At 35.5% G+C, this 144179-nt stretch overlaps 1 pseudogene; it reads left to right on the forward strand.

Moving 5' to 3' along the window:
- Positions 1-114623: 114623 nt before the first annotated feature.
- On the forward strand, positions 114624-114962 carry LOC150108812 (large ribosomal subunit protein P2 pseudogene; annotated as a pseudogene).
- Positions 114963-144179: the final 29217 nt, after the last annotated feature.

Consider the following 144179-nt stretch of genomic DNA (forward strand, 5'->3'; position numbering starts at 1 on the left):
AGGGATGGTGAAAAAAATTCGGAGTACCTACTGTTTTCATTATTATATAAATCAAGTGGATATTAAATGCAGTATTATTTCAAAGCCGAATACAGAAACTGTAAAAGTTTCTGTATTCGGCTTCTGGCAAAGCGATCATATTTTCTATAAGATATGCGCTAGGGCAACTCGTAAATGCCGGCGAGTGTATTCCCATAAACTCTCTGGTCAAATTTCAGACAAACCTTTCATAGTTTCTGTATTCGACTTTGAAATAATGCTGGATTTGCTATCCACTTGATTTATATAATTTTGCATCGCGGAAATGAAGCCTTTTGACTCTTTATTTTACAACCTACTGTTTTCAGTTTTGGGGAGAAAAAAAGGAAAAGAAGATATATTAGCATTATTGAAAGTTTTTCAAACTTAATCCATGTGTACCTGAACTTAAAGTTGAAAAACTGGCGTTCTAGTGTAGCTCACTAATAAAGAGAGAGAGAGAGAAGAGAGAGAGAGAGAGAGAGAGAGAGAGAGACTCTAAATTATTAATCATACAAGAATGTCAGTTTCCTGTTCCTTTAGCACTTCTATATTTAGCGATCCGGCAGGTTCCACTCCTGTGGAACTTCCAGAATGTTTCGATGTCTTGTGTTTTTCAATTAATAAATGCCAATAATTCCTAAGTGTCTTTATTTTAGTGTCGTGACATATTTTATGTCACAAGATGGGATCAATACATGCAGGAATCATAAGTTGATAATTGACGTCCCAACTACCTACATACCACTCCATAAACTAAAATCGCATTTTTATGTATTAGCTGATTTAAGATTTGCAAGGATCTACAAGGTTCCGTTTCAAATATGTTATTTCAAATGAATCATGAGCTGCCTTTATAAGCTGACTTATCTGTTTTACTGGGTGTATAAACGAATCCAATTGCTTTCTTTGAAGAAAAGAAACCATTCAATAGCCAGCACAGAATGTGGAACATCATCGCTTCATGTAAATCATTTTCGTTACCCTGTAGTAGTATCTACGATAACTTAAGATTTCAGAACATCAGTCCATTTGCGTGAAGGCCCTATTAGGGAATACTTCAGAACAGGATTTTCTTATTTTTTCTAGTTAGAACATGATGAATACGTCTATTGGCTTAATAATTGTCCAGTTCTTAAGTTGAGATCTGAATAGCTCAGCTAAATGGCTGTGTAATATAGTTTACCAGTAAGTTCTTTTGTTAGTGAAGGATTACTGGAACACGACACTTTGAATCCTTCACTAACAAAAGAACTTACTGGTAAACTATATTACACAGCCATCTAGCTGAGCTATTTCCAGTGCCTAGAACATGAACTTATTTATTAAATTTTAGTTCCCCAAATTAATTTATCCAAAAGGCAATTCACGTTCTGACCACAATGGTAGATTGTTAATGGCGACTATTTGCCTAGCTAATGAGACAAATCTCTTTCGTGCAAATACAGTACAGTATTAGGAAAGAACACGAAGATGGTGAATCCAAAATATCTCTCTAATATTATAACGTTAATAACTTTGAAATAAACCCGCTATCAACTCCATTCTATCTGATTCTTTATTCGGTGAACAGCGAATTTCTCAACTTGCAATTATGATAATTCTATATTGAAATCGAATTTTTTTATTTCAGAAATAGGTCCCTTAGACCACAGAAAGTCGTTCGGTTTCAGAACAGTATCACATACTTTGTTTCAATTATTGTTTTTTTTTTTAATCATCGCATTTGCTCTTTTATATCTGTTATATTCATAATGGATAGTTGAGTCCATATGCTCAACGATACTGTATTAAATAACAATTACTAGCTCCATCCATCTGCTGCGACCATTCGCAGAATTAATTGAAGATTTTGCCTGACTTGTTTCAGCACAGGCTGACGAGTTTTTGGAATGGTCTACCAGTTTGGCTTGGCTATATAATTAAAGGATATTCAATAACGGCGTCTTATTTTCATCTGTTTTCAAGAATGTGTTTCTCTCTCAAGAGAATATTGGGATTTCATGCTTAACTAGGTTAGCTACTTTTGCTCTGTACTTTTTAATTACGATGCTATCATTTATATCGGCAAAATAATCCCCCCGGGTTATCAAACATAGTTGTTGTCGAAACGTCATGATTTCTTTATAACTACACAAAATTGCTTTATTGAATACTTTCTTCATTACTGCAAGATTCATTAAAACAATCTTCAAAACGGAGAGCAGCCCTCATTGGCAGCTCGCTACGTATAAGGTACTTTCGGAAGTATCAACTTAAGAAAATATCGACTTTCTGTAAATCCGAATAGGCCTTTAATATTCAAGTGCGTCATTTCATCGTCGTCGGTATGTAGTCACCGAATATAAACGTTCTCGCTATTACTGATAATTTAACCGCTCATTATTCTCAGACGACTAGTTCTCTATCATCCCCATGTGGCATATTATCGACATTGTTAAGTTACCTTTCGTTAGATTATTTTACGGCTTTGCAATAAAACGATGCCATGTATTGTCATAAGCAGAATATTACAGGGGAAAAAAAATTCCCTTATCCATTAGCGTGTGCATAAAGAATGTCACGTAGTGGTAGTGACAAGAGTCATTTGCAGAGATAAACGTGGCTACATTGAGCGTTAATGTGTTCACACCCAGCTTTGAAAGAAGTGGCCATAGAATACGAGGACGAATATTAGCTTCCAGAACATGATGTCGTTTTCTTTTAAATGTTCTCCTTCTTATTATTTTAGGTTTGGTAAGTAAATTCTGAAACTGTGTTAAAGAGAGGTGACCACCTTTTTTACAGACATTTATGAGAGTTTTACTGCGTGTAGATTATTGCATAGGATCTGAATATTCTTCTTAGATGGAATAGTAATTGTGCTTTATTTTCTGAAAATGGCACACTACTGAAGAAGAGGCTCCGAGGAAGGAGAAAAAAGAAAATGAAAATCTGCAATCATAAAAATCATAAAACCACTCTTACATGAAATGTAATTATATAAAAACACACGAATTATGTATTTTCCCGTATTGTCCACTAGGAATTTCACAAGAAAGAGTATTTTTCAGTTATGTATTCTTGGCGCATTGTATAGAGACTTGACACTAATGGACTGAGTTCCAATCAGGCTGTGGACTGTAAGAAAATCTTGAAGTGATAAATGATTTTCATCTCCTGCAGCGACGCCACATCCCTTTACTTACTGCAGGTTTGAATCACCTGATTCCTTCCTCTACATCAGGTAGCCAAAGGCATCAGGTGAATGTATTCTGTCTGTTAGCTGCGTATGCTGTCTTCAGTAGTTTGTCAAGTGTCGGTGCGCATAATCTGCCATATCTGAATGAATTTGATATTTGATGGGTAGGTTTAGTTTCTTGAGCACAGTTGTCGATTTATCTAAATCTTGGTCACCTTTGATGTCCATTGATACTATAAGTACTAATGTAATTATAGTAGATTGAATAATTAAAAAAAAGTCCAATAATGCCAGAGAGTTTTTTTTTTAATTCGGATGGAGGACAGTTCGGTGGTTTATTATTATTATTATTTGTACTGCAGTCCATCTACATAATAAAAATTTTTTTTCGTTGGTTGTTGACTAAGACGGATGTAACGTCATGCAGCTAAGAAATATGAAGATAAATTAAGTCTTAGTGAACCAGATAATCTTTCTCAGCAGCCAGTTTCCATTTTATTGCCTAAGTGACTGCGTGCAAATGAACGAGGAATTTTCAATTTTCTAATTTTTTCAGTTTTCAATTTTTTACACCTAAAGAAGGAAAAATTAAATTTTTTCCTTCTTTAGGTGTAAAACTTTTAATTATAAAATTTTAAATTTTCTTTTATAAATAGCTCGCCAAGGTGACGACATCTACATGGAAAGTGATTGCAGTTCATCCTGAATTACCATTTCCCCCTCCTCTTTTTTCGTTCCTATAGGGAGTGATGCGATTTTTTTTATATTACATAAAGGTCATCGACATTATTTCCATTCCGCTACTGTGATAAATGATTCGAACATTTTTGATAAATGTTGCAGTATTTCTTAGAGCTCAAAACCAATATTTCTGCGCCCGTTGCAAATGAGATTGGTATAATTAACAAATCAGAGAACCACCCATTTTCTCAGGTTTTACTATTAATTTGCTTGAGTTCCATCCAATAATCTGACCGACACTTTTATCTTTACTTGTCGCTCTGTTCATATTATCGCGTGCTTATGAACACACCTCTAAAACATTACCCTGCGACCATCGTAAAGTACCCACACAAGTAGCACGCCCAAAATATCGGGCTGCCGTGTTACCCGCCTTTATATTATTTACCCCAAGGGGTACGAACTGCTGCAGTGGGGGGATAATGAGAACGATCAGCACGTTCGTTTTCCTAAACTGACGTGTCGATTTCACTTCGTTTATTATTAAAACCCCCCTTTCTCCAAGGCGAATTAGGAAAAAAACAGATGAGGTAGTTTGTTGCAGATGTTCTGAGATCTTTATCCCATATAAAAGCAGGGAACAAAAAATAATAAAAATCATTGATCTTATCCCTTGTGGGGAGATGTCTTGGGTAGCTGTCATATCATAACAACTTCTTGACGACAAGACAGCCACTTTAAACAAGCCTCTTTCGGTCTGATAGCAAGATACAAAGCATCTTTTCTTCTCTCCCCACTGTCAGGTAAGCTTACCATCATCATGAATAACCTGTCAGAATGCATCGAGCTTCTGAGGACACTTAAAAGGAACTACCTGTAATTATCCATGATTTATGGACAATTGTGATTGATCATTTTTATCTCGTACATCGCTGCTTGCCTTGTACTATCTTCTCGCATTCATAGACATCACCATTAGGTATCTTCTTTGAATGCTGACTAAGCTGTAAGTAACAAAAGGCTAATGATAATAGATACAAAGTATTTTTCCCACTAGAAAGAAGCAACTTTTTTGTAATAGTGCTGCTAACTTTGTTGTACTCCTTAGCCTCGCGCCGATCACTCGCTCATTGTAGAAAACTGATAGATCATCCAAATTGGTTGGCACGTGTGTTTTAGTAGATATGTAGATGTCAAAGAATTTGGATACTTTATATTATATCAAAGGTGAGGAGATATCAGATATCTGCTAATGAATATGTGAGTAGTATCCAACCATGTAATGTTCTGGATTATCTCACAGATGTCGCAAAGGAATCTACGTATGGGCTATATGCAATCAAACTACTGTGTGGTATTATTGCATAGAGATTCCAGAAAACCACATCCATGACCATATAGCGCAACTATGAAACATCCTCCTCCTTCAAATATTCTCCAGTTTCAATAACCACCTAAATCTGTTAATTATCTATTCAGCGACTATTTTTTCAGTTAGATCTCTTTCCCTCCTGTTCGTATCGATGCAATGAACCGTGCTTTGTTTCCTTAACTTTAGGCATCCTTTTATTATTATTATTTATGCTAACGCAGAATTGCCTAAATTTGTTAGTTTGATACTGACGTTTATAGTTCATGACATATCCTTAAAGCAATCAATGTTAGATGAATATTTAATTACCTTAATTTTTTGTGGTCTAAAAACCTTCTCAAACATCCAAGCCACAGTGGAATATGAGCTGCATGTTGGTAAATGGAGGAGCTTTTCACTTGACCAACCAGGTTGGGGATGCATAATTTCGAAGTGGCCTGCGTCAGTGTTTCTTATCATTTTGAATAATGCAAAGCTACGTGTGTAAGCGCAATAAACAGTTTTCGATATTCTTTAAAGAATTTAAGTATATATAAATACCTCTATATAAAGTACATATACTGGCATCAATAGGAAGTTTCACCTTAATCTGTAGATCGAAGTAGGATAAAGGCAACGTAATCCTATTTATCCTAAAAATACTGCTGGGCAAGTATATTTGATGAACAATACTCAGATTGACGCACCTTTGTTGTATTTCACATAGTGAGAAACCATCCGTATAAAAATGCGTTTCTTGTGTATATTCCATGAGACTTGGAATGTTTTACTAATGCAAGACTAATTGGAAAGGTTATTCTTTGCCATTTTTGCCAGGGTTATCTGTGCCATATTTTTGTGTGATGACCATTTCATAATATACAAATGAAAGACGTACCTGCTTTTGAAAGTGACAGAAAGTGTTTTTTAAAATCTTCCACCTGAAAGGTACAATCACACTGAATTGCGCCAGCTATTACAGCATACCAAACATGGCGTCTGTGCGGTTCGCCTCCATGCCAGAGGAACAGCGAAGGTCTCTATACGAATTTTGTGGGCTCAGAAACTCAACTAAGTGACACTGCCAGTGTCACCAAGGGACACTGGCAGACCACGTATGTAATGAAGGATTTTCCAGCAATCGCGATGTCGTTGAACCAGTTTCGAGCTGTGAAGCTTGAAGCAGGCGAACGTGAAATTGCAAAAAATGCTGACGTTTCTTTTGATTGACAACATAACAAACGTTTCGACGTGTCTCCATGCAATTAATCGACAATGGCAATTTGGTCTGCAGGCAGTAAATCATCTAAAACGTTTCTTTTGTCCAAAGTACGTCAACAATTTACCTGCAGAGGAAGTCCATGGCTGACCAGAACTTTTCACTTTATTATATCGGTCTACCCATTTGAAATGTCGCGTCACAAAATTTGTTGTCCGCCATGAAATATGTTTTTGAAATAACACACCGGATATCGACAGCCAAATAGGGTCACATCGTACCAATGGCGCATCCAAAGGAAAAAAAAAAAAAAACACTAGAAAATTTTCCCAAAATCTTTTCCTAATTAATAAAATTCATTTTTTTTTTTAAATGTGTGTTGTGTTGTGTCGTGTCTTCTATTTCTATACTACTTATGAATTAGCGATCATTGCAGATGCTCAGTCATAGGTCGTATGCGATGCGTAGTGTGTATTCTCAAATCGTCTACTCAACTCGGGTCACCACCCACCCCCACCCAAAGATTAAATCCTGAGTGCGCTACTGCATCGTACAGCTTCTTCGTCCCTTGTTATGGGCATAAAGAGGGAATCCATGTTTTGAATACCGTAATGCCGTGTCGCTATTGAACAAACAAACAAAAAAAATAAAGATTCCTGTTTCGATTGGATATTATGAAATGTTCAAAACACGGAGATATATCAAATAAACATGCTGGCAATACTTTGAGGTCAACATGGAGCACCTTATACATAGGCTCTACTTTACTGGCCACAGATATGAGCCTCAGTAATGTGTAATTAAGATTAACTTCTGAAGACTGAATTTACCTGACTACGAGGCAAATTCATGGCAGTCGTAAACGATAATGAACTTTGCAATTTTGGATAAGAGAATCGCTCAATATTAATCAAATGAATGAGGGATTCCGTTTTTAACTCGCTAAATGTTCTTCCTGAACAATACAGCATTCACATACTTCTTGTATTTGATGGAAGTTACCCAGTAATAATATTCATTTAGAGTGCTTTTCTTATATTAAAGTTGCCAAACCTAGAATGCGTTTTAGTAACTATTCTGACGCGTATTTTAAAAGAGAATCCTTCGACTCTTTTATGGATTCTGAGATCTATAGATAAAACGGTATGTTCTGACAAGAGGTCGAGCAATAAATTTAACTCGCCTGTGACATTATCTTTAGGGCAGAAAATAACAGTTCTTGTTCTGAAATCTTGTCGGTGAAGAGTCACAACAGTGTACGTTCACCAGCGTTTATTGTCTTTCCATCTAACTGAGGACTTCGGTGGGACATTCAGGTCGAATAAAAATAATTGTCAGGATTTGATAAGAAATGCCAATAAAATATATCACTTTTATGTCTAGCTGAATCTAAGTGAAATACACCTCGTTCGAAAACCGAACGCGCATGTGCTTACTGAAGCAGTTTATCCGCGAGAGAGAAAGAAAGTGAAATAGTTCACAGGATCTTTCATGCGATACGCTGGCATTTCAAACCTCGGGTGGTTTTTACTGTAAAGACTTTGAAAATGAAAATCCGCGAATCAAAACGCCGGATTTTGATTTTTGGAATGAAAAGTAAATTAATTTACCTAGTTTTAAGTTATATTTATATCTCTATATGTGTGTGTGTGTGTGTGTGTGTGTGTGTGTGTGTGTATATATAGATATATATACTTTGTGAAGCAACTTGATTTCTTTCCGAACGCTGTCTTAATTCGCGCGCCTAAACTCTATCGCATTCGCCTACCACCACACAGGAAATGACTGTGGCTGTAGGAGGAAAGCTTGCCGTAACTGTCCTTAACCCTCGGCATTTCCTAGATTCCGTATATCTGTATGCTAATTAGAAGCAAATGCATATTAAAGAGTCCCCTCTGATTTACTTTGTAATCTGCTTCGATTGTTAAATTACAAATGCAATCATTCTGTGGTACTCGGACTATTCGTGTGCGTGCGATAAACATAGCTGCATGCTGGCACGAGGATGATTATCACGACAATACTTAGTGATTAGCGGACATTGTTAAAAACAGTGCGCGCTATTAAAGAAGATTTTAATTTTAGCAGAATAATATCATAATGTGATAATCTGACTGGCATTTTTTTAAGATATGTACAATTTAAATCTCATCAGCTCTTCCACACACGTTAGCATGATTGAAACAACGCATGCGGCACTTAAATTTTGTCGTTCGAATTCTGAAGGATTGATTCCCTTGATTTACTTCATCCTCTTTACTAAAAAAATGCAGATTTAGTCGTAGCAAATAACTTAAATTCCGTATAAGTGGCCGCTGAGCTAAAACTGTAGAAAACTAGAAAAAACTAAAAAACTAAAACTCTAGAAATCCTGTGCGCAGGATAATTCGAATAATGAAATAATAATGTAAAGTGTTACATAACACATGCTTTCTTATGATTTAATTTTAATGAGGGGAAAAAACAGTTATCAATGAAATGCAGAGAAAGTTTTGATTATTATTATTATTATTATGCGAAAGCATGCGGTGAATCTGTTTTACCTCTGTGAAGCCTAAAAAAAGCATCAACGTTCTTCATTGTTTCCTGGCTAATGTTTGGCGACATTATTCCCTCAAAGTCACAAATGGACGATTTTTTTTCTATTTGCTTTTAATTATGACATCACAGTTCCGTCTAACACACGTTGCTGGCAAATTCAATTTCGGGCACGCATTTGAGTATGTTTTTTGCACCGATTTTACGAGAGTCGATTTTCTGTAGTTAAGTTTGTGTAAATTTGCATTAATCTAGAGTATTTTCTTGCGTTTTTTTTTTTTTTTTTTGACTGTAGGTAAATCTAAGGGATCCCAGTGTGCAAAATCCCTTTAACTCGTTCGCTCTTATCCGAACTAACAATAAATGAAATTTAAACCTCCCACTATTTTTGCTGCTGCCACACTCGGTGTGTGCATTAAAAGTGACAAATGTTCGCCGTTTCCTTGGGATATAATAATACCGTATCATCGCCACGAGTAGCTCTTCGTGCCGCTTGATCTCAATCAATAAAACCCTTTATCAAGTCTGGGAAAAGAGTGCTCCTGTTCACGGTTCGGTGATCTTGACGTATTTTGCAAGGAGTTCTCTGTAAAGAATCTTATACAAAATAATGCAAAAAATGATCGCTTCTTTCTCGATCAGATTTGGAAGAGTAGAGATTATTAAGCTGGAAACTGATTGGCCACTTAAATATTCTCTCTCTCTCTCTCTCTCTCTCTCTCTCTTTCTGTGTGTGCATGCATGTGCGCGCGTGTGTGTTATAAATTACTGACGAGGCAACTGAAGCTAGAGGCCGGTGTAGTGTTTGTTAATTGAGTATGTCTTCCAGACGATTCCGTGTTTTGCGGGATGAAAAGCTCTGGTTTCTGAGCGGTTAAGTTCTAGAGAGAGAGAGAGAGAGAGAGAGAGAGAGAGAGAGAGAGAGAGAGAGAGAGCACATTTTCAAGTATTACATCTATACATTCTTCTATCTATTCTGCAATCGCTAGCACAATAGGAATACAGACATCATTCATTTGTTATTCATAGAGCTGACTGTCACCACGTGTTTTCTATAATAAGCAGTTAAATAATTTCAAATCATCACAGTGGGAAAATTCCCATTAAGTATATCACGCTATTAGATTAAATGTCTTTAACTACTGAATGTAATTTCGTATCATATGACAAATTCGAACATAGAAATATGAGTGCGAACTGTAGAACAAAAAGTTTACTAACTTTCTGTTCGTAAACTCTTTTTTTTTTTTTTGTTACAAATTCTTTCTTTTTTACTTTAACAACTTTTTCCATTAAACGTAGAACTTTGTCACCGACCAATTAATTAGTTATTCACATGTTACATCTTTTTGACGCCGTATGATCACTCCCATACCTAATTGGGTTTTGGAAACGGGAGACTTTGTTCTTTGGGGGATTTATTGTCCTAAGTTTATGGTTTGTGGGATTCGAATTCACAGAGAGCGGTTACGCTAACTACTCGACCAGCCAGCCGGCACCGAGCAAATAGCGAATCTAATTTACAATCAACGGTTAAGAAATTATGCTTTTAATAATAGCGAAAATAAAAACCGGTTTAAACTGTTTCTCATATCCTTACCTTTACTTACTTTTCACAGACCATTACATCCTTGAATTATTGCTATGGATAGGTTTGGGTACAGAACTGTAAGACCATGCGGCATCTGATTAATTGTTAGCCAATTAGTTCTATAGCTGGTTTGAGAAGCATCAACAGAATTTCTGCATGATTGATAGAATTAGAACGAAATCTTGTTTACGGTGCCCACACATGGTTTTCTCATGTTATTGCTTTGTGACCTCTCGTATGTGAAGGTGATGTGTATATAAATCTTGGCACTCCAGTTTCATTAAACAGTAATTCAGTGATAATTGGAGAAGGATATTTAGAGGAGCTTCACTGGATTTGGTCATACAACATTTTATAGTAATTTACCAACGTAAGAATACTTTATTAGGATAGACAGATCGTTTAAACTGAGGAATAAGCATTCGTCCCTCACCTACTCCGCTTTAGCCTACTTAATTCATATTGGAAATTACCACTTGAACTTTGCATGTGTGTGTTTTGGTGGAAGTCATACATGCAGTCTGTTATACTTCGAAAGACTGAAAGCATACACGTCCGAAGTGGAGAGAATCGAAATACATAAAGAATGGTCGAAAGTATTTGTGGCGCTGTTGAGGTTGTTTTGTGCCATATGGGCATGGTGTAAATGAGACGGTGGAGGATTATTCGAAGTAGCATTCTGGATGCTTACCTCAGACAGATTGCGGATTATCTGTATTGAGATGCGCTAATGGAACCTGCCAGCTTCTTAAAATCCAATACTGCTGTGGAAGATCAAAAATGATTATCAGCAATGCCATTATTGCAGCATTCGTTTACATATTGGGTATCTCAGTCACTGAGATTCAAACGCCTTCATTTCCTCCTGGAACATGAAGAGGAGGAAGCCTCCTTAGATGTCGATAACTACGATTCTCTTTTATGAGAAAGATATGAGTGCTGATTCCGTTGAGGATCAGCAAAGTCGCTTAATATGGCTTTCATATGTAGGTTCGTTAGTGTCTTATGACAAACCGGATAGAAGAACACACACACACACACACACACACACACACACACACACACACACACACACACACACACACACACACACACACACACACACACACACACACACACACACACACACACACACACACACACACACACACACAGGAAGAAATAACGAAAAAGGATGTAACAGACAAAACACATTGACTTTACTCCTTAGTCCTAATCCTTCATCATTTCAAATGGCAACAAAAACAAGAGCCTAAAATAGTAAAACGCCTGCTGTTGTTTTAAAATCCAGCATTAAGTGAAATGTTTTTTACTGCATCCATTTCCTGGCAAACCAATGGGATTCATGTTCATGATAACCTTACGCTATGGGATAATGCAGTGTCCTTCAGAGTAATTTCTGTTGAATAATCGTTGCACTTTCCACTTTTATTAAATGTTCTACAAAAATATACTTTGGTTAATTTATTCCCTTTCTAAGTATTGTTCAGTATTGTTTCGATTTCTTTGACTTACATCGCATTAGTTTGAAAGCCCGTTTTGGTTTATTGATTCATTTCTTTTTTTAAATATATTTTATAGTAAAATCCTTTTTTGTTGTTGTTCATGTTTTTAACCAGAATAAATTTAGTTTAGTTTATCTGTTAATTCAGCTATAGGAGAGGGGGGGGGGGATATTTCAGAAATAATAATAATAAAACGAATGATTTTTGAGGGCCTTACCAAACCATGCCATACACTTTGAATTTAAATATTTTACAAGAACATTAGCTGTTTGGAGATTTTCGATTGGATGTTGAGCACTAGCAACATACCGATGAGAAGTCACGAGAATGAAGATAGAGTTAGTTAAGAAAATGGAAACTTTGGTTAGGGAGAGAATTAGATGGAAAGGGTAATAGAAAATTACGGGAGATATATTTATTTACTATTATCAAGTTTTTTCTTTGCCTTTATGAGATAAATAAAAAGTCGACATCTTTCTTGTGCTCTTTCGAATAATTTCTTGAACTGTGGTTACGCTTCCCACTTGGTTTCCATCCGTTCATCGTTTAGAAGGCTTTTCTAAGACATTTGATTCATTGTTGAGGTCTTCTCTTCCATCTTTGATAGAAAATTCAATTTTCGGACTAAATACTCAAGGCAGCCAATGAACTTTTAACCAAAAAACCCCCTCTCTGACCACCTTAAATTCGGCAAAGATACCAATGAGCTAAATTGTTAGTGTGGAATGCAGCTTTGATTAGAATTTAATTTGACCATAGGAAGATCTTTCGAGAAGAGTGGAGAAGATGGACTCATGAAGTACTCAACCCGTCTTGACGGAAGAGAATCAATCATAGGGATAAATAGGATTAGCAGGATTAGTAATATAAACAGAATTTAATATTTTCGCTTCCTTCATATATTTCAGTTAGACGATGAGTGGAATAGCGTGTTGACTTTGCGACCCAACGCCGTAAATTAGAATCCCGGTATAGCGGATGTTGTTCGAAAATCTTCAGGTGGCTGATTATGTATTTGCATTTGCGCTTGCTTATTTGAGTTGTAGGATAACTTAAAAATATTCTTCGGACCTCAAACACTTGTCTATTCGATGTATCGAGCAGCGTTCTCAAATTAACAAACGGACAGCCAACCCGACTCACAATTATAATTTACTTAATAATAAATGCCTTCAAGTTAATGTTTTTAAAATTCTTAGGATATTTCACTACACTTCAAAAAAAAATTAAAATGATCATACTTTATGATAGACTGAATGGAAAAATCGTAAGAACTCAAAATTTCAAACTTGGGATAAAAAAAAAGTAATTATTATTTGAAACCTCCAGGGAGTCCATTAGTAGCAGAGGCTCTACCAATCGACCAACCTTTGCCGGTTAAGGCTGGTCGATTACCGGTAATAAAAACAATAAATAAAGGCTTTGGTATCAAAATTGTATGTGAGAAGGTCAAGAATTTTTTTAATTATTTTACACTTTTTAGTACCGTACTGCGTATGTCTTTATCGCATCAGCAACTTTTTAATTTTCCAACTTCCTGATACTTTTTTTAATAAATTAACGGACTAAGAGAAAAATCACAGTAACTCGGGATGGAAACAAAATACATACGAAAGTCGGGTACGTTATGTACAAAGTGACGCTGAGTCAGATTATCAAATAAAATGCAAAAGTCACCGGTAAATGCAAATAAGCCTCGGAATTAAAACGAGCATTTTGTAGTGGTTTCTCATTTCATGTCTGGAATGAGAAGACGATATTTCATGATAGCAAACTTCTTACATATGGCTGTAAGACTTGAGTTAAACTGTGGATTCAGGAGGCGGCCATCAGAAGACTTAAGGCCGGCCAAAGTTGGACAGTTGTGCTACTCCAAACAGCTGTGATCTGATCTGACTTGGCGTAGGCTACAGGAACGTAGTAATTTGCTGCGACTGTACGCAGAGGGTGGCGCGATGATGGTGTGTATGATAGATGACATGTGCTCTGAAACGTTTGAAATAGGCCAGGCTCCATATCAAGTGAACCCGAGACCAATAAAATTCGGTACTGTGTAAGACGAATCCTGATTTTCTCTACAAAGCGATACCCGACGTGCTCTAATCTGGAGAAAAAGAAGGACATGCTATCATCCCTCTAATATCAGTGAAGGAGGCGTTTGTGGCGGAATTAGTGTGAGGGTTCTGGCATGTCTAGGATAACTCAGCTTCTGCACACCATTATAAACAGTATGAAACGTCGTTGCGAGTGCTGTATTGCGGCGAGGGGGTGACCACATTGCTTACTGAGGCATTTTGATATCTTGTTTTTTAGCATTGTCTTCATGTACCCATTTGTTACTGAATTAAACTATTCATTTGCAATTTCTTTGGTTTTCTTTCACATCTCATACGCTGCTTTTCACTTAATTGTGAAAAGCAGCTGTCGTAATTTTTCTCTTTGTTCCTTAATTTATGTAAAGCCGTGTACTTGCTACAGGCAAGAGGAATGACACAGGAGATGAACTCTTGATTGCTGGGAGCCTCCATAACGTAATAGTGAAAACAACGCGCGAAATTTGCCATTCATTAGGAAAAATCTGACCCATATGATTGAATAAAGAGCTTTAAAAAAGAAAAAAAAAAGAATGGAGGATTTTTCTTGTAGTAAACAGGATTGTTCGATTCTCAAACAGACAAACTTGCAGAAGAACACAAGCTCTTAACATATATAAACAATACTGCTATGATATCTTAGCCCTGTTTGTTTGATTTAAATCGCAACACTTTTTTTCGCATATTTTTGTAAAAGCAACGGTTTAATAATATTGCTAATAATTACAAATAAACGATATCACCGTAGACACAATAAACATGATCCGGTGTTGAAACTGTACAGAGCACAATTTCGTAGTAATTTACAGTACAGTACTAAGTACAGAGTAATTTATTAAACGGGAGTAGAAAACCTCTTTTCAGACTGTTAATTTAAGTTACTTTTATTGAGAAATAAGAATGTTGATATGAATACTAATTTAAATGTATATATTCATTTACTCCGTTACTTTTGAGGAGTGTCATCTCATATATTAATTCATTAACACTAAAGTGTCTCCCTTGCCTACTTTGTTAGAATTTACTCTCCCTTTTCAACCTCTTCTCCATAGCAATGTTCAAGTTCTGTTTCACCTTTTAAGACATCGATGAATGCCCTCCTTTTCTTATATAGCTAATGGCAGACGTATTGCCAACATCAATGTGCTGTCGCTTCTGAATCTACTTTTTAATATTGTTATGAGAATTCTGAAATCGAGGCACGTGATAGCGTTGATCTTAATTTATTGTCAGTATTCATAAGACCGCAGCCTCCATAACTCAGTCGATATTGATGAAGCCCTTTGATTGGAAATATATAGGTTCGAATCCCGTCTGGGACGCGAAGAACCTTTATCAGGGCTCTTCAGCTGAAGGTGAGTTGCCTGTTTCATAGCGAGCGGCAGGGTCTTGGGAGGATGCACAATGTATTCGTGGAACTAGTGGAGAGGCAAAATATTTGAGGTGATGGTGGATAGAAATTTGAAATTCAAAAAACACATTTTAACAAAGGTGGTCATTTGAGACGATTCGGAGGATTACTGCAATGTTAAGAAGGATATTGATCAGCATATAAAAAGAGTGATATTGATTTGATTGTATAAAGCCCCGATCAAACCACATCTGGATTACTCATCTCGGATATGCAGTGGATGAAGAAACTTATGGAAAGTGCAGAGGCTGTTGGTGAAATTGATTTCGAGACGTTTAGCTAAATGATGGATTGAAGGCACATAATCTGCAGACTATGGTAGATGGAAGACGAATGAATTGAAGACTGAGACATTTAAGCTGGTCAAAATATGCATTGGATGGAGATTTTTCATATGATAGAACTAGTGGAAAGGAATGAACCGAACCAGGGACCATTCCCAGCAGTTACCAAAGGAGTAGTAAATACGATTAAGAGTAAAGGGTTTTCTCGTTGTTGTTTTTAAGTGGAGAGTGGTGCGTTAGCTCAGTTAATTTCCTGAATATTTTGTAAATGCCGGGAGTGTGAGTTAAGTTTAGCATGATTATGTTGAAGGCAGAGGAAACCTTCTTCGGTGATTCTGTTGACTTACAGAGGTTTGTTTTACGTAATAATCGCAACTGTTATAATTTGTTGTAAGACCTTCTCCCTCGATGAGTGTTTGACTCCAAGAGAATTTCAGCGGTATCAGCAGCAACAACAGTAATAATTCAATTGACATTTTATCATTTTGTCAAGATCTACCATTTTGTGTTTTCACCTTTCATTCACATGATTTCTCAGCATTTTCAGTTTTCGAGTTAACATAAATGTTTTATTACAGTTTCCTTTTCTTCTGTCTAGCAAATATAATGTTAATTTTGCAATAAAAATGGTATAACGAGTCACCGAAATGAATGTTATAATTAACCAAAAATATCGCGAAGAGTACTTGATAACATCGAATTAATTCTGTCAATTACGTCTGCGTGTGTTCTGGGAAGATTTTTGTTTTGTGTTTTTTCCTGAGCCTTCCTCAGGAAAAGAACATCTAATTAAAAACAGCCACGATTCCTTCCCTGAGACCGGATGACGTATCCGATTGAAGATACCTAGAAAATTCCCGTGGTGTCATTGACGAGGTTTCACGTGAAGCATGCCTAAAGCTTAACGAGAGTTCGATCGAGATAAGACCAACGAAGTCCTTATCGAAATAACTTTTACGCGCAGTTAGGAACTGATGTAAATAATTTATAAATTCTCCCAACGACAAGGGTGAGGGATAATGAACTGCCTAAAGTAGCAAATATCATTAGAATGTGCGGCGATAGACAACTAGAACAACCATTCTGACACGAGGCCGAACAAGGTTCTTGCAGATAAAAATTATCCATCGGTTACGTAGTAATTTACGGAGGACAGCACACCGATTTAATTGACCGGTTTTCTCATTGGTCGGCATGAACGTGCAACTAAAGCACTTCATCATCAACCACGGCTTGCCCTAAACGGTCACTCTGCCGCATGTTACACGTGCGCATACGTCACAAAGCATGCAGAAGAAGCAGGGCTCGCTTCCAAAGAGGCCTACGTGAAAAACACCGATGTGTGTGCGCGCGCGAGCCTAAAACTGGAATTGGTCGGTGTCGTTAACTGCTTAGGGCACCATTGCGCGACCTGGCGTGACTTCCCTATTATTTTGTGAAAAGGAGAACCCACTGTGATTGCAGTTGCAGACAAGAAGAAGCAATTATTGCAGTACAAGCAGGGGAGGACAGCCGTCTTTCCTATCTTGGTCCGTGCAAGGTCTGATATGGAAAATGAAGAGGGGGATACTAACGGGGGCAACAGAAATTCGTGGGTATCTTCCGTGCTTAAATATGGCGAGGAGGAGGGAGAGAAGGGGTTCAAAGACCCGACTATTTATAAACAAGTCTTTGCTGCTCATTTCGTTGGAAGTCAACGGAATTATTGTCCGCTCGACATGAATTACTTGAGGCTCTTCGTTGTTTTGGCCTTGCCTCAATTTAGAATGTGCAGCTGAGGTAGCCGCACGCTACTGGCTTTCGGAGGCAAAAAGCCGGATGCAGTGAACGCCGCGAGAATTAATTCATCGTTCTCTCTTGCTTTCGTTTTGACCTTAAAGTCTTTAAGTGTTCAGTCTTTCAGAGAACAAAAAAAAAAAAAAAAAAAAAAGAAGAAAATCTTGATTCCAACTCGTTTATTTTTTCGTGTAAACATTATTGTGATTAGTAGTAGCAGTATTAGTATTAGTTGTAGTTTAATCGTATTATTGAAAAAATATAAAAAAACAGGTTTTTGTTTCCTTTTCACTTAAAGGAAGAAATGAAATACGAAATCGGATTGCATTTATTAATGCCGAGTCACTACAGCGTGCTTACGGTCAGATTTTTTTTTTCTTTTTTTTTTTTCTGATCGCTGACCTTTATGTTCAGGAATCTCTGAATGTGTAGCCTAGCTTTTAATGAAGGTAGCATTTACGGCCACAAACGTTGCCTTCTTTTTTAGATATTTTCCACGCCAGTGTTTTATCAGGTCCCAAACTCTTCTAAACTATCGGACTGTAGTCGAAAAAGGAAAAGTGCCCCCCCCCTCCCCCCACACACATTTGTTTGAAGTTTGTTTCAAAACTATATTAAGGACTTTTACAAACGGTTGGCTTTTCGTTGTGATATGTGGAGTAAATCTCTTCTGTAAAATGCTAATGACATAATTTTATTTATCTATTTATTTTTACTTTTCATGATTGCGTTGAATAGAAAATGCTTAATGTACTGCTTGCATTTTTAAATGAAAATGAGGGCCAAAAATTAAGTTTTTCATCCAGAAACACTTCTTAACCGTTTGGTAGAAAACTCTTTCGATACTTCATATCCTATTTCGATTTAATTTTGCAAGGAGATATTTTAAATAAGATCACACCATGATGCAAGGGCAAATAATTTTCGCTCCTTTGTTTTTTATTCTTTCTTTCTTTTTTCTTATAGTTTGAAACAAGCAAAAAAAAATGAATGATCAGAAAATCATTTAATGTCCTTGGCATTAAATTTATAATTAAAAATTCACAAAATTATAAAGTATGGATATGTAACGCAATTTAATATATATATATATATATATAAAGGGTGCGTTATATCTTCTATTTTTAATCTGACGTTCTCTCTCTACGTCTATGAACTGTCCGAAACAACTTTTCGAGATAATTTCTTCTCCTTCCTCATAACACCACCTATCAACAGGGTTGCGCTGGAACGGTTTTACCAGAGCCGGCAGCTCAACACCATTATTTAAGTCGTAAAATGCCGTACCGAAGAGCCACGTTAACTGCAGCAGCGACCGAGTAAAGTTTAATTCGGGCAGCTCGAGACGTTCAGTTCACCACGCAGACCATCGTATTGACCGTTCGTGGATATAAGCCCCTCTGGGTACCAATCACGATAACGGTGCTTTGCTGCCGCTGCTGCTTCTCTTCAAGTATAGTTTGGGGTAGGCATCGTCTGAGTCTTCAGTTTGTCGTGTATATCACTTACTCGGATGATGTTCCTCTTTCTGAGACTCTATATAACTAACAATTGCCTCCAGAACAGATGTGCCATTCTCGCTAGCAACGGGCTTCTGCAGCCCACTCAAGTGAAGCTTCGAAAAGCTTCTGCTTTGCGAACTGCAACGGCCTACTTATTGCATATATCAAGGAAAAAAGAGTAAACTAAACCAAAAAGTGCACAGGCTACCAATTTCTAATCTAAGATAGTTAATTCGGAAGGAATGACTTATGGCGAGTAATAACGAATGGCAGAAAGAGGAAGGGAGAGCGGGCTTCTTCAACAACGAAATAACTACTCGCGACAGAACGCCTAACACCCGGGAGAGAGTTGTTTCTGTTGTAAGAGATGCGTTATTTGTTTCACCGGTCTCAAAATGACGAACTCCTATTGTGCTGCCCGTGCGACAATCACATTTTTACTGCAACCGAGAGCCTACTTTCAACAGCATAACACGACACCTCTCCTTGTGTTTCTTTTCTCAGTTCTTATATCGGTTGTGACAATGTTCGTTGTAATAGGTCTTTCCACAGTGTCTTAGTGTCCCAATTATTATTTTAATACTTGGTTTCAATTTTTCTCTTGTTCTATTTATATTTTTACTGTTTACTGCCATTCTCTTGTTATGAAGCCCACTTTTTTTGTATATCTTTACATTTCTAATGTTCTTCTCAAATTTGTTTTGACTCCAGTTTCCCTGAGCCTTTTCGTTTCTGTAGTGGTGTTAAATGTGTGACCTGTTCCAGCTGTTTAGCAAGTCACACGTATAATTTATGAAATTAATAATTAGTATAATTATTCATGACTTCATGATGTGTATAATTATTGTACGCATTTACTATGAAATGTTTCAGTTATAACTGATATTATTTGAAAAACAATATAAAGTGTCAAACTGTGTAGATTGCGGAGGCGCTATTACTGTTGAAAGAATGCTTTTGACACTCATTTTGCTCACTAAACTAGTGGCACGAGAAATCTATTTAAGAAAATCGACAAAAAAGTTAAGAGAAAATTTAATTTTGACATTTGCAGTTTAAATAATGATGCAACGCATCTCATAGCGACCTGTCCGTTTTCGTAAGGATTTCAACGAACTATTATTATTATTATTATTATTATTATTATTATTATTTAGGAAGCCTTTACGAATCAGTAAGATTCGAATATTCAGAGTTCGTTAAATAATATTTACGTGTGATCGTAACGATATTTTTTTTCTTACATTATTTTAGTCTTCCGTATTTAAACTGTTCCTTCTAATATCATTCATTATACTTTTCTTAACTAGAAGAATTATGTGATCAACAGAATTTAATGATACATTTATTATGTGTGTGTGTGTGTGTGTTTCTGAAAAACAAATACTTTTGAAATTAATATTTATGAAGATTGTTGTCATGCCTGAGGCTAAAATATTGTAAACTGGGTGAATTGTTTTCTAATTCATATTCATTTTTTATTAATCTGTTAAAAATTGACTTATTACAAGCAACAGAAAACTTTCGTGAAACTTATTTACAAAATTCTTAACACTTAAAAAATCCAGTTTAAATAAAATCATATCACTGGTATTTGGGAGTGGTTCAAATTATATCTTCCTTTAAGTTAGGAGAGATAAACATGCATAATAGTCGGTATGGAGGCTTTATAGCTTCATCTCCGAAGCTTTAAAAAATTATATGTATCTTTAATAGCATTTAATTTAATCTACACAAGAACATAGTTAAATGTTGTGAAGATACAAAGTTACAGTGTAGTTTTGACGTTGGCCTTTAGTACTTTATAATGATTATACAATTGGCGCCATCTATTGACAAGATGGGTAAACTGTGTTAAATGTCACAATTGGGCAATTTGGCATCTGTGGGGGCCCATATACATATCTTATTATCAAATTACGGCTTATAAGATCAAGATAGTATTAGCATAAATATTAATAAGAGGAAAATATTATTTTCAATTAAATATCTAAATATGCATTTTGTTTTATTTTTCTGCCTTTTTAGCAAAGATGAGGAAGGAATTCAGGAAGAGTAAAGAGGGAATACTTCTTTGGTATATTTATTTAATATATTTATTTGATCTATTTATTTAAAGAGCGATTAATATAGGAAACGTAAAATAAGGGAAACGAAAATCATTTTAAAATTACATTTATTACTAACAGTGGAATATAACTCTGAAACTGAAGAACAGCAAATCTAAATTAACAGTGATTCATTCATATTACGACTTTTTCTTCTCTAAAATAAAAAATCGCAACATGAATTATGTTTACTCGATCATGCTTTTGTGATCGAGTAAACACTTTTGTTACTTGAGGAGTAAAACGGCCGTTTTTATTTTTCTTTATTTTTTATGGAATATTAATTAAATATATTTGAATAATAAATCATCTATAGGCATTTTTCAACACAAAAATTAATTTTATTGAAATATATATGACAAAAATTCGACTTGCGAAATCCATGTTCAGCTTAGCCATTGGGCATAACACATGAGTGAAGATGAAATAAGAGCAGATCCATGGAACTTATGCACACCCCTCCTGATCCAGGCGACATTCACTATAAGAAAACCAGGAGAGACTGCAGGGATAGTTTACTATAATGAATTTTCTTCCGGATAGGATTGTACCATGAGATTTAGGTTGATACTTTCTAGAAGTTTATTATAGAGAGCAAAATTTGTTTTAGTGGTTGTATTCGCTATAGTACGAGATTATGTGTAATAATTTATAAATATATAAATTAAATACGTAAATTACTTATTGTATTAATATACTTGATGACAGTGTGTTTCACATCTGTTAGAATAATCAAGTAGCAATTAAGGAAATTATCCGAGAATGACAAAAAAATATGGTCGAGAGAGAGAGAGAGAGAGAGAGTTGTAATATCATTGATACACATTTATAACAGCTTTTCGACTGTTGGTGAATTAGTTAGTCTCATTCGAAGTTAGTAGGGATTTTCCCTACTTGAAACTCGGATTTTTCACTTCGCAAATAATAATAAGACAGACCAGCCGGAGAACGCATGTTAACAGCACTGTCTCCATAGAAACATCCCTTTCCTTCTTCGAGGAAATGCCAACTCAGTCCCTGGGTGGTAAATGACTTTTATTGCCATTCTACCTCCAGTGGAGCCTAAAGTGGAAGTTGCCTTATTAGATCTCTTGTTTCTATTTCCTTCTGTCTGTTTTGTGCAGAGACATCCACCCATCGTTCAGAACATTAGAAGGGTAGTGAAAGGAACCGGAATATATCCTATTCCAGAGTATATTTAAGTAAAATGGTTCTGCAGGCCAAATGGCAATTAGACACCTACCGAACCTGATGGTGACAGATGTCGAGGCTTCCAGTCAGGTAGTATGTAATCCTACAATCACTTACTCAGTCGGATAGTTCATAGAGGTGTCCAAGCAGCGGAGTGTTTCTGTACAGATGATATGTGCAAAATTCCAAAGTCTGATATTGTGGCCCATATCTTTAATTAATTGTTCTCCGTCATTAAGCGTGACGTGCACCAAAAATAATTACAACATCATTAAATCAAAAAAAAAAAAATACACGAAAAGCAATAATAACAAAAACATAAAATATAAATATAGAAATAGAAATATAATAGAAATAGAAAGATAATGGAAACAGAAACAGAAAAATCAATTAAACAAAACATCATCATCAAAGAAATCCTGCTCTGCCCACTTAACCTTCATTCGTAATTTTAAAACAAACATGTAAACGACATGCCAAAAAACAGACCTTCTATGAGAAACCTGCAATGATAGCAGGAACCACCACTCACCATGTGAAACAGAACAGTTGAAATAGTTCCATACCAGAAAAATATGGTTGCCAATGCTGGAATCTTCTCTTTTTGATCTATCTCTATTCTTGAAACTTGATTTTCTTCAGTCCAAATATCAAAACTTCCGACGCATCGAATATATTTAGTCAATAGCGTACACAAGCATTTGGAAGAATGGTTAAAAAAAAAAAAAAAAAAAAATCTGGACGACAAACCATATCTGCATTTTCTTCTTCATTTCTTGAAATTTGCTAAAATGATGACTTTTAAGAATAATTCCCAGTGACCTGTGGCTGAATCACTTGATGCCGCTTCTGAATTACTTGTTGCGACTATCGAATGGGCCTGTTTCTCTTAGCACGGCAATCATATTCTGCAGGCGAATTTGTGCTTGCATCACCCCTAAACAAAACGCATACTTTCATCGTACAGGATAATTCACACGAAACTGAACCCAAAAATTCTGTTCAAAGCGAACCACTAGGTTCGGTTTAAACAGAATTTTTATCAGTTCAACCGATAAGTCTTCTGAACATTGAACTGGTTCAGTGTTGACCCAGGATGCACCGGGGGACGAAACACAGTGGAGGCGGTGTAATGCTTTGGCAGTGTTCTGCTCTGAAACCCAGGTTCCAGTCATTCATGTGCAGGAAACCATGGCGTCCACCACCTACCTAAACCTCATCGCAGACCACGAACATCCGTTCATGGCAACCGTATTCCCCTCTGGTTGTACCTTCTTTGAGCAGGATAATGCGCATGGCGCACTGCCCGGATTGTGCGAGGATGGTTCGGGGAACATGAGAAGACTTCAGGGTATTGCCCTCGCCTCCAACTTCCCCAGACATCAATCCAATCGAGCATCTGTGGTTTGTGTTGGAACAGCGCACCCATTCCGCGGCGGTTCACGCACGTAACTTCAAGGGTTAAAGGATAGGATTGTTATGCGTTGGTACCAGATACCACAAGAAACCTTTACAAATATATATATAATTATATATTTATATATATATATATTTAATATATATATATATATATAATTTTTTCCAGGAAAATCCTTTTGTTTTGACATGATGGTGGCTATATAGTCTTCAGATGAAAAGTCCTCATAACAGTTCCTCACATCCTACAAGGGATTCCAACCCAGGTCTTTTCCTCTGCAGGTTAAATAATATCGTAATGGTAGTGCATTATAGACAGCGCTGATTCAATCGACGTACGACCGATGTTTTATTGATTTGGATCGGATCTCAACGTATAATTTTTTTTTTTAATATTCCAATTTCGGAAGTATATGATTTAAATGTCTTCTATTTCTAATATATTTAAAATATACCTTAGAAGCAATAAATAATCGTTGCATCACTGGATAAATGATTAATTTTTATTGCAAGCGCATTACAAGTTTTCTAACTTTTTTTTAAAAAATAATAATTGAAAGAAATCAAAATAAGTTTGTTAGTTACAAACTTATTCATTCGACTCTGTTTTGAAATTCAGTAATAAATGTGACACAGTAGTAGTACGCATGTGAAAATATTGTTTTGCAACAGATTAAATGAAGTGTAGTTTATTTTAGACTTCATTTGTTGTTCAATATAAACAACATGCGATGCATAATTTATATTATATCAATACTATTCAAGATAATCATGTCTTGCGCTGCTTAAGGGTCAAAACTGTTTAACTGAGAGGAGACCTCCACATAGTCTTTAAAGGAATGCTGAGAACCGGCCAGGGATTCTGATCTGATGTCCAATCCTCACCTTCTCGTGATGAGGATTAGTTAGTGAGTTAGCTACTAGTTAGTTATCTACCCTGTTAGTTATCTACGTAGATACTGAACGAATAAAGATGGGCTGGAAATTTGGGATTTAGCCGAACAAATTGCATTCTTATTGGCTTAAGCCACAATATAAAATATTGGTACAACATGACAGAATTTCATGCCGGCTGGGGCGTTAAACAAGGCCCCCGTTGTTTTCCCAGGAAACTAGAGCCAACAGCGAAAAGTCAGCTACTGGAACAAATTCTAAAACACACCTCAACTCAACATCACCAGAGTTCAGGATAGGTATTATCAACATAAGAAGCATGACTAACGAAGAAATGGAGCTAGCTGAGGAATTGGATAAGTACAAGATCGACATAATAGGGATGATTCAAACAAAAATGACAAAAACTAGTGAGATCTTTCTGAGCTTTTTTGTTCTTGTTGAGCAAAATGTTATATTCATGCAATGACAATCAAGGAAAAGAAGGAGTAGCAACCAACACTAAATATGAAGCTAATCTTCTTGAATGTTAGGCAATTTCAAGTAGAGTGATGTGGGTAAATATCAGAATGGGAACTGGATAATGAGACTTATTTGCGCCTGCGGCCCCACAGGAGGTTCTACTAATGTAGAAGTGGAGGAATTTTTTGAGGCTTTAGAGAAAGCCTCAAAAAATTGTGTTTTCCTGAAGAAAACACAATGAAAAATGAAATGTTTGTCCTTGTTGGGGAACTAAATAGCAGAGTTGGAAATGATTTTCAGACAAACAAAAATATTTTGGGAAAATTTGGAGAAAAGAGCAAAGCTAATAATAATGGCAAATACCTGTTGGATTTCTGCTCAGGATATGGGATGGTTATTACTAACACTATGTTCCAACATAAAAATGTGCATAAATTCGCACGGAGGGAAGAGGCCAGGAATAAGAAAAGTCTCATTGACTGTGTTATTGTTGATAGTGATGTTTTCTCCCTTGTGCAGGTACATTAGAGTGTACAGAGGATTTGAAATTGAAAGTGATCACCATTTAGTCTTGAGCAGGAAACAATTGAATCTCTATTGAAAGGAAGAACATGTAAGAACGTTTTAAAGCGAATGAAAGTTGAGCAGCTCTCAGATGTGAACTATAGACTAAAATACACAAATATTATTCAAGAAAGAATGAAAGAAGTTCGAGAACAGGAACCACACCTTGGAGATTCAATGGCAAGTCCCGAAGAAAACATTGATTGATTCAGCCAGAGATCCGTGCGGTGAGCTTGTCTGCAAGGATATAAAAATCAGAACTCCATGGTGGACACAGGAAGTTTAAGAGGCAGTGAAGGAAAAGAAGAAGAAAGCCAAATGTTCCTGGCACATAGGTCAGCTTGTGCTCTTAGAAAATCCAGAGACAAATGTAAGAAAACTAAACATTGTGGAAAACTAGCTAAGCAAAATTCATGGCAAGACGTTGGTTAGAACATAGAAATAAATATCAAGAAGGTGGCAAGATATTCTGGAAGTTATTGAAAAAGCGCAAAAATTGAGAAAAGAGTGCTGTAAAAGGAGTTAGAGATGATAAAGGTAACATGAAAACTGGAGAAAAAGTATCCTTGATGTATGGAGTAATTACTTTGAAACATTTCTAAATCAAACAAGAAGTGATGACAACAAAGTGGTAAAAAGCACTCAACAGACATGCAAACAGGGATACATATCCATATTTGAAGTAGAAAAAGCCATCAAAAAAACCAGAATGTGGAAAGGCAGCTGGAATAGATGATATTCGACCAGAAATGCTCAAGTATGGAAGTATAAAAGTCTCACAGTGGTTGCATTACATAGTTCAGAAGCTGGACAGAGGGACGAATTCCAGATGATTAGAGTAGAGCTCTCATAGTACCCATACATAAAAAGGGAAATAAAACTGAATGTGAGAATTACAGAAGTATTTTTCTACCGAGTTTTCCTGGTAAGATTTATGCAAGTATACTTGAGAAGGATTGTGGAAGAGAAGCTTGATGAAGAACATTCTAGATTCAGGCCAAATGGAGACTTTCAGGATCAGATTTTCAGTTTACGACAAATTGTTGAGAAATCATAGGAATATATCAAATATCTGTATTTAAGTTTTGTCGATTTGGAAAAGGTATATGACAAGGTGCCAAGAGAGAAGCTATTCAAAACACTACAGTTATATGGTGTAAATGGGGCATTATATCAAGCAATACTTAGTCTTTATTTGAGTTGTAAAGTTAGAATTTAGATTTGTCTAACACCAGATTTAATGTTAAATCTGGTGTTAGACAAGGATGTACATTATCCCCTCTGTTATTCATTATCTATATGGATCACATTATGAAGGAAAGTGGTATTAAACATGATATCAAAATTGGAGATGTTAATCTCAGCTCTTTACTTTACAATATAATATTAAAAACGAGGATATTAGAAAAGAACTTGACATTGTCAGCATCCAGGAACGAGTTAGTAGAACTAATCTCAGGTGGTATGGTCACTTAAACAGAATGGGAGAGGAAAGGTTAGCAAAACAAGTGTTCTTTGCCAGGTTGGCCGGAAAAAGACCCAGAGGAAGACCAAGAGAGATAGGTGGATTGATACAATAAAAAGTGCCTTAGAAAATAGAAATATAAGATCTGATAATGTTGGAGTTTTGACATATAACAGATTGATTTGGATAAAAATTGTAGATAGCAAGTTAGTAATGATGTAATTTTTTATGTAGTACTATGAAATCCTGTAATGAAGTCAAACCCTTAAGAGTACATATCAGAATTGGATGATGATGATGATGATAATCATGTTTTGTCAAAAATCTTTTGACTGGACATACAAGAATTATCTGTTCACGATTAAGTTATGCCAACCTTACTTAAATAAATCCTGTTTATCACTTGAAGTTACCTTATATTCGGTCGAACTTGTGCTTAATTTTCTGAAGATCAGCTTTGGAATTGTCTCAAGTTGTGAAATCAAAATGTTCATTTATAATCAGCTATCTTCGGAATGAAAAATTTCTTTGCGTTTGTCTTAAAAATAAGCCGCAGGAAAATAGTTCACTGTAGAAAAAGTACCAAATTGTCGAAATACGAACAGTAAATTAAATTTGGCCGTCCTGGTTGACTGACTGGTTAGCGTATGAGCTCTGTAACCAACAGGATGCAGGTTCGAATCCTGCCTTGAGCATCGATGTTTACGAGTGTCTTTTATATATTCTGAAATTCTGATATATTCTCAGAATTTCAGACCGAATCAGAATACAGTGAAGGAGTGTCCTCCAAACTATATATATACAGTCACTTTTAGGCCTCAAATAAGAGCACAGTGATGAGGGAAATAAGCGATGATTGTTGTCCCAAGACCCAAATGGCCATGATTTTGTATTGCTTTACTGTTTCAAGAATCATGGCATTGTAATAATTTTACACGATGCTATTCCCCTTGACTTATCTCGGAAACCAATTACTGTAGAGAGAGAGTGTCTGACTAATCTTATTACAAGACTCATTACGGCTCAAATTCGTACTGCTCTAGTTTCTGTTCTAAATGGAATATTATCGATTAGCAAATTTCGTCCGACAGAATTCAACTGGGCATTAATTCACTGGGGCACAGCCTGCCAAATTTTTATCCTTAAATGCAATTATCGAAAGAACTAGAGTACACTGGAACAAAAAAGACCGAAAGAAAACAGTTTAATTAATTTCATTCTTCACCTTCTCTATGTGCAAGTTGCATCGTTCAGCTGTTTCTTTCCAAAATTTAAAATCTTCTAATTTCATACATTGTTTTATGCTTTCCTCAAAATTACAGGCTGAATCAGGATAAAGTGGAGTGGCTTCCAGACTGCAGATTGGAGTTTGGTGTTTTTTTATGAACTTGCTTCTGATCCACTGAGAAACTCATCTGAATCGGACTAAAAGGAGAGGAGGAGGAGGAAGAAGAGGATACGCGGAGCTCTTTTTTTCTATATAAGACTATACTATTTAAGACAGGTACTATTTAAGGTAGACTAAAAGTTTACATTCTAGACGAACTAAAATAAAAGAGGATAGCGGAATACTTTTTTCAAGGCGCATCTCTCAACTAATTTCAACCAGTTTTGGAATTTTGTCGTCTCGAATGGTTTTATGGTTGCTCTTATAATTTCAGCATACCGACTAATATGAGGAGATTGCAAAATAAAGAAAGAAAGTAATCATAGGCATTACTTCTGGGAAAATTCCCATGTTACTCTTCTAAGTAAATATTTATTTTATGACTATTTAGCTTATTTTTGTTTAGAAGAACTCCTTTTTTATATATGTCATTAGCTTTTTCCTCAAATTTTAGGGCATTACCGATGTTTTATATGGACAGAAGACATATGAAGAATATATAGAAAAAAAAAACCGGACATATCCTTGTAGGATGTTGTTGACTGTCTTTTGTTGACGATGTACATTCATTGTTGAAGAGAGGAAGTATGACCTGAACGGAAGTGGGGGAATGAAATGTGGGGTTTGAGAGATCTGGGAGATTTATTGATGAGGCAAGAGATGAGAACTTTTTTGAAAAACCCGTTTTTTTTATATTTTTAAATTATTAAAGGGTGGGCAGAGAATGCTTTGGAATGGGGTGAACATAGAAATTTTAGCTGAAGGAGAAGGATATTATGGGATAAGATCAGGGGTGGGAGAACGGGCCGTGAGCTGTTTCGACAGTGCGTCTTCTTCGGAGCTCGTAGGGGGAAGTGGAGTTCCCTTAAATTATTTCGCTTGATCGATTTTGGCCAGTTATTCCTTGACGAAGTGACATTTATGAAAAAAGAAAATCTTATATTTAAAAGAAAAGCAAGATGTACCCAAAAAACAGGTTTGTGTGTGTGTGTGTGTGTGTGTGTGTGTGTGTGTGTGTGTGTGTGTGTGTGTGTGTGTGTGTGTGTGTGTGTGTGTGTGTGTGTGTGTGTGTGTGTGTGTGTGTGCGTGCGTGCGTGTGTGTGTGTGTGTTCGGGGGGAGGAGGAACTGTGCGCTTGGAAACGGCTACTTAGCTCTAACATCACTGTTTTAATTGCTAATAATGTAAGTTTCTCCAGAAATTCTAGTAATTTTATGAGTTGCATAATATAATGCAAAAATATAACATCAATTAAGAAGCAGCATTTAAATTGCAGTGACCTTCTGCTCTCTCTGTGCTTCGCAATCTTTTTACATAGGGCATTTTTATTTATTTGCATTTTTAGAGACTCTATAGCTCAGTAAATATAAACTAAGCCTCTTGATGAAATATATCAAATAATTTATGGTTTTTATCTGTCATATAAAGATTATTTTAATCTAAACGGCAGCGTTCCATCCTTATAATTATTGACTACTTCAAAACACACACACACACACACACACACACACACACACACACACACACACACACACACACACACACACACACACACACACACACACACACACACACACACACACACACACACACACACACACACACACACTTGTGTGTCCTTTATTTTGAAGAATGACTGGCGTGTTGTTTTTTTCTTGTTATACTTTTGTTTTTTGAATATGAAAACAGTAAGACAGAATTAAAATATATTTTAAAAAATATTGTTTCTTCATCCTATTAAATTTGTGGTGAAAATTTCATCTCTCTCTCCCTCTCTCTCGCTTATTTATGCTTTAAGAAAAAACCTGGATGTACATTATTTCAAAAATAATCAAAGTACGGATTAAACTGTTTCAAATACAGTGAGTTGATTTTTTTATGTGCAAGTGCGCTTCTGCTTCATTTGCAGTCGTATGAAAAGACTACTACATTTTGAGTAATATGAACGACTTTATGTGTTTCGCTCCCTTAGAAACTTTTATTTCTTCTCGAAATAGAAACTACATTTCAAGCTCAGTGCCATTTACAGTAGTATTCGCCCCCGTATTACTTTTTCCGTTCCTTCAGCAATGAACTTCTCAAAGCGTGTCAACAATTTGAAAGCGATCAACTAGAGATCAGCATAGGCTGCAGTTACAGAACAAAATAAAAGCTTCAAAACCGTGGTGAACTACTTGTCACAAACGGTGCGGGGAAAAATTGGTTTCCTGCAGTCGACCCATTTGGCCACTTCTTTCCAACCGCTTGTTCCGACAGGCAATCAAGATTTGATATCAGACTCCAGTTCCCTTAATTATTTTCATGCCGGGCTACTGAAAGCGATGCCAGGTCGTGAGTGAGATCGAAAGATCAATTTATCGAACACCATGAACAACCACGAACACCAGGTCTCCACAGATGGGAAGCACTACTGTCCGGGAAACGACCTGATATAGGCCTTCTAGCAAACGCAAGTCTCAGCGGACAGAGTACCTTAGGCGCTTTCCGCCTGCCTCAGTATCTTTCTGCTAAGGTGCTATAAAAATTTCTTCTGTATTCGCTGCAGCAGCCGTAAAGTGACCTTACCTTTAGTCTCTGGCCTCAATAACCATAAATCAAAGAGAATTGGCAAACAGTTTGCAGATGGTATCAACTACATTTGCCTAATAAGAACAAATCTTCATCGCTTATTTTTAAAGACACTCACTTGTTACCCAGATTGCATCGATAGGAACGCAGTAGCAACCGATATGCTTTCTCTTTCTTTTTCATTTAAACAAACCTATTATGATGTTGCTATGGCATTTCTGATATGAAAAATGATAAATGAAGCCATTTCTAGAGCTAAACGAAACTGCACTAAAACAATGATATGTGCTTTAATTCCAATTTGATCCTCTGAGCGCACTCGCATAACTTTGTATGTACTTCGATCAGGAAATCACAGTTTTGAATCTCGTCTGAGAGGTACGGTATATTCGTAATAAATTTTCAGCTAGTAAGTTATCCGACATTATATAGGGTGTTAGAGTTTTTGGCTACTGAATTCTTTTTCATGAAAACAGACACCCGCCAGTATAAGTAATTAATAAATAATTACAGATAATTGCATAACAATTTGCAATTGTTATTACATATATCTTTACTATTCTTAAATAAGAAAACAAAACATTGGAACCACTTAATTTCCAGGTTCTGTAGTGATTACTGTTTGTACAAGTATTGATAAGATCGAAATTCAACCTAGCGTGCGTTCAGTCTTCTAAACAACTTACCAAATTTAAAGAGCTTATATACACTTATAAGACAAAACATTGAACATTAAGACCACCCCAACCTGTTTACAGCCCATCAGATTACACAGTATATGTATATATTACACACACACACACACACACACACACACACACACACACACACACACACACACACACACACACACACACACACACACACACACACACACACACACACACACACACACACACACACACACACACACACACACACACACACACACACACACACACACACACACACACACACACACACACACACACACAAATTTTGACAAAAGTACTTTAGCTGAACTGAAAAACGTGGGATGGTAGTTGGGTGTCAAATCAGTCCGTGACATTGCTATCTGTCTCAGTATACCGACATCTACATTTGCTTATGTCATTCACAGATGGAAAGTGCTACTACAGCAGAAAAGGCCCTAGGAGGCTACCGACACTGACTGACCCGATCGACAAGTTCGGTAGTAGCATTGAGGTGTTTCAGTTGGACGGTGCTTGGTCCATTGGCGAACTCGCCGAAAACCATAAAGTCTAATCGCTATATGGACAACTTCATACTTCCGGTGCTGTAGAAGTACTTCGGCAGTGACCCTTGAATGTTTCAGCACGACCATGCTCCATGCTTCACTGTGTGTCTGAAATTGGTTTCCACAAAACAAAGTTGAAGTGCTGGACTGGCTGGCTCAAAGTGCAGACCGCAACCTCGTCGAACATCTTTGGGACAAATTAGAATGCCGAATTCCCTACAGACCACACCGGCCATCATCAGCATCAGCAATTGGGGGAAAGTTTCGGGCGAGGAATGGAAGAATATTGCTGTTGCGACGATTCAGAAATTGGTTGAAAGCATGCTCCGAAGGGCAGTTGCTATTTTTTTTTTATCACAACTGCATGTCTAGACACTTTTATAAACATTATCTGTGTGTGTGTGTCTATCAATATATCTATCTATCTTCTGCCACTAGAGGTCTCTCTCTCTCTCTCTCTCTCTCTCTCTCCACAACCTTAAGAATGACAACAGCTCAAGTGCCAGTAAATTTAACAAACTTCTACAAAGATGCCCTTCGACGATGGAAGAAGCTAAACCTCCAGCACACAGTGAAGACAGCATCCCTACCTGAAATCCTCATGGAACCCATCTTTCACAACACGATGGTAAGAAGCCCGATCACTCAGAAAGAGTTTTTCTTTCCTCCATGGAGCTGGCAAAGCGTGAGGATCTTGGGTGACATTCTTTCTCCAAGCCTCACCTGGCGCTTTCCAAATTCTCTCGAAAACCTGGAATATGGGAATCAGTCTGAGCAGATTGACAACGTAAAGGCCGCTTTTCAAGCCGCTATGCCTGATAGCATAACAGAAGAGGGGCTTAGCCCTCCCAACTCAGAAGATCTGGCGCCTATCTTTCTGATAAAAACCAATAACTCATGGGAGAAACTTATACCCAGCAACACCAACAAGATCTACAGCACTCTAACACAACAGTCGAACCAAAAGCACTTTATTGGAAAATCCTGCATCATCGGATCAAACACTATTTCAATGGGATCTACCATATCGCACAAGAGCCATCAAACCTGACGCAGATATTCAGTGGAGAATGTGGCACAATATATTACCCACTCCTACTATATTACGAAAATTTAACTCAAACGTCTCAGATAACTGCCTGTTCTGCTACCAATTAGGAACAGTCCGCATATCTACTTGGAATGCCCAGTCAACACCCAATTAATCAGTTTGTCTCGGGAAACGGCAGCTCTCACCTGTGGTAGTCTTCATACAGAAGAGAAATATTTCAATCTCGTCCATGCGGAGTCAAATAACCATTCATTTTGCAACTACCTTTTCATCACCGCGAAAGCGGTAATATACAACTTCTACCTCAGACATACAAGGCCAGACAGCACAGCAACTTCACAGAGAGAGGCAACTGACCAACTCACTTCAGCCTTCCAACAAAAGGTGAGAAGTCGGATCCTACACGAGTATCACCACCACAGGCAATACAACACCTTAGATCTTTTCCACCAAGACTGGAATCCACGGAATCAACTCCTGGCTGAGCAGGGCGACTGCATTATAATTCACTTTCCAGCATAGAAGTGACACATCCCCCCCCCCAAAGAAAGGGGAAAGAAAGAAGGATTGTTGTGCTTAACAGTGCGAAAATTAATCAGCTGGCACTCTTATGTAAATAGACAATATTGTGCAATATAAACTCCTATGTTCTTCCACTTTTATGATCATATACAGTATCATGTTAGAATAACTCTTAATGGCTTTAATTTAAAAAAAAAAAAAAAATGTAATTTGTCTTTTAAGTGACTTCGATGTAACATATCTCAACAAGAATATGAGCATGTAACCTCTCTGCCTGACTGCAGAGAACCAAAAACCGGTTAATCCTGTAAATAAGATTGTTATGTTCACAATACAAAAAAAAAAAAAAAAAAATATATATATATATATATATATATAGAAAGTGTTGTTCTGGTGCTTATGGCTCTTTACTCGGCTAAACTCAACAATCGCCGTCCTATGAAATGACATAGCACGGCGCCGATTTCGAACATTTCGAATTTCGTAAACATTTCAAAAAGTCATTAAAACATTCTTAAAATGATTCTCTCATTCTCCTTATAAGCGAACGCTCATTTCATTGCTCATTTACAAATTATGTATTTTAAAAATAAAAATGTAGACTTTTTTCACCTTTTCATAAGCATTTTTCATCGGAGTTCAAATTTTATTTTCATATCTTTACTAATCTAATATTTGTTTAGCTTTATAATCATCGGCATGCTTATATCTTCCTTAGTATCATCTTTTTCCATTGCTGAATATCATATTCACCCTCTTTCATATTTAATGGTAATTGGCTTCTTCTATTACTCGGTTTTAACTTGATATAAGAGATTGCATTTCGGGATACTTTCTGATCTTATTGTATTTATAAGTGAAAGTGGAATACTTTATGTGTATAGAATATCCAAGGTTTCAAATGTGATATTTATGTTTAATAATAAATAATATGGATTTAACTCTGTAAGAAATTAAAATCACATTTTAGTTTAAAAATAAAGCATATAAAATTTTGCATTAAAAGAAGTTTACTGCATATCTTGGTTCGTCAAGAAATATAATTGCGTTCCATTTGGTTCCAATTCTTTTCATACAGACGCGGCAACCAAGTATTACTATTCTCCTGGCAGCATTTACGACCACTTGTGGCATGCAAAATGATAAATAATGGATGACTCAGAACATCACTCGAGGAAGTTTTTTTTTAAAAAATAAATTAGGAATAGTTAGGAGCATGATGATGATGATGACAGCTAAATGTCACTTATTAATTTGGGGAAATTATTGCTATAATAGCTTTGCTAACTTAACTATGAAAAAAATAATTAGTTCTCTGAGAACATTCGGAATTAATCTGAAAACTATCTTATCCTCCTGTTTTGGAAAATTTTTAGAGTAACTCATGTTCAGGGAAGAAAGACTTGCAATCTTAATGGCACCATTTTTAAAATGATGTCATTTCGAGGCTGTTTTTTAACAACAGAATAAAGTGTAGTGAGCTTATGATGAACGAATTTGACTGTCGATTTCGTGAGAAAAGGAAAACTACAACAGTGCTGAATAATCGTAAATTCAAATTACGATAATGTGATCGACTTTTCTGGTAAAAAGACAACTGTCGAAAAGCATTTCTCCTGAGACAAAGTTGAAGTGGACCTCTCGTCTTGCTGCTTTCGACTTCTTCTTGCCTGTCCTTGTATTCACCAGAGATTCATCGATCAGCCTCTTTTACCGATTTAAAAAATAATGTTAATGATATGATCACGTGATCGAAAAATGTAGAGAACGCTCGAATAATTCTCAAGACCTCATGATTCAGATGCAACACCAAAATATTCTATTGGATTAATTATGATACTGATGATTTTCAAGCTATATTTATCACGATACTGGTAGAAATGTCTAACCTCGCTTTTGCACTTTTCTTTTTTAACAAAAATCCGAGAATGCATTTGTAAACATGATAGAGATTTCCTCGATCGTTTCTTCAATGCATGCTTAAATTCTCAGAAATACCGCAGAAATACAACGTATAAGCTATATTCTGTTTCTGTGTTGTCCTTATTCAGTTTTAGTTTTCATTGGAAAGAAAGATCATGTCAAGTGCTATCGTTACAGCAAACAGAACTTGCTGCTCCTCCTAATCTGAAAAACAAACTATAACCGTATTTATACTGAGATCTATCGATCCTCTCGTACCAAGTACTCAGCAGTGAGGTGATTCGTCGTCGAAATTCAGTCACGTCCAAGCCATTTTCCCCTCCCTCACTTTTATCAACTCCTGTGTCTCCGTTAACTTCTTGAATTGAGAGGCTATCAATGAGACGTTTACTTGGCTGAAAATAACTTTAACCTCTTATACCCTCCGAGGGCTTTTCGTCAACAACAAGCCACTGTTAAAATATTAAATCTCCGCACTGATACAACCTCGAGCCATTTTTCCAGAAAAACGTTTTCCATACCCAGATGCGTTATGTGGTATGGTTTAAATTTCTACTCTCTAATATAAGAAAGTGGGAAGTTTTTAAATAGAAATCTTAAACTTTTTTCTTAAAAGAACCAGTAGAAAATATGGTCAAATTCGTTAAGCAAATACATCAATCTCAATTTAATTGTTTCAGGCCCGTTTGGCTCCAAGAAAATAAATCTCTACAGAAGTTCTTGAATTGAATGCAAAACAGTCGAGAGCTTATCTCATTTTGTGCTCCTTAATATTTGTCAAACAGAAGAGCACTCATTTCTATAGGATCGAAAATTCCCCCACATCATTGTGATATCACGAGATTAGTAGATTTACCAGAAGAAACGAGAATGCAAGAGGGATGGGGTGAGAAGCTTATCTTATCTTATCCCATCGAACTCTGCGGGGAAACCTAATTTTAACTCATTCTTAAGCGATGTATGCAAAACTTCTCTCATACAAAGGAATTGATAAGCTGCTAAAGAAGAGAAGCACAGAATGTTTTCTAAGCTGCGGAGTTTCATGTGTGCTTGCTAATCATATGATGGTCAACTGTACTGGTCTGTGTGCCTTCATCTTTCAAAAGTACAGGATAGTCATTTATCGTTCGTAAATCCTATACGGGAGGGAAGGTACTGTGTAAAAAAGATATACAATAAATTTACAAATAAATGTGCGCGCGCGTGCGCACACACACACACACACACACACACACACACATAGAGAGAGAGAGAGCGAGAGAGAGAGAGAGAGAGAGAGAGAGAGAGAGAGAGAGAGAGAGAGAGATGCGTGATAAGTAATATCTTCTCGGCATATGAGTGGCAGAAAGTTCACAAGTTTCGTGCCTTAATGTAATCTCTTAGTGAAGCCATATTATTTCATCGATGTTGATCTTCTAAAGACATTTCCAGACAGCCCTTCTTTTCCCAACAGCCATCTCACTTGTGTTGCCCATTTAGTAGTTGCTAGTGTCGCACTGTCATGGCATAGTCGCCGACGCCATTCATCATCGCCCAAATATATAGCTGAGTACCTCGGAGCTCTTCCATAAAGGAGTTGTCGCCGGCTCCAGATGAGGGTCCCCGCGTGTCGGTTGAGCGCACTCCCTCCGCCGACGTCCGTCGACTTGTGGCTGTGCTCTTCATCATGCCAGCCTCTTTGCAGGTCTCGCGGATGTTTTGATAAACGGTTTAATTAGACGGTACGTGGTCGCGCTCCAGTCACTTGTGAAAAATAACGTCAATAAAGATGTCACTCACGCACGCAGGTTATCGAGAGAAATGGTGCACTCGGCTGTCGACAGAGTGATACGATCGGCTGACTGGATCGTTGCTGATCTTGACAGAGTCGAGCCCAGAAATTTGAGAGATAAGTCTCGCAGCTGCGAGTGAACATAAACACTTCCCTCTTTATACAGTCCCAATATCTCGCTATCGCCGAAGCCAGGTGGTCACAGAAATAGACGAGCTGACTAAAAGAGGCTTCTCTGCTGTCATAGTGCTATGAAAGTACGAACAATGTCGTGTTTAGACATGAAAAACATATTTTATTTTCTATGTTTTTCCCACATAGTTCGCGGCTGCTTTTAAAAGGAGAATCATTATAGACCACATTAAGCATAACCCTGAAATACGCAAAGCCTCCATTTTTCATCTAATATCGTTATTGTTTTAAATTTCGAAAAGCTGTTTTAATTTTCAATCTTCCTTTTCTAGCGAAGAGTCATTTAAGCAGAGCATTTTCTTATTTCCATACACAGTACATCAATAAACGAAAGACATCTTAGGCCAGTACCACACACCTTCAAATCAAGCTATCTGCGATAAAAAGAGGCGACGTACAGAATTCTTAAAAGTCCTTCAACCTCTCCCCTCCTCTTCTGCTCTCTGTTTTTTTCCTGAGTTATCATAGGTAAACACATCTGCTTATTTTCCGTTTGATGCTTCTTTTGAAAGAAAATCGTCGCTTTCTTCTCGTGCTTTGCTGTGGTTCCACTAACAAGACGAAGATAATGGCTTTCATTTTAGAAGAAATACAATTCAAATGAATGTTAGACTGTGACTAGATGAAGGGGATGAGAATACGGCAGATGACCGCCACAATCTTATGATAGTGAGAAATGATCGATAAAGAAAAAAAAATCATACTCATCTGCATAAAGAAGGTCGACTAACTTATGGATCAACTAAAATGTCTAAAATCTGTCTCTAATTTATTTGAAATTCGAAATATCTTTATTCTTTCTTCAGCTTTCTAGGGTCATAAAATTTATTACAGGCTACGCAGGCACCCTACAGAAAATATCTGCGCAATCACTGCTCAGAATCCCTTCTGTGCAGTGATTGCACAGACAAGTGATTGCATCTGTAATGAAATCTACAAGCAATTGTGCAATGACAGTGTTCAGAAAAATTTAATAAAAAATATGATTTTCTTGTAAAGGTGATTTTTTATAAATATAATTGAGAATACAACAGAATGTGTTGAACTGAAAAATATAAATTTATAATATCTTTTTAAAACAATAAAATTATTACTTTTATGCTAGCTATGACATTTTGTATTTTGCAAAGAAGTGATCAAAAAATTCAGAAATTTTTTCATACTGTACTCGCGAGCTTTAGAACTCAGAGCAAGTAAGTGTTTTCAGTCTTAAAATTCCTAAAAATTAAGACAAACTTCGTGCTCTAAAAATAATTTTAGAAACTATTGGTTTGTTTATGTATAACGCTTGCATAGGAAACCTGAAAACTTCGTAATTTGGTGTCCGATTCTGATGTGATAAAAAGAAGCGCCTTTAAAGTGAAATTCAAGGTGAAATAGGTGCTTTCGAATTTTTTTTTTAACTATGAAATAATGTTAGTGAATCTAAAATTTTAATATAATTTTATCCAAATGTTTTTAGATAAAGACGATCGGTCTTGTTGAGCCCGAACAATCAATAAAATGACTTAAAGTACAAATCAGAGCACACTTTTTCTGAAGGTTCTGCGCTTTTCTTGAGACTTATTGCATTGACCGCCTGTGGATGTTTGGTGACAGGTTATTTGCGATTGCTCTCACATGCTCCATTTAGTGGATTTTTTTTAACAATTTAACATCGGCCATGTCGCCTATTTTTACGTCCTTATTACTAACTTCCATTATTCATCCAACACTCTCAAACACTTGTCGGCTCCTTCCCTTGACTACTCAGCACTAAAAGTATATTGGTTTCAGCTCCAGCGCAGCATTCCCCCAAAGGGAGTCGAACGACTGAATTCCTCACAGACAGCGATCCTCTCTCCAACTACACAGTAGGTTTTAGGGGCTAATTTTTCTTGGCGAAATCCACTCTCCCGAAACAAAAAGCACCCTCACGCGCAAGCGAACGAGCAGTGTGAAGTGACGATGTTGAAATGATTCGGTCAAATATTCAAGACTTGTAGACGTGACTGGAGGCTGCACCTTCACAAGGGATTTCTTTTATTTCACGACCGTCTCCTGACTGCGCAAACATCGAACAACGCGTGTGGTGTCACACTCATCAGCGAAACAGCGACGAATTTTACTTGTCAAACGACAAGCCGCTTCTAGAATGGAGAAGGTTTCAAACTCCGTCTCAGCCTAAAGCGTCGAAACACCTCGACGGAATCCCTTGAGTAAGATCAGGCTTCCACCACGAGGACCTGATCGCCGGCGCTACTATTAGCTTAAAAGCCATACTGAGGCAGCGACGTAGGTTAATACGGCACTACTCGCCAGGGATATTCCCGCTGCTGCTGCTGCTGGCCTCTCGGAACAGCTAAAACGCTTAGAATTGAAGGAAAGTGTAGCATCCTCTTCCCCCTCGCTCTCCTTCCGCTCCTGACCTTTTTTCTTTTTTCTTTTTTTTTTTTTGCTGACAACCGACAGTACTACTTCGCAGCTAATTCCACCCGTTTGGATCAATGACTAATGCTTTGGAGACGAACGTGATTTGAACACTACAACAACTTCTTTCTCTGTTAGTAGTTGCAGATGGATGCGTAAGAAACACAAGACTCACGTTTACCTTGACAAGGGGACTGTTGATACATCGTTCTATAACGTATCACAAGAAAGAAAGCACGCATGCAAAGAGATGTTAGCTAAGTACTCGAGACTTCTAGCCGTTAGCAAAGAGCTTTGCATTATAAGAAGAAAGGATTTAATTTAAAATATTTTTCTCTCTCTTCCTCCCTCTCCGAGATGGTGCAAGAAACACTAGCATTTAAGTGTTGGGCTCTTGACTACCCTAAAATTAAGTGAAAATGTTCACGAATATGAAAACAAAGGAATACGAACATTTAATAAAAATTGACGGAAAATGAGGATTTAAGAAATTCCTTTAGACAATTTTATCATCTAAAGAAATCGCTCTTGTACTTTGCCTAATGCAGAAAATATAACAAGCAAAGTAACCATTTTAATTATCTGAAACTTTTTATTGTATTTAACCTTTCTTTTCTTCTTGCTTTGCAAATCTCATGCATAGTTCGATCACTGGAAATATTGCAGTTAATCATGATCGCAACATGATTATTCCAAAGAATTTTGCTTTCTGGAGGAATATGAAACATTTCATAATGTGAAAATTGTATTTAGTATTACAATTAGTATTTAGTATTTACATATAGAATTAGTATTTACAGTTGTCACTGTCATATTACGTTTTTTTTTCTTTGAGGAATGGCTGCACATACATCGTTCTTTAACGTATCGCAAGAACGAAAGTACGCATGCGAAGAGATGTTAGCTTAGTAGAGTACGCCCGCAGATACGAGACCCTTCGACACTTCTGCGTATGTCAAAAGAAGGAGAATCCATTCCAATAATAGGGTAATCAATCCGTATTGTGAAATGAGTGTTTACTATTACACGTCGAAAAATTAACTACTCTTTTATGATTATTGTAGTTTTTAAAGTGGTAACTATTTTGCTTGTATAACAGTTGGAAAATTTTATGTACAAAGCACGTGATTTCGCGTGTTAATGACAAATTCGTACATCGCCTTATTTCTTTCTCCCCTTCTACACGAATTGACTCTTCTTGGCATTCTGCCAACGAGAGCTCTCGCTTCTGTGGTTGGACTATACTCGAGACTTTGAGGCCGTTAGCAAAGAGTTTTGCATTATAAGGAGAACGGATTTAATTTAAAATATATTTCTCTCCCCACCCTCTCCGAGATAGTACAAGAAACACTAGCATTTAAGCGTTGGGCTGTTGACTGTCCTATCACAAAAATAATCGAAATGATTAATTGGCTTAGAAACGTGTTGGTTGGAAGTTCAATATTATGAGACAAAACCTCCTCGTCAAAAATGCTTCCTTAACAAGTGTTAAGGAAGCATTTTCGCTAAGGAAGACTTCCTTAGCGTGTTATATTTCGATTTTGACAGGAGCGTCATGTTTATCTGCAAAATGTATTGGAAATCAAAACCTAGGATACCCTTAGACGTTATCATAACTGTACTTGAGCATTTTGGACTGTATGCAATTCCTCCTATGCGATGCATGTCATTCTAAGTTGACTTATAAGTTCTGGATGAACTTCTAAAGGCAGCATTCCGATAAAATGCTTATTCTGGCTGTAAAATCAAACTGAATTTAATCGATTTTATTAGTCGAAACTTACTGAGTCATAATGTTGTATGTTTCAAAAGCCTTTCCAGTTCCACATTCTGTAAAAACAAAAAAACAAAAAAAAAAAAGAAAGAAAGAAAGAAAGAATTTAGTAATAGTTTTTTTTTGAATAAAAATACTATTGTAGGTTGTAGATGTAACGGAGGCTAAGCTGTAGAAAAGAGATAGATGGAACAAAAAGCGATAGGAGAAGCAGTTCATTGGGATAAATTTCCAAATACAAAAACGATGTTGATCAGATGCTGCTTGTATTATTGTAAGCTTTAAGGAAAGAGATCGGTGGGGTGGGGGGAGGGAGAATGATGTATGCTATTTCAGTGGAACAACTCCCATAGAAGTGCCTGTAATACAGAAATGAAGTAGAAGTACACAAGAGACAGTGGTCCCATTCTTGGTTCTCTTACACATAACAGCCAACTGAATTAGAGACTTATTTAATTCCGTGTGAACCTCCTTTAGCAACTGCCAATACCTTTCTCTTCAATTCCTCGCGCATAGTTCGGTGAAATACAGGTCAGGAACAGCTTTCATTAAATGCTTCGGTTAATTGCTGTACACAGGAAATTCTGTTTGTCTGTACAAGACGATGACGATCTCAATGTGGGTTATTTTTCCACTGATTAAACACTGAGGATATTTTGGTTTTGAGAAACCAGTCAGTTCTGCTGTTTTCAGAATCATTCCTCCAGCTAGAGGGGCACCCACAATTAGCAGTTTATCGAACTCCTAAAATTCCTTTGCTTTTCCCATTGTGATCAACGCTGTTGCTAACCAGCAGCATTCATAAATAGTTGCCTAGAACACGTAGCTACACACGTGACCAAGTATTCTGCATATACGCTGCTTAAAAGACGTTTACGTATATCTGCATAAAGATTTCTAATTCAGTGGCCGGTATGTGCAGCTTCAAGAATTGGTATGGAAGATTCTGATACACCATTCCAAATGTAAAAACAGCATAACAGTTTCTTTGGGAGCGAAGGTGGGGGGGGGATTTTAGATTTGCATCGTTAGTAGCCCAATAGATGAAAACAAAAATCTCGAGAAGCAAAGGTCCCTAAATTGTTTGGTAGTGGACGAAAATACAGATGTGTTCGCTTTGTTTCGGGAAAAGTTAGAAGTAAATGCTACCCAAGAAGATCAACCGGGTCTTGCCTAGCGAGCTGAGTTTTATCAGGTCCTGAGACTTGTAACTCAATTAAATTCAATAGAAAAAAGAGGGCTTCGTGGATAAATGTATCTTTTCCAGTCGCCCACCTACAAATGAAACCTATATTCAAAATAAGCATTCAAACTATCTCTTTAATGGGCAATTATAGACCGATTTACAAATATTTTTAATTTTGCTTCCTCAAAAGAAACATATCATTCCATGAACAAACGTATTCGATTATAATAAACTGTGGGAAAAATAGTGACTGTCTGTAACATTATGTTACACTTTATTAATTAAACTTTTATGTTTGCGAGCAGATGAAAATTATCGTCTTGAGCAGCAAAGGATATCTGCAACAAACAAGTATCAAAATGATTTTAGGAAGATGACGACGGAAAATTTTAGATATGGAGCAACATATTTTGTCAAGATCAAAATTAATAAAGGTTTTAAACTACGTTCGCCTTTTGTGTTTCAAAACCACAAACTTCATTAATTTCATATCGAAAGATATTTTTAACTTTTCTAGAATAAATATCTTTCGATAGGAAATTAATGAAGTTTGTGGTTTTGAATCATCATCATTTTAATGATGATTCTGAGGAATGTGGGATATCTATAATACAGCGCAGGGGCGCGCCAGTAGTGTCGCGCGTGTGTGAAAAACTTTAGTTGGCGCCCCTATACCCCTCCCACCCAATAAAAAAACACTTTATAAAAACGTCATTTTTAATATTTGATGCCAATAAAGTGAGTATTCCATTTTGAATTTTATCTCCTAAATAGGAGGGCATATTTTTAAAGTCAGGATCATTAGCTACACGTCGCGTGTGTTCCGATATAAAAGGATGAAACTTTTCTAACATCTCAATCAGGGTGACCACCACTGGTACATTCGTACTAGATCTAGTACTTTTTATAAATGTTTAGTGTTCTAGTACGTTCACCAACAGATCTAGTACTTTCGTCCTTCCTTCCTTCCGAATAATAATAATAACAATAACAACAACATGAGAGTTAGACATATGAATTTAATATTTTTGTCTTCTCCCACCTCCCCATATGTCATATTCAGTGATACAAGAATGATTTCTCTTTTTCTTTACCCCCCCCCCTCCTCAATCCCATATTCACGCAACCGGACTGACATCAACCAATAAAAATATATTCTTCGCTATTCAAACACTTCTCGCGCATTATAAGATCATTACAACACTGAAAACAAGTGGAAAAAATTAAATATTTTAATTATACAAATTAAGTGGATATTGAATCCAACATTATTTGAAAGCCGAATGTTGGATTCAATATCCACTTAATTTGTATAATTTTGTATCGACGAAGTGAAACCTCTTGGCTCTTTATTTCAGTTAAATATTTTCATATGAGTAACCACCTTTTATTGATGCAAAGCGTAATTTGGATCCCATTGAAAAGATAAATCCAGCCGATAATGTTCGGTTTTTAGACATGGAAAATGTATATCTAGGGGCATTATGAAGAGCTTGATAGAGAATGGAAACTATTGAAAAAGAAGCATTGAAAAAGGGTCAAGAATTCATGTTATTTTGGAATAAAGGTTTTGAAGTGAAATATGTTGTAGGAGAACAAAATGTTTCCTAATTTAACAACATTAGTTAAGCTGTACTGTTCCTCCCTCAATCATCAGCAGCGGCAACTAAAAGAATATTTTCAGAAGTGACAACAAATAAGAATAAAATAAGAAGTCAAGTACAAACTCCCTTGGTGAATGGACTCCTTTTAACAAACGGAAAATTGAAATATTCATCAGCTACAGATTTTACTATTTCCGAAGAGTTAATTAATTTAACAAAATTTGTTAAAATGATGAATAAATACTTCCAGTGTTTTTTTTTGTGAGTGGGAACCATTGTATATATGTAATTAGCATATTAAATAACTGAAAATTCAATGTTACATTATTTTAAATACTAAAATGAGACTAAACATTATATGGTAAATTAATACACATGTTAAGTGCTAGAGTTACAATTGGGACTTCTCTTATGATGACTAACAACTGATGCTCTTGGACTCATAGATGACTACAGTGAGGTGAGTTTTGAGTTTATTTTATTTTCACATTTTTCACATGTGTTAATTTAGCGGTTTTACACTGAGTTCATCTATGATAATAAGTAGCAATATCGTAAAATGCCCTAAATAGAGTGAAATTAAAGCAAATAAAAATTTAGTACTTTTTTTTTCAGATTTAGTACCTTTTTTCTACATAAGCTGGTACGAAATATTTTTGGTGGGGGGGGGGGTCACCCTGATCTCAATGCATTTTAAAAAATTGCCATTGTTGCGATCGTAAAGTTTATTACTTTTACCAAGAAGAGCCAGATTTTGTTTGCCTAAAAACTGTACTACAAAAATTATTATTTTTATAACTTCATACCAACGTTTCCTTTCATTATCTAAAACTGTTTGTTGCAAATGATCAATACAAGTTTTATATTTTAAGGATGTAATTAATTCTGTCCATTTTTTGTAATTGTTCAAATGATTTAAATTTTTCTCATTACGATTCAGGTACATTGCAAGATGATGCCTATATTCTGCTGATCACAGCAGAATATAGAATAAAGTTAAAAACTGCAGCAAATTTTCTTGTATATGTTTAGAGCAAATGCGAGTGTGAACAAGATTAAACAAATTCAAACGCGCGTCATCCTGTAAACAGTAAACTCACGCGAGTTCAAGTTTTTACTTGTTTACGCTAAACTACTTGTTAGAACTAGGATCAGAATAAAATAAGATCTTATGGAATAATAACAAATAAGTGATTATAAATAATTTGTTTAAGACAAAAATATAAAATATCATTAAATTTAAGCAAAAATGTAATTTATTTTCGTATAATTAATGAATAATATATTTTTTAAGTATTTCCTTCTCGCCTGAAATCTTTGGCACCTTTACTATCCTGGCGTCTGGGTGCGTAGCACACATTGCACATATTGTCGGCGCGCCCCTGATGCAACGGTATTTGACCTTGCTAGCTAACCCAAGTAACACTGCTCTGGAGGCCAAAATAACTGAATTCCATGACATTTCAAGACCCGAAAGTGATCATCTCATGAAGAGAATGAAAAGCGTCTACAGCTAAAAAAAATCACAGTTGGATTCGAATGCAAAGCTAATTGGTTGAAAACAAAAGATGATAATAGAGTTGAATGATATTTATTTATTGGTGTCAAAAATAAGAATATTTATCTCATTTCGAATTCATGAAATATTCTGGTGTTTCGCCTCATTTTTACAGGCGGCTTTTCATGATTTCTTTTCTTTTCTTTTGGGTTAGGCTAAGGTATATATATACAGTTGTATTATTATTTTTATTATCTTCATTTGTTTTCGAATTTGTATATTCCTGGATCAAATGTGGTAGATAGCAATTATCCATTCGGTTTAAGTGTTCGATTCACTTCTGTCAGTTGTAGTTTGAAAAGAAATTGTTAATAGGAAAGTCGAAATCATGAAATCAATATATATATATATATATATATATATATATGAGGTGATCTGGAAAGTTCTAATAAATACCTAGAACAAAAATGATATTAAAGCAACTGATATAACCACAAGAAAGAACATTCTAGTAGCAGAGTTAGGAAAGTAACTTATGTTCTTATATCCTCGTATGTTCTTTCTTGTGCTTATATCTGTTGCTTTAATATCATTTTTGTTCTAGGTATTTATTAGAACTTTCCAGACCCCCCCCTCCCCGCTACTCTCGTATAAAATAAACAGTTCATCTTTTGCAACCACAACGCAGACAAATTGCAGGAGAAGATATTTAGGTTACCTAACTAAACCATAAACCCTGAATAGGCTGAAATACATAACGTTCACACATGAGATTGCATGATATTGACAAGAGGATTTGGCTCTCTTAAATTTTCTAGCTGATCTCTCACGAGAACCGCCAGTTCGTAACAGCTATCAAACCAGAGAAATTTTAATAAAATGAATCGTCTTCTGATAGTACAATATTAAGCCAATTTTCGTGCGATAGATGCACTCAGTCGCTTTCAGAATTTTAATACAGTACATCAATAATATCATCATGCATTCATATAAATCCACTATTCCATTCTATATGATGGTAAATCCATCATATGCTATCACAGACATTTCTCAATCCCCAGTCATATTCTCAATATTTCTTAACATTAGATATCCTCCATTTCTAGAAGACAGTGAAATATCCGCTTCAGAATCGTTTGGAATTTTTTAAAAAGAGTGGGCAAAATATTTTACGAATCTCCATAAATTCCTTATATGGTCGTCTGTTAGTATTTCTGTAGTACAGGAATAAGTATCAGGATTAGTATCTGATGAGTCAAAGCCTCAAGTTGGAGCGAATAACCATTAAACACATCTCTGAATATTATTGTTCACATGTTATGCTGCCAAATTTATATGAAGACCCATGTATGTGTTTCACAAACCTCACTAATCTCACATTCCGTCTACCACTCTCATAACATTGATCAAATGGGATGATATTCTCTGGCAAATAAAACACTCCTAACATTAGTTGCAGTTGGCGTTACAAACAGTACCACGCATGCAAGATCCCCCATTTCGCTTACATGTGGCAAGAAATTTGAACTCTCTTATGTTTTAAAATTTCGTTATAATAAATCGGCATTTGTTGGTGACGAATTTCGTTACATACCATGGAATCAACAATCACTTATTTATTCCACTTATCCCAGTTATCTCACTAGTTTTTAACGCACTACTTTGCTGGGAAAATTAACGATATCATCGGGTGTGATATCCAAAGCTACCTGAGTAAGACAAGTTTGTCATTCTTTTTATCTCTTTTTTTACTTCATTGCTCAAAACTTATTAGTATGATATTACAAAATTTTAATCTCATTTTGGTTCAAGATAAATAATAGATATTAGGCGAGAGTACCGAATCGACACTCTTTAGATATTCGTAATTCTACTTCGTCTACAAAGTGCCGGTTACATTGCAATACAAAATATCGAGAATATCATATCAACTAGTAATATGCTTTGACCTAGAAGGAGCTCTCCTATAATAACTACCTCCCTAATTAGTGTACATCCCTTTTTTGCTTCGTTTCTACACAAGAAAGTAGTCTATTCTTCGAATCTAACTACATGCGTCTTTATAAATGTTGTAAAAAATATTATCTGTTATCATTCTCAGAACATAATTTGATGCTTATGGATACAGAAAAAAGAGTCCTCTTCAAAACCATGCATTCTGAAAGCGAACTTCTTATCACCTATTTACAAGAATTTGACGTGTTAATAGATGAGAATCAGATCTTCTCACTCAAGAGCATTTGAATTAACCACGCTACCTGCCAGGACGTATATATACGTCCAAGTTACCATGGATGCGAAGTGCATAATAAAATTGTAATACCATTGATATTACATTGAAATATATGATGGATACGAAGCGTATGAGATGCGTATTTGATCCATAATGGCCGGTAAGGTGGTCTAGTTACTCAGCTGCCCCACTTTTGCTAATCAAAAAAGATAATAATAATTACTTTAAAATAAAGAAATAAATCAACAAAGCTTATTTCAAGCTTGTTCTTTTTAATGTAGTTGTTTTATGTGCTGATTTATGAATCTGTGTCATGTATGTAATAGATTAAGTACTTAGAAAAGAAAATCTATGTGCTAGAATTATCGAAAAAGACATGGAAGTAGAAACGTTAAGTACAATTTTCCGCATTGCTACAAATACGGACAACTCTAGCTATGTTTACGAAGGAAATGGACACTTGCAGAAAAGTTAATATTTTATGGCAGTGAATGATGAGAAGGACAACCCAAGTGACATGCTCCTCAACACTCTTCATAGTTCCACGTAATGCCATTAATAATGGATGTAGCCCTTGAGAGACAGAGAAAGAAGACAAGACTATAATCTGGGTAAAAAAATACTAGCCTGAGAAAGAGCAGTAAGCATTGTTTATACACGCTGTAATCTTCTGTGTTTCTAGGATCTAGCATTTTTATTTCCAATAGTAACAGAGTAAAACCACCTATAGTGCTTCAGAAATAATTAGTGCTTACGACTATGCAAGTAATGCACAAGAAATCTTTGGAAGCAGTTTGAAATAAGTAACGGCGAAAAACCTTTTCATTTAGTTTTTACACTAAGCTAAAAATGTTAGCGACGTCTATAAGAGAAGTATTACAGCAATCCACTGAATACGCAATGAGCTATATAAAACACACATTCTAAAGATAAGCTGTAGATTGCCTCCGGTAGACATTATCTACAAACAGGTGTGGATGATTATACGTAGATAATGGTTGGGAATTGTAGTGAATTCTTCATAGGAGACGATAATGGGAACTAGACGGGCGGTCTTAATTGCCGTTGCTCTGCTGAATGGCCGCGTGTGAGTGGTTTCTGTATACCGAAAATCTTGTGATAAAAAAGAAATACTTGTCAATAACGGGCATGATTCCTGAAACGGCTAATCGATTTAAGAAGGAGATACAGAATTGACAAGATCATCAAGACCTTTTCGAGCATAGAGTGCAAGGAAGTGTATCTGAATGCACCATGCCATTCCAAATGGGATATAGTAGTAGACGACCATTGAGGATACTCTTGCTGTCCAACGAAAGTTAGCAGCAAGATGTTGAACGAACAATGTTGAGTATGGAAGAAATATAGCATGAGTGATGAATCTCAATTTCCTTTATTACTGGCGGACAGGAGGTTTCTCAAAGAGAATGAAAATAGGAAGTCACAGATTAATATTACCATAAAATGCAAAGAAGTGCCAGTGGATCGATTGACTGTCGCATATGTACCTGGCACGTGGGACTTTTGACATAGTTCTAGAGGTGAGTGGTGCGACCTAGCTCCCTAAACCTGCCACATTACACATGCAGAAATCTCTATTGAGATGTGAAAGTCAGCCTAAGAATTGAAAATTGATCTCCACTGCAGATGAGAACATTATCAAAAGCAAGTGGAAGTGACATAAGATCTTTCTTTCTAGATTTAACACAGGAATATATTTGTATAACATTGAAATTCACTAGAGTTTCTTCAACAGATCGAGAAAGGTGAGGAGATGAAGAACTCGAAGCTTGAATTACGGTATTTGAGTACTAGAAGGCTTCTCGAATGAGGAAGAGAAATGGAGTGCAAGATAATCAGCAAAACTTAGTGAGAGAGAAAAAGTCATGATGTACAGGAGAAAAGCGTTAGCGAGAGCAAAGTGTTCTGGGGAACAGCAGCAGTTGTACACTAGGACATTTTGCTCTTGCTTTCATATGATTTCATAAGGGATATACAATGATCTTTGTTCACAATTGAAACGTGGTAAATGAAAGTTTAGAAAAAGGCCTCGATGCTAAATTCGATCGTATGCTTATAAATATCAATATCAATTACGTGAGTTTCTCCAAACGTTTCCATTTCTTGTGTCCAAAGTTGGATTAAGTTAGCGAGGAGTTTTGCCGTAGAAAAGAGAGAGAGAGAGAGAGAGAGGATTCACGTTTAAGAACAAAGATTAACTAAGGGATCTCCAGATAGTGAAGAAGCTGGTTGTTGATCACCTTCTACGTTGCTTTGGAGACTGTCGAGATGAGAGAGCAGAATGCGAAATAAATAAAATAACATGCTTATGGTGCGAGGTGACGTCTCTTTTTTACTGTGTCTATCACAAACATTGATGAAATTTACGACGATCACAATATTCGAACTAAATTCTAAATTTAGTATTGACTGTTAGCGTTACGCCGTCATACTACAAATGTCCAAAAAATATCCCTTCCTACCAGTGATGAGTTATAAGGGCTCGCGGGGACTCACGCGAGCTCTTTGTTAAATGTTTCTCAAATTTGCGAGCCCCTTGTTCTTGTTTAATAATCTTGTGGAATTAGAAAGTACCACCGTAAAATGTATACATGCTACTATAATTGCTACTTTAAATTCATGTGGATTTTCTGATAACGCATTGCATTTTGTTCTGATGGAGCTAGTGTAATGTTAGGAAACAAATTAGGTGTTGCAATCAAACTTGCACAAAAATTTCCGAACGTTCTGATTTGGCAATGCGCTCATCGTTTACACTTAGCATTAGACGATGCGATAAAAAAGCATTAAAGAAATAAATCATTTTGAAATGTTTATGGATAAATTACATGCTTTTTATCTTCAATCACCAAAAAATCAACGAGAATTACATATGATTGCAAAAGACCTTGGTATCGAAATTTTAAAGACCGGCCGTGTGTTTGAACCACGATGGGTAGCTTACAGTTTACGAAAGGCTCTTGCTTTGTGGAGAAATTATCCAGCTTTATGCAAGCATTTTGCATCGAACGATAAATCTAAGGTCTTTTTAAACCGACTTCTCAATTTGGAATTTTTAAAAGATCTAGGATTAATGATTGATATCTTACAGGAATCATGATATCTGTCAGAAGCTCTACAAAGTCGCAATATAAGTATTATAAGGGCTAAGTTAGGCTTTTTTTTTTTTTTTTTTTTTTGTTCGACGATGCGAGCCCTTTGTTAAAATTTCCATAGCTCACCACTGCTTCCTACCCTCGCCACCCAAAATATGCTGACAATTAAAATTTATAATTTTCTTAATAAAAGCATAAAGCATACATTTAATTTCAGTTCACTTCTTGGTATCTCACGCCTGGTACTTCACCCAAGGGATGAGGCGGAGTACTTTACTACTCCTAGTACCATTGAATACTCTGTAGGAAACGTATGACGTGAGTCATGAAATATGGAAGTACATGTTGAGCTTAAGGATATTTAAATACTTCGTTTGTTCTCTTCAATTTTGGGGGAAAAAATCGGTTCCATAAGTATTATTTATTCCATATGAAGTTAGTCAATAACATGCAGTTTATTTATAAACTGGAGATATATTTTTAAACTTTTGAATTAAATTTTAGAAAAATATACATCTGGAAATGCCAATGAGGAATTTAGATGCCAGCTTTAAGGAAACGAAGAATGACTGGCATCAGTCGCTTCCCCTGTATAGGTACTGTGCATTTTTTAAGCCCTCATGTTTGAGCCCTCATTCAGAATTAAGAATTTGAAATCATTTTTTGAAACATCGTGTATTAGTTATATTTATGATGTTGGCCGTAATGATATTAGTGTTGTATTAATTAACATTATTAATTATTGTTGTATTAATTAATGCTTAGACCATGCTGTATGGCTAAACTGTTTTCTTGTTAGATTAGGCAAACTTTCATAAGGTGCTTGAATATATGAGGTGCCCTTTAGCACATCAGGATAACATTATCGAAACTTTGGAAGAATCTGTTTTAAAACAGTTTAACAAATGGGAAACATCTGTTTTTAGAAGCAGTATGACCATATAGTGGCTGATCAATAGTGCCTTGATATTAACCATAATTATACTGAATGACTCTGTAGAAAACAGGGAACGTCAGATACTTTAAAATTCCTTTCTTTAATTTCTCAGCAACTACGTGAAGCAAAAGACGGTTTCCCGAATGCTACACTTTGTCGGCTACCACTGAATACGAAATAGAACAGTATGGTTCAGTTAGCGCAATAAAAAAAAAAACAGCATTTAGGTTTATGAGTTATTACCCACCCCATTACAAATTAAGTTAATTACGATAACGTGACCGTCGTCACGAGATCGTGATTGCATTTTGGTATCAGCTTTACTCTCGTTTCTTTCCCCCTCACTCCCCTTCCTTCCTGGCCAGGCTGCGAACAGTTGAACCACTCTGTCAGAGAGAGAGAGAGAGAGAGAGAGAGAGAGAGAGAGAGGTTGGTCTTGGATTTGTTTTCAAACTAGCTCCTTAAGGACAATGCTGGGAGTCTTAAGAAACTGCTTTCATACAAGGTATTATGCAGGAGGGAGGCCCGTACCATTTGCTCCGCTATCCTTGGGAACACAACTGCTAAAGTTTGGACTAAACGTATGCAGGTTATTAAGATAGTCATCTCCCGAAATGAAGCATAATTACGGCGTAATCGTGTAGAGGTAATAGTATGAGGAAAGGAGATAACGAGGGTAGGGGTAGCCGCCCTGCTTGCGGTCAGGAAGCCGAATGTGCAGCTGTTACGTGTGCCGTTTTCCCATTCCCGTCTGTGCCGAGTAAACAATAAACATCACTCTGATAGTGTGGTTGAGTGGAGGAAGGGAATTTATAGTGTGGTCCAAATGCCCTTATCACATAACTGATCAAATCCTGTTGCCGTCATTCGTTGCTGTGTATTGAATTACAGAGGCAGAGAGAAGTACAAGAAAGCCAATTCATAATATAAGATAAAATAGATTGTTCAAATCATTGCTGCCGCCAAGAAGAAATCTATTTGTTTTACTATTGCTCACTTAACACCATGTATAAAATATCTTGTAGCTAACAAGATATTTGCTTATAGGAGGCGCCTGAAGTTTATAGTTAAGTTGATATTGTGGACATGTAGATCATTGCTGGAAAGTATATTCGGTACATGTTCTTTGATTACTTGCTCTTAGAATAATTGATCAGCTTAGGTATATTAGCATGAGTTTATATAGTTTATTATTACAGCAATCACTCGATTATTGCACTTAATGCGTCCTTTTATAAATTTTTTTATAAAAGAATTAAGGTATGTCTCAGAGCCTAGTTAAAGGAAAACCATGAAGCTGAAAGACAATTAAACATATTCAGAATATAAATTTTATTATTCTACTTCTTAACAAAGAATTGAGCTAATGTATTTTAGCGGGCATTTTTATTATTATTTTTTTCATACAACCAATGTATGGTTGTGTTTTGCATTATGGGTAAATATTAAGATTAGTGATCAGAGCTTATTCTACTTTTACCATGAGTTAGCTTGGTCTTGCACTACCTGCAGGGTCAGCTAGACTTGCATTACATGCAGGCGCAAACTTGACTTATTTGTCTGTTTGCTTACTTGGGAAATGGAGTAAAACCAGGTTTAAAATAGCTTGGTGTCTTTAACATTTATTATACCCAGGGTAAAATACTTTCTACATTTATATCTCCTCCTGAGATTTTTATTTAATAAGGTTAAAACACCTTATGGTAACTTGTTCTGGAAAAATACTTATACGCTCTGTATTACTAAAATCTTGATATTTCTAGCCTGGCTCCCAATGATGGGGGCTGGCTTTGAGAGGCTCTGCTTGGTGATAGGTTTTTGCCTGTCTCTGAGTAGGGCCACCGCTGAGATTATGGCTCTGGCTGGTGGTGGGGTGAGCCTGCCACTGGGTAGAGCCAACGCTGAGAAGTTCTCGATGACGGGGTGAGCCTGTCACTGAGTGGAACAACGCTGAGTTGGACGGTCTTTCGGCCACTATTCTCCTATGAGGGGCTTTGTCGGTAAATGCTTTTCTTCGGAATATGAGCGGTTCTGCTCGGTGGTGGTGGGCGGAAGGCCATCACTGTGTGGAGCCAACGCTGAGATGGACGGTCTTTCGCCCGCAATTGAGTGGTCTAGGGATCGTCCTAATTTTTAGAGAGAGGTCTTTACTTAAATACACCTCAATAAAGGTCGAAACCGGTCTATTGCCTCTTCCACTCTTCTGCAAATTTTACTGCTTCTCTCTTCATCAGGATCAGTCTCTAGGCATTGCTGATTAAATACTTCGATTGTACGAAAAATATTTTCAAATTATTTCTGTGAAATCTCTTTTGGCTGACTATCAGTGGTTAAATTTTCTTCATATTCTTCGGGATCTTCCCGCTGTGCATCTAAATTTAGCAGGTCGGAATCACTCAGTTCTTCAGAATGAGATTTAATTATTAACTCTTGGATGTTATCATTGAATGGGAGAAAGAAATGAAGGACGTACGAATTGATCGCCAACACGCGAAATCACGTGTTGGCGATCTTGATAAAACTTTATAGATAAAATTTCCCAACTGTTATTCAAGCAAAATAGTTACCACTTTACAAACTACAATGATCATAAAATAGAAGTTAATTTTCTGACGTGTAATAATAAACTCATCCCAGAAGAGGGATTGAATACCCTATTATCAGAATGAATTCTCCTTTTTGTGACATGCGCAGAAGTGTCTAAGGGTCTCGAAATGTGGGCGTACTATAGTAGACGACATAGATTTTGGCGGTAAAAATTTGGAACATAGTATGCATAGTGTACATGGAAGTAGTGTGGTATGCCGTTAAAAATAACTTTATAAAATGTTTTTAATCGGTAACTAAATTATTTCATCCTGGTAAGTGAATTTTTAAAATAGTTAGCCATAAAAATGTATAGAGAGAATTTTAAAATCTGTAACATTTATTTTTAAGATGTATATAGGCGCACTAATCGAATTTGGTTATCGAAAAAAAAATGACGCACTAATCGAAAACGCACTAATCGGGGCCGCATTAATAGAGGGATTAATGTATTATTATTTTTTTTGAAAACAACCACTGATTTTATATTCAGATGTGAATCTCTCAGATGAAAAGAAAGGTGGAAAGAAACGGATCGGAAACAGCCATTAACAATGATTTTCAAGCATTTACCTCGAAAGTTTACAAACATCTTGATTTCTCAAAAATCTATAAAGAATGATAATAGTCATGTATTGTAAATACCTCGTAGTTGATGCAACTATAAAAATACATATCAATGAAATAATTACGAAAAATTCATTAAGAGCGCCAAGTTAAGAATAATAACAATGGTATTGAAATTTGAGTCTGGATAGGTTTTGTTTTTATTTTTTAATGTAACTCCCACCCACGAAAGCTTGCAAACCTATGTATCGGTATAATAATATTAATATATTAGTATAATGATATTTTCTGTATTCTGACATTGCAATACATGGATGGTGGTCTCTCTCGCGGGACCACCACCCAGCTTAATCCACCATAATACGATAAAATTTCATCTACCACCGAAAGACCATGAGAAAGATCCAAACCCTGAGAGGAATTCGAATTTACGTATACATGTATGTTTGTTGGAGCGCAGAGACTTTCATTATCTCCGATAGCCAGGTACATACTGTCCTCGTGGGTGATAAGCGCAGGGTCTCACTACTTAGATCGGATAAAGCCGACGAATAAAGCGAAATTCTTCCCATTACTTACATATTATAAGGTTGGTCTGTGTTTATTCCCACTCAAGATATTCGATTTTAACATTTACTTATTTCCTTCAATTTTTTAAATTTTATTTATGTACCAAAGTAATTTCAGCATGTTCATCAGTACTGGTCATTTCATTTGTAAGTAGTTAATCGCTTAACAATCATGGCGTTATGTGAAACATGCAGATAATCTATCTGCCTAATTAATAATTAATAATAACTATTTATACAAACAACATTACCAATATGCTATTGGTATGTTCATATATAATAACTGCATTAAACCGAACAAATAATAATACACTATAATGGCCATATGTGCAACACTAATTTCTTATTAATCATCTGGTTAATCGCATATTATTAAATATGCGACTAACCAGATTTACATGTCAATTTAATTTTATAGAAATCAGCTACATGATTTAACACACTTATCGGAGGTCTGAAGTGGCTTGAGAAAGTTCAATGTTCGGTCACTAGAACAGAGTTTCCGATCTATGTAAAAATAAATAAAAATAAAAAAATATAAATAAAAATATGAAGAAAAAAGAAACGAAAGTCTTCTGCACACCATGAATGTAAGGTTTACTTATTTGGTGGGAATCAGAAAAATATCAATAAACAATAAAGCACCACTGTGCTAATTCGTTGTTTTATGTTATTAATCTACAGAGTCTAAACCTATCTAGTTACCTAATCCAGTATACTCATATTCTCCATATTTTTTTTTTAATTCCGTGTCCAAATTTTAAATATTTTCAGATCATCAGAAATTCAGGTCAATAGTTCAATACTTTACTCAGTCTATATATACAGGGTGTTCGGGATAAATTTGACAGTTTCGTAAGGAAAAAGAAAATCTTCTTTGTATCTATTAAATTTAATGAATTGACAAAAAAACATTACAGGCAGAGTTAATTACAATACTATCAACAAGATTCACTCAAAATAACCACCATTAGCATCGATCACAGCTTCAATTCTGCTTCGGAACCTCGAACAAGCTGATGCTACAGTCTCCCTGGGAAGGGCCACAAAAACTGTTTTAATTTTATCCATTAACTGGGCTTTTGTATTACTGGAAGTGCGATTGGTGTCTTTTTCAACTGCGCCCCATACAAAATAATCCATGGGGTTAAGGTCTGGGGAGTTTGGAGGCCAAACATTTGGACTGGTGAAGTCGTAGAAATTTTCAGACAACCATTTTTGACTTTTCCCAGAGGTGTGGCAAGGGGCCGAATCCTGCTGCCATACATACGGCCTACCATTGGCTACCCTTGTTATCCAGGGCTTGACTACAGTTAGCAACTCCACGAACAAAGCCCGAATTCCAATGCCAGGGTTCTTCAACACCTGTTCCTGCAGATTTGCGAGGAATTCTGCTGTACGAACGCAATCAGATCGTCTGCTAGGGATCTTTCTTCTTGCTACATCCTCGTAGTCACCATTGCAAGTCTCTAGTTCATGCCTGATTGTTTCTACTGTATTCAGGGAGCATTGGGCAGCAGTCGTAATATCCTTATTTTGATGGCGGGCAGGAATCATCATGATACAAGTTATTCTCTTCCATGATTCAGGTGGGTTCCAGCTATCCATCCTTTCTGACATCTTGTATATGAATGAAGAAGGGTCCAAACTTTTAAATGAAGAGAAGTGTGTGTTAATACATGTAACTTACGGAAAAATATAATTAATTATAAATATGTCAAATTTATCCCGAACACCCTGTATATATATATATATATATATATACATATAATATATATATATATATTATATGTATACCATTTCCCAAGTAAGCAAACAGACAAACAAGTTAAGTTTGCGCCTGCAAGTGTTGTAAGTCTAGCTGATCCTGCACGTAATGCAAGGAAATGGAGTAAAACCAGGTTTAAATTAGCTTGGTATCTTTAACATTTATTATACCCAAGGTAAAATACTTTCTACGCTTATATCTCCTCCTGAGATTTTTATTTAATAAGGTTAAAACACCTTATGGTAACTTGTTCTGGTAAAATACTTATGATCTCTGTATTACTAAAATTTTAGTGTTTGTAGTCTGGCTCCCAGTGATGAGATCTCAATAAAGGTCGAAACTGGTCTGGGTAGTGGCCCCTTGCCTTTAATACAAAACATTCCTTTAAGATATTCACCAACCTCCTTTATTGTTTATGTAACAAAATCTTACGTGATTGCGCAACCAAACAAGTTTTGTTCCGGACTTTCCGTTTAATGTGTCTTTAGGTACAGAACAAAGTGCACTCTGCATAAAATGAAAATATCAACGTTACTGCTGTACTTCTAAATATTGTACAGTTGAATGTTTTATCGTTTTTCTTTTTTGAAGTGAAGGAAAGTGAAGTTTTAGAATATGTCCAACCATCGCTGTAAGATCAGGATAGCGAAATCATAGTTTCGCAAGTCTAAACTGCCAACCTCTTTTCAAATGTGTTGGGTTCTAAATATTATTATTATTATTATTATTATTATTATTATTATTATTATTATTATTATTATTATTATTATTATTATTATTATTATTATTATTATTAAGAGAGACCCCCTGGGAGTCAGAGACTCATCGAGGGAGGCCATATACTACACAAACCAGCTATCATACTTATTCTTGAATTCATTCACACTGATGGCACTCACAACATCCAAAGTCAATCTATTCCAATCACGCATCACCCTCTGAGAGAAAAAAAATCTAGCCCTTACACCCGTCTTGGCGGCCTTCATTCTCAGCTTCCAAGGATGCCCTCTCGTCCTTTCCCCACCCTCCAAAAATTGAAAAATCTCATCAATTGAAATCCTGTATGACCCTTTCAGCAGTTCGTTAGTCTCAATCATATCTCCTCCCTTTCTCCTGTCTGCTAGTGTCTGCAGTCTACAAATTCTCAATCTGTCTTCACAATCAGTATTCTACAATCCTGATATCATTTTTAACACTGGCCTTTGTACTCTCTCCAATATATCAGAATCACAACGGAATCCAGGAGACCAGACTTGCGCACAATAGTCCAAGTGAGGTCTTATCAAGGCCTTATAAAGAGGAAAATAGTGCCAGATAGATAGTCAGAAGACCACTATTTCGAGTTCTAAGTTATGTCCATGATATATACACACGATGTGGGGGGGGGGGGGGGCTGAAAAGTTCTGATAAACACCTGGAACAAAAATGATATTAAAGCAATTAATATAACCACAAGAAAGAACATAGTAGTAGCAGAGTTATGAAGGTAACTTACTTTCTTATATCCTCATAAGTTCTTTCTTGTAGTTTATGTATATCAGCTGCGTAAATATTAATTTTGTTCTAGGTGTTTATCAGAACTTTCTGGATCCCCCTCGTATATGGTCCAGCTGTTTATCATCCTCTATAATTCCTTTGGATGACACTTCAAAAAAACAATTCTGTCTCCTGTCTGAATAAGTTAATCTCAATGTCCTTCATTTTCTTCTTGTAACTGTTGCAATGATTACTAATCACTTCTAATCAAATTTTAAGCTAGAAATGTATTCGTTCACTGTCATTTAAATCTGTGATAACGGTGAATTTTTATTTTAATTTATTGAAGAAAATATCTCACGATCATTGAAAGAAAAATCATTTATTTATTTATATAATCTGAATATTAATGTTAATTGTTAATATCTTAATAAACGTTATTCGTATACTTTATATGCATTAAAATTATAGTTAGGATTACAGAACCATCGTATTTTTTTACCATGACTGTGGCATCTGCAAAAAATGTGACTGACAATTTGTCGTTGTGCAGACCGCTCTTGATGATCTCATCACACGACAAACTTTGTGAAATTATTCCTTTGTTGGTTTGGCGATAAAAATCTCCTCCGTGTGAGATAAGATGGGAACTTAATTTTCGGGTTATAATTCAGGTTGCAGAAAAATGACGATGCAATCCCGAGTAGCTGCATAAGACATCTCTAAGTAACTATAGGAATACTTAATTAAAGTATAAGAAAGCGCAGGAGCACCAGGCGTGCATAATTACTTAAAGCTATTCTAATTTTACAATAATGGGAAACTTTAATTAAACTCCATTACTACCTGCGTGGAGATTTTCTGAAACAGCTTTGCTTGCCTCTCAAGTTATTTGCATTCTGGTAGCGGCTCAAGTAAAGAGATTATTTTCTGCGCAAAATTTTTCGAAATTCTAACTGAAATAGATTGCTTTAGTGTCGCCATCTATATGCAAACAGAACAACTAGGAGAGGTGAGCATTTTTTAAGTGATGATGATGGATATTATTATTATTTTAATAGAAGCATTACTATTAAAGAAACTTTTGTCAAATTAACGGCTTTAAAATACTGCATTTGTATTCTACTTTTCAATTGTTATCATATTTAATATATACATATGCTCGATATCAATACCTGCTCAAAGAAAATTACAAAAGTTTGCACTTGGAAGTAGGTGCCTTTTTCTCCAAAATATTTAGAATGACCTTTTTTTTAAATATTTGGGCTTCTGTTGTGTTAAAACGTTAAATACTCAAAACAGTGATAAGAATAAGAGTCATAGCTAAAAGAGAAGTCAGAAAATGACATAGAGAATCATGGAACAAATTTGTTTCTAATTTAGAACATGATTTATATAAAATAAGATCCAATGTATATAAGATTTTGAAACACTTAAATGCAGATACCAAAGAAAACATAAAATAAAAAACCGAATTGAAATTAGAAGAATTTCTAAATTATTACACAGAACTGTGGACAGACAAATATTTTAAAAAAGACAACTGGCAAACAATTAACGAAAATGAAAAGAAAATAATTGAAGAAGAATTAGAAATCAGCCTGAAAGAAACAAGAAACGGAAAATCACCTGGAGAAGATAAGCTAGGTTCAGAACTATATAAATACGCAGGAACAAGATTCAAAGAAAGACTCTTATTATTTTTAAATAAAATTTATTTAACTGGTATCCCCCCAATAGAATGGAAAAAAGCAATTGTGATTCCTATCTTTAAGAAAGGTAATAGAGATGACCCTAAAAACTATAGAGGTATCAGTATACTAAATTCCTGTTAAAAATATATATATCAGATTCTTAAATAGCAAACTAATGAAATATTACGAAAACTTTATTTTAGAAGTACAGAATGTATTTAGAAAAGGACTATCATGTATAGACCAGGCCCTTTGCCTAAAATTAATAATAGAGAAAAGAAGAGAATACAGTTTAGAAACACATATTGCATTTATTGACTTTGAAAAAGCATTTGACAAAGTTAAAAGAAACATATTATTTAACATATTAAAAAAAAGACAAATACCAAATAATATCCTAAAAACTATCACAAGTATATATGAAAATAATCAAATACAAATAAGATTAAATCACGAGCTATCATATATACAGAGAGATAAACCAAGGGGTCCGACAGGGATGTCCCCTCTCAGCAACTCTTTTTAATATCTACTTAAATGAAATAATAATAAACTGGAATAAAAATTTACAAACAAGGAATTAAACTTTCTCCTAGAGTAAACTTAAACACTCTCCTCTTTACCGACGACCAAATAATAATTACAAATTCTGAAGATAACTTACAGAAAGCTATTTTAGATCTAAATGAGATATCCAAAGTATGATAATATCAACAAAAAATCAAAAACTATGGCCTTTAAAGAACAAGATCCAGCAAGAACAAAAATAGTAATAGATAACAAGATCTTAGAACAGGTGAATTCATTTAACTACCTAAGATGTATGATCACATATAAAAATGAAAAAGATATAAACGTAAAAATTGCAAAATATTTAAAAATAACAGGAGTAATTAACTCTATATTTAAACCAAACCTAGTTCAAAAACTAACCAGGCTAAAAGTATACAATACATTAGCCCTACCGGTCTTAATGTATGGAAGCGAAATCTGGACAATAAAACAAAAAGAAAAACAAAGATTAACAACAGCAGAAATGAAGTTTATGAGAAAAACTGCAAAGTATACCTTATTTGATCATAAAAGAAACGAAGATATTATGAAAGAATTAAACCAAGAACTAGTAATAGAAAAGATTAAAACATATAAACATAAATGGATGGAACACGTTCAAAGAATGAAAACAGAAAGATTACCAAAACAAGCCTTAAAGCACAAGCCATTAGGAAAAAGAAAACCAGGACGTCCTCTTAAACGATTCAACGATGACTTCTAAGGCCGGAACAGGCCATGCTAGGCCTAAATCCTTGATACGCATGATGATGATGATATATATATATATATATATAAACTATAACAGCTTATATATATACATATAAACTATAACAGTCAACCAGTTAAAATAAACTGTAATAATTACAATCAGGTCATCTGCATTTAATTCAATATGCTATTAATCATAAGTTATGAAAATATAAATTCAGTGCTTGCAAGAAAGGACTGAATTTTACCTTTCATCCTATACGCATTACTGAAATGATTTAACAGCATCACCGCTAAACCTGGAAATAATTGTCATGTGAAATAATTTTCAATCATACTAGTATTAATATCTTTATTAGCAAAAAAAATATCTATTGAAAAATATCTCTTTGCATTCGGGTTTTGTGTGCATCTTCAATAACACAATGTGGTGTACTTTTAAATTGCATGTTTTAATGCCGCTTACACCGAGTCATCAGTATGTTTAGTAAATTAAGCTGTCGTTTGAAATTACGGTTTCAGCAATTAAAGCTATCATATAAGTACATATTTGTCTGTTAATTTGTGTGTGTGTGTGTGTGTGTGTGTGTGTGTGTTCCTTATTCATTTTCTTGTTTTACTGGATAAAAAGTCTGAAAAACTCGCCTACATCCTTTCCCTTAAAGAATGTAGGCGAGTTTTCAACTTAAGGCGAGATAACTCGCCTTAATTTGAAAAGTTCTTATTTAGTAAAGTCCTTGGTATTCTAGACGGAACTGCACGTATTTCTAATCAAATATCAACTTGTCATGTAATTATCTTCGTTGATTAGTGTTCAAATTAAAAACCAATGAATGAATGAATGAATGAATAAATAAATAAATAAATAATATGCAAAATAAGATCCATGGATTTGCAATACATCCTGCAGGAAAAATGTACTCAAAGATAGGAAGAAATAGAAATCATTCAAATACTATCAAGTGGTTTTAAAATATGCTCCATATGTTTAGTTTTCATAGCGTAAATTATTAATATTTAGGGTAAAAATACATACAAAAAATTAAAAATTATAAAAACATAGAAAAACAGTAAGATTAACAAATTTTACCTTCTCTTGCAATGGCTTCCAAGCCTATTGGAGGTTTAATATTACTGTCTTAATTCAATGATAACTGGTAATGTGAGTGGCATAATATTAGCAGACAACAGCTATGCGCCATTTCAGTTTCATCCGTTTATTTACTACTTCAGAAGATGGGATTTTATCCCAAAACGTTTAAAAGGCATCAAACACTCTCTTGTGTTGTTTTTGTTTTGTATCTGTTAATTTTTGTTAAATATTTTATGTTAGTTCTTAATGTGTTTCTGCTTTGTCGAAAGCATTTTTAAAAGTTACATTGAATAGCCATTGCGCCAAAAGACTAAGCATCAACAGGTTGGTGTTCTTGAAACGTTGCAAATTTCACGCTGTCTTTCCTAAATTTATGTGCTTTAAAGAAAACATGCCAACTGAACGTGCGAGGAGAATCTATCATAAAGCTAAATTAGACCTACTGTCTGAAAGAATCTCGAATACTAAACGAACCCTCGCTTTTCTTTTCAATAAAAAAAGAACTATAGCGGAGAAACTGGAAGAATCTCTAGATAATGAAAGTTGGCATACTTTTAATACATACTGTGAATCTCAAGCAGCCACAATACAATATAATAACAAAGTAAATCTTATAAGCAAATTTGAAACATTAAAAATATTACAAAATAATAGGAACTTCTCAAAACCACACATCAATATTGACAAAGTCGTTATCAACAAATCTTCTTATATACTTTCAGGTGTAGAAAAAAGCATCCTTAGTAAAGGTCTAAACTTTTTTCCTTCCCCAAAATTAATACCAAAGGAGACACTACTTACAAAAATAGAAAAAGCTACTTCTTTTCTCCCTCCACAAGATGCAACACTTCTACGTATTGAATCAATCTTTATTATCAATAACGCAAAACCACCTGCAGACAACATTACTTCAACTGAACGCAAAGCTATTAAAAGTTTAAAAAACAACAGAGATATAATTATCCATCCTGCGGATAAAGGCAATGCAACAGTCATCCTCAACTCTGAAGAATACCAGAATAAAGCTACACAGGCTCCTGTGTAGCTCCACTGAGCTACACAGGAGCCTGTGTAGCTCAGTGGATGTGGCGTTTACACACCACCGCGCTTGGCCGCACGAAGGAAGACTTGGTTTCGAGTCTAGTCGGCGACTAGAGGAAATTTTTCTAAGCCTTTTTTCGACCGGTTCCCGAGTTAGTCGATCTCTGGCACGGGCAAGCAGGTTTTTCCTCCGGAAACTCGGGTTTTTCGTCCTGTAAACTCAAGAAAATCGACCGTAGAACCCACATTATTTTCAGACATTAAATATATTGTGTTAGGGTTACGGACCACGAGATGGCGGCACATTTGAGCCGTCTCTCTTCACTGCGTACCGCTTAATTAGTGATAACCTTGGGCCATCTGTCTCTGATTGGGTACCAGTGGAGATTGAACTGCCCACTCAGTCTCCAAAAGTTAGATAGGGCTAAATGGCCTCGCCTACTCCCGTATACGGGAAAAAAAAGGCGTTAGCTGATTTGATTTTTTTTTTTTTTTTTTGATACCTACTCAATACTCGAGAGAGATCCAACTCGTGAACTTCCAAATCGTACAAACAACTTATTAAAAACAACAACTGAATTATCCCGAAACGTTCGCTTATCTCTACGCTCTCTCCATCCGTTAATTCCTCGCATATATGGTGTTCCTAAAATCCATAAAGAGAACACCCCATTACACCCAATTTTAGAAGGTATCAATTCTCCGACGTAAAATCTTTCAAAATATCTTGCCAAAGACCTAAAATGTTTTTCAGGCACGTCACCATCCTTTATCAAGAACACTACAGCATTTGTTACATACATCAAGGATATTACAGTTAATGAAGATGACATCATGGCTAGCTTGGACATAACTTCTTTGTTCACTAATGTCCCAACAGATGAAGTCCTAACATTACTCAAGGACAAGTTATCCAAATAAATGTTAGCTTTGCTTACCCATTGCATCATGTCGGGTTACTTCAAATTTCAAGATAATATATACAAACAAAATCATGGACTGGCTATGGGTAATCCTTTATCCCATGCACTCGCAAATATTTACTTAGAGGATTTTGAAACCAAGGCTATCCTTCCTTTATTTTAACACCTAAAGTTTGGAAACGCTATGTAGATGATGTCTTCATTATTTGGAGCCATGGACATGAATCCCTTATGGTTTTCCTCGAACATCTCAATAGCCGACATCAAAGTATTAAGTTTACTGCCGAGCTTGAAACGGATAATTCCTTGCCTTTTCTTGATGTCAAACTGACTCGCTCTTCTGGTAAACTCAAAATATCGATATATAGAAAGCCTACACATACCAACAGATATCTGCATAGTTAGTCCCATCATTTCCCTCCTCATAAGCTTGGAATAATTTCCACCTTGGGACATAGAGCCCGTTCTCTTCTGGATGACCCAAATGAACTTACAGAAATAAACCATCTGGAAACCTCTTTCGAAGTTAATGGATATTCCAAGAGAATCATTGAAAGATTCATTCTTAATCCTCCTAGACATCGCTCAGAAGAAACAAATAGATTCAAAGGCAATATATCCATTCCTTACATAAGTACAGTTTCACATAAATTAGCAAAAGTTCTAAGAAAATACAATATCAGAATCTTGTTCACTCCGCTTCCAAAGATCCATTTCTTACTAAGCCACCCAAAACCTTGTCATCATCAACTCAAATACCCTGGTGTATATAAAATATTGTGTGATTGTGATAGTCCTTATTTTGGGCAGACAGACAAATCTGTCGAATTGCGTATGGAAGAACACATGATGGACATTACTTAAAAGAGACAGCGAGCCAGTGCATTATCAAGTCATATCCTTTTCTCGGCTAATCCTAATGATGAACACCAAAGTCACAAAGTCTGCTTAGAAAAATCTACTAACATCTTCCTTTGCAATGATGAACTTGAGAGAAAAATCGTGGAATCTAGAGAAATCATCTTCAATCCTGTTCATCTAAATAACAACTTAAGCTACAACCTCCCAGATAGACATTCAACTGTAATCATATACTGGCGTTCACGTGATGCAGCAAGCACGCACTCTCCCAACAATGCAACAAACGAAAGAATAGCTTCAAATACAACTACAACGTTTTCATGCTAATTATGTATAGGGACTGTCTATGTTGTTCATAGTCTTTTAACCCTCAATGTTTAGTGTTTTTTCTTCTTTTATAATGTCACCTGAAGAAGCCTGTTACATGCCGAAACTAGTAGTGTTTTTATATTAAAACCTTTTTACTTAAATCTCGGTTCTTGTCATTCAATTCTTCATAAATAAATAAATATATATATATATATATATATATATAGAAAGTATTTTACCTTGGGTATAATAAATGTTAAAAATACCAAGCTATTTTAAATCTGGTTTTACTCCATTTCCCAAGTAAGCAAACAGATAAACAAGTCAAATTTGCGCCAGCAAAGTGTTGCAAGTCTAGCTGACCCTGCACATAGTGCAAGACCAAGGCTCATGGTAAAAGTAGAATAAGCTCTGATCACTAATCTTAATATTTACCCTTAATGCAAAGCACATCTCCTGGAGGAGATGTATGATGCTTTGCATTAAAGGCAAGGGGCCACTACCCAGACCGATTTCGACCTTTATTGAGGTCTCATCAGTGGGAGACATATTTAATAAGGTTAAAACACCTTATGGTACCTTGTTCTGGTAAAATACTTATAAGCTTTGTATTACTAAAATCTTGGTATTTCTAGCCTGGCTCGGCACCCATCATCAGTAGGTACCGAGCAATTTATTACTATGGACGAGACTTAGATTCACCATTATACACCAGATCCAAACAGTGCACAGAAATCGGTTGTTCAGCGCCAAAGAAGACAAAAGTCGGTTCCATCAACAGGAAAGGTCATGGCATCGGTGTTTTGCGATGCTAAAGGCATTTTGTTTATTAATTATCTTGAAAAGGGTAAAACAATAACCGGGGAATGTAGTTCCGATCGTTTAACTAGACTAGACGAAAAAATTCGTGAGAAAAGAGTCGGTTTGCAGAAAGAAAAAATCATCTTTCATCAGGACAATGCGTCTGATCACAAAGGTGTTTTGGCAATGGGAAAATTAAGGGAGATGCACTATGAATTGTTGGAACATCCACCCTATTCCCCAGATTTGGCTCCCTGTGTCTTCTATCTCTACCCAAAACTAACACTCTTCCTTGCTGGTCAGCGATTTTCTTTGAATCAAGGGGTGACTGCAGCTGTTGAGGGGTATTTTGCAGATCTTACTGAGAACCACTACAGGGACGGGATAATTGCGCTGGAGCATCTCTGGATTAAATAAATGTATTAGTCTTAAGGGAGATTATGTTGAAAAATAAAAATAATTTTGAAATAATAAATTCGTTTTTTCTTTGTTAAGCAGAAAACTTTTCAGACTATCCTCGTATATTAGAGTTACAGATATTAAACTGACTCATGAAGATATACATTAAACTCATCATGAAGATTGCTTTTGTATGGGCATTAAATCACCCATAAAAATCATTAGATTTTTCAATAGTTAAACTGCCAAAATTTGAAATTCGGACATACATAGCAAACCACAGGCCACCACCCTTGCAATAGGAATCATACAAGAAGCAATTCGGTTAATTCTTATGTGGAAATCGTTTTTATATGTGGACACCGTTCCACATCTCACTGTACCTATTTCAGTGAGAATCGTCGATCGATCTTCCGTATAGTGGCGCTGGTTATTTACGGGGATTCTGAGAAGATGAATTTCAGATATCGAAGTGGGGATATCTATAAACGAAATAAATAAATTCTTGAATAATTTCTTCCGAAAAGGGAGTAGACAGAATTTTTTTACAGCTCACTTTTTCAAATTGGTTGTCATCCACCTTTAGCCGCTACCGATGTTATTGTGGATACCAGGGATGTGGGAAGCATAAAACTAGATGCAGCTGCCGCCATCTCGTGACTGTAAATGGTATTATTTTTGGTTAACAGTACAGTCGACTTTTCTCAATTGTGGGATTAAAAACCGAAATTTTCAAAAAAAAAAAAAAAAAAAAACTACCTGAGTCAAAACCCAGTAAAAATTAGTACAGCAAAAGAAAGAAAAAAAAAAGGTTCCTGTAACCACTTACTAAAATCGAACCTGATGCTTATTGAGGGATTTTTTTTTCAAATTTATTATTGCATTTTTTGGAAAGCGCGAGGAGCAAAGGTGCAAGATATGCAGTGTGAGGGCGATAACTCATCGAGTATGTTTTAGTCTTAGTAGCAGATATGGTAGAAATATTGAAATAAATAATAATGCAGTCTCGTGAAGTAGTAACATCAGTCTAGGCAATGTTACCTCCCTTCGGCGGGAATAATTTTGGCCTTCACAGTCTACTTGGGTGTGTGGAAATGCTTTCCCCGTGAGGTTATTCCTGGTTGAGAGGGAAGATGGAAAGCTCATCACCGAAGAAAAAGTAATTGCTGTTACTGCTAGTTGTTATTTTACATAAAATATAGCTGTTTCTACAGTTTCTAAATTAAAATTTAGTTTATTATTATTAATTTTTAATATCAATACCAACTACGAAAGACCTCAAACCTGCAATATGGTGGGTGCGTTAGGGGTTAGCACATCTGTGATCCGTTCTTAACACTTAGCGTGGAACTTTATTGAAGTAATTTCTGAATTGAATTTCTTCATTGAAGTAAATTCAAATAATGAGGATTGTTATCGTACGCAGAGTGACGAAAATTGTTCACCACTAATTTAGTACGTGACTCATTTTACTGCATTCACCTTGATTTACGATTTTAAGTTTACATCGATTTTATTCAAGTCATGCAGTGCCTTTCAAAATACGATTATCAACTGATAGTATTTTGCAAATGCTATTTTCTAAGTATCGTGTTCATCGTTTATAAAAATCTGAATGAATGAAAATTAGCAGCGATTATTAATGAGCGGGCATTAAGCAATACACTTTCTCATGACATTGATCATTACACAGAAGCGGCAACAGCAGAAATTTCAGTTCACTCAGCATAAAACGTAATGTTTTATTTATTTATTTAGCGAATGAAAGAAACAAATTTGCACTGTTGAACCTAATGGCATCGGATTTTTTATCGTGTTTTCACTGGTGAAATGCCATGGGCTGTGTCTGAGTGAAATATTTTCATTCCGGTCAGTTACCAATTCATCACAGCTAAATCGTGTAATCATCGCTTACTAGATTTTTTTTATTCAATAATGGACAATATGCAAGTGAGAATTAAAATTTTCCATGCTTTGTGTAGATTAAAATATACAACCGGAAAGAAAAATTAGATTAAACAAAGAAAGAGAGCGATAATTTCGAGGACAACAAAAATTCCAGTTCAATGAGCTGCGATAATTTTTATTAAATATTAAATCATTTGGTTATTGGATAACATGATATTGGAGTAATTGGATGATCCACGTCTATAGTTCGAATAGAAGTTTATATACTGTAACTGCGAAACGCAAGCGTGATAGATGGCCTGAAGAAACCAGACCACTCGATAATAAATAACATGAGACTATATAGAGAGGGGGATGGTAAATCCCTTTATGTTTTAATAGCCGGGTACGAAACTCGGATCGAAATCCATAGAGTTTCATGCCGAAAAAAAAACTATCGGCAGGCCCAAGTGTAAATGATCACTTGGACAGTACCACACCAGGGCAACTCCATGCAAAGGTGGCGCAAGCTCCCTCACTAACTTTAATATTCTCTCATAATGTAAAAGCCTTCTTCTAAGAGATGTATATATATTGCTTTACATTATGTTAATAGAAAGGGGGATTTACCATCCCCCTTTCTATTAACATATTCGCCTGTAAAATATCCTTTCGGCTTATTAAATTAGTAATTAACATTAAATATAGGAGTACATCACTTCGGCAATTCGATAGTAGAGATATGTAAGTTCATGTTCACTTAAAACCCAGATATGGACCGTGAGATGCGGTGATTGATGCATTCAATCCGATATCCTTGGTGGGTGATGGATGGCACTCTGCTGTAGCCAATGAAGTTCTAACTGAGGCTGGGCTATTGCTGTTACCCTCTTGCCATGATCAGAGCTTTAATTTAATAGCTCAACCTAGATATTCGAGCAGGAGAAAGTCGTTTTTAGGACTTTCAGGATAACAAATGGCAATGCTGTAGCCAATGAAGTTTTAACTGAAGCTCGACTATTGCCGTTACCCAGCCATGACTGGAGCTTTTTAGCTCAATGACATCCCATCCACACAGATTTTCTTCATTCAGATGATGGGATAAAGAGGCAAGGACTCAGTCCATCGCCCAGTTCTTATAAGAACTATAAGAACCTAGCTATTCCAGGTCTACCCACTTACTGATGAGAGGTGGATGCTAGATAGATATATGAGAGTCTCTGTATTGGGATAGGTTTTCGCCTGTCTCTGAGTAGGGCCACCTCTGAGATTATGGCGATGGCTGGTGGTGGGGTGAGCCTGCCACTGGGTAGAGCCAACGTTGAAAAGTTCTTCTTGGTGACGGAGTGAGTCTGTCACTGAGTGGAACAACTGAGTTGGACGGTCTTTCGGCCACTATTGAGTGGTCTAGGGATCGTCCTAATTTTTAGAGAGGTCTTTACTTAAATACACCTCAAAAAAGGTTGAAACCGGTCTGGGTAGTGATCTCTTCTCATAATGTAAAACAATATATATACATCTCTTAGGAGAAGGCTTTTACATTATGAGAGAATATTAAAGTTAGTGAGGGAGCTTGCTCCACCTTTGCATGGAGTTGCCCTGGTGTGGTACTACCCAAGTGATCATTTACACTTGGGCCTGCCGATAGTTTTTTTTTTCGGCATGAAATTCTATGGATTTCGATCCGAGTTTCGTACCCGGCTATTAAAACATAAAGGGATTTACCATCCCCCTTTCTATTAACATATTCGCCGTTAAAATATCCTTTCGGCTTATTAAATTAGTAATTAACATGGGACTATGTCTGAATATACGTTTTTCTCTTTTCATCTTTACATTAAGTAAAAATCTCTTTTTATTGGCTAAATTAAAGAAAACAATTCAAAATGAAACTAAATAATCATTCCACTCTGATTAGATGGAATTTAGCAAAATTTCAAATTTCATAACTACGAAAAATTATCGAGTCAACAATGAATTTCAATTTAAATCGGAGAAATTTGCAACAACATTAGATGATTAGTGTGTGTAAGATACAAGGCGATGTGCATATCAAATCTAATTTAATAGAATATAAACTTCTTAACCAATTATTGCATATCGATGTCGGTGTTCATTTAGATTAGATGCAATATACGCTGCTTGAAAAGAAGTTAACGGACACCCTTCCCCTTGGACAAGGTGCATCGTGCCATGTAAGGAGTCACGCGCTTGTATCCGGTATGAATGAGAGGAATATGCTTCACCCAAATCAGTGCAATATTTTGTTCACATAGTATGGTTTCCATGGTATGGCCGAGAAGGGAACTGACGGAATTGAAAGAGGTGTTGTGATAAGATGCAAGGTTGCAGGCTTGTCTCTTCGACAAGTTGTTGAAAAACTGGGCCATCCAGGTCAATAATCAGTGATAACATGCTAACATGGAAGCAGAGAAAGTCCAATGAAAGTGCTACCCGAAGCAGAAAATCCACCACACTCACCGAACTTGACTGTAGGGTGCTACGAAGGAATGTAGAAACTTCTTTTCGCCGACACATTGATTCCGGAGTTTCGAGCATTGATTGGAACAAGAATCTGCGCAAAAACGTTCAGATCCGTGGTTCATAAAATTGGTTTCCATGGTATGGCTGCGATATGCAAGCTCCACATTTCTCGAACCAACATGGAGCGTCGTCTTCAGTGATGGAAAGAGCGAGTACAGTGGGACCTGGAAGCTGGGAAAGCTTCCGCGTCCCACGTCCTGTGTAATGGAGTGATGAATCACACTACACCGTCTACCCAAGGACTGAACCCTGAGGTATACCACTGGTCACCTTAAATCTGACAGATTTACACCCACTGTTTACCACTTTTTGATTTTTGTCTGTCACCCATCTCCTGATCCAAGTCAACAGTTTATATTCCAATCCCGTATTCACCAGTTTATCCAACAGCCTTTCGTGTGCTATCCTATCAATTGCCTTAGAAAACTCCAACATTGTCGAAGTGCATCCATTCCCTTTATCCAACTCGGCCGTAACATTGTTATAAATTATGAGCAATTTGCTAAAACATGGCCTTCCTTTAGTAAATCCATGCTGCCCCTTGAAGAGTATAGCTTATTTGTCTACCCTTTTCTGGGTATGCGAGTTCTTACCAACTTCTCTAAAATCTTCACTACGCACCACAGATACTTGATGGGTCGGTAGTTCGATACATCAGTTTTTGCACCACCGTTATACAATGGAACTATCATGCATTCCTTCCATTCCTGTGGTATCATACTTGAGATGATAATCAAGTCAAAGAAACATGTGAAAGGCCTAGCCAACCCCGGCTTAATATTCCTTTAGCAAAAACGAGCTGATATTCCATCTGCCCTTATAGACAAATTCTTATCCAGGTTATGCAACAGCTCTTCAACCTCATTTTCATGAACTTCTAACTTTTTATCCAATACCAGTAGCACTGTGCACCATGTTACATACACCTCGTTGATATATCTTATAAAAGTGAGCACTCATTAACTGAAAAATCTCATTATTTTCCGACACTCGAGTACCTTCTGCATTTAATAAAGTTATTCTTCCATATTCATTCTTTCCTTAGCTTGCGGCATAACCATAAAATTCTTTTGGATTGCCTTTAGTTTGCATGATCAATTTCTTTTCTTACTTCGATTTAGCTTTCCTCATCACTCATTACTTTTCTAGCCGGAGCTTTATATATTTCGTGACTCCTCTCGCTCTGATTCTCACGATATTCTTTCCACATCATCTTCATCTTGAGGATCTCCTGCTTAATAAAGTTGCATATCCATTTCACTCCCAACCAATTTATTCTTCGAAAACTAGGGACACATTCAGATGACAGAGACCCGTTCTGACGCTATGAGCAAATCCAATACTCTTTGACCTAGAGTTCCTTCCTTCACATGCTGCTCGAGAAAGTTGCCTCGCAATAATTCAATAAATTCCTGTTCATTCTTATCATGAGATTTCTCTTCAACCCAATCAATGTTTGGAAGAATAAAGTCACCCATAATGATCATTCATTTAGTATCCATAAGGCTAAATTGCATTTCTTCGTCCCCTGCAACTACGTGGTCAGGTCTGCAGCAACATCCCACCATATATTTCATTCTGTTAACCTCCATTTCACAACAGATAGACTCAAATTCGCTGCTACATGGGACATTGTTTCCATCATTGTTTTCTCGTGTTTCTTCCCTAACTGGACTTAAGTCACCTGATATTATCAGTAGTACTCCTCTTCCTCACCTATGTCTTCTGTAATTCCTTAAAATAGTATAACTATTACATTCGATCCCACTTAGGTTTCACTAATGCCAACAATCTTAGGCCACATCGTATTCAATAAAGCAAACCAACTCAACCCGTTTGTTTCTAATGCTGCTGGCATTTGTACATAGACATAATAAATTACTACGTAGCCTATTTTTATCTTGTTCTAGAATTTTCTCTTTTCCCTCCTCAGACATACTTAAAAAGTCGGAACCCAAAGCCTATTTCTCCACCCCTTCGGCATACATAACTATGTTCGGAGACATTCATATCTTTATCACGTTTGCATACCATAGCTGAACTTGCACACACATTTTCCCCTTCCTCCCTTGATGATTTAGCTTCTCTGACTCTCTGCATTAGGCCTCATACCAAGAAGGAGTTTCTCCAGGATTCTGATGCCAAAGGAATTCCAGTGCAGGACATCATTCTTATACAAATGTTTTCTGCCATCAAACACACCCTATATCTAAAAACTCGCATCCACATCTTCTACACAGTCTGCGAATGAAATCAATTGCTATCATCACCCTCCTTAACTCATACTCTCATATCTAGGTAGTAATCCTACAATTTTTACTCTCTCACATTTCTTTCTCGCTTTTTTCAACAGACCTTTCGTATCTTCTCTCATACTATGTTTATCACTACTTAAATTATTAATACCTACCAGAAGTACCATCTCTTTTACTTTTCTTTTTTGGTTTTCAATTACGCTTGTCATAAGTTATTTCATAAATTATTTCATCCTGGTAAGTGAATTTTTAAAATAGTTAGCCATAAAAATGTATAGAGAGAATTTTAAAATCTGTAACATTTATTTTTAAGATGTATATAGGCGCACTAATCGAATTTGGTTATCGAAAAAAAATGACGCACTAATCGGGGGCGCATTAATAGAGGGATTACTGTATTATTATTTTTTTTGAAAACAACCACTGATTTTATATTCAGATGTGAATCTCTCAGATGAAAAGAAAGGTGGAAAGAAACGGATCGGAAACAGCCATTAACAATGATTTTCAAGCATTTACCTCGAAAGTTTACAAACATCTTGATTTCTCAAAAATCTATAAAGAATGATAATAGTCATGTATTGTAAATACCTCGTAGTTGATGCAACTATAAAAATACATATCAATGAAATAATTACGAAAAATTCATTAAGAGCACCAAGTTAAGAATAATAACAATGGTATTGAAATTTGAGTCTGGATAGGTTTTGTTTTTATTTTTTAATGTAACTCCCACCCACGAAAGCTTGCAAACCTATGTATCGGTATAATAATATTAATATATTAGTATAATGATATTTTCTGTATTCTGACATTGCAATACATGGATGGTGGTCTCTCTCGCGGGACCACCACCCAGCTTAATCCACCATAATACGATAAAATTTCATCTACCACCGAAGGACCTTGAGAAATATCCAAGCCCTGAGAGGAATTCGAATTTACGTATACATGTATGTTTGTTGGAGCGCAGAGACTTTCATTATCTCCGATAGCCAGGTACATACTGTCCTCGTGGGTGATAAGCGCAGGGTCTCACTACTTAGATCGGATAAAGCCGACGAATAAAGCGAAATTCTTCCCATTACTTACTTATTATAAGGTTGGTCTGTGTTTATTCCCACTCAAGATATTCGCTTTTAACATTTACTTATTTCCTTCAATTTTTTAAATTTTATTTATGTACCAAAGTAATTTCAGCATGTTCATCAGTACTGGTCATTTCATTTGTAAGTAGTTAATCGCTTAACAATCATGGCGTTATGTGAAACATGCAGATAATCTATCTGCATAATTAATAATTAATAATAACTATTTATACAAACAACATTACCAATATGCTATTGGTATGTTCATATATAATAACTGCATTAAACCGAACAAATAATAATACACTATAATGGCCATATGTGCAACACTAATTTCTTATTAATCATCTGGTTAATCGCATATTATTAAATATGCGACTAACCAGATTTACATGTCAATTTAAATTTTATAGAAATCAGCTACATGATTTAACACACTTATCGGAGGTCTCAAGTGGCTTGAGAAAGTTCTATGTTCGGTCACTAGAACAGAGTTTCCGATCTATGTAAAAATAAATCAAAATACAAAAATATAAATAAAAATATGAAGAAAAAAGAAACGAAAGTCTTCTGCACACCATTAATGTAAGGTTTACTTATTTGGTGGGAATCAGAAAAATATCAATAAACAATAAAGCACCATTGTGCTAATTCGTGGTTTTATGTTATTAATCAACAGAGTCTAAACCTATCCAGTTACCTAATCCAGTATACTCATATTCTCCATATTTTTTTTTTAATTCCGTGTCCAAATTTTAAATATTTTCAGATCATCAGAAATTCAGGTCATGTTAAACACAGTTCAATACTTTACTTAGTCTCATGTCATAAGGAGAGAGAGAGAGATTTTATCTATTAATATGTTTGCATAAATCATTGATAAAAACTAAGGCTCTAAACCCTATCCATCGGTATCTCGGGGATCAGTGTAATGACAAATTGAATCTATTTCAGTAAATAATCCTCAATAACTGTTTCGCATTTTATAATAGGTTTTTTCTCAAAAGTCTTGAAATCCAAATATATATATATATATATATATATATATATATATATATATATATATATATATATATATATATATATATATATATATATATATATATATATATATATATATATATATATATATATATATATATATATATATATATATATATATATATATATATATATATATATATATATATATATATTATATATATATATTATATATATGTATTATATATACAGTATATATATATATATATATATATATTTTTTTTTTTTAATCGAGATATTTCCAATGTCAACTTATCCCCAGATACATTATCATCATCATCACTGCAGTAGTACTTTTGTTCATCAGGACAAACGCTCTCCTCAGTAGCAACAACTTGATCTTTAGACACTGTGAGGTTTCGGCGCCATTTTTAAGAGTAATAAAAACTAATAATATTTCTGCAATTATGTTATAAAATGCTGTAGTACAATAATTATACTTAAAACCTTACATAATACACTAAAAATACACAATTAAATCTAAGAAAAACTTAATAAATCAACAAAAATCACAAATCTTTAAGGAGACTCTAATAGCATTCTTTTCCGCTGATGATAGCCTCGACGCCAAATATTCTGAATAAAAACTGAATGAATAATTGCTTTCCAGCATTCGGAAAATCTCTTATAAGAATTGTGTATTCGCTTCCGTGAATGATCAAATGAAAAATAAAACAGCAAATTTTAGTTCCATATTTTTTCCCGTTTGGATATTTTCTCCGCTTCTAGGAAAGCAATATATTAAAATGGCGTGGGAATTTCTCGTAAAACTATGTGTTATTCTAATTTGATTAAAATACGAGTATATAATTTTCAGGCAGTATGGTTTAGGTAGAGTTTGAGATGAATGTTGCTATAGTCCTGGCGATCTGAACGGTAGTGAGAAGGAAATGTCTAAAAAAATTAGCCTGGTCAGCAAGAACGTGTTTTCATTATGGGTGACTTGGATTATGGTACTATAAATTGGAATGAAGACTGCATCTTTAGACAAAGAGAATGAATTTCTGAAGTTTTTAAGAGAAAATTACATACCTTAGGCATTACGTAAGAGGAACAAGGTTATTTGATTTGAACATCTCATCAAATAATGTTGTTATAAATGGGAGTCAAATCTTGCACCAGTTGGTGAGAATAACCATGAATTGATTACTTGGAGGGTGGCAACCATATGAAGGCTACTTAAAACGGGATATATATAGAACTATAAGGGTGGTAATTATGAGAAGTTCATGAGACAGCGTGCAGCAATAACATTGAACGAGGAACTGGATGGAAAGCGTATCAATGCTGCTAGGACCTCACTCAAGAACTATCTGGTAGAGGCAATATCAGAATACCAGAGTTCAAGAGGTGAAATAGAGTATGTGTGAAATATATGAATCAAAAGGTAGGGTATGCACAATCTGGAAGAAGATATTGTGGAAGAAGCACAAGATGAGTAGAAATAACAACGAGTTGCATGAGAAACACAAAGAGAAGGCGCGGAAGGTGGGTTGCTTGATAAGGGTAGCAAAAATGTAGTGCGAGCAGCAGTCAGCTAATGAGTCTAAAAAAATCCTAAGGAGTTTTTCTATTTGTGGCCAGCAGAAGAAAGAATAATTATGTAAGGATGACATTGATTAATGAAAATAACCGCTGCAGAGGATATAGGAGATATTTAATAAGTAATTCATAAGGGTGTTTCATTCTTGTGACATCACAGAAAACTCGAATGCAGTAGGAAGGGAGGAGGAACTGGTATTTAGTGAGCAGAAAGTATATGAGGAATTTGAATAAATGTGATGTTAATAAGTCTGTAGTACTTGATAATATTTCACCAACTGTTTTGAGGGAATGTTAAAAACAGCTTTAACATATCTTTTTAACACTAGTATTGCACTATGTTAAGTCCCAAATGAGGGAAAAGAAAACGTTCTGCTTCATAAGGAAGGTGATACGACTAAGGCTTGCATGATAGGCAAGTCTGGAGTTGTGGTTAAAGTGCTAGAGAGTTTAGCGAAGAACAAGATTCAAAACTGGGTTGAGAATAACAAAATACTCTTTGATGGTGAGCATGGCTTTTTTTTAAGGGATGATCGTGTTTTATTAACCTACTTGCTTATTATAACAGGGTGACAAATACATTGAACAAGGGTGATGAATACAGAGTGGTATATGCAAAGGCCTTTGATAAATTGACTCATGAAAAGCTGGTAATTATATTGGAACGGCTGGGACTAGATATTAGATTAGTGCGCTGGATTGGAGAATTGGCTGTCTGGTAGGTCATCGAGTTGTCTATGAATGAGCGATATCCCAGAAGAGGCGAGAGCAAAGTGGTGTATCCAAGGGTCTGTTTTATGACCATTGCTATTCAACTTGTACGATAATGATATTGGAAGAGGCCTCAATGATGATATGCAATTGTTTGCAGATGATTCAAAGTTATGGAAAACTATGAGGAGTAGAGCGAATACTGTGGCTTAGCAAGAGGACTTGAATACACTGGATTGGTAAATAAGTGTTGTTATCATTTGTTGCAAAGTGAAGTTGCAAAGTTTTGAACATTGAGAACCACAGGTGGATTATAGAGTATATAAATCGTGGAACTGTCTTGCAGGAGGTAGAGGAGATGAGAGATATTGGAGTAATTGGGGAAAAGGACCTAAACTTTCGGGGACATATTGCTAAAATTGTGAGTACACCTCAGCGGATAATGGGACTGATTTGGAGTGGGCTGTCTTGTAGAAGTAAGGATGCCATGGTTCGATTGTACTGAATACTGATACTGAATGTATCTCAGACCTAGAACTCGCTTTAGAACCTGATCTTGATTTAATTTTTCTTGCCGTTGCATTCATTTATCGTCTTTATCGCTCTTCGAATCGTAATATTTGTCACTCTTTAGACTTTGTGCTCTTTAATTATTTATCACCAATTCACAGCTTCATTTTCTGCAGACCACTTACCTAAACGTGAGGTTAACTTCCACCATGGAACTTCAATGATCGCAAATCGTATTAATTTCTCTAATTCCACTGATCAAGTTGGAGGAAATGCCCAAATATTAGCATTTCTTGTATACAGCAATGACCTAACACTAATAGGCCACCTACGTACTAGAATATCTGTCCTTCCAATATCTAGAATAAATTTTCCCTAACCACCTTTCCTTCAAAATATCTTGTAGATCTAAGCTTTCGTCGTACTAACTCAGAAAACTAATTCATCCAAGTTATTTTTCTGTAGAACGTCATTCAACATATTGTTGTAAATGTAGTGTCGTTTGGTACTACAAAGGTGGGTAAATAAATAAAGTATTTATTTAGGTCAGGCACGCAAATGATATATTTGGAATAATTTTCACCGGAATGGAAAAAAAAAAAAGCTTTTCCATTTCGGCACTCAGATTTTCACTTTACGGATAACTATAGAACTAGTGAAGCGCTTTTCAATTCACTAAGAACTTTTTAACTTTTAGAACAGGAGTGCGATGTAGGTTTAGCTCCAGCCTATCTCAGGTTCGATACACCATTCTCCTAAAACGTAATAGGAGATCGAGTCTCCCTCTTCTTTTACTGGAAGCAACAGTGTCCTTAATCAGAATTTTTATCTACCATTATTAACAATTAAATAAAATGATAGTTCTAAACTCTTTTACAATTGACAGCGAAACACTGACTCAGGAAGAGATGCAGCGAACAAAGACAAAGTAAATAAGTTATTCCTGTCGACTTCACATCGGTTGATTCAGTGCAGCATCTTGTTGCTGAAGTCGTTATGAGAGAATGCAGTGTTGTGAATGCAGAATTCGGTGTTGGTCATAACCGAAACGGAAAAAAAAAGTCGCATAGGCGGATCGTCGTAAAGTGAAGGTTTTACTATAATTTCCTTTAAGCTTCTGAAAACCCGATCATCTGATGGAAACTCTGTCGTTTAATCCCACAAAATTGGCAAATCAGCTGTAAGACACATCCATGAAAGTTCAGCTTTAAATTTTTCAGCCAAAACTTTGCATAAAACGAAGTTGAACACCGGTTTGGATGGCATTATAAGAGCTATAAAATGAACGGTAACTTCATAAAGCATTCCTAATTGGTAGTCGTGTTCAACATGCCCCGCCTCACTTTACCTTATCGCGCGTTACTAGTCAAGTTATTTTACCTTAACGAGTGCAATGCATCAGCCGCTTTCGTGAGTGGAGAACCCAACAGAACTTACGTAAAGGTCCTTTATCGGCTAACGCAGTTAGATCGATGATTGAAGAAACACGATCTTTGGAAGTTCTACCTGACAGAGAACGGAAACCAGGGCCACCACGGGTAATCGAAGAAGTTGCCACCGCGATTGTCAACAGATCATACGAAAATGTTGCCGGTAGTAGCAGCTGAGGAATAGCGTGACAATTGTTTAGGTTTTATTCCACGTCTTGCGCGAAATTATTCCATTTTATCCATAAAAGATCAGCTGCAAGACGATGATTACGATGAGCAACGAATGACATTTGCTCTGACGTTTCTGGTCAGACTGTAGGTCGACGATGCTTGACTTTGGGAAATTTTGTGGAGAGATGAGGCGCATTTTTATGTCAACGAGATTGTAAACACCCAAAATTGTCGAATTTGAGCTTCAAACTCTCCCTATGCGGTGTGGGCCATTCTTTTTTGAGGACGTCTCTCCAACAGGAACTTGTTCCATTACAGCACGGAAATATCGCGATATGCAGAACAGTTTTATTCCGCATTCAGCAACGACGATGTTTGTACAAGATTAATTTTATTCAAGCTGAAGCATCTCCCCACATTACACGATTGGAACAGCAGCTTCTGCGCATCACTTAACACAGGAATGAGTTGCATGGCCACCTCGCTCCTCTGATATTACTCCATGTGATTTTTGGTAGTGGGGTTACTCGAAATCTATCGTGGCGGAGTCTCGAATTTAGTAGCTAAAGGCTAACGTATCACAGAGTGTGACGAACATTCCTTCAGACATGTTACGTTCTGCTGTCGAGAACGTCGTTCACAGGATGCAATTTCTGGTCCAGGAGAACGGTGGCCATATTAAACCAGGTCTTTCGCATGGGTGCATTTAGTGTATTCGAGTTGGGCAGCTGGTTTGTGAAACCACTAACTGTAATATCACAATTACTGTGTTAAATTAAATTGATGTTGCATCTTTTATTGCTTTGTTATCATACGTGCAACACATCACGGTAAATTTTCATTTCAGTTTAGTGTTTATTATTCATTTTTCTCCATTATAACGCATTTTTTTACACTGTACATATTCCCCCTGTCAGCGACTTTTAGAACTTTTGTTGTTGTTTTTTTTCTCAGAATTCTTCTTTTTATGTTTTGATTAGTTTCATTACCAAATTTGCTGACATTCTGGTTGTTAGATGGAGCTACATAAGGCTCTGAATAGGGGAAGCTTAATTATGACCACCCTGTACTTATGTGAGACCGGCTAACACGAGGTTTTACACACACACACACACACACACACACACACACACACACACACACACACACACACACACACACACACACACACACACACACACACACACACACACACACACACGCACACACAGTTTCATACTTAGTGGTTGATATGACAATGAAGTAACAATTTTCTCTTCATATGACTTCATGTTTTATTTATTAAAAATACAAGTCGAGAACGAGGCTCCCATCAAATATAGAATTTCGTTCATAAATTTTGTTTTCTAGAAATCCAGAAAGGATGTTCACAGTGCTACAACAGCTTTAAGATTTTTTAATTTTAATTTTTATTTTTAAACAAAATCTCTCTATATATTTGCAAGTTTATACTTCCACCAATTGTTGAAGATGGATAACATATGGAATCTACAGGACTTTTCAATGGATATATATAGCGTAGTAGATACGTTTGAAGAAATCGAGAGGATCATGAAGAACTTGTAAAATGAAGAATCGGAATTCTACTCATTGAGATATATGGCTTGAGAAGGAATTGCATGGATGGAGGATTGTATACAAAGGTAAGCTCACTCTAGTTCCCTTTAAGGAATTCGTGTCATGGGTGGCTTTCATATGGTTATTATTTCTGTTGGAGTGGCTTCTAAAGTGGATTAAACGTCTGTGATATTCTTTTGTGTATATGGCTTGAGTTTTCTTTGTTTGGCAGTTAAGAGCAGAGAAGAAATACGCTCAATGATCCTCCTGCGAGTTGGATCATACTGAAAATCGGATTATTTCTCTCCCTTTGTGTTTTTTTTTAGCAATCAAACAACACATTGGCAAATAGTAGTAATGCTTTCAACATTTAGGAAAATGTTTGTTTGTTTTAATACTTGATAAATATTGTGAATTTAGATGGACAAAAAGGTCGTTTCAAATAAAAATAAGTAAAAATTATTTTTTCTCAATTGCCGTGTAATCATTGAAATCCTTACCACTAATCTTTATTTTTCTCATTTGTTTGTCCTTCTTGACTTTTGGAATATTCCTTCATAAAAATAGGTTTGCAGAAGAAATATTTTATGAGCTTTGCTTCCTCTCCCATCTTATTTTTTTTATTTTAATTTTTAACACCTAAGTAAATTTCACAAACCGGCAAAATATATGACAGTTGAATTGAGTGCTATGTTAATAAATAATAAATAAATAAGAATGATGGATTATACTTATAGTTAGTAATTCTCTCTTCTTCCTTTCTGGCAGGCTATTTTATATTGATGGAATAAGCTAACAAATAAATTAACAAGCTCATCCTACCATCCCCCCCCCAACCCTCACTTGCTCCGCGCCCAAAGAGAGAAAAATGTTTTTAGCTCGATAGAAGTATTCAAAAGCGGTGAAATACAGAAATGAAATTAAAATACAGAACCACAATAGCTCGGATCGACGTGCTACACGGACATAATATTGTTTATGAGTTTAACTGCCAATCTGGATGCAATACCTGTTGCATTGAATGAAATATTCGTTCCATAAAGTCCCTTAATTGAACATTAGCGAGATTTCACTCTTACAATGCAGACAATCAATGATCTTACAATCAATGATCCTCCTGCGAGTTGGATCATACTGAAAATCGGATTATTTCTCTCCTTTTGTGTTTTTTTTAGACAAACAAACAAAAACACAGGGGAGAACAAAAATACCACCACTGAAATATCCTTACATGCAATACGCAACATGACCTTCGAAATCGAGAAGGGCATAATTAATCGATTTCCACAAAAAAAGAAACCAAATTATGCTGCTCTGAGTCACTAGCAGTAAAAATCTCCCACTATGCACAAAATAAATTACTTCACAATACTTTCAAACCAACCAGAAGACAAAACTGAACGTCTTCTTAAGTAAAGATCAATCAATATCACATTTCGAATGAGATTAAAAAGAAAAGCGATTGCTTCATTTAAACTGTTCGCTTGTCTGTAACCTATTTGTCTGTAAGTTAGTTCACAAACTACCTTACCGAAAACTTAAGAAATGAAGGAGGAGTTGGATTGCAAATGCCTTTTCTATTCCTTTCTTTTTTGTTCCAAGAATTGCACGCTGGATAACCGATTCGCCAGCTTTCTCCATGGAAGGAAGCAATTTCTTATTACCATTAATTCATTTTCACAGCTATTCAAGCAGTTGGCCGAGGCTTATCGTGAATCCTTCCCCAATTTACACTTTAAAATATTCAAGATACGCAGTATGTCAGGGTATGACAATTTTCATCATAATTTAATTATTATGAAAATTGTATCTTCTTGTGATAAGAACATGGCATATTTATACACTATCATTCACTGAAAAAATTAACTGCATTCCTTCTTTTATACTTCCTATGATGCAATTCACCTGATTAAAACCAAATAAACATGCCTATTCCTGTGGCTCTACACTATCTGCAACACTGCAATGATGAGCAAATTCAGCACTGAAATAAACTGAGCGGTTAAAATAAAAAAGGAGAAATTCCTTTTATCATCAAAGTATTTTTGTCGGGATATTTCAATTTAAAGACATTTCTTAAACGATGTCAGACTGTTTAGAGGGAGAAAGTAAAAAAAAAAAAAAAGACACTGTTACAGGAGAAAGAGAGAGAGAGAGAGAGAGAGAGAGAGAGTATGATATATCGGTTTGAATTATATGTTGTGGATTTGTTAAATTTCTTTTTAAATTATAAATTCAACACCCTACTCTAATTTAAAGCAGTTCAATAACACTTTCAAATAACTGAATACGAGTGAACAGAGTAAAAGCAAAATTGAATACAGAAAACTGGATTTGTTGATTGTATAAAAGAGAAATAAATTTATAATGGCACATCATAAATTTATTTTAACACACCTAAAGGAAAATAGAATTCATTTACAACTCCTACATATTTCGCTCAGTGTAAAATGAGCATCATTCGGGGAGAGAAAGAGAGTGCAAAAGAGCTGGTTAAAGCCTTCAGAATATTAACGCAAGACTTGCACGTGTCTCGACCGCAGCAGGAGACAACACTATTAAAGTTTCAAGAAGCCCAGCAGGCACACTTGCGTAACTCAAAGTAAAAATATATCATAATAAAATTAATAAGAATGGATAATAAAAATTATAAACCCAGCACCATCCTTCACACTATGAAAGTATTATCAAACGTTTTGTACACGGAGCACGTGCAATTTATTCTTCGGACATCCGTCAATCAGAAGAATTAAAAAAAAAAAATACGAATCACTTTATTCCCCAATGGTTATAAAGAAATCGCCGTCTAGAAAACTTCACTATTTTGGACAGACTCGCTGTTCTGCTAGGATCAGAAGCGAAGAATAAGGAGGTTGAGGCCTTGCTTCTTATACCATCGACACTAGACAAGGAGTTCCTTGTAATCTGACAAAGATGTTACACTATAGTGGATTGAAATTCAAACGATTTCAAACGTCCATTCTTTGAAGCGTGTGAAACACTTCGTCATGTCCTAATTGAACAGACTGAGTTCTGAGTTTTGGGAAACATTCGTTATAAATTGTTACTTTTTTAAAATTACTGATTTGCATTTTTTATTAATTTTTTGAATTGCATAAATATATCTGGCCTTTTTCCTTGAATAGTTTTGTCTCCTGCTCTCTCAGCTCAGACCTTGCAATATGACTAGTGCTGTTTGACCCTCTCTTGTGTTAATATTTTCAATGTTGCACCCAATTCTTTTGATCTCTCCCCCTCCCTCCTTCCTTCCCTCCCTCCCTCTCTCTCTCTCTCTCTCTCTCTCTCTCTCTCTATGAATGATGATTATTTCACGGTGAGCCACAGTATGGGAGTTGTTAATGAATTCTAATTTTCTGTACATGTGTTAATTTTTTTTTAATATCCTTATGACTATCAAATATTTCTATAAAACTTCTAGTAAATAAATCATCAAAACGTAAATGCATAAATTACCATTTTACATTTTGTGGCGTATCGCGGAGAAGAGAGGAAGGGTTCTGCAATTACGTGACACTTTTTTTGGGAAAATAAAAAGGTGCAAATGGCTGTAAAAAAATATAACATTTAATATACAGTATATCTGCTTTTTCGGCCTCTTTAAGTATTCTATCACGTGGTGACATCTGTCGCCAAGAAACGTAAATATCATAAACACAAATATAGCCGAGAGCAGCGTTTCTCAAACTTTCTAAGCCCAAGGACCAGTAAAATGCCTAAAACAATTCTGCGGGCCACTAAATTACAGAGGCGTAGCTAAGGGGTGGGGGGGGAGATCTGCCCCTGGCGGCACCTTTTTTGGCGTTTATGAAATCTTGCCTTACTGTCTATAAAACAGCAAATGAGTGATGAAATAAACTTCGACAATGTGAGCGACGATTTTGCGAACAGAAAATCAAGAAAAATAACATTTTAGAATGTTGGAATTAAAGTTTTACTTCGAAAATAAACATACTATTTCTTTAATTTATTTCCCTATAGGTCGTGTTGATTTTTTTGTATTTTTTTTTAAAAACCTATGTAGGAATTACCAACATTTCGGAAAAACTGTGCCATTTATAACATAATAAATTTAAAAGCATCTTTTGAAAGATATGGCAACATAATTAATTAAATCGGAAGTAAACGATTAAAAGTATATCATCATTGAACAAAATTTTAACTTTTATTAAACAAATAAATAATATAATATAATTATGTTACTACTTGCTTTTAATGAGATGGTTGAGTTTCTCGGCCCTTGCAGAGTTGCTGGATATCTGGCTCAATATTGGTCAACTGCAGTCAAAGATCGGAACACACACTAAGACGATTTCTGTATTTTGTTTTTATTTGAAGGAGGGATGAAAATCCTTTCTCATAGAGATAGGTTGTAGAAAACTGCAGGACGATTTTCAATGCTTCTTCAGATAATTCACTTCTCACTGAAGACGAGATCCAAAATCGAGCAAAACCAAGATCACGGAATTGCATTTTAAGCTCACTGTCACTTGAAAGCTCAATTAACTGTTCTTTTTTCGATAACGAAAGGTCGTTCTCGTGACTGCAAGCCTAAAATGGATCGCGAACCCACAGAAATTTCTGATAAAAGTTATTCGGAAAATATGTTTCAAAATTCCGTTACATTTGATGTTGAAAAGGGAAATATTACTTCAATTTGGAAAATCAAACCCCTATGATCCAAAACTTGTGATTGACACACAACACATTGCTCTCCTTATAAATTAAACAACTCCACAGAGATAAAGTAAGTATAACATTAAAGTAATAAAATGCGATGTAAACCAATATACAAAACAAAAAATGAAATATGAAAACTCTGTCGGTGGTCTATATAAGCGTTAAATCTCGCCTCGCAATTCACCCATTGCATTTAGCAAGTACTCAACTTCATCAGATAAACATTTGTAGTTTCTCTTTGTGAATCTTTAGGCCAGGGATACGTAATATGCTGAGTGATGACAACTGTATCACCAACTTGAAAGTTTCACGCACTTATATCGACGCTTCTGATGCTTTGGTATGGAAAGGAATTGTGGTTCAATAGAGAGGAACAGCATTTTGTAGTTCAAGAGGAAGGATAAAATACTGAGAAGTTAGCTCCTGAGAGATGAATACTCAACTCAGCGCCTTACTTTAGGTAGATAATGTTGTACTCCAAAATAAATCCACTAAAATATCTTCAGGATTCTCTTTCCTTTTCTTTCTTATTTTGTTGCAAAAAAATTGACCTTTTTTTTTTTTTTAAATCGTGGAAGAGTAAAATCCTTATCCCTTCATATCTTTATTGTGTTCAAAATAAGTGACGAATAAGTACGATCTACGAAAGAGAAAGACAAATAATCAGACGATGCACGAGCTCCAAAAAGTAGAACTGCAAGCAATTTGGAATAAATTGTTGACAGAATGTACTCGAAGATAGGCAGTAATCCTGGTGTCAATGCGATGTGTCAATCTTAATGTGCATTTGCTTCGATTGTTTGAATACAAATCCACAATAGTAATTTTTTCATTGCAGCAACATCTTCTTTTTACTGTCGTAAAACTATTTTTAGCATATTATTTCTTTCAGCTTTTTATAAGAGCTCTTTCCCTTTTGAATCTGTGGTAGCAGACATTGCAAGGATGTTCTTGATTCCGTATCCAATGCGAAACTTATGACCCTGTGATACATGCCCATTCGATGGCTTCTCACCAAACTATTATCAACTATATGGAGTAGATTAAGAAAATTAAAGTCAGCTGTTCTTTAATTCTAACGAAGACGAGCCATTGCAATAGTTCATTCGGTATTTATTAGAGAAAAATAATTGCCACGTTATGCAAAAACATCGTCAGAGTTTCCATCACAGAAAATATGGCCATTAACAGCTTTATTCATAAAAAGAAGACAAAAATAATGAAATATATCGCCAATGAAAAATTCTAAATTTAACTAATAACCATAATAACAAAGAAATGTAATAAATGGCATCACTTCAGTGATAGAGAGAGTTTAGTTTAAAATGTGACCACGAGATGGCGCCACGCTATGATCGTTTTGTATTTGGTGTCGTGAATTTTGATTGTTAAACTGAGTTTGTTAGAAGGTAAATTTAGAAGTAAAAGGTAAAGTATTTGTATATTAAATACTTTGTATACTTAAGTATATGTAAATGTAATTATATAAAGCGAAAACGGCTATTAAAAATAAGACGCAGCCAATAAACAAGATCTAATACATAAGTTATGGAAGCTAAAATATTCTAAATAGTTAAAGTAAACCTGCAACTGCCAATCGTTGAATATTTATACATATTTTGTAAATTTTGTAAAGTATCTTCATATTTCGAGCTTTTTTATTAGAATAACATCTATAGTCCACCAGTATGCAAATTTCACATCCTTAATTTATTATTTAAGCCAAGAAGTAATGGTTTTACATCACTGAGTGAAAGGAAACTGTTTTTAAGCATTCTTCTCTTAGCACCATATGCTGCAGGTTAGCTGAGGATTACATAATCTAGAAATCGTTTAGCAGATTATAAACAAGGGAGGTTTTGAAGCCTTTTCCAGTCTTCTGAAAAGGAGCATAGTGTCTTACATTTCACGAGAAAATCACATTCCGCATTTTAAAAAAAAGCATTGCTAAGTATCCACTACAGCAAGATTCAAACAAAAGTGGCGTTAGAAAGCGAGCACTAACCAGTCCATTCTGCAATTCTGTCCTCTTAGCCTTGGTTAAACTGTAAATCAAAGCTAACAGGACAGATCAGCCCTACGCAGACACACCCAGTTTTATCATTGACTTAGCGAGGAAGATATCCTGTTGTTATTTATTAAACAAGATTATTTTTTTCTTTTTGAGATTATTTTCAAAATTACTCACTAGACCCGATAAATTCTTTTTCTGATCACTACTGCAGTGATCTCCTCCCCTCCCCCCACACATGCCATAGTAATTGTACTGTGGCATTATTATTTACACTATTTACACTATCCCCACCCCTGTCATACCCAGATGGCTCAATTACATCATAACCCACAGAAAAAGCTAATCTCCTGGCTTCACACTTTGCCTCCAGTGCATGCATAACTGAAAATAGCAAATGCTAACATACAATGCCACTATATTCTATTGCCAGAAATTAGACACAAAAAAAAGTCTTCTGGCCCTGCTGGCATTCTTCCAATTGTCCTGAAGGTCTGTGCAGCAAAACTGACTCCTATCCTATGACGCCTGTGCATACTCGCTTACTACACTGGTATATATCTCAAAGTCTGGAAATTGGCCTATATTCAACTCATTCCTAAGAAGGGTGACAAATCACTGCCATCTAATTACTGCCCCCTATCTCACACACCTCAGTCCTATCTAAAGTGATTGAGAAAACCATCAATTATCAACTCCTACACTACCGTAAAGGCATCCAGCTGTTAATCGACCACTAGTACGAATTCCGTCGCTGCCGATCAACAGGAGATCCATTCTCATATATCACCCATCTCTGGAAAAATGCCATGGAGAAATTTGACGAATCTTAAGTGTGCACTTGATATCTCTAAAGCTTTTGACTGGGTTTGGAACAAAGGCTTATTAAACAAACCCCAATCATTTGGACTGCATTAGAACTTCTGCGCTTCGATTGCCAGATTTTTTGTCTGGACGCTCCCTATATGCGATGGCAGATGGCGCCCTATCCTCTCACCATTCAACTAATCCTGGGGTCCCATAAGGTTCAGTTCTCTCACCGACCCTCTTCCTTCTATATATCAATGGCCTACTTCAGTTGACCTCCAACCCAATACACAGTTTTGAAGATGACAGCACATTGCACGCCTCCCTTTCACTTGACAAACCTTACTCTACACAACTCAACCTACAGAAGATCAACCACCACTCTCCTCAGTTCTGACCTCCAAGTCATTCTCCAGTGGGGATCAGATAACCTCATCAACTTCAATGCTAGTAAAACCCAGTTCCGTCTTATTTCTCACAAAAAAGTACCGTTTTTCCAGTTCCTTTTTTGTGAAGAAGAGAAAAGATTCCAAGAAGAGAAAAGATGAGATTTCTCTTCTTGGAATTACCCTAATATGAGGCCTTTCCTGGCATAAAAGCATCACAACCATTGCATCCTCAGCTTCCAAAAAAAAAAAAACACTAGGATTTCTCTTTCGTTCAAGAAGTTACTTTACCTGCAAACAGCTGCTAACCTTTATACAAATCACAAATCCGCCCAGCTATCGAATATTGCTCTCACATTTGGAGTGGAGCTCCTAAAAATTCCCTCAAAATGCTTGACTCAATACGGAGGAGAGCAATTAGGTTGATAAATGACCCATCTCTTCAAATTCACTGCCTCCTTCACTTTCATATAGACGCTTAGTCTCTGCGATTTGTGTATTCTATAAATATTTCCATGGACAAATGTTCATCTGAATTAATTCCCCCACTCAGTACTAAGCCCATCGAAACACGTACAACTGCAGCCCAACATCTTTTCACAGTACACCTTGAAACCCACAGAACAAGTTTCTTTTCCTCCTTCTTCATCCCTGCTACTGCTGTACTGTGGAACAGTCCCCCTTCCCCAATGTACTTCCTAAGGAATACGATATACAGGCTTTAAAATCAAATTTAAGCAAGTTTCTCCTTGCTTAAATGGGTTGAACAATCAACCTCTCGTGTATGGGCCCCGCATAAAAAAAAATGTACTTAGGAAAGCTCCAGGATATGATACCTTATGTGGGCCCGACCTGGTAGATAATTGTTTTAACTATAAGCAGTCGTTGCTGGTAAGCATTGATGCTGATAACCATACTCCACGGGAAACAGAGTGATCAGGGATAAATGGAGAGTACGTAGTGCGGTGAGTTTGAAATTAGATTATAAGTTGGTGGTGACAGATTGCAATACGGATGTTGACAACTTTCAAGCAGAGCGAACTATAGATGAAAGCTCGAATGAACATTTTCGGTTGAAGTATTTTTAGAAAAGGTACAGAGGAGAAACCAGATGCCTGTACACCAGGGAGTAGAGTGGGGTGAATCAGTGATAGCGGAGTTGCTAATTACTCTGACTGCAGTCTGTCGAACACTGTGTAATAGTTTAAAACGATTTCAGGTGCATCTTTCCAAGATCTCTCACCACGAGTAATGTCATATTCCAGTGGAAAGTAGTAATGGGATGTAAATTTGATTTTTCAAAAGGAAGTTGTCGATTGCTCATTTTTATTCTTATGAACCACACTTTATTTAATCATAAGCAAACAACATTATTTTTAAATAAAACTAGAGAAACAACAAAAAAGTTATGCAAAACGGGTTAATTATAAGGGGATTCTTTCCAGTATATAATATCCAGCAATTCATATTTGTTAGAAAATAGTCATAATGCTTTATACATATTGAAATTTATTTATCAAATTCTTTTTTACTTTTTTTGGTATTTAGCATACACGAGATCATTCTAATTTATACAAATCGGTTTGTGTTGAATTTCTGGATGTAAAAGCGATCGAGAAATTTAAATGCGATCTAAATGATCATCATGCTTTAATTTTTATATAAATCCAATCAAAAAGTTTGAAGACCCTTTTAATTACCTGGAAGGGGAAAAGGCTGCATGGTGTGGAAATCTTCGCGAGAAATAAAACCACCTATCACTTTTGCATCCATTTCAGGCTTCCAGTAAGCACTCCTCTGGTCTCATACAAGGGAATGGACATTGCTACTATCCAAACTTGGACAGTAGCGATGCAGTACGTACTTAGTGGTGTTGACACCGCTATTTCTTACTGTTTCAAATGTAACAGTTGTTAGTTTGTTCTACAGTACTTTTAAATCAATAGCGAAGGCCATTTCAGGGAATTGTTGCAAAATATACATTCGCTTTGGTATTCATTAAGAAAGGAGGATTTAATTTTCATGGAAACATTCGATGACTAACAGGTAGATACTGCTCACAAATATGTGAATGCAGAAATATCACCTCCTCCTCTTCCTAATAGTATTGTTAACATTTCAAATTTCCAGCATAAAGATTCCACAGCTGTCCGATCATCCTCCACTTCCCCAAGAAATGTGCTTACTGCTTGGGCAAACATTCGGAATTGGTAAAAATTGTATAGTAATATGGATATGTCCGTAATTTAATGTTTTCTTTTTCAGAGAGGATAAAGAATTTAAGCCTAAGTATACAATGGAAAACTGAGAAAGGTTTTAAAACATCTCAACTACTTTCGCTCAAATCGAGGAGTAGAATCTGCTAGTGATATGCTACGTTTCTTTTTCTTTCTCTTTCTTTCTTTTTTAATATATATATTTAAACTAAAGTATTTCTTTGGTCTGATCACCATTTGATTGAAAATCAAATGTCGGAGAAAAGGCAGAGGTTTTGGATCGAGTGAGGAATAAATGCATGCATTCCAGTAAAAATAATTCCAGTTATTTGAATGGAGAAATTGCTTAGATCAGGGGAGTAGAAACAATAAATTACTAAGGTAATTCCATTTTTATCGTTGTTGCGTAGTGTGATGCAGTGGAATGCAAAGGCCAAGTTTGGCCGGGACTAGAACAATCTAGATCCGGAGAGAATCTGTGGAGAGAAGATACAAGAGAGAAAGTGGCCATTTATTAAAAGGGGAGGAGAAAGATCACCAGATTACATTTATTAAGGAGACTCATAAATAAGTCCCCATGCAAAATGATGCGACAAAAGTCTCATCATTTTTAATGTAGCACATCTCTAGACGAGTGATCTGCCACAGTTTCATAGCGATGAAATCATTCCTGTAGTCAATCAGCGCTGAGATTTCGAGCAACAAATACGACATGATCATCCCAACGAATTCTCAGAAGTAAAGCAAGCACAATGGACGATTGTTTCAAGCCAAACCAAGGTTTGATGAGAGAGCTTCTAAGACGTGGGAGTTTAATAGACGATTTTGAGCAAAACCCAAGGAATATCATCACGAACAAAACAATTTTTCGCATAGAGATTAATCAAACTTGTTGATCTCATTTCCCAGAAAAAAGAAAACTAAGGGATGGATAGAAAAGGGTCTTCGACTAAGTCCCTGATATGTCAGATGATGAATTCTGTTTTTCAGTGACTCTCTCTCTCTCTCTCTCTCTCTCTCTCTCTCTCTCTCTTAGTAAATGCCTTTCTAATTTTTTAAAAGGTCATACATTAAAGTAACAGAAGAATTAATAATTGATTATGGCATAATCATAAAGAGTATTAGTACACCTATGGATACGGTGTGGCATGTTGACAAATATAAAATTACATTTGAATCAGTTATCAATCACTGGACTAATGCAATCTTGTAGCATTTTGTAGTTTCCTCAGGCCCCATCATTAAATTAATTTGTAGTAATTTTCATTGACATATCCCATTCTGTTCACCAAAAAGTTATAATATTATTAAGTGTAAAATTAATTCTTGTATTATTAAATTGATCTTAATAATGTTGGTTTAAAAAAAATGGTAGTTAGAAAAATATTATGCATTTTAACTCACCACAGAAGTCAGCTGAGTAGGGGAAGCAAGAAAAGGATATCAAGTTGTCTGGGAAACACTTATTAACACATACACACGCCTAATATTTATATATGCAAATTATGTCATTTAATAAATAAAAATGTATGAATCTCTCAATTCTAAACAATAGTTCCAACACTAATTAATATTTTGAATTTAAAAATACTTTAACACATCGAGTATAAGTTAATCTTGGTTTCTCTTATTACAATTGAGTTTTTGAAGGTTTTAGTTATAGTGAGAATTTAATTGAATATTATGGACAGATAAATACGCTTATTATGCTTGTAAACAGCAAATGGAAAAATAAGTAGTGTCGTCTCATCCGTTAGGACCATTTTGCGAAAAAGAACAACGGAGTGACCTGATGCAATATCAATTTTGCTTTTCTCGTGAGCTCACTCATGTAGTTTTTTTTTTTTTTTTTTTTTGAACCCTGTAATTTACTCATTTATATTTGCTGTCGGTTTCAGGACAGTTCGTCCAATTATTTTTGTCCAATCAAAATCTCGTTCATTACTTTTCTCGTCCAGTAGGACATTTCGTCCAATGCTATTTGTACAATTGAAAATAATTGGACGAAATGCCCTGAAAGAACCTGGGTTTGAGGTTATTCATCGAATCCTATTTCATCCAATCTTATTCGTCCAATGCTATTTGTCCAATTCTTCATATTACTCCAACGAGTTATAAATAACTTGTGATCATTAATAATAGTTAGTGGACGTTGAAATGTTTTTGTAATTTATCCTTAAAATTTAGCACTGCTGAATATGATGGAAATTGTGTTGAGTGACAGGGGTAAGCATCAATGCTGTTCGGCTTGCTATTCGTGCCGATCGACGACGTACCCAAGGTATTTGACTACATTGCACAGAGTGTTTTGGAAAACCCGGAAGGAATGATAAAGTATGTTGAACGTGTTTACATCAGAGGGCGTCGAGCTCGAGGGCGTAGGGGGGGGGGGCGGAAACCCTCGCTTTCCACCCGAGGTATGGAATATCCATGATTTGATCATCAACGGGACACAGAGAACACACAATTCTGTAGAAGGTTGGCATAAAAAATTCCAAAAGTTGATGGTGGTGTACCCTTCATCACTTTGGAGATTCACCGATTCCCTGAAGGAGGAAAAGAACAGAACGAACAAGATATAACACACCTTCTTGGACGAAATGTTCGATGGGACAAATTGAGATTGGACGAAATGTCTGACCGGACGAGTGTTCCCTTGGACAAACTTATAAGAGGACAAAAAATCTTGGACCATCTGCCCTCAAACCTTGCTGTCCTTTATTATAGTTCTATCCTGTCTACAACAAATTTAATCTGCCCTGTTGGACTTGTGTTTCATCAGAACATCCGAACGTGGAAGCAACGTGCAATTTTTGTATTATTTTGTTTATTGCTAATATCAAAATGGATTGCTTTCGATGGAGCAGAACGAAAACCTGAAGATTATTTTAAGAAAACTAAAACTCATGCGGTCACCAGTGGCGGATTAAGGATCGTTGGGGCCTCTAGGCAAATTATATTTGGAGGTCCCCCCAAAAAATAATTGCAAATAAATGAAATTTTGTACTTTTGAAAATTTCGAACTTCTGGATTTTTCTGCATGTTAAAGGGTGATAAATAATAAAACTTTTTTATTTAAAAATTTTTTTTTCTATAGTTTTTTATCAGTTTTTTTTTAAATTTTACAAAGTTTATTTTTACTTGCACTACACTCAACTAATAAAAACACAAAAAGTCACACTAAAAAGTTATTTTTGAAACAAACACCTCACTCTTACACGATTCAGTAACAAATGAAGTTAAGGAGCAACCAGGCGAAACTTCCTATCTCTCCAATGCAATCAGTTTTCGTGACCTCGAAGCTGTCAACAGCGCGCCGACATTTGTAATGCGGTTTAATTTAAAGCGTAGATAGTGCGGCTGTTCAAAATACGTGTTAAAACGTAATAATTGTTTTGAAAAATTTTTCGCTTAAAATAATCAAGATTTTTATGATGTTTATTGAAAACATTAATCTATTTTAAAACACTATAGGAAAATGTCTTGGCTTGTCCCCCCCCCCTAAGCTTGAGGCCCCTAGGCACGTGCCTCATTGCCTTAATGGTTAATCCGCCACTGGCGGCCACTAATGTTACATTTATCACAAATGTGGTGAATGCTGATGAGAAATGAGTTCAATGCATAATATGAATTGATGTTTTACCAGCTGTGAGCCTATTTGTTTGGTAATCGTTGACAAAGTTAGCCATCCCAGGTCAACATCACTGATATCATGCTGAGATGGAAGTCCAGGAAGTCAACTGCAAGTGCTACCCGCAGTGGACGACCACTACATTCACCGACCGTAACTGTAGGGTGCTACGAAGGATAATATGTAAAATTCGTCGGCCGACTTTTTGAATGCTAAGTTCGCAGATTCGATTGGAACAAGAATCTGCACAAAAACATGCAGACAATTATCTGATATTCAGACAATCGTACGCTCGTGGAAGCTTGGAAAGCTATGTTATGGAGCGACGAATCACGCTGGACTCTCTACTGAGCAGATGGATGGATGTGGTTGTGACGGATGCACGGAGAACGTCTCTTACCGCTGCGTAACCCTAAGTATGAAATTCGGAGGTGGCGGCGTGATCCTGTTTTTACTGGATTGGCTTTGAATCTCTGTTTGTGGTACCACGAACATTGAACTCCGAGAGGAGGTATCTGAACATTCTGGATAATGTTTCCTATTTTGTGGCGTTTCTACGGAGCTGACCATCATCTCTTTCAGCAAGACGGATGATCGTAAGCGTATTACACTGTCGTAATACGCTTACGACAGTGTATTACGAAGTGGACATGAACGTCACCACACTTAACTGGCTTCCTGAGAGCCATCATCGCAGACGACTGGACATCTGCGGGATGAACTGGAGCGTCCGGTGAGATCAAGGGACGTCCGCCCCACAACAGCCAGGACTTCATCACATGACTACAGGAAAAATGGTCTAAATTCCCATTGATCGCTATCGTACGCTTGTAGAATGTATGCCCTGATTGTACGATAACTGCAGTCGTTGTAGAGAATGGAGGTGGTCCAACATCTTATTAAGGTGGGGGCCATGGTTGTTTGTTCCTCACACAATGGTTTCAATTGACTTCTTTCCAAGCAGTGTATAAAAAACCAGAAGTATTGCATATTTGAAAATGAACAATTTTACATATATTTAAGTAACACTGAAAACGTATTTCTGTTTCCAAGAAAATCTAATATGCTAGTCATTCGTACTTTGGTTAAAGAATGCATCGGTATTCGAAAATCCAGAGTGAAAAGCGCTAATTCTTTGCCACTCAGCGACGTCGTTAAAAGTTTAATATAAAGGTATACTTGTAATGAATTAATTTTATTAAAATCCTTCAGAAGGAGTTGTGAGCGTGGAAGAGCTTCCTTTAACAAACAACTACGGACACCATAGAAATAATCGAATAAGTACTTTATAAAGCTCATTAATCCCCGCCCCTCCCAAAAAATAACATTAAATATCCTTGTTAATTTAAAGTCTGTTAAAACACTTCACCTGATGCAGATATACAGATAAGGAAAGATTCAAAGCAACCAGGGCCGATTTTATCATTAGGCGAACCTAGGCAATCGTCTAGGGTCGCTAATACAAGACATATATAGACAATGTATAGGGGCACCTACATTTTCTTTGCCTAGAGGCATCAGATACTCTCGGACCAGCGCTGAAAGCAACAGGCAAAACGACATCAATATAGTAAATGTCATTATTGTGCGAAAGAATTGTCGTTGTTTGAAACTGTTCTGTGGATGTTGGTATTGCTGAACGCATGTGTTTGACTTCCTTTACGTCGCAGTTGAATCACTGTTGAATAACGACCTTAATGTGTAGAAGCTAAGCCGACTTTCAAATGGTTAGGCAATTTCTGTAGATTATTCTACTTTTCTTTCTTTCTTTCAGTTTTGTGATACCACTGGGATAATATCTCCGATACATCTAAATTCGCGTCTTGTAGACTGGCTATCGTTTTGATCTGCAAAAGTGCTATCATGTACTTTTGCAGATTAAGAGATAGTACATGATAAATAGGGCCGACACGAACTGGATCTCCCGTGTGTGATACCTCTGACGTGCTCTATCGCAATGTGCTATAGATTTTTATCCAGTCTGCTCTTATTATGGAGCACTGCAATCACTTCGGAAGTGATAAACACCTAGTAATTCAGAGTTCTGCATTTCAGTTTAAGTGATTGGTTCAAGCATCGTTTTAGTTTTATATTTTACCAATTGGTGATAGATATTATGTATTCCCACCTTTGAGTGAAGAAACCTGTCTTAGAGGGGTAACAGCCTTTATGCTTCCCCCCCCCACCCACTGCAGGTTATTAGTAAACTTGCAGCATATTTGGATCGTGGGTGGGATAATGATTTTTTCCCGTTTTAATCAATTTTTTATATTTGTTGTAATTTTTTTATTTTTAGATAGCCATGGAACTTTTTCAAGTCACTTCAGGCTAGTGCCCCCACATACTAAATGTTTTTGACTACAAATCTTTAAATTAGGAAAGAATTAAAAAAAAAAAAAAAACCTTAATGAAATCGATCATAAAACAGAATTTTTGGCACCATTTTCTATTTTGTCAGCAGAATCCAGGCAGGATTCGGGAAGTTAATATTTATCAGAGCCGATGTAAAAGACGATGAAGTAAGAAAAATCAACCGTGAATAAGTATGATGATAATAATAGTGAATGCAACAACATGCAACTGAACACATAAATCAATAATGAACAAGTATGGGATAAAATAAAACTAATATTTCAGTATTTACTAGCATTTCCCTTCATAATTTAGTGATAGATTGCGTTTCACTACTCAGGACGAATGAAACTACTCCGTAAACTTTCGAACGCTAACACACAAAAGATCCTGGATTGATTTCATTACGAAAACTTATCCTAAACCCACCATGTAGTGAATTTCCGACACTTTGATTCATACCACTTTGGTATGAATCCCTGCATCCCTACACTATAAAAAAATCAACTGCACCTTCCCATTTCAGCAGTGCATATAAATACACAAGAGTTCCCGAAGAACTGAATCGGGATATCACCTATTTGAAATAGACCGTTTGGGCAGGCTCGGTTAAACCGAGCCTGCCCAAACGATTAATAAACTTTGTTAACTTGAAGGCCAAAATAAAAACTGCAACCCCTAGGGAGAGTATAAATATTCCCTGTAGAAATACTTTCAAATTCTTGTACATAAGAAATATATATGAATCTGTAAGGCATGTATTCAAATACTCTGACTATATGGTTACTTCACGAGTCATTAAAATGATCTTCGTCTTATTCTTCTTCTTCTTCTCTCTTCCATCATCTATGTAGATGATGATAATGAGGCCGAATGAACTCTTTCCACTTCTGTCTGTCTCAGGAGAGTCCGAACAATTCTGTCCAGTTTGGTGTCGCTTGTTGTGATTTGGTTTTCAGGTCCTCTTTTATTTTGTCTATCTATCTAATTCTGGGCGTCCTTTGGATCTTTACCTTCCATCGTTGTATTCAGGGCTTTAAATGGTACTCATTCTGGTCACATGGCCAAACCATCGCAGTCTTCTTTCTTGGATATTGTCTATTATTGTTATTTCTTGTTTTCGTCGTTTCCTTATGTCTTCGTTTCTTAGCCGATCCAGCAGAGATACTCCGAGTAATTTTCTTAGCCAACCCATTTCAGTAACTAATCATCTTTTCTCTTCAGCCTTTTTTGAGACTCCAGCATTCACTTCCATAGAGGAGTATTGGGAGAACCATTGTTTCATAGATTCTTACTTTTGTACTTTTGTTACTTGTTTGATGTCTCTTGACTTCCATATTTTATTAAGCCGTTTGGGATGCTTGACTGATTCGTCTGTTTATATATTTTATAATTTCACCATTGTACTCAATAACTCCTCCAAGGTAGGTGAAGGTTTCTACCTGTTCTAGATTCTTACCAATTTCAGTTTTTAGATTGGTGCTTCTTTTTCCTATTTGCATAATTTTTGTTTTGTCTATATTTATGTTTAATCCAGATTTTATACACTCCTCCTTTATTTTATCAAAAATTCGTTGTAGATTTTCTTCTGTGCTTGCAAGTAATGCAATCGTCTGCAAATTTTAAATTTGTCACATTTCTCCCATATATTTTGATTCCGGAGTCTTCATTGTTTAAGGCTTTATTGGCTGCTTCTTCCATGTAAGATTGAACAGGTCTGGTGACAGATGGCATCCCTGTCTTACTCCGCTTTCTGTGTGGAACCAGTTGGTTAAGTGTCCTCCATTCGTACTGCACTTTCAGATTTCTCATATAGATTCTTTATTATTTTTATGGTTTTTTTTGGGAATTCCAAATTCTTCCATAGTTCTCTTCTACGGATTGAATCAAATGCCTGATGAAAGTCTATGAAATTTATGTAGCAACTTTGGTTGTACTCTAGTGTATTTTCTATTAGCTGTCTTTAGGTGAATAGTTGATCAATTTTGCTTCGCCCTGGTCTGAAACCTGCTTGTTCTTCTCCTAGTGACAGTTCTATATATGGCTTAATTTGTTTTTGGAGTACTTTCGTAAAAACTTTACTTGGAATACTGAGGAGGATAATGCCTCTGTTTTATTGCATTCTGTTTTATCTCCTTTATTGTATATAGGAGTTATGACTGATTTGGTCCAATCAGTAGGCACTGCTTCGTTTTTGTAGATCCTTTCAAATAATGTTTTTAATGGTTCCAAATGTTGTTCCTTTCCTGCTTTTAAGAATTCTTCATGTATTTGATCAATGCCAGGTGCTTTCCTAATTTTCAGTTTTTCTATGATGTGTGCTATTATTTCTTTGGTAAAGATATTTGTTTCCTCTTCCATTTCAGTGGCTGGAATCGTAATATTCTGGGAGCTATTTCTATTATATAAATCTTTGAAGTATTCTTCCCATCTGGCCATTATTTTTGTTTTACTTTCAATTAGTTGTCTCTCTTTGTTTTTGATTATTATAATTTTTGTTGTCCGTGTCTTACTAATTTGGTCTATTTGTTTGTATAATCCATGAAGGTTATTTTCTTTTGATAGCTTTTTTGCCATTTTGCATTTTTATTCTAACCAGATATTCTTGTCTCTTTTAACTAGTTTTCTAATTTCTCTGATTAATCTATTATATTCATTTCTGTTATAATTCTGGTTTAGTTTCGTTCTTTTCCTTTGATCGCTTAACCTTTTTACGCCATTCGAGATCCAATACTTTTTACTTTCTCTTTCTGTGTAACCTATTGTTTTTTCTGCCGAATTTAATATTATTTCCTTTAATTTACACCAATGTTCTTCGATGTTTATATTCCGTTTTGGTAGTTCCTTCAGGTTTTTATCTAGTTTTAGTTGATATTTTCTTAGAATATTATTGTCTTGTAGTTTATTTACATTCAGTCTCCTTTTGACTCTAAAAGTGCTTCCAGATTTTAACTTTATTCTTAAGTTTGCTAATACTAACTTATGGTCTGATCCACAATCTGCAGAGAAGGATCTGCAGTTTAGGATACTTGATTTCCATCTTTGGGTTTTATTTATTTATTTATTTATTATTGTAAAATAATATAGTCTATCATATTCTTGGTTTGTCTATCTGGTGATATCCATGTCCATTTTCTTTGGGGTTTTGGATGTTTAAAGAGAGTGTTGGTTATTATTAGTCTATTATTTGAGCAGAAGTTTAGCAGTCTTTCGCCAAGTTACATTGCTTTCTCCATACCCGAACTTTCCGATTACTCTTGGCCAGGTATCCCAGTCTTTGCCTACTTTTGCGTTTAAGTCCCCCATTACAATTAGGAGATCTTGGCTTGACGTCTGCTGTGCTGCTTTTTGCAAATCCATATAGAACTTCTCAATGTCTTCTTCTGATGATTTCAAAGTTGGCGAGTATTATACTTGAATAATAGTTAGTGATCCGATTGATATTTTAAATCTTGCTTTAATTATCCTATGTGAGATAGGATTGTAGGACAATCCTATCTCACCTAGTCTGACCATTAAAATGATCAAACCATCTAAAATTACACAAAACAAAACAGTTTAAGAAATTCTGCTGTGTTCCAGGTTGGTTTAACGCCTTCCCTGCCAACCCGTTTGTGACACTGTCTGCATTGGATGTACGATTTGATTTCTAGATTCACGCTTATGTGAACTTTACAGCGATTGCCGTATAAGTATCCAAGATATTTCCCACAAAACAAACAAAATAAAAACATCTAAATCCACAAACGTAGAAAAAGCAACACATGCAGTCGAATATAATCATATCCCTCAAACAGAAAAGATGAAGATTCTCAACTTTCAAAGAAAATAATTAAAATGAAGAATATCTGAGACAATAGCAATAAAATTACACTGGAACACCATCAACGTTCAGAGCCATATTACATTATCTCACCCGCAACTTTCATGTCAGACCTATATTCTGAAGACAGTCAGTTTTTTTTTCTTTCTGCATTGGTGTTATTCTCATTCCGTAAACTTATTTCTTTGCGCTTTTCGCATCCCAGTATCAAACGTTTTAGTGCATTTGTTAAATTCTTAGGTGTTTTAAATTTGTCTTTCTTATACTTCAACCTTTCATGTCAGACCCATTATTTTTATTTTTTGTATCCTTTTTATTTCCCCTTTTCTTACATAATCATCAACATTATATTCGTTCACTCTTGATTTAATTTATTTCATCATCTTTTATATCAACTCTGATGAACTTTAATCTCTGGGAAATTACTTAATGATTCTACTTCTCTCTCTCTCTTACACACACACACACACACACACACACACACACACACACACACACACACACACACACACACACACACACACACACACACACACACACACACACACACACACACACACACACACACACACACACACACACACACACACACACACACACACACACACACACACACACACACACACACACAGGGCCGAATCAACACCTTCTTGGGCCCCCGGCGGGAAGAGAAATGTAAGACCCCTATCACATTTCCTAATTTTCATTAATAATAATAATAATAATAATAATAATAATAAGATATTCATCGATTTTGAAGTCCCAAGTGCATGTGAAGGCGATATTCAAAACAAAAATAACACAACAATTCACTCCTTCCCACCCACACGCTTCCACATTGCAAAACGAACATTATAAAGTGACGTTTCTACATCTTGATGTGGCAAAATCAATTATCATTAAACTTAGGCGGTTTAATTGTGACTGTGCCATGACAAATGACTTAATTCATTTTTTAGTAATTTTATTTTAGAAAATGAACGTTCACCGCAGGCATTAGTAACCATCATTGAATGAAAAATCCTCACAGAGATTTCCATATTAGGAAATACGAAAAATATATGTTCCTTATGCATATATGCGTAAATTTTGTTATTGGTAACACAGTCTCCCTCTTCATTTGTGGTTAAGGTCTTATCACGTACGTTTTCTTTCTTCACTGATTCTATATCCATCATCATGTGTGCCTTAAAGTGGAGACATTCCATGAATAGTTTTGTAGAAGTAAGGCCTTCGCTATAGAAGTTGGCGAGATCATCACAGTGAGTTTTTATGTTCTAAAGTATGAAGAATTTCTAAGATGCCAAATTTATTAAATATTTCTTCGTACTGTTTTTCTCGCGTATATAAACTAGTTACCAAGGAATCTGTGATCGGTAAGTATGTGTCCACTCTAAATTTCCTGCGGCCCTTAAGTTGCACGTCTGAGTCGTTTGTGTTTCTACCACCATCCACAAATGTTAGAGTGCTGCCGCGTTGTTTTATTCGTTTGTAAGAATCCTGATAGTTCTTATCCCGTGACTTTTCTTTCGCTTGGGATTCATAGTCTTCAAAACAGTTTCTTTTCTCAGTTACAAATGCCTTTAAGGACTTAATCAATTTCATAGCAGTAGATAAGTTCATGCTTTCTTTCTGGAGGACTTGGCTCACATCGTTTTAGTATGTCATTCCAATATATAGTCAGAAAATTTTTTCTACTTTGTCTAGTTTGTCTCTTAAACCCTGAGCTCTAAGCCGTGTTTCTGATTATTCCTGACTTCTTCCTAAATCATCCAACCTCGATCTGATTTCTTCATAACCTTCGTATAGAGCCCCTACTGCATCTGCATATGCAGACCACCGAGTTCTTGTCAATTGCTTTACCACTTTAATCCGAGATCCCAAACGCAAAACCATTATTTCCTAACGATAAGGCGAAGATGAAAAGAAGTTGTAAAGAATTTGAACAAAATCAAAATAAATGGTGATATTTAAGGTACTGTTTACTGCATGAACACCTACACAAGGTTCAACGAATGTCCTGCGAATGGTATATACAATGCAAATTAATTTCGTTCCTTAATTTTAGCCTGTAATCCTCAATAATGCCCTGACATATTTGCAGCATTATCATAGGACTGACCTCCACAGTTCATTAGTGGTATATTATTTTGATCCAAAAAAGGGTTGACTTCGTCAGCGAGAATATCTGCGTTATGCCCATTAATGGGAATAAACTGTAAAAATCTCTCTTTAGGAATACCTCCAGAAGCTTATTATAAATGTCAGTTGGTCTACGTGTGTATATGAGGTGTTGAATCCACCGATATGGAATAATACTTAGCCTTCTGTACTTCAGCGACAATAGTTTCCAACACTTTAACTCCCGTAATTTGTATGAATTCTTCACAAATAGTAGCTGATCGATATGATGGGACCCTCTTTCCTTCATTACCATACTTCTTTATATTTTCACATAAAAATGGATCAAACTGACTGATCAGTTCCAAAATGCCTAAATAATTGCTATTCCTAGGCGAGCCTATGGTTTGGTTGTCTCCTCTTAGCGGCAGGCCTCTAGACACTAAAACTTTTATAACCGCAATTATTCTTTTCAATACTTCTATCCAGTACTGACGCTCACTGTCGAACTGGATTACCAATTGTGTGTTTATACGCCCTTGCACTTTTAAACGACAGCGGTATGTCACCATACATTTTCTGTGTTCAGCCCTATTTTCATGATGTGAAATGGCCTTTATTCCGTGTTTGCAGTCATTGAATCCGCTCACTATAAATTGAAAACAATTTACAAACAAAACAATATACTTTTCCTTTTGTGGGAGAATAAATAAGCCAATCTCGAAGTTGAGTTTCTCCATTCACCAACCGTTGCGAAAACATTGCCGTTGTTAAAGACCTAGTTTCTTTATCTGAGTTGTTACTTCCTACCATATATTCTCTGGCTGACTGACTAAAGCTGCATTGATTATTTTGGCATTCGGATGGACTTTTTTAGCCCAGTACTCCTGTAAGATATGATCTGCCATTTGCCATAGTCTGGGATCTGAACTTGAAAAAAATACGGAATCGCCAGATTCCGTATTTTTCCTTTCCCTACGCTTTTCATTCTCCCCGACAACTTCACTTTCACTGCTCTTAAAAATGTTGTTAGTTTTGGAAGTTTTTGAATAGTTTTTCCTGTTCTTTCATTTTCTTTCGTTTGGCACAACCAGTTTCGTAACATTTCTTACTGAGGGGAAGTGCGTTCTCCTCATATTCCTATGACTTGTCTATAACTTTTAACTATTTTAAAACTAGACTAAGACAATAACAAAATACATACTTATCTACTAGTTTAAACTTGTAAAGCAGAAAGCCGAACCTGAACTGTGATGTATATATTACTGTTGGTACTCAACAATCACCTGCAGGCCGCACGAGAAGATTCATGCATTCTTGCGGCATTCCAGCTATGAAAGTCGTTCGAGATTTTAAAAAGTTTCTATTCATTTATTTATTATATTTTAGCTTTCTCGAAATAGAAATTTAACAAAACTTTTGCACATAAGCATTATCAACAATGCGTTGGTCAGAAACTGGTGACTGTCGACGTAGGATGCACCAAATCAACCAAATCAAGTTAATGTTAATTCCATAAAAGTGAATAACACATAGCTTATTTCGGTGCTAAGCTATGAATAACTCATAGCTTAGCATCGAAATAAAACGAAGTTTAATAGCAGTTTTTGTTTAACCGGATGTCTTTTAACTGAAATTTGAAAACGACAATCGACTAAATTAAGCTTTTCAACATAATTCTAAGCTCTTTCCTCATAGCATTTTCATAAAATACTTTGCATCAAGTTATATTAGGGTTATGTAACATTTTAACTAGCCCATGTTGATCACTGAAAATTTGTTTGGTTTCTCTATTTTAAAAAATAAGAGAATGGGGCCCCTAAAAACACGATAAGGTAACGACGAACCCGGCGGCCGCCGGGTTCGTCGTTACATTACCATGTATGTTTGTGTCTCCTGTGTGACAAACACCCACACACACACACCTCTAAGTGAATTAGTGTATAAGTGGATCTTTTCTCATTTCGGAATGGCAGAATTCTTTCAACATGAAACAGAATTTTTTGTCGTGCAAAACAGGCAAACCGCATAGAAGCGCTTGAGAAGTGTTCAATTTTTGTTCCTACAGCAGGGCTCCTGGACTATGTAAAAAATACACTATAAAATAAACAAAATCTTTAATCCACCCAAGGCACGAATGTGGTATAGGTTTAGGGGAGGAAAAAAATAAAGGCCTTTCAAAGTGAACTGCTGATGAAATGGAATGCACAAGTAGGTAAGTTTAACTTCAAAATGAATCAAAATTATTTAATTTAAAAAAATAATAACTTTGTACTATTTGTAAAATTGAGAAATGTCTTTACTGGAAAAAAATACCAATGTTGTCAGTAATAAAACCTGATTGGGCAAGGGGATAACATATCTGCTCGAAAAACCAAAAAACTCTCTCTCTCTCTCTCTCTCTATATATATATATATATATATATATATATATATATATACACTCTCTCTCTCTCTATATATATATATATCTATATATATATATATATATATATACTCTCTCTCTCTCTCTCTATATATATATATATATCTATATATATATATATATACTCTCTCTCTCTCTCTCTCTCTCTCTCTCTATATATATATATATATATATATATATATATATATATAAATATATATATATATATATATATATATATATACTCTCTCTCTCTCTCTCTCTCTCTCTCTATATATATATATATATATATATATATATATATACTCTCTCTCTCTCTATATATATATATATATCATCCTTTTAATGCCGATCTTATCAAAATTTCGATTGTTTATTAAATTTGGAGATATGAATGTCTCAAACTAAATGAAAGATAACCTTGGATAAAAAGCTGATTCCATACGTTAACTCAGAGAAAGTGGCTGTGTTTTATTTTCAGTAAAACAGAATGTGCTCTGAACTGAACATTTCTGTTCACGTAACAAGAAAACTATTTGCAATTGCTCGTTCACATTTCAAAATTCCAAGCTGGTTACTCAGAATCCACATAAATGCATCTTCGTTTGCTTAGGAAGCACATACAGTTCGTTTTTCAGTGACACTGACGATCGGCACACTTTCACTGCACTAGCTAAACATTCTCTCAAGGCTCGATGTATTGCGTACATTTGCTGAACAAACAAAGCGACTAATTGCACTACAAAACCGCTGCTAAGTGATTCAGTAGGGGGGATACTGGTGTTCTGTCTTTGCGCTACAGATCTAATTAGTTTTTTTTTTTCGGTACCAAACTTACGACCCTTGCAAAGGAAAAGTGATTAATGGGATGTTGTTTTAACAATTTGCCATTTACAAGCATTCTATCTAATCTTTGTACAGTACTTCATTGTTTTGAACGATAAGAAAAAAAAATCTCTTTATATCCTCTTAAATCATCAGTGTGTGTGTGTGTGTGTGTGTGTGAGAGAGAGAGAGAGAGAGAGAGAGAGAGAAATTTGGACTGTGTAACGAATTTTGTTGAGGGCACTTCTCTGTTGTTCGATAGCGTAGTGTGACCTAATTATATTGCCATAAATATTAACGCTTTCAAATGGGAATCAACATTTTCTGTTTCACTAGGATTTTATTACAATGCATGTAAAGAGAGAAAAGTACGTATTAGAATATGGTGTTTTGAGAATAATCAACACATTGCTATTAAGTGCCAGATGAAATTCTCTTACAGAATCAGGTAAATGTTTTAAGATTAACTGGCCTTCATTCATATGTAAGAGCAACATTTCTGAAAGACCGTGTTTTAATTCATGAGTAATAATCATCTTCTAATCTTTCCAACATGCACGCACACACGCACGCACGCACGCACGCACACACACACACACACACACACTAGTTGTTAAATACTTCTGCAGTAACCTAGATTAGAATGTATTTTGCAATCACCGTTTGATAGGATATATTTTCCTCCAGGAAGTAATACGATTTCGAAATGAGATATCACATACGTACAATTCCAAGGGGCTTACAAGGATCCATTTCTCAGCCGTCCAAGACCGGTTGAGTCCCCTGATAAAGGGCTTCAGGCAATTTAAACCAGCCATTCCTCTGCTGCATCCCTTTAGCGGTGAACATTTTACTCTGAAGAACTGTTTGTTCAGGTTTCTTTGGTTTGTTTCTTCTGAGGAACGAAATACCAAAGTTTCCGGGAGAAACTTGGGATTTACATACGGAGTACCTCCGTATGTGACCTGCTACTTCACGATTTGATTGAAAAGACCTGCTAAAGGTTCCTTGTGTCGTAGACCGGATTCGAACCTGGGTTGTTTCAACCGAAAGGCTCGTCTATACCAAATGAGCTACGTAAGCTCATTCTAGACTTGCATTTGCATATCTTTGTCACGTGTATTTCTTATAATCTCACTGTTATGTTCTGCTGTTATTTTGGAGCCTTTTCTATCCATAAATCTGACCTAAAAATTATTCGACATGTTTTGATGAACGGTTCTATGTTCTGAACATGAACTGTTTAATTTAAAAAAATCTTTGTCTTGTAATTACATTTTTGACTTTCAAATTACAAGTGCATGGACATGAAACTATTCCGAACACACAAGTAAAGGAAGAAACTGATGCTTTAATTAGTATGCCACAGTAAAATCAAAACAGAGTTTGATTAAATCAAATGAAACCTAAGAAAATCATCTGATTAAGATGTTAACAAATATGTTTCATTGCTGAATATCACTTGTGAGATATTTTATTTAGTTCAGTATAAGTACGGTTACTCCTGAAATAGAGCAGCGAATAAGAGGGTGGCAAAGATCTTCAATCTGCATCCCACATACATTTCAGGAAAATGAAAAGCAGAGTTCTATTTGCATCTTCCATTGAGTAATCTTTGTTTACACCATGAAGATCGCTGTTCATTCCTCAAGAATTCCTCTCCCCATTGTGAATCTGGAGTCCTAATAGCGTTCATTTCAAGGTGTCACGGGGATCATCCTTGATTCTCGTTTTCCACTGATTGGAGATCTTGTAAGAAAACTCCAGATTGGAATTCTCAGTTCATCAAAAATAGGTGTCTAAGCATCCACCTTGGGAATTTTTTATATACCAGAGTCATCAGGAACATGGCCTCACTTCGCCAAATTTTTGGCTTTACGAGATCCAACGCCAGCCGCACTGTGCATAACAATCTGTCACGTGAAATTTTGACTGAGAAGATTCAACTGACTCCAGTGGCTGCACAAGTCTTAGTTGTGTGATGTTTTGGTAAGTGTACTTTTTAATATGCGTAATTCCCAAGGTGTCCGCGCGGTTAACCTAGGCTTTTCGCTTCGCAACCAAATGCCTGGGGAAGTAGTGTCCTAGGTTCGATTCTCGTCGGAGACGTGAGGAGCTCAAGGATCTTCCTCAGGCATAGCCAAGTTAGCCGGTCTTGGGTGAGGGCAGTAGGTTTTTTCCCCGGCTTAGCTGGGATTTTTTCATCCCACAAGCAGGCAAACCGGCCCCGTGAATACACACGGACTACAGTCATGAATGCCTCCATTAGGGTTGCAGCAATGGAGTGGCGTGCCGGCTGCATTATTTCGCCGTGACTCCTCATTAGCAGGAGACCCAACTCGTCTGATCAGATGGAAGGGATAGATAGAATTCCCAAGGTCTGCTACGTTGTACCTAAACTGAATAATGAAATCACTTTTACTGCGGTGAAAATTGTCTCCACTAGTTTAAGAACATTTCTAAAAGTGCTCTGAATATCATTACTGATTTTAATTCAAATGGATATTATTCTCTGATTAGTTTACATATTTATTTATTTATTTGTAATTCTAACCTACAAAGAGATTGTAAACCTATAACAAAGACTAAAAATAGAACATTTTCAAGCCAGTTCATTTCCCGGTATGCATGGTACTGGTATCACACAGGGATACGAAAATAACTCTTCAAGCACTATTTTATTGTTCTCATGAGCGAGTTATTTAGCAGTGAATACGCACTGTTTTCAGAATCCTCCGTTTAATAGGTATTAATAGGTATTAGGTATGATCGTTCTCAAAGGCCATATTAGTGGACGTGTATTTACTCTTCAATCCATTAATCACACCAATTTCAGGGAAAATATCAGACAGTCTTGTGATAACACGTGACTCAATTGGGAAAAACTTAGCAGATCACAATTTCATTTTACTGTAAATGCGGTGTCTTTAACTATATTGCTACAATTTTCAATGTGAAAAAAAGACGAGAGAGAGAGAGAGAGAGAATACGAAATAACAACACTTCTTTTCTTCTTTAATTTTGAACACCAGAGGAGTTCATAAGTGTCCTCCTACTACATTAAGTATCCTACCCACTCCAATCACCCCATCAATTAAGAAATGGGAATCTAAATAATCATTCATCAAATCTCGATCATTTATAGGCATTTCCTGTGCATAAAATTTACAGCATAATTTATGTTGTGCAATGCATCAGTCATAATGCACAGGTATATTTAAATATTTAAATAGATTTAAATATACGTGTTCGTGAATCAAGAGTACATTTAAGAAGCTGAACGTACTTTGTTGAAACCGACTCAGTGGAAACATTGCCATAGGGAACAGATGCAACGAGGGACAGCTTTTTTCCAATCGCTCCATTTCTAAGTTTCCTCTATCTTTTTCGCTCTCCAGTGATCCCATCTTTAATTTCGTAACCATTTTATACACGTTTATGATGATATCTTTTGTCAATTTCTGGGAATTATTTGTTGGGAATAGAGGCTTAGAGTTTCTGATGTTGCGGCTAATCAACAGTGAAACATCGCAATGTAATTAACTTACCGGTGTCTGCATTATATAGCAGTAATGTGCATGCAAATAGAGTGGATAACATCGCAAAAATGACTGATTTGTTTTTAAAAAATGCCTAACGGTGATTCAGCCTGCGACAGGTAACTGAGTTTCGTTTATGAAGGAAATGAATTTTTTTTCACCATGTGAAAGTAATCGAAATCCGCCATATAGTATCAAACGATTTTCACTTTCGAATTAAGTTTTACTTCAATCCCAAAATACAAAACTGTAACTTGTGTTGCGAGTAAGCATATGATGATATACCGTCCGCCATTTGAAGAATAAAACACATCTTTTTTCAGAAAAGCCCCTAACGAATTATATTATTCTATTCAATGACAATAAATCTATATTTTAAGTTTATGCAAAAGTATTTGATGTCAGCAGGACATCGTTTCATACCAGACAATTTGGAAATAAAGGTGAGCAATGCAAAGGTGTTTGTGAAATAAAATAAGTGAAATAAAATAAGTGAAATAAAAACAGTTCGCCCTCGCATATATTCTAATTGCCTCGTAAAAATTAATAATGTTTAATTTTCAAATGTTAACAGTCAAATACCAGTCGTCTAGCTCTGTATAAGGCGGCGGATATGTTTTATTTCTATTCCAGAAGCCCGCTGCTAATGATGGTGAGCTATCTTTCACTTTCTCACTCCCTCACAAATTGCTGTCATCTTAACAGTCTGTCAGCAGGCGTAAATCAGACCACCGCAATGTGGACGTTTACATTATCAATGTCTACTAGATGATTAGTAACGACCTCTTTATAAATAGCTAAACAAATAAACGGGATGCATATTACTCTTTTAGAGAGAGACAGAGAGACTAAGATAACTCTCTTCTTTCGCACACCAAACATGAATTCTATTTAGGCAACTAGTTGTGCACTAAGTGAGCTAGGAGCGAATCAAAACACAGAAAGAAATTACTTCTAGCGGATTCTTAGAACAACAGCTGGCTGAATTTTTTGTGTCATACCTTTACATACAATGATAAATGGCTTTATCTCACAAAGGAGCTTTATGAGGCACGTGATCACAGATGCATGGTCTGTGCCAGTAGAAATAACGCGAACCAAGTGCCTTTTTTTCTTACTTTTTCACGCCACGGACTGTAAGATTCCATGTTGATTGATTACTCCTGAGACAAGAACACCATAGATTCAGCATATTTAATGTCTTTCCAATCCAAACTATGTTTAGTTTTTATAGAAACTAGGCTAGAAAACGCGTATCTGATGAAAGACCTAAGTTGTGCTACCTCTCCTATGGTGTCACTTTGTCAACGCCTATATTGCCGTCTCTTACAATGCTAACTTCATCTCTCGTGCCGCGGATGAACACCGCTCATTTCTCAAAGAGCGGACAGAAGCACTGGACTCTGACAGCAGAACAACCTGGAGTGTTGTGTTGAAAATAACACGCCAAAAAGGCCCACACACGCTTTGGCGAGTAAGAAACTGTCTGGCGAACGATCGTGAAATATGAACTGCTTTCAACAATTCACAGATGGAGGTGTTAGACCGGGCTACTACAAGAAGGATATTTGCAGGCGGGAAGTAAACTCAGCTGTACGACTTCTTACTGTCTCCTGATTACGGAGGTTGTTTCTATAATTAAAAAGACGTTGTGTTCAATACAAAATCTAATTTCGATAAGGGCACCATGTTTAGTTACACCAAAAATGGTGGAATATTTTCTAGACAACTCGCTCCACAGAAAACCTTTAATACGTTGTAAAGAAAAAATAATTCTCTTTATATTTTTTTAAGAATAAATAATCCCTTAACATGGACGGTATTAATACTGCAAAATTATCTCTAGAAGAGTATTTAATTAATTAATTAATTATTTTTTCTATGGATGAACTCTCAACTAGGATTTCAAACTGTCAGTAAATTTGTTTTATTCAATCTTAAAATAAGACTTCATAAAATTTTTCTACAATTTTAATAAATATCAGGATTTGAAGATTTATATGACTTGGAGTATTCGGAGAATGTGCTAAATGAAAAAGGATAGAATATTACTTTTTTCGAAAAAGCCGTATTAAATTTAATTCAGTCAAACAACTTTTTTTAAAACACTTCAAGTGCACTATATTAAAAGATTTTATCTGGACATTCTATTTCTTGTATTTCAATTAATTATTAATATTTGTATTGTTCTGAGAGGCTTTTTTCATGTGTCGTTCATGTGCCTTTGTGTTCAAAGATGTACGAGCTGATAGTCAACTTCTTGTTCCTCTTCCCATTCTCTTATTTACGAGCAACATGATTACAGTAGGCACTTTACGGTTCGCATGTATTTCACCTCATAGCAGTGTAATCTTTTTCCCCAGTGCTGAATGCAAAACAGACATAATCATTGTCAGAATCATCAAAGTGGTGGAACAAGCAAAGAAATTACTGAAATGCCGTGTCTTTGGCATTTCAGTAATTTAAATGCGAGCTATACAATCATACAGTTTCAACAATATTGTAAACTGAATATTCCAAAGTCGTGAGTATTTCACCAAAGTTCCAAAAACATTCGCTTTTAGTATATTTCTTTGAAAACTAAAAATACCACATTGAGTACAGCAAATAATCTGATAATCTGTAATGGAATTGTCGAAAATGCTTTCACGTGGTTTATCATTATTTTTGTTTTTAATTTCACTTGTAAAATACATTAGTAGTACTGCTAAAATGAGGACAGGTAGTTGAAGCTTATTTCCCACGAAATGAATCTGCTGGAGAACAATTTCTTGACATTTTCCGAGAAATATACATTATAATCATTTTAGTTATATAGTTTTTAAAATTAAAAAAAAAATTCTGTGAATAATAAGTTGATTCAAGGCTAAAGTATCAGCTGAAAATAAAACCAGTGTTGTTATTTGAATTACGTAGACATACAAATGCACAAAATGAAAATATGTGTAAAATATTCTTAGCGTGGATCATGATGGGAAGAGTGAAATACCTCATTCAGTTATTATTATTATTATTAAAACAAGAGAAGATGCGTGCTTTAGGTTTTGGAGTGTGCACAACTTTTCATGTCATTTTGACTTAAACGATGCGTTACGTGGCCGCTTACCTGTTAGTCACCCTTGGTGGAAACAAGAGTCCCACTCAAAGTGATGTTGAGAAGATTCTTGGTAGTGTTGGGATTGAGATTGATGAAGATAGGCTGAACAAAGTTATTAAGGAGTTAAAGGGCAAAAATGTGAATGATGTCATTGAAGCAGGTAAAGCTAAGCTAGCATCTATGCCAGCTGGTGGAGCGGTTGTTGCTGTTAATGGTGGTGCTGCACGTGGTGGTCCTGCTGCAGAGAAAGAAAAAAAAAGAAGAGTCCGAAGATCTAATGATGATATGGGATTTGGGTTGTTTGATTAAATATATTGTAAAACATTCTTTTGCCATGTTTAGCAATTTTGTACACTGTTGTACCATAAAGAAATATTAAAGCAAAAGTTATTTTGAAAAAAAAAATTATTATTATTATTATTATTATTATTATTATTATTATTATTATTATTATTATTATTATTATTATTATTTAAGCTGCGAGCAGCATTAAGAATTTATGTAAAGAATGTGATTAAACTGAATACGGTATTACAGCGCGGCTGCTCTTTTTGTGCTGTGTTAGTATTTTCTACATTATGTGGACCGCATTAATCTGAAACTAATAAAAATAAATAAAACAAGGTTTTATTTATTTTTAATTATATTTCGCTGATTAAAATTTCTGAACTGTATTTCTTGATCATTTTTTCATACATGTTGAAATAAATATTGGGATAGTAGTGTACTTAAAAAAGCAACTAAAATGCTCTTCAATTAGTGCGTTCATCATCCTGTTGTCCTCAACACTCCCTTCTAGAAACATTCGTCACCAGTTTGTGGCAATATGAGTCAGGTATTTTGAATCTTTCTTCCTTCAACATCAGCTTATTCTTCACCAGTCCGTGCGCCGTTGCTGGATACCTTGGTCTGGCCTACACTCGATGATTCATTTCATCTCAAATTCGTTTAAGATTGGAGCTCGGCGCAGCGAATCAAATTTTTCCGTTTATTTTGCAAAACCCATTCCGCGCAGACACAACTGTAATATGATACCGAGCATTTGTGTTAAAAGAGTCCGTTCTTTAAAAGTGTAGAAAAAATGTATTGCATTATTAAGAAGTTTTGTATATCTGTCAGTGAGACTCCTTCCGGACACTGAAATGAAAGCTCCGAAATCGCAAAAGGAAAAAGAGTTCACGACCGTCACATCTCTGTCACAAACTTCACGGTAAGGATGATGCACTTGGGCACGAGGTGGACTGAGAGCCATTTGCTAATCCCACACTCGCCCTTCCGATGCTGAAAACAGCATAGTAGTGTGATTCGTAACTCAATACCAGGAATTAGGATTTCAATCTTTCTTCGGACAAATCACAATATTCTTTTCACCACTGTAGTATGCTGTTGATTACATAGCTAAATGTTTGGTTTATGTGTAACTGCCCTTCGTTGAAACGGAGACTGTGTGGATTCCTTGCATAGAATTCTATGACTAATCTGAAAATCTTTAGACCATTTGAAGTCCATTTGATGTGGCGTAGTTATTTATTGGTGATTCCTGTTTTTATCAACATTAATAACTGATATAACGCAGATAACATCTGTTTTAAAATCCGTGAAGTTCTTCTCCCTACGCAACTGACAGTAGTATATGGATGTGTATTCGACTCTGAAAGTAGAACTGTTTAATTTGTGGAGAAGTATAGGACATTCGTGACAAGAGAAACTGATTATCAGTATGTTTCATTCTTGAACGGGAATGTTTCAATACTTATTTCAACAGAATATATAAGATGTATATAACAAAACAAAAAATTAAAAAATCGAAATATGAATAATTTTGAAAAAACAAGAAATTATCACTTTCCTTTTTAATAATGAACCAATAGATTTAGGAGAATCCTTGATCCTCATTTTAATGAAAACAGAACAAAAAAATGAGAAATGGCCAAATTAGCAACACCGTATGAATAAAGATCATTAAAAACAAATGAATGAAAAGAAAATACTTTGAGTATAAATACCGAACTAAGGCTGAACAAAATTATTGTTCATTTTTAACATTAGATAAATGAGATGTGGAAACAAAGCACTTAATCAGAGTTCGGAGCGAAACTAGGACAGCAAGCAGTACATTGAAAATGAAAATTCCAAAAAAGAACTCCACATCTCGACATTGTTCACATTCAGGAATCAGATAATAACAGAATTTCGGGAAAAATATATGGATAAAGCAGCAGTGTGATCTTTATAACATTGGGGTATTTTGGAATTCTGTGAGATCCTGAAGTATATTCGAACAGATGATGAATGGCGAGTCATAAAAATCAGAGCAGTGTAGCTTCAATAAATCAATTTGGAAATCACATTTTGTTCTTGACATTTCTTCATGAAGTCAATGAAATAAACGTAATAAATCATTCCGTGTGTAAACCCATAAATATGTCGAAACGAACATAATAACCATCACAAGAAAACTGAAAATTGAATCCAACAGAAAACGTATTTCACGGAATTTGAATCAGATAAAGAAAATATAGATCGAAAAACGGAATACAAATTTTGCAATTAATCGGCATTACATGAAGATCCATGAAATAATTACATTGTGTGTGAGATTTCTTTGCTTTCATTTTTTTAATATAACACACCATTGCTTCGTATGGACATTATAAATGGATCCAGTACAATGTCGCATAGAAAGTTCGCTTTCCACCTCTGCGTATGTTTATTTTTCTTTCATAGAAGAATTAAATTAGATGTTTAATCTCTCTCTCTCTCTCTCTCTCTCTCTCTCTCTCCCTCTTGCTATTTTAAGCCTCGGTGACCCAGATGGCTTACAGAGCATAACAAAAGAAATGAGAAATAAAGAAACGAGATTATACAGTATATATAAATTTAGATCGCTAATTTTTTAAATCTTTGACTTCAGCGTTTCTTGTCTGTGTGTGACTAACGCAAGATGTTTCCAATTTCAGTATTTCAAAAGTAAGATTTTCCCCCAGTTCTGCACGAAAAGCACATGAACCCATCGAGAAATAGTTCAATGATTTTATTAAGTCTGCATTTCTTGTGATTTTTATATGAATGATATATACCAGAATAATGTATATATATTTTGATGTTAAATGCAACTGATATGCAAAAATTACATCAAAAATTATATCAAAGCAATGATATAACCACAAGAAAGAACATACGAGGACATAAGAATATAAGTTACCTTCATAACTTTGCTACTAGTACGTTCCTTCTTGTGGTTACATCAGTTGCTTTAGTATCTCTCTCTCTCTCTTTCTCTCTCTCTCTCTCTCTCTCTCTCTCTCTCATATCTCTATCATTTTGTTCTAAGTGTTTATCAGAACTTTCTAGAATCTCCCCCCCCCCCACCCCGTACATGTGTTAACCTGTTTCGCCTCTGGTACCCAGCTTCAGTTTCTTTCAAGTTTAGTTCATCACCCTTTAAAATATGGCACACTCTCACCATGATGTTTTTCCTTTCAGGTTATTTTATTTTCATAGTACTCTAGCACGAAATATTTATTCTTTAGTATCAGAGAAACTGTCTGGGTTGACGTCAGTAAACAGCAATACCACATGTGAAAAATGAAACATACTCCTTAAGGATTATGCTGGTTACCACACTACACACACGCTTACTGATAATAACTTCCAGCTTTGATAGGAAGAAGAGTTTGATATATACTAAATGTTGTTTATGTTACAGCGTTATGCAGTGGAAGAGAAAAAAAATTCTTGAGGTAAGGTGTTCTCTGAAAAATGTTTTACAGACTTGTCTGAGATCCAGTTCAGCATTAGTCATGATTAGCGCAAGAGCCGAATTGTAGCAGGTGATGAAAAGTAATATTATATTTTTATATTTTGTCACTTAATTATAAATCTACACATCGACATATGTATTGTGTTATATATGTTACATTACAATAAATCCGGTGTGGCTAAATCAGATATCGGAGCTAATTCATTAGGAGATCATTCAAAATAAAGATCAGTATCCTGAAAAAAAATATCGAAATGCAATTTTTATGTATTTTATTGAAATTTTCTTGAATTTAGTACTATTAGTAGTTCTGTTATGGACAAAGCGACTAACGCTATTTTATTGTATTTGTTATAGCTGTGTTTTTAATATAGTTTTCATTCCACAAAAGTTGCTGGTTTCATTTGATATTTATCAAACTGTACATGTTAACTACTAAGAATAGTAAAAGATTGTGATGGTTTCTATTCATTAAAAAGAACTGTGTTCAGGTTGCATTAATGTATGGGCAGGTATCGTCGCTGACTGATTAGTCGGCCCATGCCTGTTACCACTGGGACTGGACTCCCATAAATATCGGAGCTTTCTGGAAGAAGTTCGGCCAGATTTACTGAACAATGTTCCAATGACTGTGCGTCCGTAGATGTGGTTCCAACACGACGGGGCTCCAGCCCATTTTGGCATTTCTGTGCGTCAGTATTTGGACAGATCCTTTGGGGTTTTAATGGATTGGGCGTGGTAGACCCGTCTCATGGCCCCCACGCTGACCTGATTTATCGAGCATTGATTTCTTTCTGTGGGGGACCCTTAAAGCCATGGTGTACGAAACGCCTGTTGCCTCTGACATGGACCTCGTGGCAAGAATCACCATCGCCGCTGCTAATATCCGGGAAAGACCAGGTAAATGCCGACTTCTTCAGGTTAATACAGTACAACGGAGAAAGCAACATCTTAAAAATATATACTGTACTTTAGACAAACACATAGTTTAGAACAAGTAGTAATTGTGTTTGAATTCCAGTTAGTTCTGGCGTGAAGCATTTTGCATGTAAATGATATCATGAGTACGCCAAAACCGGATTACAGCACCAGGTGAATCGGTTAGGCTGAAACTGAGATTGTTGTTTAGATGGGTATGGTCGAGAGTTATTTCTTTGGATTCCAAGATACGTCTTTGTAATTCATCGGCGAATTTATGGATGTTTTCAGTTAATTTCCAGTCTATTAGATGTTGCCTTTCAACATTGGTCAATTCTGTCTATCCATAATATAGTTTGCCACAACCGCAAATGGTTATGAATACTCCTGGGAACTGAAGAAGGTTGTGTTTTATTTTATGTTGACTGAGGCAAGATCTGAGTTTTGGAAATGTGGAGAAATATGTTTTAACATTAATTAACTTTCGTCAGGATTTTCGCCAGTTTAGGAGAAAGAGAACTTATATACAGTAAGGAGATGTAGGCTGTGGGGTTTGAGTCATCTTCATTACTATGTTGATTACGTACACTAAGACGATTATAGATATTTTTAGGAGAGTAACCGTTATTTAAGAAAGTCCTTTTGAGGTAACTAAGTTCGTGTTGAAGTCCCTCTTCTTTTGACAACAAGGATCTCGTTTGATGAGCTAGTGTGGAAATAATTCCTAATTTTTGAGGGGGGGGTTGTGGTGAGAGGAAGCATGTAGGTATCTATCAGTGTGTGTTGGCTTGAATTGTTGGATAGAAATCTTGAGACCATCCGTTATTCTAGTAAGTTTACAAAAGCCAAAACACCATTAATTCGGATGTGAAGTTTATATTTGATGAAAATTGTTTAAATGATCCAGAAAGGTTTGTAAGTTTTCTGGGACGTGCTCCTAAATTAGGAAAATGTCGTCTATGTAACGCAGCCAGATTTTGGGTTTCGTGTGTCGCTGAGGAAATGGCGTTTTCCTCAAAATCTTCTGGAAAAACGTTGGCTAGCATCAGAGACAAAGGATTACCCATTTCCAAACCACTGTTCTGTTTGTAGATCTTGTCTTCAAATAAGAAGTAGCCTGAATCCACACAATGCACAAGTAAGGCGAAAATGTTTTTAGATAACTTGTTTTTGAAAAGACTCAGGACTTCCAACTTTCTCCGCCTAGAAGAACACAACGTGACATTCCTTATAACAGAACCGGTGCTAGTGCCCTATCCAGCCATGGAGCTGAAGCTATATGAAGGACGACAACATGAAATAGATTGGAACTTATCTGAAAACATCCATTAACGCTCGGATGAATTAGAAAGACGTATCTTGGAATTCAAATAAATAGCTCTCGACCCTACCCATCTAAACAGCAATCTTAGTTACAGCCTACCCGATTCACATAGCGCTGTAATCCAGTTTTGGCGTACTCATGATATCATTCGAAACCAGTGTTTCAATCCAGAACTAACACTTGGACTCAATTTCAAACACAACTACTACTTGTTCTAAACTGTGTTTGTCTAAAGTACAATATATTTTTAAGATGTTATTTTCTCCAAGGTACTCTATTCATCTGACGAAGCCCGCAATTCCGATGAAACTGGTAATGAAACCTTATTAAATTTCTTATATTTTTTCTCGTTGTTTAAGTCAGTTAATAATTACAAAAAATATAATTAAACCGAGTCAATAACTTCAAATAACCATACTCCTTCTGACGAGGATATCCAACATCTCATAAAAGAGCATTGGAAGACCCTTAAAATATTGGACTTTTCATTAACAAGCTTGTGTTCTTAAAAAGATGTAAGTTCCATTCAATCATCCCTGAGTTCTTGCAAATTAAAGAGTCCGTTCATACAAAACGAGCACATATTATTTATCAAGGCCAAACTAGAACTTTTAGCCAAAAGGATAATGGATACCAAATATAGTTTATCCTCTTTGTTCTAGAAAAAAGGTACGTTAGAAAACAGAGTCTTCGTTTGACAATATATCTTGGAATGAAACTAAACCTATTAGTGCATCTTTTGCAGCTAGAACCCAAAACATCAATAAATATAAACTGATTAGGAAATTCGATTCTCTCAAACGTACGCAAGACCGTTTATCCTGTAATCTTGCTTCACGCACGCTTAACAATGTTGTCGTTAATAAATCTTCTCACAAATTCTTACAACGGCAGAAATAAATGTACTCTGCCGTTGTAAGAATATGTGAAGATTTATTCACATATCCCCCCCTACCACACACACACACACACACACACACACACACACACACACACACACACACACACACACACACACACACACACACACACACACACACACACACACACACACACACACACACACACACACACACACACACACACTGACAACGTTTCCTGTTCGGAGAGAAAAGCCATTCATCAACTACGGAATAATAAAGATATCATTTTGCCAGCTGACAAAGGGAACGCCACTGTTATCCTAAATAGAACCGACGATTATCGCTTCAAGATCTATGAATTATTAAATTGTAATACTTACTCTGGACTTCAAAGAGACCCCACGAGAGAACTACATAACCGGACAAATAATCATCTCAAATCCACCTCAGAATTACCTAGGAATATCCGCCTATCGCTGCGCTCTCTTTATCCACTTATTCCCCGTTTATATGGCCTTCCGAAAATCCACAAAGAAAACACTCCTCTCAGACCAATAGTTGAAGGCATCGACTCCGTTACATAAAATCTCTCTAAATATCTCGTTTTTTCCTTGAAACATCTCACAAGAAAATCCTTTTCATATATCAAGAACTCTGTTGATTTCGTCTCGAAGATCAAGAACATCCAACTTAATGACAGAATGATCTAACCCAGGAAATCCTTGGTTAGATGGTTAACTTTTTAATTAAACAAGTTATCTAAAAAGATTTTCGCCTTACTTGTGCATTGTGTGGATTCAGGCTACTTCTTGTTTGAAGAAGAGATTTACAAACAGAACAGCGGTTTGGAAATGGGTAGTCCGTTGTCTCCGGTGATAGCCAAAGTTTTTCTGGAAGATTTTGAGGAAAAAACCATTTCTTCAGTGACACACGAAACCCAAAATCTGGCTGCGTTACATGGATGACGTTTTTCTAATTTGGGAGTATGTCCCAGAAAACTTACAAACCTTTCTGTATCCTTTAAACAATTTTCATCAAAATATAAACTTCTCATTGGAACCAGAAGTTAATGGTGTTTGGCTTATCTAGATATATAAGAGCTTACTAGAACAACTGATAGTCTCAAGATTTCTATCTTTAGGAAGCCAACAAAGACTGATCGATACCTACATGCTTCGTCTCATCACTACCCCCCTCAAAAATTATGAATTATTTCCACACTAGCTCGGGCGAGTTCCTTGTTGTCAAAAGAAGAGGAACTTCAACAAGAACTTAGTTACCTCAAAAGGACTTTCTTATATAATGGTTACTCTCCTAAAAATATCCATAATCATCTTAGTGTACGTAATGAACATAGTAATGAAGATAACTCAAACCCCACAGCCTACATCTGCTTACCGTATATAAGTTCTCTTTCTCCTAAACTGGCGAAAATCCTGACGAAAGTTAATTAATGTGAAAACATATTTCTCCACATTTCCAAAACTCAGATCTTGCCTCAGTCAACATAAAATAAAACACAACCTTCTTCAGTTCCCAGGAGTATTCATAATAATTTGCAGTTGTGGCAAACCATATTATGACTAGACAGAAAGGGCCATCTCTCTCTCTCTCTCCGCCTAGAAGAACACCAACGCGACATTTCTTATAACAGAACTCGTGATAGTACCCTATCCAGCCATGTTTTATTCTCTGCCAATACCAATGTTGAAAGACAACATCTAATAGACTGGAAATTAACTGCAAACATCCATAAATTCGCCGATGAATTAGAAAGACGTATCTTGGAATCCAAAGAAATAAATCTCGACCCTACCCATCTAAACAGCAATCTCAGTTACAGCCTACCCGATTCAAATGGCGCTGTAATCCAGTTTTGGCGTACCCATGATATCATTCACACGCAAAGTGCTTCACGCAGAACTAACGCTGGGGCTCAATTTCAAACACAACTACTACCAGTTATAAACTCTGTGTTTGTCTAAAGTACAATATATTTTCAGGTTGTATATGTATATATTAAAATAGCTTGGCATCTTTAACATATATAATATATACTGGAACTTAGATACTGGAATAGACTGGAATATTCGCCCCTGAAATTAACTGCAATATATATATATATATATATATATATATCAGATTCGCCCCTGATATATATATATATATATATATATATATATATATATATATATATATATATATATATATATATATATATATATATATATATATATATATATATATATCAGGGGCGAATATTCCGGATGTGCTAGTGCTAGGTGTGCGGTGCACATCCACGAAATATCATTATCACCGATGTTATATTTTTGCATTTATTCCCGTTAAAGACTCCCCCAGTTGTTTGCACACTTCGCGTGCGATTCCTAAAACTGAACACAATATACTGTACTAATGCTTCATTGTCCTCTTCACGGGATAATAAAGCATTAGTGCTTCATGAAGGAGGCGCTTTTCGCTGTGTAAACATTGCGTCACATTCGCGCCGTTAATAGCCTTGCTGTGCTTTCAAAATGCATACACCTTTGAGCCATTCGAAAAGATGTAAAGAGGGCGCAGCGTGTCAAATTCTTAGTGTTGTATTATTTTTAAACCACTGAGAAGTCATGACTAGGTGAGCTTAAATTTTGTGCTCACTCAGCACCTAGCAGCTGTGATTGGTTATTGTATCAACCAATCCAATTGAATGTTGTCATGAGTTGAGAGATTACTGTATCCGATAGCTTTATTGCAAACAGCTGTAACACATGTTTTCTGGAACTGAAAATTTGAAAGTGGATGTTAGGAGAAAAATGCTAATTGTTTTTCTTTTGCTTGTGCAGTATAGCATCTGTTGAGGTTGCAAAGTTTTTTATAGAGACATTTTTAATCTAGTCTTCGGAAACAACAGACAGTAAAAAATATCTATTCCTGAATAAAAATGAATATTCTGTGTATTATAAGACGTTGTTAATCTACAACAAAATACCAGCACATGTGAGATTGATAAGACAGAAGAACCACTGATTCTAAAAAAAAAAAAAAAAAAACTAATGAATTTAGGATTCCCGAAAGTATGGATAATTCCGATAATGATCGCAAGTTACGCATAGTGAGTCTCAGTAAATAAAATAAAATTCTTGGAAAATGGAGAGAAATATACACAAACCAGAGAAATACATATAACATGGGCAACAAATTTTACGAGATGATTTGCTGCTCCATCAAACCATATTTATTTCTGCAATAATTTCTCTCCCTCTCATAAGTTTTTTTTTTAATTATGCCATCATAAATTCACTTATTCATGTTTATAATTTATAGGATCGTGCTATTAGCTCTACCCAGCAACTTATAGGATACACGTATACAAATGATAATTATTATTTGTTTACCATTAATGAAAGTGTTTCTAGTCACACTTATTCCTTCATATTCTCACATGTCTTATAAATGCTGATTCACATATTTTCATCTTTGAGTATTTCAAATATACCAACCAAATATAGCATTCTCCTTCATTGTTGTTTTCTAATCAATCATAAAACAGATTGTTTCCCTACTCTACGCAGAAGTATTCAAAGTTATCCTGCAATTAATTGCATTGGACCAATTAAGATGAGTGCTGATGTGCTATGCCCTCTCAAAACTTTCATACATCGATAAAATGCAATCCCACAGTCATGGGCGTCCACGGGGAGGGGGATGGCCACTTCACGTTTTTATTGCAGTAATAAAACACGTGTTCCTGTTTTTTTTCATCTTTTTCTGATTTGTGAACAGTGACTGATTAGTTTGCCCTCCGTCTAGTAAGTTACAGAGTGAAGTGTGAATTTATAGTGAAACAAATTTAAACAAAAAAAATTCATTTTTAAAAGGTAAGTGTAAGTAATTTAATAATATTTTACTTGTTAATTTTATGATTTTTTGCTTTTAAACTGAAATAAATTAATTTGAGATTAATTAATTAGTTGATTTTTAATAAAATATGGCGGTCAATTTGTTAATACATGAAATTGTGCTAAAAACTATTAACCTGAATACCCTTTTTTCCTCCAAGAATTAAAGATCATTAAAATCGATGCAAAATGAAAATAACGTATTTATAGTTTACATCGACAAATAATTACATAAAAAAAGCTAAAAGAGGTTTATTTATGTAATTATTTAATTATATCAATAATTATAAAAATTTATTCATGTAATTATTTGTCTCCACGCTTCCCCCCGCCTCCTTCCTGGAAAACATGACAGCACACCCAACCGGAATGATCACGCGACGCCACTTATATATATATATATATATATATATATATATATATATATATATATATATTATGACCAACTGCGGAGTGTACTGAGTTCAGTGGAATGGAATCGGTTGCTGGATGGAAAGAATATCAACAGTGCATAGGAGCATTTAAACAATACTTAAATGATGGGATATCAGAATGTGTCTCGAGAGGTCCAAGAATAAATATAGAGTATGAGGCAAATAGATGTGTAATCAAATTAAGCAAGAGATTTTGTTCAGTTCTGCTGGATTCCCAGCCACATCGGAATTAAAGGAAATGAGGCTGCAGATGCAGCAGCTAAATCAGCTCATGCCTTCTCCACATACTGTTTGACAGTTCCATATACAGACTACAAACAGCTTATAAGATCAAAGCTAATTGCCCAGTGGGAATCAGCATGGCAGAAAATATTAACAAACATATTATATGACATTAAACCTGTAATTACGCACTGCCATTCTAGTCAACGTACAAAGAGAATGGACGAGGTTGTTCTGGCTAGGCTCCGCATTAGTCACAGTCACCTTACGCAATCTTATTTACTGAGAGCTGATGACCCTCCCATATGGGAAAAATGCAACACACATCTCGCTATTTATCATATTCTGGTAGATTGTCAAAAATTTACACGAGAGAGGAATGAAATTTTCACCTATCTAACCAAGCCATATACACTCAGGGAAATGCTAACAGACTCAGGCAGATTGCATGATGTTTTTAATTTTTTAGAAAGAATTAATTTGTACAAACACATTTGCCTGTAAATTTTTTATATGTAAATACTGTATTGCTTAACTTAGCTTTTATACATACATATTATTCATTAGTTTAAATTTTGAACAATTATTTATTACTGTAGGCCTTGATCTTGTATATTTGTATCACCCTGCTGTAATTTTGTTAATATGTAAATAACATAATGCTAAACTTAATTTTTATGCATATATGCTGTATAATAGTTCCTTTCTGACTCTTTATGTATTAGTATAATAACATTTGCTGTAATCTTACTATATGTAGATACTGCTTTCTTTGACTTGTTTTATATATGCATATGTTAACCTGCACTGTTATTTATGTATGTACTGCAGTAATTAAAATTACTGCAGACACCTCTGCAGTAATTTTGTTTATATGTAGATACTGTATTGTTTAACTTAAATTTTGTATACGTATTTTATTTACTAGTATATGTTTCGACTAATCATATATTGCTGTACGACACCTTGTCTATTTGTGTACCTTCTAGTAATTCTGTTTATGTATTGCTAAATTCTGTTCATACTGCATTGCTAAATTTAATTTTTCATCCATGCATATTGTATAATAATCCCGTTTTGCCTATTTTTCTACTGCTGTAAAAGCATCTGTTATAATTTTACACATATGTAGATACTGAATTCCTGCTTGGTGTTGCGTATTTTGTATATTAACTTATATTGTTAACTATTTTTGTACTACCGTAATAACCTCTGACCTTGTGCTTTGCTGTGCCCTCTGCAGCAGTTCTGTTTATCTGTAGATGCTGCTTTGTGGAACTAGATTTTTGTACAGACATATTGTTTACAATTTTCTGTAACTGCTTAGGTATAGTTGTAACCTTTAATATGGCACAGTATTACCAGTGTTGTCTTTGTGCCAAATAAACTATAAACCAAACCAAACCAAACTGTTGTACGGAAAGCAAATTCTGAATATGAAAACAAACTGGCTCTGTCTGCTAAAGACAACCCACAAGAATTCCATCGATATGCTGCAGGTAAAAGAAAGAATGAATATGAAAGAATAACTCTTCTATATTCAGATGGCGTAAGGATTACAGATGCAGGAGAGGTTCTTCAGTTAATGAGTGCTCATTTCGTTAAAAGCATTCAACCTGATGAACGCAATATTGAGCTCACTGTTACCTCTTCACTAGATGAAGAAACGCAGGTGTGTGTGTGTGGCCGAGGTATTAGAGCTGTTGCACAAATTGAATAAGAATTCAGCAATAGGGACTGATGGAATAATAGCACCTATGCTAAAAGAGTGTTTAGCTGAACTGGCAATTTCTTTGACTAGAATGTTTAATATGAGTCTCAGAACAGGGACGATTCCGCAGGAATGGAGGGAATGTATGGTAATTCCAATGCACTAGGATGGAGCAAAGACCGATATATCCAACTATCAATCAGTATCTCAGGAGTGGTGGTGAAGATTTTTGAAAAAATTGGTTTCGGCCCGCATTGAGAAATTGATTGACAGTGAATCTCTACTTTGCAATGAACAACATGGGTTTGCTAAGGGAAGGTCATGTTTTAGCAACTTGCTCACATTCTATAATAATGTTACCATTGAACTAGACACGGGGAATCGATACACGATGATACTTTTGGAATTTGCTAAGGCTTTTGACAGAATACAGCATGGTAGACTGTTTCATAAATTGGAGAAAATGAGTTTAGATTATACAATATCAGCATGGATAAGAGGATGGCTGACTGATAGATTTCAAAAAATGGTATACGGGGTCTGAGTCTGCAAGGTTTAAGGTAACAAGTGGTGTATAATAAGGATCAGTGCTCGGACCACAGTAGTAGCGTAGGTGATATGAACCAGATCAAGATCAAGATAAAACACTTGTAAAATCCTTCAAATATCATTAACATACAGATTAAATACTAGTGGTCAGTAGTAGGGTAGGCGATATGAATCAGATCAAGATCAAGTTAAGATAAGGAATCGTGACGTGATTGGTTGTTGAGATGATGACGTCACTGTGTTTGACATCATGAGATTGTCATTCTGCAACTACCGATATGCAGTAGTTGCAGAATGATTTGATAGGCTGGAATTGTGGGCATGGGAAAATAGGTGTCAGTTCAATGTCAGTAAAGGTAGTCATTCATCTCGGCATAATTAGATATCCAATGTCGTATTATATTGGTTGAATTAGGCTAGAAGAAACTGCTGAGGCTAGAGATCTTGGAGTGTTAATAGATAGGAAGTTCAGGGGCCATGTGGCAAAGATTGCAAACTCAAAAGAAAATTGCAATGATGAAACGAACGTTCACATGTAAAGATAAGGATGTTATTTTGCTTCTTTACAAAGCCTTGATAAGACCTCACTTGGACTATTGTGCGCAGGTCTGGTCTCCTGGTTTCCCTTGTGATTCTGATATATTGGAGATAGTACAAAAGAGAGTGTTAAAAATGATATCAGGATTGTGGAATACTGATTATGAAGACAGATTGCGAATTTGTAGACTTCCGACAGTATCAAACTGGAAAAAGAGGGCTGATATGATTGAGACTTACATACAGGGTGACCATAAAATAACTTTCCCTCTTTGGAGGCATCTGTAACTAAAACTAATAAACGGAATTAGACCAAATTTTATATTGAGACTTTCGAAGGTATGGAGAAATAATTCCTGCAAAAAATATAACAGATATAGTACCAAAAGTCGCCAATAGGGAAAAACGTTGGCACTGGCGGAGCCGAAAGCAGTCAAGTATTTGCAGTAAACGCAGGTAAAAAGGATTATGCAATATTGCGTATGTAACAGCACGTCACCAATTCCACTTAAAAAGGGATTGGGAACGTTCCGGCAGTTATTCGAATGACTGACGAATTGTACTCAATATGCGTACTACTACCTTGACTCAGCGTGCTTTACTTGTTAAGTTGTTTTACCTTAAACAGTGCAATGCCGTAGCGGCTCTTCGGGAATTTAGAAGGATTCATAACCTGCATACAGGTCCTATGTCAACTGTAGCACTGAGAGCTATGATTAACAAATTTGAAGAAACTGGATCACTAGGAGTTAGATCAGGCAGAGGACGGAAAGCAGTGCAAGAAGAGACAGTAACAGACGTTGCTACTGCGGTGTTCGATTACACAGGGACCAAGCGCTCGTGCCATAGTTCGCAAACTTGATATGGCTTATGGTACATTCTGGAAAATCTTACAGAAAATGCTTCACTTCTATCCGTATTATCATTGTAATGCGCCACATATCCAGCTGGAATGAGTGACGCGGCTGTCGCTTACACCGTCGAAATGATATTATTCCATTTTATCTGCCTTTAATGTAATTATCCACTTGTTTGGTGTTCCGCCATCGCCAAAATTTCTCCTATCGGCGACTTTTGGTACTAAATATTTTTTTTTCGCGGAAATCATCTCCCCATGCCTTCAAAAGTCTCAATATAAAGTTTGGTCTCATTCCGTTTATTGATTTTAGTTACAGATGCCTCCAAAGAGGGAAAGTTATTTTATGGCCACCATGTACTTCTGAAAGGGTCGTACAGGATTTGAACTGATGAAATTTTTAAATGGTGGGGAAAGGACGAGAGGACATCCTTGGAAGCGGAGAATGAAGGCCGCCAAGAAAGTTGTGATGGCTAGGGTTTTTCTCACAGGGTGGTGCGTGATTGGAATGGATTTCCTTTGGATGTTGTGTGTGAATGAATTCAAGAATAAGTATGATAGTTGGTGTGTGTGTAGTATGTATCCTCCCTCGATGAGTCTCTGACTCCCTGAAGGTATCTTTTAATAATAATAATAATAATAATATATATATATATATGTAAATAAGTTTTTTTACTTTAAAAAATAAGTAAAAAAAATTTCCCAAGGTAAAAAAACTTATTTAAATCTATATCTCCTCCAGAGATTATTAAATATAAAAACACCTTGTTGCAACTTGTATAGGTAAAGTTGATAAGGCTAAAACCTTGGTATTTAGGGTCTAGCTACTCACTGAGGAGACCTCAAAAAAGGTTGAAACCGGTCTCTGGGTAGTGACCCCACCCATAATGTATTGCAGTATACATCTCTTAGTGAGATGTGCTTTACATTATGGAAAATACTAAGAATAGTGATCAGAGCTTTATCCACCTTTACAATGAGTTGCCCTGGTGTTGCACCACCTTTAAACTTGAACTACGTTCAGGCGCAAACTTAACTGTTTGCTTACTTGGGATTAGGAGTAAAACAACCATGTTTGTAAAATTACTTGGTAACCCTAATATATATATATATATATATATATATATTACAAAATAGTAGTAATAAGGTACATCCTTGCCGTACTCCTATTAATGTCTTTCAATACTGATATTTGTTCTAATTTGACTTGCTATGGATATATTTCCTGTGCATATTTCTTGAATAGATTGAAAGAACTGGTTTGGTATATTTAATCGATTAATATTTTAAATAATGTTTGTCTATTAATTTTATCAAAAGCCTTTTCATAATCAATGAAGGCCACGTGTGTTTCGTTTTTGAAATTTGAGTCTATGCAAGATCGTCCATTTTTGAAATTTATTCTCTTCTCCTAGTAGTTTGTCCTCTGCAATACAGCTATTTAGTTGCTCTTTTAATATTCCTGCATAATTTTGTACTCTTCATTTACCAGACGAATTCTCCTGTACTTATTGCAGTCACCTTTATTTACGTTTTTATAAATTGGAAAAACCAGTGCTTTTTTCCCCAAAAAAGTTTGTATTTTTTCTAGAAATCCAGACCATATTAAACATTTTCAAGAGGCTTTCGTTAAATTTTTCACCTGCATTTTATAAATTCCATATTAAATATCTTATCCTAGTGTTTTCCTATTTTTTTTATTATTTATTGTATTTTATAATATTTTATTTTATTTATTGTATTCATAATATTTTCTATGAGGTCATTCTTTGTCCAGAGATTTTGAAAATGATTTACCTGTTTTTCTAAATCTATTCTTTGTATTTTTTCTTTTTCTTTCATTCATTATGTTATATGCTTTTGTTTGTGGCGTAGACAAATCCTTTACTAGTTCTCCTGCGAAATTGTTCCATCTCTCTCTCTATTTTTTTTCCCTTACTTCTAGTTTTGCAATTGCTCTGTTTCTTTTGTACTCTATTTTTGTTTTCACTGTTTTCAAATTTCTGGTAACTCTTTTTTGTTTTTATTATCTTTTCTGTTTCTGATTATATATATCTTCATCAATTCTTCCTATTTTGTTTTCGTATTTCATGTTTTCTATTTGGCATTTAAATTCCCTCCTAATAGTAAACAATCTCTTTTTATTTATTTTATCTGTCTACAGTTCTTCATAAAAGATTTACTGCCTTATTATTTCCCTTTTCTTGTGCATTATGCCCTAATTATTGTTATTTGACCTCTTAATGTTTCGAGTCTAATTTCTATTAGACTTTCAGTTTAGTAATTATAATATATAATAATTATAATATATAATGTTGTTCTTCCTAGATTTATGTATCATTATCATTATACCTGGCTTTGCTCTTTATTTTTTTCTTTTTGTACTCCGCTGTAGATTTAGCTATATAATTATTTGTTTAGTTGGTACCTTTTTGCTCTTTCTTTGTTTTTCATACTATACATTGGCTTGATTTAGTTGTTAATCAATTTCCCCTTCGTGTGCAACTAAAATAAATCAATGATTTATTTGGATTTTTTTAAAATTATTACGAAAAAAATTCATTACACACTTTAAAAAGCAATTAAAGAATACAATTAAAATTCTTATACAGATTAAATATATTATATTAAACGTGTGTATCTTACGTTTTTAAACTTCTTTAAGATACGATTCTGTTTTTACTAAATCATTGTCAGTGTGTGAATAGTACATGTTAAAAAGATGAAGACTTTTCGCTTTGACTAATATGCCTGACTAAAACACAATATTCCATTTATTTAATTTGTAGGAATTCATATCATTATTAAATATTCCATTAGCCTTTATCTAGTATTAAATGGCTAAGTATTCAAATAGATGCAGGTATTTATGATTGATCTTACTGAGATATGATTAAGGTCTCATTCTTTATTTTTCTTTTATAATAAAAACGCAGAATTGGATGGCTTAAAGAAAACGCCTCCGAATCAGCAGTCTGCGATGTCGTATCCCAAATGCGGCATGGATGTTTATGACAGTATTTAAATATCAGGTGATTCCCTTCGCCAGCGTGAGACTATCGCTCTGCGTAATAAAGCACCATGTTTGGAGTCGAGAACAGATCCACGGATTTTCTAATCTTTAGCTCACCCACGATACGAAATGTACGAGAGTTTTACAGCATTTGTAAAACTCTCGTACAGTTGTAATTGCAATGTCGCAATTATAGTCTCAAGATGACGCAGAAAATATTCTGAAATGCCTACAGTAGTGCATTCAGTAAATGTTCATAAACCAAGAAAGAAAAGTGAAATTAATAAACCGGAAACATGTTTAAATGTGTTGAACAATACGCGCAGTGGAGGAAAAAAAAAAAACGAATATGAAAAATTAAACAACCTTTGAAGTATTTTTTTTTTCGAAATGAAGGGGCAAAAAAACAGCTAAGCATTATCACTTCCTATTCCCATGAAGACTTGTTGCCCTCCATCTTAAAAAAGAATCTGATCGGAGCATATCAAACGACTGGTTTATTGGGAAAGGAATCAAATTGATCGATGGAGTGCGCTTCGAGAAAGAGAAGAAACGAAAGAGAGGGAGATGAGGGGGGGGGGTAGAAGGGAAAATGTGTAACGAAGCATGCAGAAATACCTTTCTACATTTCCGTAACAGATGGCAATCAGAACCAGGTTCCGGTAATAAGCCGAATGAAGGATCTCAATTACCGGAATATTATTTTGATTTATCTGTGGTGTGAATACGTGGTGCGCGTGAGACATTAAATTAAAGGGTACACACCGCCCGGGATCGCTGACGGCAATGGGAATGTCGACTTGAATGTATAATTGTCACAAGGCCGACACTACAGCGAGGAAGTCGGTGGACTGGGACGACAGTCGGGGACCGAGAAGTAAGTGGTCGCCTCAATGGCGCGAAAATAGCCCAAGCACCATTTGTCAAAGGACCCGCAAGGCAGGCATCTGGAATAGACTGTATTTATGTTAATGAGTTTCCAGATCCATCCCGTGACTGTTTCCATTAATCACTATACCTTCTTGCGGCATGTGAAGGTTATTTTTGGTGTTAAACAGAGAAACATCACCACAAATAATACAGAGCCCGATTGGATACACGGATATAATAGCTGCTTATCCTGCGATAATTCGGGGGAATAATTTTGGTTTCTAGAAAACTATTTCAAACACACACACACACACACACTGATGGTTTTAAGTGTTTTCAATCACTATCTCGAAATAGAATTAAATCTGGTTCATATGCCGACATGAAATCTTTCTTTCACACGAGCATAAGAGGTTTTAGACATTTAGTTTATTTTCAAATTTAAAAAAATTCACTTATTAGAATGAGGGATTTTTGTAATACGACGTCAAGGAATAGAAGTTAAAGCTAGTTTTTCGACAGTATATCGGTCGCTAAAGGAATATTACTTTGCTTGCAGATGTTTATCTCTTATTATACGCAATCAGGCATAATACTAAAATGTGAATATTGATAATATAGATGAAAATTTAATCCGAGTTCCTTTTTTTTTGTTGAAGTTACTTACTGTCATCAAGTTCGATTTAGAGTACGAGATGTATGAGAGCATCGATAAATGATTATAAATTCTTTATAAATTGTTTCTTATATTTGCGTCATATGAGATTAGCATGCAGGATGATCATTGGATATTAACATGCATGTTTTCAACAATGAATTTTCTTCAGAAGTAATCATGTTGAATATTTGTGGTAGCTGCATATACAATGAAGTTTAATTTAAAAAAAAAACTTTACATCTATATTTCTAAAACAAAATGAAAGCGAGGAGTCTTTTAGGCGGTCCAAAATAATTAAAAGCGTCTTTTTACTCGCTCTTCATTAGTCAAGTTATTCCAGGACTCTGGCTTAATGGATTTCGCTGAAATCTATATTCCGAATGCTTGTCGAACAGCAGCCTCAATTTCAGAGGAAACGTCAAAACTTTCGAAGCTTCATTTAGCGCGAGAAGCTTCATCTTTCGATAGGATGATATGCGACATAATTTAGATATTTATAGTGTACACTGAGATATATTTTGTGTAGTTCAGTGTTGGTTCTAATTCTGCAACTTTTATTAGAACAATTTGGCTAAACTAATCGAACCGACTCCGATAATTTCGAATTGACTGGATGCGTTGCAATGGTATTTAATATTCATAACTATCAAATTTGTAGAGTCATATCAGGTGGTTTCAATAGGAACATTTGAGCGCAGATCTAAGAAAAACGATTATATCATGTACAATGTATAAGCCGAAAAAGGCTGATCCTTTCATAAACCGCCCTTTCCCTTTAGATAAATGCATCTCCTTTTCAAAATGCACTTACAATCGATAGACCTCTATACTAACTTAACTTCGCCATGGAGATAATGATTTCTTGCCAAAGTGACGGAAATATTAACAATCGAAATTCATTTATGAGTACTTTTAAACTGCATCGCAATGTAAACAAGTAAGAATCTTTAAGATAATATGCATATTTGTTGTATGCATACGTGGCCACTAATTTCTGCAATGATTTTTCTCATCAATCTCTCGACTATTATCTTAAACAGTTTTTTTTTTTTTTGGTGAGAACAAAATTAAATGAGAAGAAATTTAATGAATTTTTTGCCTTTATCTCTAATAAACTTTTAAGCATTCCATTTCATTTCGATCTGATGGTTTAATTACAAAGTAAGCAAAAGAAAATTATCTCTGATCTACATTTTTTCTGGTAGCAGCGAAAGGTGTGGATATACAAAAATGCTCTTACGAAACCAACCTTTGTTATGTTTGTTTACGATGAATCGCTTAATTTTTTATCAATACTACTGTCTTGCTCAGGTAAGACGTAATTAGAATTAATCCCAAGCAGTTATGGTTTCCAATCTATTGTTCACTCTTACTGGATGGGTCGAACACTCAGGGGAAAGAAGAAGCTTTTAAGCATGAATTTTTGTATTTCTTAGGAAATGCATGAAAAGGAGGCTGTTTCATAGGACAGCAGTGTATAGAATGAATGAAAGGAAGAAAAAGTTATGTCAAAGTTTTTGCTTTTTTAAGAGAAGAGAAGAGAAGAGAGAGAGAGGGAGAGAGAGAGAGAGAGAGAGAGAGAGAGAGAGAGAGAGAGAGAGAGAGATGAATCGTTTGAGAAATAAAGTAACAGCAGATCTCAAGGGAAGAAATACGTCGTCGCTCAAATGGTGAGTGGGGGGAGTTTTGAATATTTATAAAGAGCGTTTGCTTCGCCAGTTTCCCCATATGATTGCAGGTGGGAAAGCCATGCCACAGGAAATTATAAATATGATAATAAGTGGTGCTGTGATTCTAAAGATCTTGCACCCGCGAAATTCATCGCCAGTTATTGCAGATGTACGAGAGAGCCTCGTGTCACAGAAATAGATTTGGATTTGATGTAACTTTTCCTAACGGGAAAAACTATTCCAGTACAAGCAGACATTGATTATAACGGTATAAATGAAGTCCTTGGACCACCCACCCATCTACCTCACACTCTTGATTTGATGTTGTATGTGGTGTTACCTTTTGGCCGCTGCAAATTGCTTCAACCAGAGAAAGACAGAAGCAATTTGCAGTGGCCATTGGTTAAAGACACTTGATATCGATTTCAGCTAAGCGAGTGGACAGCATGATCCCACTCCAACCAAAAGGTTGTGGATTCAAATCCCACCGTTAGTACAGATGTTTGTAAAAGCCTGCTCTGGACAATATTGTATATCTTTTTAGGTTTATATGGCTTGTAATGTTTTTATGAAAATAATTAACTACATCTTATTCTTCCTCTGGGACTTCTTCCTGCCATCTGTAACAAACACCAGCTTTGTTAACCTTTCCTCTGCCATTGTGTTTAAGTGACCAGCCACCGTAGAATATCAATGCATACACAAACTGGAATGCTAACAATCGTCAAGTTCCTTTCTGATATCTTCATTTTTAAACTGAGTCTGCCATCTGTGTACTTCCCTGATTTTTGGTAGAAATCTCATATCTGTTGTCGCCACTCTTGGGCCATCTGCTTTGTTTATAACCCAACTCTCAGATATTCATATGTTAAAATTGGAACAATTTGGCGCCTTCCTGAAGATGATTACCTTCTATAAACCAAACTAAATACTTTCAATGGCCTCCATTTTACTAATTTTACACAGAGCTTCATTCCCTTATATTTTTCTCTATATTCTCTTAGGCGATCTACCGACTTGCTGAAACTTTCAATATACCTTCTTCTTTGATTTTTTTCTCTTTCAGGCTACCTCTTTAACTTTGTGAACCAAAATGAAGTTCTGTTTTCACGATCCTTGCGGACAGCATCACCATGAGTCTCCCTAACGTGAAGGTCCACACTTTCATTTTGTTTAAAAAAATAATATTTCTATTGAAGGATCTAGAGTTCACTCGTAAAAGCAGCTGAACTGTAATGCTTTTTTAAAATTTCTTACATATTTTCGTTTCAATATTATATTTATTTTATTCTGTAAAAACTGAGTTATGATCGCCTTCGATTTAAATTCTATACTCATGCATCCTGAACAAGTGCGAAGATAACAATATCAACGATAATATAGTCAATAAGCCTTTTTTTAAGTAGCTCTCTCTCTCTCTCTCTCTCTCTCTCTCCATGCCCATCTATATTCCGTATAAAGGAGGAGACAAATTCGCTTTGAAACTGAAGTGCTGTCTACTCCGTGTAGCCAAAGGATACCGTTATTAGTTTTGCCCATTTCTGAAAATTTTCAAATAATAATACTACTAGTAATAATAATTTTTCCGTTAAATTATTTATTAAAATTATGATTACATATTGTGATTATATAGTTAGATTACATTCGATTACATAGTTAGATTACATTTGATTACATAGTTGGATTACATTTGATTACATAGTTGGATTACATTTGATTACACATGATACATACATTACATTACATATGACACATTGGTTGCATATTTTTTTTAGTTCAGTCCTTTTTTTATTGTTAAAATTATGATTACATGTTGTGATTACATATTTACAACACATATGATTTACGTATGATTACATATTTATAACACATACAGTTCTGCATTTTTTGAAACAATGAAATACAGTTTTTCCTTTTTTTTCCTGTATAATGTATTAATGATAGTTACTGTACTTTGTAATTTATAGTTCCCGTTGAAAGACGTTGCATTTTCACAGTATTTATACAATAACAATGAGTTACATATATATTTACAATGATTGATTTAATGTATTTAAGCTCTGTAACTACAGCATTTAAATGTAATATATGGATTTTTTTCCCCTCTTTTATTAATCATCTTGACTGAGATGTAATTTCTCAACTTTTTTTTATCATCAAAGCTTTTTTATTAAGCTTATCTGAGGATGACACCGGTCAGTTATTGTTTATAGGTTTGATTGCTGTAGGAATTAGGCTGATGTTTGATGATGTCACACACACACACACACACACACACACACACACACACACACACACACACACACACACACACACACACACACACACACACACACACACACACACACACACACACACACACACACACACACACACACACACACACACACACACACACACACACACACACACACACACACACACACACACACACACACACGATTATTTGAAATGTCTTGATGCTTCGCTGAACTGGAAAGCCTGAACCTAATACATTGTATTTCATTAAGTTTGTAAGGTGTGTAGGCTGCGTGTTTCTTGTGTTCATAGTATGTTCTCAGGGCTCTTTTCCGGCTATTGTAGTTGGTAAGGTTCCTGTGTTCAAAAGGTCGTTTATTTAGCACGTCTGGGATGTAGGAGCATCGTGTGGTGTTCCGTAGTGATTATTATATATATATGTGATATAATTAGTTCTCTGAGGTCTTGTTATACGGCATGTAATTCTCACTGTCCTGTTGTTCGCATCGAAATAATGTTTTAGCATAGCTGCGTAGTGACATAAGTGTTTTGCTGTTAGTATTTTGTGTTTTGACAATGCAGTGTATATAAGGTCGGTATTGTCTCTGTCCCCAAAAATCAGTTTATGTCATGCTACATATTTGTTTGGGTTATGCTTGCATTATTATGGATGGATATTATAGCTGTATCGTCTACGTATTGGACGATCTTGCCTTTGAGAGGCAGCTGGTTAACATCGTGCTTATAAATGTTGAATAGAGTTGGGGAGAGAACAGCTCCCTGTGGGGCTCCACAGATTACTGGTAGCTCTCTACTTCGGTTTGACCCGATACGTGTGATGTGCTCTCTATTCTGAAAGTAGTTTATAATCCACCTGTGCTGAGGCCCATTTATTCAAACATGCCTCAGCTTTTCTAATAAGGCTTGATGTGTGAGTGTATCAAATGTTTTAGTTAGATCAATAAAGACTACCCTGGCAATTTTGTTTTTTAAAAGGCGGTGTTAATTACGTCCGTAAATTCTTTCAAGAGAGATGTTGTTCCCTTATTCTGAAAACCATATTGTGTTTTGGAGTTAATATGAGAGTTCTCTGTATATGTTGCGAGTTTCCTTATTACGATCCACGCTATAATTAGATTGATAATTAGTAGTGTTGCTACAGATCTGTAAGTGCTGATTAATTGTTTCCCCATGTTTTTACATTGGTGTGATTATGGCAGTCTTTGTCGTACTTGGTATTTGTCAGGCTTTAAATATTTTATTTCTTAATTTTAGCAGGATAGGGCCTAGGCTAGTTGCCTGTTGCTTGATATCCTTTGCTCTTATACCATGAATTCCTGGACCTTTGTTTGGTTTGATTTGATGTATTACAGAGAGAATTTCTGTTTCTTTTATGGTTGGGAACCATAATGTCTGTTTTGATTGTGGTCTAATTGGGGAATCACGTTTTGTGATTGTATATTTCTGTGCTTCGATGGAGTCTACAAAGTATTTATAATAATAATAATAATAATAATAATAATAATAATAATAATAATAATAATAATAATAATAATAATAATAATATATGTTTTTAGTAATAATAATATTTTTAATAATAATAATATTTTTTATTGATCTCTCAAATATTTACATATATACAATGATCATCTTGAGCAACATTCAATATATTATTTTACAAGGTTCAGCACAAAGTGCTACATATAATAATATTTCAATAATAATGATGATAATAGTTTTTTGCTATTTTTTTAAAATAATAATCACAGTAATAATTTACAATAATATAGTTCCGAGTTACACAAGTTATATGATGTTATATGTTGTGGTTTACTATTTTTTTTTCAAAGCTTGAGAAAGTGTGATTATGCAACAGTATTTACACATATGCAATTAAAATATTATCTTTCCTAATTCTCACAGACAAACAATGTAAACTCATTATTTACATTTTTTAAAAATATATTTTATTGATTGCTAAAATATTTATATATACAATACATATCTTGTGTGAAATTGCACCTTGTAATTTTATAGAGTTCAGCACTAAGTGCTGCAATTCCCACATTCGATTTCAATTAAAAATTTTAATAGTACTTTTTTGCCTTTATATTATGTATTTACAACACATGTTCTTCTAATGTTAACAATGAAGATTATACAGCATTTTTTGTATAATTTTTTCATTTTTTTATTTTTTTATTATTTTTTTATTTTTATTTTTTTTAAAGTTTGAGAAAGAGTGATTATTCATACAAATTACTGCATTTGCTTATAAGGATTACTTGTAGATGAGTGAAGCGTTTTAATCCCACCTACTTCGAAGCTTGGGTTAGCTTTTATGAAGAGAGTGGAATTTAGCCTTCACTATTTGTGTTGTTGCTACTGTTTATGTATGGGATGTAGGCATTGGATGCTAATGATTTGTGATGTGTATATTAATGTTAATGGTTTCTTAACTTTGTTGGTATATTTTCTAGAGTTCGTATTTTAATGTTCTGTAGTTATCTACGTGTTTTAACTTTCTTGGTAGGTTGTTGAGTTGCGTGGGTAACTGATGTGATCTCACAAAAGAACCGTATGAGTTGATGAAGGGTGTAGGGATGTACAGAGTTGTTGTAGGTCGCGTTATACGATATGTGTCTCTGTTGTTTCGATACGTGATGTTGAAGTAATTCCTTGTTAATATCATGTAGTGTTTCAGGTTTTTAATGCTCAGAATTCTGTGTATCGGCATTTGCTTGTAGGATATTGGTTGCTGCGTGTAAGGTGTCCAAATCACTGTTGACACAATTTTCCTGTGTAGTGTTTCTAATTTTGTTAGGTGGCTGTTTGATGTATTTGCATAGACTATTATTCCGTATCTGAGTAGGGATTCGCAGATACCGTGATATAGGAGTTCTTTTATGTTGGGTGGAATAATGTATTTAACTTGGAAGAGTTTTGCTGTGATGATCCGGAGTTTGGTGTGTAGGTATTCTATATGTTTTGTCCATTTAAGGTGGGAATCTATAGAGACCGAGATATTTTGCGTGTGTTACAGGTTTGATTTCGGAACATTGGCAGGTATTTTGTTGTTAATGCAGCGGTATGTGTGACAATGTATCGATAGTAATGCATGGCTTATGATTCTTGGGTTGTGTATTATCAACATCTCTGTTTTGGTGCCGTTGATTAGAATTGCGTTTAGGCGGAAGTATGTTGTGATTTCGTTTAGGGCTTGTGTTTTGCAGAGAGCTGTGTCAATGTCTGTGTGGATTGCTAGTAGTGCAGTGTCATCTGCATATTGAAATATTTGACTTCTTATGGATATGTTATGAACATCGTTAATGTATATGTTGAATAGAGTGGGTGATAATATGGCACCTTGAGGTACACCGTGTTTTACTTGTATACTCCGACTGTGACATGTACCTATTTTTGTTACTTGTGTTCTGTTTGAGAGGTAGTTCTTGAACCATGTATGCAGTGTTCCTCTTATACCTATTGAGTATAGTTTGGTGAGTAGTATGTCAAGTGTGTCAAATGCTTTGGTTAGGTCCAGCAGTATAAGGACGGCGTAATTGTTTTTGGGAGGGGGGACGTAATTGGGAGGGGGGACGAAACGTAATAAAGCGAATTTGAGACAAAGTAGTGATCGACAATTTTTACGTTAATTACTGATGATGTATATGTATGGATGGGAGCCCGTATGTTGATATGATCAATGCATGATTCTGTTAGTGAGTTATTGAGTATTTCTTCTCTTGTTGGGGAGTTAATGGTAGGGTTTATGTTGTAATGACTTAGTATATCAATATATGTGTTAGTGGTTGAAGAAGCGTGGTCAAGAGTATTTATGTTAATGTCTCTTATTAGGATGAGCCTGTGTTGTACGCGGTTAATGCCGCTTAGCCATGTTTCTAACTCGTGAAGAAAACTGAGTGGATTATTAGGGGTGTCTGTATATTGTTTTTATTGTGTATTTGATACTCATCATCATCATCATCATACATATCAAGGATTTAGGCATAGCATGGCCTGTTCCAGCCTTATAAGTCATCGTTGAATCCTTAAGAGGACGTCCTGGTTTTCTTTTTCCTAATGGCTGGTACTTTAAGGCTTGTTTTGGTAATCTTTCTGTTTTCATTCTTTGAACGTGTTCCATTCATTTATATTTATATTTTTTAATTTTTTCTATTACTGGTTCTTGGTTTAATTCTTTCATACTATCTTCGTTTCTTTTGTGATCAAATAGGGTATACTTTGCAGTTTTTCTCATAAACTTCATTTCTGCTGTTGTTAATCTTTGTTTGTCTTTTTGTTTTATTGTCCAGATTTCGCTTCCATACATTAAGACCGGTAGGGCTAATGTATTGTATACTTTTAGCCTGGTTTGTTTTTGAACTAGGTTTTGTTTAAATATAGAGTTAATTACTCCTGTTATTTTTAAATATTTTGCAATTATTATGTTTATATCTTTTTCATTTTCATAAGTGATCATACATCCTAGGTAGTTAAATGAATTCACCTGTTCTAAGATCTTGTTATCTAATACTGTTTTAGTTGTTGCTGGATCTTGTCCTTGAAAGGCCATAGTTTTTGATTTTTCCGTTGATATTATCATACCATAATCTTTGGATATCTCATTTAGATTTAAAATAGCTTTCTGTAAGTTATCTTCAGAATTTGTAATTATTATTTCGTCGTCGGCAAAGAGGAGAGTGTTTAAGTTAACTGTAGGTGAAAGTTTAATCCTTTGATGTAAATTTTTACTCCATTTTATTATTATTTCGTTTAAGTAGATATTAAAAAGAGTTGCTGAGGGGACATCCCTGTCGGACCCCTTGGTTTATCTCTTGTATATGATAGCTCGTGATTTAATCTTATTTGTATTTGATTATTTTCATATATACTTGTGATAGCTTTTAGGATATTATTTGGTATTTGTCTTTCTTTTAATATGTTAAATAATATGTTTCATTTAACTTTCTCAAATGCTTTTTCAAAGTCAATAAATGCAATATGTGTTTCTAAATTATATTCTCTTCTTTTCTCTATTATTAATTTTAGGCAAAAGGCTGGGTCTATACATGATCGTCCTTTTCTAAATCCATTCTGTACTTCTAGAATAAAGTTTTCGTAATATTTCATTAGTTTGTTATTTAAGATTCTACTATATATTTAAGATTCTACTATATGCCTCCGTAGCGCAATTGGAAGAACGACGGTACATTGCGCCCTTCGATTGGAATAGGCCTAAGTTCGATTCTCGTCGCGACGGGAGGAATCTTTATCTGGTCGATTTCAATCGAAGGTGAGTTAGCCGATCTCATACGGAGGTAGCAGGGTTTTTTCTCCCGGAAACTCGGGTTTTTCATCCCGCATACAGACAAATCGGCCCTTCAGAACACACGCAATTTACAGACAAAACATACTAGCTGTGGTAGTGGTGGAGGTGGGTGGTAGATGGCGTTGATGGTTCGGTGTAGTGGTTGAGACAGTTGTAGGTGTCCTCCCGCGATGAGTCTTCGGACTCCTTGGAGGTGTCAGGAATAATAATAATAATAATAATAATAATTTAATAATATTTTGTAACAGGAATTTAGTATACTGATACCTCTATAGTTTTTAGGGTCATCTCTATTACCTTTCTTAAAGATAGGAATCACAATTGCGTTTTTCCATTCTATTGGGGGGATACCAGTTGAGTAGATTTTATTAAAAATAATAAGAGTTTTTCTTTGAATCTTGTTCCTGCGTATTTATATAGTTCTGAACCTAGCTTATCTTCTCTAGGTGATTTTCCGTTTCTTGTTTCTTTCAGACTGATTTCTAATTCTTCTTCAGTTATTTTCTTTTCATTTTCGTTAATTGTTTGCCAGTTGTCTTTTTTAAAATATTTGTCTGTCCACAGTTCTGTGTAGTAATTTAGAAATTCTTCTAATTTCAATTCAGTTTTTAGTTTTATGTTTTCTTTGGTATCTGCATTTAAGTGTTTCAAAATCTTATATACATTGGG

The sequence above is a fragment of the Typopeltis vanoorti genome, chromosome 2 (assembly GCF_054136105.1).
Source record: "Typopeltis vanoorti isolate ZY-2024b chromosome 2, IOZ_Tvanoo_1.0, whole genome shotgun sequence".
NCBI classification, from domain to species: Eukaryota; Metazoa; Arthropoda; class Arachnida; order Uropygi; family Thelyphonidae; genus Typopeltis; species Typopeltis vanoorti.